The following is a 144,179-nucleotide window of genomic DNA, read 5'->3' on the forward strand; positions in this document are numbered from 1 at the left end:
ATAAAGCTGGTGAAGGTGTTTTTTATTTACTTTTAAAGCATGCTCAATGAATCTGGGATCCAAATTATTCTTAATGTCAGCAGACTGCTCAACTTACAAAAATGGTAATGGTATTTTCATTGGTTTCACACATTATTTTAAGGTTTTTCTGGTAAGTTTCTTGAAAGGAAAGAGGACAGAAAGAGAGGGAGAGAGAACTCTAACCCAGGTTCCTTTATGTAAAGGAGCCCTGGTAATTGCACACCCAGCTTACTGGTTTCACCTGTCCTCACCCAATACAGCTGTTTCAGTTGTTGACTTTTTCAAAAGGAAACAACTGAAAAAGGGGCGGCATGGCTCAGTGGGTAGAGTGGTTGTCTTGTAGCCTGAGGGTTGCCAGTTCGATCCTCGCCCTGTCAAGGTCATGTCGAGGTGTCCCTGAGCAAGACACCGAACACCAAATTGCTCCTGATGGGTTGTGGTTGAACGCCTTGCATGGGAGCTTCTGCCTTCAGTGTGTGAATGTGTGTGAATGTGTGTGTGTGTGTGTGTGTGTGTGTGTGATGTATATTGTAAAGCACTTTGGGTGTCATTCCAGGTACAGTAAAGCCCTGTATAAATATAGACTATTTACTATTATTTTTAAGACATTAAATTTATTTTATTCATTTTGGTCTTATTTACAATAGAAATGACATCCCAATTTTAATCAAATTATAACCCAGTTTAATTAAACTTGTTTAATTTAAATACCATTAATTACAACCCAATTCAGTCCAAGGCAATCCAGTTCAAATTAATCAATACAGTCCAGTTCAATGTTAATGTGTATATAATGTTTTAATAATGTGATATATGATATACCTCCCATTTGTTTGTTGTCCAAGCTTAAGACAGGATGGATTGTTTAACCTGCTGTAACAGCAACTAAATGGACCAAAATGATTAAGAAGTGCTAAAATATGGTATATTTAGAAGAGTTAGGAATTTTGGCTAGTCACTGGTCTGAATTCATTGTGAACCATGATAACAGAGTTTGTTCCCATCGACGCCCAGTACCCCACCTACATGAAAAGAATTTGCATTCTGTACATCTGCATGGACTGGGAAAGAGGTTAACTATGAAAATCTGAGGTTAAGTGACAACTCAGATAGTATGACAACACCAGAGGCTGATTGATACATAAGTCAGGAATGCATGTGATTAACAGACTTGGCACAAAGTATCACGGACAGCTGGCAGACGGCTAACATTAACAGTTTTGGGAACTTTTCATTTTTTAATTAGTTCAATTTCAGGTTTGGGCTTGCAACATTATGACCAGCCTTTCAGCTCCAGCTCCACAGGGAAGGGGATGAAGGGCAGAAAAATGATCAGCAAATAACACGTTTGTAGAAAAGAACAAGTTTCATATTGATGGCCTCCACAGTTACCTCGTGCATGCTCAGGGTGGGAAGATTGAATCGAACAGACAATCTGTTGCTTTCCTTAGTTAGATACTTATTTTTCATGATTTGTCCTAAATTCACACTTTTATTAATCCATTCATTCATCCATCCATTTTCTATATAGCTTATTCTAATTCAGTCTTGTGGGACAACACAGAGACATAACCACTCATGCTCACTCCTAGGGAGCATTTAGAGAGACCAGTTAACCTAACATGCATGACCTTGGATGGTGGAAGGAAGCCGGAGTACCCAGAGAGAACATACACGGGGAGAACATGCACAGAACTCTGCACAGTAAGGCCACTGTTCCAACCTCCCCAAGCTGAAGTTCGAACCAGCGACATTCTAGCTGTAAGGCCCCGGTGCTAACCACGGTGCAGCCCTTTATCAACACAACTATTATAAACGGGACTAATATGGATTATTTAATGGCTTTGTTTTAATTGTATTATGATTGGATTACAATCTGTTGAATAAAATAAAACTTTCTGTCTTTAAAAGTGTCTTGAGGTGACTTTGTCATGAATCGGTGATAAACAAATGAACTGAAATGAATTTATTTAAATTAAAGTGAAATGAACTGAATATCTGTTGTAGTACCCAAAGCATAGTTACGAAATAAAAACTCTCTCAATAAAAAGACAAAAAATTTTAAAGTTTTAAACATTAAGAAATTACATTTTAAAAACTCAGAAAACTGAAAAAAATTAATACATTACAAGTAAAATTTAAGGCCTAGAATCCAGTATAGAAAATTTATTTATGTTCTTGAATGATAAGTTATTATCTTGAGTAAAATGAGATTTTCCAGTGCGCAGCAACAATAAACTGGACAGCTGATGAAGCCCAGACAAGACGCCCACGTCTCACGTATCCCAGCATCAATGAACACCAAACAATTTCTCATTTGGTATAAAATACTTTAATAAATAATAGGATTGTTCTAAGAACAAGCAAACAAACAAACAAAAAAAAATCCACTAACAAACCAAAACTTTATCCAAATTTTGTACAAAATTATTACAATGATCTGCACATTCAGCTCCTCTTGCAGGGCGAGTACAATGTCCGATTTACTGAAAGGAAACAAATTTAGGTGCTCCTTGATTTGTTTCAGCATTATTAACATACAAATAAAAGATCTGAAAAAAGAAGGTTCATACACAAGTTATGACAATATTTGACATTTTTTTTCCCATCGTCATGTTTCTGTGTTTTCTGTCTCAGAAACAAACAGCATCCACAACAGCTAACAGCTTGTTCCCTTCATTAGACCAGAAAAGACACACAGGGAGAGACGGACTGGGGAAACTGGGGAAATGAAGGTATGCACTTGCTTATTGTATGCAAATTCCATTCACACCCCTTGTCTCAACGGTGATGAGGATCTTCAGCTGGGCGGATTATTACCAAGCACCCTGCTGCCCTGTGTGTCTTCTCTGCTGTCAACAGACTGTAAAATTGTAAATCTGTAACTGAATTACAAAGAGGCTAACGAAGGACTGACAGCAATGCTTTTAAAGTCGTTTGGACCCTGTGACCCATCAGTGTGTATTGAAAATAGAAATCAGATTCATCAGTGCTTGTTAAAAAAGCCCAACTTTATGCCCGAGTGCAAAGAATATTTCTGTTGTGCTGTTTGATTCCAGTAAACTGACAGGCAACATAGAGCAGAACTCTGCAGAACCTTAGAAACATTGTTAACCCCAGCAGTTACTAAATAAACCATAAAAAGGAGAGGACAATTGCCCCCAAACAGTCAGAAATCTCACTATGTGGTGTTTGTTAAGAATAGAGTATCATGAGTAACTAACTGAATTATTACCATCCATTGGCATTACTTCAAATGATGAAAAAAGTGCAACATGGATTAAAGAGCAGCTATCAGCAGTCATGACTTGTTTGGGCTTTACTCAGGTTGCTCGGTGCCAACAGGGTGACTTTTTTCTTTCTTTTAACAGTAAATACAACTTGCGTAATGCAAGGCACCTGCATGAAATATGAAAATGGCAGAAAAGTCTAAAATAATATCAATGAACAATGAACTAACTGAGCTAAAACATCATTATGAACAAAAACTATGATGATGTTTTGGTATGGTTGGTTTACATTAGTTGGATTCATGGACATGGAAGAAAAGACTTCTAAAACATGACTCACACAGAAGGATACTAGAACCACAGACCAAACCAAATTCTGAATGAGGCCTCCATTAGAACAAAGGGTGGGAAGGGAACAAAAATATTTATATAGCTATAATTTCAATAGCTCCAACACAGCAAATTTTCTCTGATGTAATAAAAATAACCTTTCAATAAGACAACTAAGAAAACGTTCTTCCAATGCTGCATTTGTGTTTTTAACAGGTGTAACAAATTATACGTTCATGATTCAGTGGGACCAGAAACAAAGTCAAATCTGTATAAAAACTAGTCATGGTGTCTAATAAACGGAATGACATAAAATAAAATCACAAAACAATCTTATTCTTTAGAATAACTATGATACAAAGCATCACTTAACTTACTAAACTCAAATATACACAGCCATTTGATCATATTTACATATGTACATCACAATAAAAACCATCTTTACTGCGATATGAAGAGTTTGTTATTAGAACTTCTTTCCCTTTATATGTATTAAGAATCTGCATAAAGTGAACGGGAGAAAAAAAGAGGACAAAAGGGCTGAAGGCACTTTTTTTTTTTTTTTTTACAAAAGCAAATACTGAAGAATGACCATGTAGACTTGCAAACTGCGGCGATAATTATATTGAAAGCAAAGAAGTAAGAACCTTGAAGCCTTAACACAAAATGGAAAAGGTATTTATAAATGTAAACAAAAAAATTCTCATGCCAGGCATCACACAGTGGATTCTCCGCGCCAACATAAAAAAAGACCAAACTAAATGTATAGAAAACTTTTTTTTTCTTTTTTCATTTTTCTTTTTTTAAACAAAAAATAAGATTTCGAGACAGTGTAGAAAAGGCCCGCAGGTTTGGGCTAAGGCAGACAGTAGAAATAATGTTAACAGCTGCCAGCCAGTGATTGATTAAATCTCAAAGATCCAAAGAAAACAGCAAAGTGTTCAATCATGAAGTAACACGACAGTGTTTGTAAACAGAAAAAAGAGATAAACGAAAAACTCAACAGTGTGGTGGTTAAACTGAAATCCTGTGGATGGAGTGATTCTTTTTTTCCATGCCATCGTTGTTGTTTTTCTGCGTTATCTTTCCATGCTTTTTTTCAGTTTTTTTTTTTTTTTTTTTGGGTGGGGGGTAACATAAGCCTACCCATATATAAGCCTCTGTGCAGCAGACAAAGAATTTAAATAAGGTGTGACAAACAAACAACAATTATAAAATTAAAGCATCTGTAATCTTCAATTTTGGTGCTTTCAACTGTTGCAAAAAATTCGGTGACATTGAATTTGCCTCTGTCTGTCCTCCCGGTGTTCACACATACTGGTCTTTAACGTCCTCGCTGAGCTTGGTGGCGTTGAGGTTTTTACACCGATTGTCTTTGGGGCTGTACGTTGTCCGGTGTGGCCCCTTAACTGGACCGCTGCGCGTTGTGCAGATCACCACTCCTTTAACCATCAGCCCCCTGTCCTGCACCCCCACGATAGAGCACTTTTGAGCTGGACACTTATCTCCCATGCCAAGTGCCCGCTCCTCATCCTCCTCATGATCCCCCTCACGTTCTCCTTCTTCCTCACCCTCAGCCCCATCACACGTCCTGTCGGAGGGGCCCATCAGTTTCTTGCATTCGTAATGAATGTCTTTGTCGCGGTTGTCCTTGATGGCATTGCTCCGCAGAGGCTCCAGCTGGTTGTTGACCGTGGTCTCCTCAGATTGGGCTGCTCTCTCACGCTCTTTCTTCCTCTTACGGGTCCACCAAATGCAAACGACAATGCAGAAGATCCAGAGAAGGCTGAAGACAACACACAGCACAGGAACCAGGTAACCTGAAGGAGAGAGTTTAAAGAGATGTTAGGAGGTCTAAGCAAGATATTAGAAGTTGAACTTTTAAAGGACAGCTTATTTGATTCTTGCAAGCCACAAATTCAGCTGATTAAAAGGTATATTTAACTAGCTTACTTACAAATAGTTTTGGTTTTTTGGTTTTCTTTTTTATTTCTCTTTTTTTTATTAGCAAGCTAATTTATATCTAATTTGCCAACAAAAAATTACTCATTGGTTAAAAAGCTTATCTATAACTAGCTCACTAGCAAGAAGCTAGCTTGCTAACAAGCTGTTTCGAGTCAATTTTTTGTTTCTTTTGTAAGTTTTTTTGTTTTTGTTTAGCAGACTAGTTTATATCTGACTTGCTAATTAAACAAATATAGATAGTTTAAATATGAATCTGTAATTAATTGCTTCCTAGCAAGAAGCTTACTTGCTAACAAACTGTTTTGCATCTTTTTTTTTTTTTTGTTTGGTTTTTGGTTAGCAAACTAATTTATGTCTGCCTTGCTAACCAAACAAAGGTAGCTAGTTAAAATCTAATTTATAACTAGCTATCTAGCTAGAAAATTGCTAACAAGTGTTTTGTTTGTTCATTTATTCCTTTTTTTTATTTGCAAGCTAGTTTATCTCTAGTTTGCTAACAAAAAAACAGGACTGGTTAAAAAAAAAGCTAATTTACTAACTATTTTGTTTGTTTTCTATGTGGCAAACATCTACCTTGCTCACCAAAATGAACAACTAATTTTATAAAAAGTAAAAAAAATGATCCAGATAGCTAGTTACAAGAGCATTTTAAAAGACAGCTGCTGTCAATGAACAGATAAACGCAAGATATATGTCTGTCTTTGCATTGTCAATATTAGTTTTAGCTCTTTGAGTGGGGTTTGGTGATGAGCTTCCAACTGCTCACTAACTTTAATACATGCCAAATGCATTAAAACAGCATGTGTGCTATGTAAAAAGTCCAATAATTCAACAAAAACTGAGAAAGGCTTAAAATAATCAAACCACTGAGAGCTTCTGAGTTGCCGTCATGTGCGACTTACCAACAGGAGTGCACTCCACCTGCATCTCCACCTTGACTTCCACCACGGCCAGAATGACGCTGCTGTTGTGGCGTTTGGACAGCGCACCAGTGATGGCACTAGCCGCATTCTGGATCTGTCCACAGTCACTGTCCTTCGACCGTCCGTCCTGTTCATAAGACTGTAGAGATGAAGATGTTGGGGACAGAAATTACATTTTTTAATTTTCTATTTACACCTCATTTACACTTTCTTACACTTACTTTTCAGTTCATTTAATTTTTGTCAACTTATTCAGTTCCTTTATAAAAACAGCTGAGCCAAGCTGTGATGTTAACCCCGGATATTTAGGTGCTTGTCCCAGTATACATGCACAGGAGAGAAATCAACTTGAGGCTGAAGTTTATCTATTGATGAAACCAGTTGACCTATTCCATGATGGAATAAAACAACTTGGTTTTTTTATTGGCTCAAGAGGTTTAAGAGGTTTTTGTTCCATCATGACATCCTTCTCCAGTGACTCGCAAAAGGTTGTCCTTAAAGTTTTATGCATTTAAAAGTTGAATTTCATGACACGGGACACATATTCCTGAAACTTCTGGGTAAACGTTGATTTTAGGTTAATAAGTAAAAAAACATCAGGTGTAGTGACAAAATGGGTTTAGTGGGATTCGGTCAATACAGCAGAAAAAGTAAAGAAGCACCATTTGGTAAATGGTCAAAGTCTTGCCTAAGGCTTTGCAGGACAACAAAAAAAAGAGAAGAAAACACATTCATCTGTCAGAATAAAAGAGATTCTCAACCTAACATCTGGCAAGCTGTGGACAGACCCCCCCCCCCCCCCCCCTGCTGAGACCACAGAGGGTGGAGTTAATTGCCTAATAGGGTGCTGAGGTTGAGAGCCGAGGGTGGTGGGGGGACAGAGAGGGATTAGCTGTGTGCTGTGTAGTTCAATTAGGACAAACAATAGAGAGGAGGCCAGCTGTGCTCCCTGCTCGCCTGGGGACAAACACTCCTCTTTCTTCTCCTGAAGAAATCAGCAGCTCATTCACACACCTTTAACCCCGCCTTCCAGACCGACACGTCATGTCACAAGGCTCAGTTTAAAACATGTAAAAACTCACATACCACTGACCACCATCTCGAATGAACAGATGAGAAAGCGAAGTTTCTATTGACTGACTTGCATTTAAGATCCCTGTAAATTTCTTTGTTAGCTTGCACAGACTTGGTAAGTTATGTCAGGCATGTACAGGTGAAAGCATTTCATAATCATCACACCCTGTTAATCTGTGTGACCAGAGGTTTTTCCCATGAACTTTAGTTTTTTTTATGTAGACACATACAATCAAACATGAATATATATATCCCCTCAAGAAAACTAATATCCATCTATGCATTTGTTTTTTCTAGTTCCATTAATGCCATTTTAATACACATTTTGGAAAGATTTGAAATGTTCTCAAATACAGTGGCAACTTAAATTTGTAATTTATTTGTTATATTATAAGTTTGTTTGAAACTTCAATTAACAGTCACAATTCCAATACAATTATTTTTAGCGGTTATATTGATGATGAAGCTATGATGGTTTTCAATGTAGTGCTATCAAAATATTATGTGGTTGGATGAAGTTTTTTGAAATTTTGGATGGAAATATAAATATTTTTTTTTAAGATAACTGAATTGGCCGAAGCCATGGCACTATCCTTAACTGGAAAAACAAAGGCATTGGTGGCTGCTACATTTATACCCAATCCTGACACCCTTACCCATCACCAGTTAATCTGCTGACTTTATATAGTTGTTAATTAATAATACAAACTTAATCTGATAACTTTTTAAAAAAAGTTATAGGCATCAGACTTTGGTAGAGTTTTGTGTAGTACATATGAGTAGTCAGTATCTTATAGAGTTCTTTTGCTTCCTTCATTTACACACAGGTCGATACACATATCCGCCATTTTGTGGGTCACACGAAGGAAAGTTATTCATCTGTCAACATGACCTTGTTTTCCTAGGTAAAGTGAAAAAGTACAGTGCCAGTTTGGATGTCGCATCTAAGGAAAGATATGATAAAAAACTTGGACTTACCAGTGGCAGAGACCCGTACAATGACTTTGCAACAAGTAAGTCTGAGACCGAGACAGTTTCACCTTAAGCTGCGTACTCTGACATCTTCAACTACTTGGTGACCAACAAAAGTTTATACATGCTAGAGGAACTGAAATCCTACAAATCCACAAGGAGTTGTGACCATTACTTCCTAATTTTATTCTAGATCTAGGGTGTCTTATCAAACAACATAACTAGGAAAAGTAGGGTAGACTTGTACTTATAAAAGACTTGTACTTACAAAGCATACAATGAAACAAATAAATCAGTATGCGCACATTCGAGATGACTGTTTAAAAGTTGGTTGGTGAACGATTCCCACATCTGTTCACAACTATAAACCATTGCTAACATTAACATTTATATTAATTATAAACTGAATTTGCTGTTAGCAGCTGATCACTATAAGCTATCATTCTCTTTGACCACTTGACCCACAAAATGGCAGCACGCACTGCGATGACGTCATGCAAAACATACTCTATATGAGTGTTTCCTGACGGTTAACAGCTACTCTGAAGGGAAACACCTAAAAATTCATCATCTGAAGCCACTTAAACCTAAATATTTAATGGAAGTCACTTCTTCCTCGCGGTTATACTGACTGAGTCTAAAAAAACCTTGTTAATTTTATCTCAGGGTGTTAAGAAGCTCATTCTTTTTTTTATCCCATCACAGCACCTTGTTGCTAAAGGGCATTCTGCAGATGGGAAAATGTCAAATATCCCTAATACAGCTGTCATCTACACCCCTTTGACATTTTTTTAACTTGAGAGAAATTGACAACATCTCTCATCTGGTGGCTCTGTTCTGAGCAGCTTAGCTTTAGCTCGTCCATACAAGCTGAGAGTGTCCTGACGGTTTACTGCAGGAAGACGGCAGCTATCCACTTTGATGTTGGTGCTCCAGTGAATGAATCTCCATGACAGTGGATTGTGAACTGAATGACAGTAAACTATAGCTTCAAACAGTTACTTGCTAATAGTTTATGGATGGAGGTCTATGGGACAGTTTCCACAGCTTGTGGAAACATGCAGAAAGCTATAACTCAGTATTATCAAATATTTAGGTTCAGTTCATTGTTGCAATACATTCAACTTAACCTTAGTATGTCAACTTGTTGTGCTGTTGTGCTGAATCCTTCCCACAACAACTCAACAAACATACAGAAGCACTTCTCATTTGCTCCAGTTCATAACATTTGCTAATTATATGTAAATGTTGGCAATGGTTTGAGATGAGTGTTGACATTTTCCTGAAACATGAGTCCACTGTGAGTGGGAATATTTTCTGTTTCTTTTGAAATGAAAGCCTTATTGTGGGGTTTTGGGTGGATGTTGGGCTTACCACTCCTTTTCCTGTATCTATCACTTAGAACAGACTCGCAAACATCAGAGGAACAAGAACTAATCCCCTCTATTATGAGCTTAGAACTCTAAAGTGACTGATTTCCATCAAGTCTGGGTGGCCGAGAGAGACAGGCTGACAATAGGAGGGAAAGGGAGGAAATACAGGACAAGAAAGCAAGTCAAAGCAACTACAGACAGAGTAGTAGAGCAGAAGAGAGATAAAACAAGTACAGGAAGAAGAGACGCATTAGCAAGGTGTTCCACCAGAAAAACCTAATATATTCCAGATGTTAAAATCTTCAAATGCCTCCCCTCCTCTTTCTTTCCTTGTCCTCTTTGTCTTTCTTGGAATAAAGAGAGAAAACACCAAAAATAGAAAAAGATTTAGATATTACTGGACTTCTCTGGAAGTGATTTGATCTGATTTGCTGTTTTGAAAAAACAAAAAAACAAAAGAAAGAAAAAACAGCTTGATGGAGAACGTCTGTGTCAACATACATCTGAGTTCAGTAGGAACAAGCTTTTTAAATGTTTTTATATCCATGTATCGTAATTTATAAAACAAATGTAGCATCAGATTTCTGTGCATACAAATGCTTTCAAAGGTGTTTGGTGTTGTGTTTGGGGCAAAACTATATATAAGTGTGCAAATGTGTGTAGTAATTACCATGGCAACCTCCACAGCATCACTAGAGGAGTAGGAGAGGTCACAGAGAATAAGCAGTGCTCGCTCCTCGGCCAATGTCCGAGTCACAGGGAGGTACCGTAGCTCCGAGCAGATGTTCTCTACAGTGGTGCCCTGTTCACACACACACACACACACAAACACAAGGCAGATTAGCGCCTGCACTGCTGGTGAGGAACAATCACATCATCTAAATCCTCCTAAGACTGTTGAAGATACAGCTTCAGAAACTCCCGACTCGGCAAGGGGGATCCTATTTGGTGACAGTAGCTGATTCATTTACACACACATATATATATATATATGTGTGTGTGTGTGTGTGTGTGTGTATAGGTTCAAGCTCTGCGTCAATCATTCACCTGTGGCACTTTGTCCTTTTTGAAGATGAGTGTGATGTGAGCACAGTTGTTGTCTAGGTAACCACTGTTAGGCTCACACTGGGTCTGCAGAGGCGTGGGGGGGTCTGGTGTTGAACACACACCCCACTGATGACAGGGCGGTGAGAAGCAGGTTAGGAACTGATGCTCAACACACTCGTGACCTCCAGGACAGGACTGAGGGTTTGTGTCCGCCGGTGGAAGAGCCTTCTGGAGGATGCAGGGCCGACGACCACATCTCACCTGGGAAAATACAGCGAGGTTTGAAATGGAGCTTCCTAATCACTGAGTGTTTTTGTAAATAACTAAATAATGAAAACTGGAAAAATAAGATGATCTGTGAAACCTTGGAACAGTGAACATTCCCGTTGACACACTGGCAGGTGTTACACTCCTCATCCCACCGACTGCCATGAGGATACTGAAGGTCAGCATGACGACACGACTTCCCAAGACCGATGACTGGACAGAAGGAAAGACCAGTTCAGTATATATGTGCTGTTTCTTTTCTTTTGTTTTATTTTTTTAGAGGGAAACCTTATTTTTCCAGTCATGTAGAGATAATGTACTGTGTACTATGCAGTTCTTTAGAGCTTGAAAGTCAATATTTGCTTTGACCTTAGACAAGCTTTCTGGTCCTTTCTTTGAGTAGTCTTCAGGAACTGTTCAGTTCTCTGTCCAGATAATCCAACACTGCTTCTATAATGTTGAGGTCCAGGAGGATTCATCCCTCTATCAGACCTGTTGCCACTGATTTTCACTCCATATCTCAGCCTTTTCGCCGTATGTTGACAACCACCCTTCCATGGAGACCATTTCTGATGAGGCTTCAACAAAGAGTTGATGGATCATCCAGATGCATCTCTCAGAAACATCTGGTTTCTTCTTGTTCCACAGACTATTAAAACTTCTTCACTTCTGAAAACTGTACTGTTCTTGTGCTGCAGATGCTTTTAATGTCAAACGTTTAGCTTCCTATTTCTTAGATACATACAAGGAAAAGATGTGCTACAGCTAATACTGTAGAAAGATAACACCTGAAGATACATTCTAAAACTGCCTCTTACGAGCATGTTTTCATCTGGATTTCTTAGGTTTAAACAGCTTGGTTCAAAGCCATACTGTATATAAGGTGTATGGTAGGCCCATAAACGAAGGATTTCAGACATCCAATCCCTACTTGTCTTGACTTTTGAGGATTTTCCCTCAAACAATGCAGGATACACTAGGTGGACATCATGCACACATATTCTCATTAGTAAAATCAAATGTATTCCCGTCTGTCTGACTTCTTTTATCAGAATTCAATTCCTCATGTTCAAACAAAGAATTAAAATAAAAATGTATTAATTTAAGGTTTGTCTGTACATCATTAAACACCACTGGGACTCATACTTACACTCCTGACAGCGAGGTCCAGCTTGTCCTGGGGGACAAACACAGCGATAGCCATTGATCTCGTCAATGCAGGATGAACCTTCAGCACACGGAGACGACTGACACTCATCTATGTCTGAAGAGAAAGTGGAGAATCGTCAGTTCAACACACTCGAAAATATACAAGTTGAGGTTTAGATGTGAGAGTCCAGATCATTTAATGTTCTTTAAATTTAGGATATTCATGTAGAGTGAAAACAAACTAAACAGGAATGAAAAAAGAAGATGCACAGCTTTATAAAAGTTTTCTTTGGTGTATTGTTGAATGTTTATCCGAAAATCTCCAATGAGTAATGGAATTCAGAGAATCGCTGTCTGCACAATGACCTGATAGCAGTTTGGTTTGAAACGGTTAAAATGGATAACACTCTGGTTCTGAAAAGGCCTTTCTGAAGAGATTTCTCCCCCCGCAGACCGCGGGAGAGCGCACTGACCCGTCTGACGAACCTCAGCTCTGACCTCGGCTCAGTGCAGAGGTGAGAGGTTAAGACCGTCTTCCTAAAAGGCTTCCTAATCTGTCGCCCTGAAACAATCGGCTCATGCTCCCCCACCACGGCCTTTCACCTCTGACCCCCCGCCCACCTGACCCCGGTTCCCAGGGACTCACTGATGCGGCAGTCCGGTCCGGCGAATCCTGGGGCGCATTCACAGCGAAACCAGTTGACGCCATCCACGCAGATGCCGCCGTTGTAGCTGCAGAGGAGACAGAATCAAACACCTGGTTTCTTCTTGTTCCACAGACCATCAAAACTTCTTCTCTTCTTCCAGTGAAAACCATCTATATTGCATTAAACGTGCAACTTTTAGGGAATTTTTTTCCTTTTCAGTGGATAAAATAAGAGATAGCTGTGCAAGAACAATAAATGAGACTTAATTACTACATTATTTTTATGGATTATTTTATCTAGAAACATCGGTTAAATCAGTGGAAGTAAAATCTGAGCAGTATCTGAATAATCTAAAATTCAACTGGAAGTTCCTCTAGAAGTCTCACTTTAAGTCCAGTGACACAAATTCACCAATAAAGCATCTTTTTCTGAGTATCTGAGAATTTATTTTGTTATTCATTCCCATTGTGGAAAATCAGAAATGTTTCCAGGTTATTTGAGCTTCTAAAGTGGCAGAAATAAAGTTAAAAGTGGTTGTGAGGAATGATGGATGAACCCACTGAGGTCGGTGTGTGTGGCGGTAAAGCGTCCCACGCTCGGCCTGCTCAGCTAGAAGAGAGCGGCAGTAGGCTGAAGCTCAGGCTGATCCCAGATCAATGTCTGGACTTCATATGTAAATCCATGCAGACCACATGCTGAGCCCCCCCCTCCACCCCCTCCACCCCCCACGCCTAAACACCTCTGCTCCTCACAACCAGCCCCAGGTCGGGGTTGCTGAATGGCGAGAGGGGCGTCTCTTCACACTGTCTTGCCCCCCCCCACTAACTCCTCATCCTCAAACCAAAACCACCACTAATCCACCTGTCAGTCATTGAATGGGTGGGTGGGTGGGGGGTTCTTATCCAAGGCAGCGTCTCTGATGCTTCTGTATCTGTCAGATGTTTTTGTACTTTCTGTGTAATGAAGACTTGCAATGTTTTGGATATGCGAACCATTAACACAGCACCACAAGCAACTTGTGATAACCTGCTGGTTCTGGATGCACCTTGCATCACCGGGAGAGGGGACATTTTAAGTAGTGTAAGGCAGGATTTACACCTCAGTTTGAACCCAGTTGAATCTTCTTGTGTGATTCTGTGATGTAGCCAGCTTTGTTTTCAGTGGAAAGTTAAGAAAAGAACATTTCATCAGCAGCACCAACTAATAATCTGAGCAAGAAATCACAACATCTAGCTCATCAATAAAAAAAAAGAAATAAGATGAATGAAGAACTGAGGAAAAGACAAGTGAATACTAACAACCCCCCAAAAGTATAAATAAATGGATTTCTGAGCGCTGATAGTAGCTAAAAAGCGGGGCTTACCAGGGATGTGGATTGCAGTCATCAACATCTGCAAGAAACAGAATGAGAACAAAAAACTTATCAGATAACTTTAAACTTTCTGGTGAAATTTTATAAACTTTCAATAATTTCTTCAAACTATATTGAGATTATGTGCAAGATCTTTTCAACTGTACATATATTCATATCAAGGTAATGTGAAGGTGACATACTTTGTGCACAAGTGGATCCTTCCCAGCCGTCTATGCAGATGCAAGTAAAGGTATCTCCCGCACCAACACATGTTCCTCCATTCTCACATGGACCCGAGTCACAGGTACTGTTCTTAGCTGGAAACAAAAAAAAACTTTATTCTGCTTGGCTGCAGTAAGGTGTAACACTGCATTGTTAGTGTGAATACAGCAGGTGTCTGACCTGTGTTACAGGTGCTGCCCCCCCACCCCGAGGGGCAGCTGCACAGGAAGGTGTTGCCATGGTCGTAACATGTGCCTCCATTACTGCAGGTATTGGAGTCGCACTGGCTCTCACCTGGACAGAGGCAGCACAAAAAGCAGATTACAAACATCACTTGGTACCAGCTGAGATAAGCATTTACTTCTGCACTTTAGGTTTGATTTTAACAGAGATACAAGCATTTGAAAAACCAGGGGTTCTAGTGTTAAAGTATAAAAACGTCTATGCATTAATGCATTTTGCCATTTACACAGGTTTGAACTTACGTGAGTGGCAGGTTTTTCCCTTCCAGTTGTCTACGCATTTGCAGTAGAAGTCGTTCAGCAAGTCGACACACTGGCCTCCGTTCTGACAGGGGTTTCTGCCGCACTCATTCACATCTTGGTCACAAACACACAAATCAAAAGCTTCTTAGGTAAAAATAGACCAATTTCCTTTTCTGTATTAATTTTTCCAATGCAGAGTTAGCTGTTATCAGATGAGAAGCAAAGTACACCCTAAACAGGTCACCAGTCCATCAAAGGTAAAGTTTCATATACTTTTTTATTTTTTCTGAATTACACATTTTATTAGTAAAACAATATGTTTCAAGTCTTTGAGTTAATAATAATTTAGCAATTTTTTTTTTCAAACAAATTTTGCTACATAAAAATCAAAATAATCTAAATACCTATAAATATACACAGGTGACATTTCTAGCTAGAAAAAAGGGTAATAATCTTAGTCTGCAGATATAAAAAAAATACAGCACTCTATTATAAAAAAAGTTATATTATTGGGAAGCAGTGTTACCATTATGCAAAAATCTACTTGGGACACTTAAAGTTTTCATTAAATCATAATTAAAATTAAATAACATTGATTTGTTAAGCTAACAGAAATGCTGAATTAAGCTCAGTATTTTCTCTTTACATAAATACATTATAAATAACAGTATCATCGACAAATGTGAGCATTCTTCCTTTGATGTAATTTAGATGCACTAAGCTCGCAGTTTATTTGATTTCCATTCAATTCAGTTCAGTTTATTCATAAAATGTAGATTTTACAAGAAAAGTCATTCTTAACACCTTGAGGTGCTACAAAGAAAGGTAAACAAATAAATACAGCTTATTAAAATATATTCCACGTAGATTCAGGACACTGCAATCCAATTCAGTCCAGTTCCATGTAATCCTATCATAATCCAATGCATTTATTATAACTTCATTTGTATTATGCCAATTTATGAAAGTTATTTTATTAATGTTATGTTACTTACTTAACTACTTAACTGCTTAGATTGACCTAAAGCCAGTTCTTTGCTACCAAGCGGCAACCTCCGCCAGTAAAATTTGAGGCCTATGCGAAGTGTAAAAAATTGCAATTTACCCCTCATCTGCTAGGGCTCCAGAACAGAGTCAGTCCCTATAGACTCCTATGTTAAAAAGACCAACTTCACAGCAGACATAAACGTGTTTAAAGCCTGGTACAAAAATCCATTTTAGGATTAATAAGTCAAATTTACCTTCATGACAACAGGTCAACAAACTCATCCGTTTGGATGTTATTTGATCTTGTAATCTGGCATAATTAGGGGTGTGTCCTATTGATTGACAGGCATCAAATAAAAGAATGGAGTGCAGAACAACTGCGGGTTTTAGCCGGCTAACAGTGCGCCTTTGCTTTAGTCCGCTGACCTTCGTTAGCTGGGTAGCTACTGTTAGCCCCAGGTTAGCATGGTTAGCTCTTAGCTACAGGCAGCTCGGAGTTTGATGGGTGTCAATCGTCCACCCACACCTTCACAGTTCCCCTCTCAGCTCCACCTCTTTGCCCATTTATGGATTTTCTGAGAATGACGCCACATGTGACCCTGCCAAGATGGCGACGGTGAAAACCGCCCAATGAGCTTCAATGCAGTTCTTCAGAAACCTACAGGTGACGTCACAGAGGCTCTGTCCATCTTTTATATACAGTCTATGTTTGCTACACACCCACACAGACTCACCAACATCACAGAGGCTGCCCTCCCAGCCATCTGGGCAGAAACACTGGAAGGAGTTGATCCCATCAATGCAAGTGCCTCCATTTTTACAGGGGGATGAGGCACAGTCATTAATGTCTGCAAGGACAGAGTGGAGATTTGGGACACAGTGATTTAATTAAAAAATATATATATAAATTCTCCTTCAAAATCCAACATTTATCTAAAAATAAGTTTGAAAACTTTAAATTCAGCCTACATTTTACACTTTTCTTTATCTCAACATGGACTGACAACTTCTGTATTTTAGGATTCTGAATTGTTTAACACTTCTACATTTATCAACTTTTCCTGTTATAAAATGTGATTTTGAGTTGAAAAACAAGCAACACAAAACAATCTGTGAATGAACAACAACAACAAAAAAAGCTGTTGTTGTTTTAATCTGGATCTTAAATCTGATTCTTTCCTTCTGGTGTTTCTTCCCTCTTCCATAAACCATACTTAAACAGTGGTTATAAGTGAAATAGAAATCTGATTCACAATAAGACTTGTGGTTCCCAGTGACGGTAACTGATGATAAATATAGTGCGTGTGTGTATGAGTGTATCTGTGTGTGAAGCTAAAATTACTCACTCTCATGGCAATAGGTGCCTGTGAATCCCGGATCACAGGAGCAGCTGAAGTTCCCGGCAGGTTGGCTGATGCAGCGGCCGTGTGGTCCACACACATTGGACGAGATGTGCCACATCCGCTGTTGGGTGTCGTTGGTTGCAACAGCTACAGTGCAACTGTCAATCACTTGGGGTAATGGTAGGATGGAAATGAGACGATCAGCAGGGCAGGGATTTGGAAGCATTTGTCTTTAGCTTCCAAATAAATCTGTACTAAACTTCAGGTTCCCCGTTACCTTGACACTTGTTGGTCTTGCAGTGGTCTTTGAGCTCTGAACAGGTTTTCCCCTCGTAGTCATCTGGGCAGCTGCAGTAGAAGTCACCCATCAGGTTGCGGCACTGGGCCTTGTTCTGACAGGGGTTTGGGTTGCAAGGATCATTCTGTAACTTCAGAGAAAAACAAGATTGGAGCCATTTTAACAATCTGCAGAATATAAGTGATGAAGATTCATTGCAGTGTTTTGAAGAGGTGCTGGATGTAGACCTCACCTCACACGTTGCACCAGTGAAGCCTTTTGAACATACACACATGAAGTTGTCCAGCAAGGCATGGCAGCGGCCGCCGTTCTTACATGGACTGCTGGAGCAGCGGTTCCTCTGAACCTCACAGTGCCGACCCACGAAACCTGGCTGGCAAACACACTGGTAGCCCCTGGCCATGTCCTGATATAAAGTAGTTACACAAATGACCCAAACACTTCAACTTAAAGTTTCGTTTCTTTGGATTTTAGACAAAACTTCACATCCGTTTTACATTTAGCTGTTGTATGTTTGAGGCATATTTCTAGGTCTGTACACAATGGCTGAATAGCTTTCTTTTGTTCCCAGTGTGCAATAGACATGATTTCACCGTTGCGTCTAGTCATAATCCTCGTTTAGCCACAGATATCTTTAACTAAATCTAAACCAAGCAATTTATTCCGTATCATGTAATTTTATCATCTCACAAAGAACTTTAAATATGAATTATGCAAAACTGAAGTCTGAAGCTAACCAACCAGGATTGCTTTATTCAGGATTTTTGTTTCCACTATAAATGCAGTTGTAGCATTGGCATGTCAAAAACACAGAATCATCAGTGATGAGTTAGAAAAAAAAAGAATACATTGGTTCCCTCACTTAAAAAATGAAGAAAAAAAACCAAAACCTGCCAGAGTCTCACCTTGCAGGTCCCCCCGTTCTGACACTGTCCGTGGCAGCTGTTCATATCTGCAGAGAAATTAAAAGGTTTCAGTCATTTTAGCTAAATTAGAAAACTTAGCGTACATTTGTAACATGCTGCCGCTACGTGAAAGTGGTAGATGCAATCAAAGCAAAGTGATCCATGCCTGAAAGTGATGCAGATTCAGAGGTGAAGATAAACTTTAAAGAACTAAACGGCCAAGAATTTACTCCCAAAGAATTTAGAAAGTTTAACAGCTTGGAAAGAAGTTGTAGCTTTAGTCAGAGTCTACAGCAGTTACCCAGCTTGTGGCAGGTAGAAACAGCCATCAGAGAGGTGTGGAAGAAACTAAATAGTAGAGGTAAAGACCAGCACTTTACGGACTCGCTACTCTTCCACTTGCATCTGTATGTCATCTGTAACTCCTGTATGGAGTTTCTTTCATTGACAAGCTACATAGTTTTTTTGTTGCTATTCAGCAGAGGTTAAACCACAACCAAAGCCTCAAGAAAGTTGTGCTTGCTCAATGCAAACCTGTTGCACATGAAACTATAAAGTTACAAATTTGTAGGAACTAACCCTAATCCAGATGCTAGTGGAACAGGTGCTAGCAAACTAGCGTGCTAGGCTCCAGCTCTAAGTGATGCAGGCAGGTGGAAAGTGACTGAAGATTACAAATGATTTTCTGAACTTATACTAACTGATGTCACAGTTCTGGCCCACCCATCCACGAAAGCAGGCACAGTGATATCCACCAATCAAGTTTTTGCAAGAGTAAGCATTGAGGCAAGGCTTCCCCGCACACTCATTAACGTCTGCAAAGTAGAGACGAGAAACACAAAGACAATGAATGAGAGCCAAGAACCTGACCAGAAGCCCCATCACCAAGCGCAGCCTCTTATCAAACATCGCACCGAGCGATCTGATGTCTTCCCAGACCTCGGACTTGTTCATTTTGTTTCCATGTTTTCAAACTAGTAGTTATGTAAACTCATGTAGCTCATTTTTTCTAGGTCTTGATTTGTGACCAACAGAAGCACTGAACAGAAGTTTATACTTTTTTCCTCTTTGTTGCGAATCCACAAATTAATTTCAGAATAAGTTCCAAGAAAAGCTGTAAGTTTTCTTCCAGTTTTTCTTGTCTGACATTCTTTGTTTTATATAAATTCACATTTTTACAATCGGCTCCACATCTCTACAAATGAAAATGGGCTCATTAATACTGGTTTAATTTCTTTATGAATCAAATATCTTCAAATGTTGCTGATATGGGACAGTTGCAGGCATCACACATCTAGATACTCGCTAGTTTTAAAGACTCAAGACAACTCAGGGTCTTTTTCAAATGTGAAATTGTTGAAATATTAACTGCATGAAGTTCATGACTGAAGGGGATTTATTTCATACAGCCCTTTCCCCGACACCCCCCTCCTCCTCTCTATCTTCACCTCCTCCCTCAGGGTTAATGTCTCTCTATTGCATTCCCTGAAGGCCAACCTGCAGCATTCCAAGTGGTCAGTTTCAGAGGCAGCACTCGCCGCGCCGCCTCGCCTCGCCCACTATAACCAACACAGTGCATTAATACTACTCCCAGGAGGTAAGCGGCACCTGTTGGCCTGCTGAAATTAAACACCCTGAACCCTTTCCCAAAACCCCATACTCCCTCCCTTACACTGTCCCGTCTCCTCTTGCTCTCCCACAGGTACCACCCACTGCCCACTAGAAGGGGACACACCGACTACAGGAGCCGCTGCTTTTCCTTTTTCTTCCTGTACATGTTTACAGGTTAAAAAGTGGTTCCTGGAAGAAGTTGAAGGGAGGGGTTGAGGATTGTGCTGAGGTGTTGCCTCACCGTAGTGTACTTACTCTTCTGTTATGCCCTGTCTGGAGCCAAAGATAACCCCCCAATGGAGTATATTTGGTACCAAGGCTAGCAGTTGCCAGGCGGGAGGTTATTTTTAGCTTTACTCAAGTCACCTGGCTCGAGTTGCAGATGATACCCAGCCAGTGTCTCCGCTGGGCGTGCTTGCACCCAAACACACACATGTGAACATAATGGCTGTCTTGAATAATACAACAGCTAACCCAAACATCCAGATGTGCTGCACCCAGCAAGCAAATGGGATTGCTGGAATGAGCTTAAACACATGGCAACACACCAACTTCCAGCTTTGTCACAGCAAATCATCCACCATGCAGCAGGTTTTAAAAAAAAAGATGACATATTTCCAGACAACTTCCAAAAACTTCTTATTTGGCTTGGACAAACAAACTGTTACAAATTTTCAGCAGCAAATAAATCAACTGATGCTTAGATGTCTGGATTACCGTCTCTCCTTACATGACATGAGTTATCAGACAGGAACACACAGGGAGACGTACCAATCTGGCAGGTCTTGCCTGTCCACTGTGGTAAGCAGAGGCATTCGAAGCCATTCTCCATGTCGATGCAGGTCCCGCCCTGAGCGCAGGGGCTGGAGGCGCATTCATCTGTGTCTAAAATCACATCACACATCTGGATTTAAAACTCTGGTAAGGCATTGGCACTGTCTTAAATCCTTCCTTAAATTCAATAGTGTTTAATCTGGACATTAAGCTGACAAGTCTCTTCAAACATCCCAGTATATGTAAAGATCGCTTAAACTGATTAATCGTTTTCTTCTCTCACCTTTAGCACAGGTTGGCCCAGACCAGCCAGCAGGACAGTGACACTCAAACCCCGAAGGGACTTCATGGCACGTCCCTCCGTTGGCGCAGGGGTTAGACACACAGGCATGCTCCGCTGGACAGGAAGTCATAAATCTTACACCTAATATATTCTTTTGCTTTGACACATCATTTTCTGGTGCATTTGGGGCACAAACTTACCAATCTCACAGTTCTTGCCAGAATAGCTGTCCGGACAAGCGCAGTTGTATTCATCTGGTTCTGTGTTCATACATGTTCCTCCATTCTTACAGGGCCGATTGGTCCCACAGTAGTTCAGATCTGCACAGCAGATATTAACAATGTTGACTCCATGATCAAACTGCATACGTTTTTGTTACACCTAATACATTTTCTGCATGAATTCAACTCGTTTGTTCTTCTGAATGAGTTATGTGATGACCCAAGCTTAGAAAAAGATGAGCAGGAGAAGAATTCTTTGTTTTATTTATGCAGGAAAAACAAAATGAAACACCTTTATCACAAAGAAGGCCTCCCCAGTTCTTCTCACAGCTGCACTGCCACGGCTCATTGCAGGTACCGTGGACGCAGCCGGGATATGGCAAGCACTCATCACACAGCAGGCCCTGCCAGCCATAGTTACACCTGCAACACAAAGATGGTTCTTTAATTATTAGTTATCAGTGATACGAACTCACACAAGCTCTGACTGGGTCTCAGAAACAACCAACATTAGTCAAACTTACAAGCAGACACACTAATGGCAGCTATTATTTTAAGCAGTGTGGGGACAAAAGCAGGTTTCTGCTGGTTGTTCAATAGTTTTTAACTATAAAAATGCAATAGAATAAGAAGAAAACGTCCTCTTTCTATAACAACCCCTCAGATGGATGACTTTACAACTGTCATGGGAATTCAGACTCCCACCTGTGGCAGCTCAGCTTCCTAATTCAAACCCAGGGCTGTTTTCTCTTTACCCCAGATTTCATTCCCCTCTTTCTTCTTTTCTTTTATTTCCTCTAACTTTGTTGTCATTGTTCTCTGTTCGTTTCTGCCCTTCTCCATTTACATCCTTTCACCTTCTCTTGCTTTCTTCTTTGTTTTCTTGAACATATCTACAAAAGTCAGACAACTTCTTACAATATTTCACATGTATTTGTTGGTTCCACTATATTCACTTGAGTTCAATCCTTCACTTGTTTTTGGAAAAATCAACAATCAAAAATTGGTAAACAGTGCCTTAGTCATGAGAATAAGAGGCAATAAAAAATAGCTTTAATGCCTTAACAATGTGGAGTAACACAGGGGAGTGCTTGGTGTCAGGTGTGGTGCCAGTTAAACAGGCTGCTTTAAAGGATTTAAATTGAGTTTCTATCCTTCAGAAAACCTAAATCTGGATATGCAGGATGACTGGTGAGCAGAAAGAGTCAGACAACACATGTGAACATCACACTAATAATCTGCTGCATGAGCATCTTCATCCAGATGAATGACATGTTTTCAGTAGCTTCTAATTTTAGCACACCACACTGGAAATGCATGGGTGTTTATGGTTTGTGTGTCCTGCTTTCATAAATTCAAATACTGTTATTTCATCTTTTTGTTTGCCTTTTTTTGCCTACTTTTTTGCCTAATGGAAAATGTTGACTTTTATTTATTTATTTATTTACTTAACCTTTATTTAACCAGGAGATCCCATTGAGATACAAAATCTCTTTTTCAAGAGAGACCTGGCCAAGGTAGCAGCCAGACCACAAAGTAAATGCAGGATACATATTATAACAATTTACATTTTCATAATAAGACAACAAGTACATAGTCATAAAAACATCTAAAAAAAAAAACAAAAAACAAGCACATGTCTCCATTACCACATTCTTTATGGAAGTTTTAAATAATTTATGGACATAAGTGTTTCTAGTTTAAGATCTTTCTGTAGATTATTCCATCCTCAAGGTGCTGAACAGGAGAATGCAGTTTTTCCCAATTCTGTTGCAACTCTTGGAACATTAAAAAGTAACCACTTTGAGGAGCATAACTGATAGGTATTAGAGCAAACAGAGTGGAGGTTACAGAGGTATAGTGGAAGTTTGCTTTGTAAATGAAAATATACCAATGCTGTTGTCTACGAATTTTGAGAGATGTCCAACCAACTAAATCATAAAGAATTCAGTGATGAGTGAGGGACTTGGAGTTTGTAATGAATCGTAGTGAGGCATGGTACACTGAATCAACATGACGTAAGATTGAGAATGCAGCATGCATGTACAATATCTCATCATTATCAATCACAGACAGAAAAGTAGCTTCCACAAGTTTCTTTTTAGCACTAAAAGTAAAGCAAGATTTGTTTCTAAAATAAAAGCCCTGTTTTACTTTAAGCTTTTTGACTAAAGTTGTAATATGTACATTGAAGGAGAGGTTATCATCAATCCATATCCCCAAGTACTTGTATGAAGATACTCTCTCTATGGATTGCCCATCTAAGGACGAGATATAACAATTGTCAAGTAGCTGTGATCAAGTTTTTTTGAAGACCATAAACTTTGTTTTCTGTGTATGTAAAACCAATTTTAGACTCAACAATATATTTTGCAATGCTGAAATGCAGCCTGAAGTTCATGTACTGCTCCTGCAATGGTGGAAGCTTGGGTGTAAATCACTGTATCATCAGCATATAGATGTAGTTTTACTTGAATGTCTTTATCTAAGTCAGTTATAAAGACAGAAAACAAAATGGGACCCAAGATTGATCCTTTAGGGACACCTTTGGTTATCTCTAGAGATTCAGATGTATAACCTTCAGCATAAACACACTGAGAACTTTTAATTCCTTAAATGAAATGATTGCACATAGTTGCTGCTTAAACAATTAATAATATCTGTTATTTATTCATTTTAATAGTCATTGTGTAGGACTGTTGCTGTTAGTTCATATTTTTAACACAATTAACGCATGTGCGGCATGACAAGCCCCATACAGCCGTTGCTTTTCTGTTATGATGGCAGGACGTGAAGAGCAGTGATGTGCGGTAAGGTTCATGGCTGATGAGGAACTGTCTCCTCTGAAAACAGATTTACAATTGAAAGAACTAAAAAGAGAATCTTATTTCAATAATTATCCAACAGCTTGAAGCTACTGCTAATGCTTCATATCCCATCAGCATTCCTCTTTCAGTTACACTCACACACCCACTGTTGCTAACTCTTCAGTAAGAAAAGTGGCTGAATGATGACATCATCTAATGTGCATAATAGCCTGGTAAATATAGTTGTTATGGAGGCTGCCGTGGAGAGGAAAGTCGTGGAAAAGGCAAAAATTGACAAAAAGACAACCTAAAGATGTTTAAAAAGGCAAAAAATATAAAAAAAATAAAAAATAATTCTTTGGTTAATATTTTCTTTTTTTTGTAGTTTAATTTTGTTAAGTGTAGGTTGTTTTCTAATTAGGAGTCTGCAACATTTCAAAACAGTTTTAACTTTCTAAATGATTTCCTCCACACTCATCAATAATAGACATTAATATCTGACGGTAAGCCAGTGCAGGATCATCCAGCTGAAGATTTGTATGTTTCATTTTCAGTCTGGTCATGAAACAGAGGTGAGCATCATCTCCTGCTCTGAATGCAGCTGCTGCTGCGTGAAGCCTCTTCTGAGTGCTTTTGGACAGGGGAGGGGCCTGCGCAGCTCCCATTCCTCATTGAGAAGAATAAACTACGTTCACTCATGTCAGTCTCCAAAAGTCTCCAATAATACCAGAAACAGTTGCTAGATTTGTTGCTAGTTGCTTTTTTTAAACAAAAAGTCCCTAGATGGGTCTGAAAACTCGCTAAATATGACGACAAAGTTGCATAGTTGGCAAAACTGCACACAACGTGTTTGTGTGTATGTGTGTGCTCTTTTGAGGTGAGGCAGAGTACTGCCTGCATCACCTGCGGACTTTTTTCTGCACTTTATTGTACGATAAACAGAAATAATTCTCTCACAAATACAGCAAAGACATTACACAGATTGTGGAGAGTCGTATAACAAACATTTCTGTAAAGTTCATATTGGCGATATGCTGAGGAACAGAAACGGCACGCGTCATGCAACCCAGTTTGTACTGGATGAAGCACAGCTCCCCACTGCCCAACCCGGGATTTTTGTCCTGTATTTGATCAGAAAATACTCAAATTCTGCGATTTTTACTTAGAAAAATGTCAAAAACGTGTAGAGTCATACTAAAAATGCATTTAAAACAAAGATCAGTGGAAAATATTGATATTTCTTATATGTACTTTTTTCTTTTTTATCATGACAGGTAAGGCACTGCCTCACCTGCCTCTCCTGACCGCACATCACTGGTGGAGAGGCATGGTGGAAGAGATGGACCACACTCGCACTTTCCCTGCATTTTTTTTTAAACTTATCCTGCACCAATGTTTGCACAAACATGGCTGCTCTAGAGGATCTCTGGTCATCTCTGTTTGTGCAGCAGTTGCTTCCTCCTCCTCCCCCTCTCATGTTGTTCCGTGAATCATGTCGGTGATCTGTCGGTGATCAGCTGATCGGCTTTCCTCTCTTGCTGCGTGTGTTTATGGATCAGCTGAGACGGAGGAAACTAGCGGTTCATGGTTCAGACCGTCACATATTTACCCCAAAGTGTTGTTTTTTGGCAGGACCTTCTCTAACACAGTAGCTGGCTGGTGGTAGACAGGGTTTATACTTCAGCTATGCAGGGGCGGATCTAGAAAAGTTCTGATGGGGGGGCCAGGCAGGAGCACTGACCAGGAAAAGGGGGGCACAGATGAGATCTTTTTTTAGGTCTAGATTTTATGAAATATTGAACTGATTATTACTACTAAAGTGATCATCTAATGTAAAAAAAGTGAAGAAAAAGTAGTAAAACAAATAGCCAATGATTTATTTTATCAGCAGGTGTTTACTTTGGGTGATGCTGCTGTAGGACTTTTATCACTGCTGCACAAACACTCACACTTCAATGATAAAAGGAAAACATGTTTTTATCCAGATCATCAGTTTTATCAGAGTTTTTTCATCAGTGTCGGCTGTTTAACTTCAGTCGTCACATCTGCTGGTTTTATGACAGAAATTATCACCATGGAGACGGTTGGTGAGATGATATGTGAAATCTGAATTATGATCTAGAACATGGTAGAGATGATGTAGAACAACATATGATAGTACATTACATGCTGCATTTACTGACCATTGGACATCTGACGTTGACCCAAGGGAAGGTCAGTTAACACTAAATATTTGTATGGATTGGGTCGTTCTGTTGATACAATACAGTAAAAGTGGGCAGATTTCAGGCATGGTTGCAAATGGTGATTAATCGTGATTCATTTGAAAGCTGTGATTAATCTGATTAAAATTTGTAATCTTTTGACAGCCCTAATTTTTTTCTTTTACAAAGAAAGTTCCGCTCTTAAGAAAGCGTTTTTAATTAAATCCTTAAAGTTTGTTTAAGTAAGTTAAGTTTAAAAAAGTTTACACATAAATGTTGAACCCCAAAATATTACATTTAACTTTTGGCATCTAACTCTTAAAATTGATTATAAGCAATACTTTAGTGAAGTAATCGAGTCAGAACTTGTAATAAGTTAGTAAAGCACAGAAAAGTGACCTAAACCTTTTTGTTTGTTTTTTGCAGTTGCATCCCTTCAGCCCTGTCATGTGTTGCATGTCTTCCTTAAGCTCTGTTTCTGAGTTGTGAGCTGAGTTGAGGTCAAACTTGGAATGAGTGGCTGGTTTGTGGAACGAGGCTTAGTCGTCTTGAAGGGGAGGCCTGTGAAGGGGTTAGCTAATCTGTTGGTTTATGGCAGCACACTGTTATTCCAAGGCCAGCGGTAACCTTGCCCCACCTGTCCTGTCATTTCTCTGTCAGGCCTATTTTAGGAAGCAACCCATCTCCGTCTCCTAGCCCCCACCTCCTCCTGCCTCCGACTCTCACAAACACTTCAAAATAGATGCCGATCAAGGGGCGGGCGCATACTAGTCTGTAGTGAGCTGTAATGTGCTGTAGTATGCCGGGAAGCTGTAGACGGTGACAGACTGGAGGCACCACGCTGATGAGACCTGGTAGTGAACTACAGTCCATGGAGGTCCCAAAACTGTCAAATTCCAAAAGCATTAAGTGTCCAAAGCACAATTTAGTTCAATTCTACTCTTTTTAAATGAAAATGTCAGGTTTTCAACAGTTTTTTTCAAAGTTCTGTTAATGCATGTTTGAATTTAAATTATTTTAACATTTAAGAGTAAAAAAGATAAAAAATGTGATATGAAAAACTGAAAAAATGCATTTTTAAAACAATTTTTTCTTGGTTTTGTTTAAGTTTAAGGCTGGAAAGGATAAACTTAATATCAGATCAATGATTTTAACTGCATGTGTGACCACATAACTTTAGTCAGATCTTGAAGCATTATGGCTTGTGTGTGTGTGTGTGTGTGTGTGTGTGTGTGTGTGTGTGTGTGTGTGTGTGTGTGTGTGTGTGTGTGTGTGTGTGTGTGTGACCGGGTTCTGCATTGTTTACTGCTTTATGTGCAGTAGTCCGGCTCTGCGGTCGGCGGCAGTGTCCTGCACACTGTCAGCCGTGCAGCGGCGGTGGCAGTGTGGACAGTCTGTCTGGCTGCAGTGTGGGAGAGCATGGAAATGGTTTCGGGCAGGAACAAGCCAAGGGTGGCATAACCCACAAGCCCCGTCGTCGGGCTGCTGCCATCCCATCAGCCGAGACGGGGGCTGTGGGGGCTAGCCAGAGCCTAAAATATCTCCGCCTGCCCACAACTCTCCGCCCCGATGCTGCCCCTCAGACACACCACACCCAGAGGACAGGATGGTGGGCAGGAGCAGAGGTAGAGGGGGCTGCTCCAGAGTCTCTGTGTGCGTGAGACCACTGAAATATTTACAGACAAAGTTGCACCCAAATCCAGCAGACGGACTTAGCCTGCTGTTGCCTAGCTACATGTTTAGTAGTGTCACATGAGGGAGAGTAGGTTGTGAATGTGCTGTGTGTAAGAAACAAGATACCAAAGACACATTTTTAGTTTCCCTTTGCCAGGCTGAGAGGTTTTTTTCCTCATTTCTCTCTCTTTCTTCTTCTCTCTGCTTCTTTCACTCTTTAACTCCTAGCTTGATTCTCTATAATAATTTTAAACTTTTCCTAAAGTAAATTAACCTTCCTTTGCCTCATTAATCAGGTTTATTAAAGCTTTTCTATTCCATTTTCTGTAGCTTCAGCTTTCTAACTTCAGCTCATATTTATGTTTCAGAAACTTGTTCTTGTTTTTTCTGACGCTTTGAATCAGATGACATATGAAGCCACAGACTGAAACTAATAGTAACAGTCTTGGCTTCATTTAACAAAAATGTATATTCTAATCTTGACACCACGTTCATCACAAAGACTTCTGAGCAAACAATGTAAAAATGGCTAATAAACAGTTTGTGTTGCTAATAATGACATCAGTTTATTAATGAAACCACTGAAAAATTTCCATTTAGTCTGTATACTATTTAACTAACTTCTGTGCATGAAAATACAAGTTAAGCTCAATTCTTTATAATACACAGCTATCCAATAACTTACTGTATGAGTCAACGTTAGTTGTTGGTGGTGTTTTTCCCTGTAAATAACAAAAAATGCTTCTTTTAATCCCCTAAGGAATCATCATAAATTTGGGCTCTACCAGATAGATCAGTAACAAAAAAAGACGTTATTCTCCTTCGTTCTCAGCAGTGTGTGAGTGTTTGTGTGAGTGTTTGTGTGTGTATTGCTGATAGCGATGAAACTCCACATCACATGTTTAAACACATTCCTGGGAGTTTCTCTTTGCGGATCCTCTGGCCATTTTCTCTTAGAAACGTCAGTGTTGTTGGTTTTATGAGTTCTTTACTAAATCAAACCTGAATCCTTAACAAACCTGAACATCCCTCTTACCTTTGGCATTATCAAGCATTTGGCATTGTGTGCTGAGTGTGTGTGTGTGTGTGTGTGTGTGTGTGTGCTGAGTGTGTGTGTGTGTGTGTGTTTGTGCAGATTGAGTTTTTTAATGCTCATGCTCCACCATGTCTGCTTGTGCAGTTCCACATTAAAAATCTAAATTTCACTCTGTTCCCACCACTCCTGCTAACATAGCTACTACACCAAATACCTCCACACTTTCAAACATGTAAAATATTACATGTGACTGTCGGTATTTTCACACTAGTTCAGCTAAAATGACCTGACTAATATCATTCTAACTCATACAGACTTAAGTAGACGCCACAAAGACTGCATTTAAAAATGACTGATGAGCCTGTGAGATACAGACAGTGGGGATGCCTGCTTTTTTTCACCCTCCTGCCTACACAGTGGATCAGTGGATCCCAATTACTATGCTTGTATGATAATAACTAATGTTTAACGAACTGTGCATCATGGACTGGAGCTGAAATGAGGCATTTTGGGGAAGCATTGACCTGCTCATTTTTTGTTAGTGGGCTTTTAGAGTGAGCTTTCAGAGATTTTTATTTGCATTAATAAATTCAAACAAGAATATAAAGTGTTAAAATCAAGTTGTGTTATGCAAGAGCCCAACTTCTTCCATAGTTTACCTTTGGAGAGTGACTTAAATGGCTTCCACACACTTGACTTCCAGTAAACAGCACTATATTACTTCAAGAGTACATATATACAGTAGTTTATATATTATGTACAACATAATATATATTTTGCAGAAAAAGTAAGGATATGTGTGTTTGGATGATTATTTCTTCCCTTTAATAAAACCATTTGCTGTTGTGCTGTACATTACTAGAAAGCCTGATTCCTGATGAAAATAAGATCTGATGAGCTTTACAAAAGATTGTGCTTCTGCATAATGAGCCACAAAGCTAAACATGAGCCACATGAGAATCTGGGAAGCAACTCTGTCCCGCAGGATGAGAACGGTCCCCCCCACAGAGCCAGGATCATCATAGAGAACCTCCAGAATTTAGGAGTAGAGAGGGAGGAATGACCTGATGTGAGTCAAAACCTAAGCACATTTGGAACAAGGTTCAGGATAGGCACCTGTTGGATCAGTTTCGTCATGCTGTACATCCCAGAGAGACCAACACAACCAGGCTGGTTGACCTTCAGCAGCTCCTGGTTGAGGAATGGGATGCCATCAAACAGCTAAATGTGACCAGTATGAGGAGGAGGTGACAGGATGTTGTGGCTGTGTATGGGTCTTCTACATGATACTGAGGTCTATGAGAATATAAAATGAATAAAGTGTAAAAATGGCCAATATGTGTTGTCTTTTTTTCTACTTACTGTGGGAGAGTTCAATTATCCAACCCACTAAGAAACTCAGAACATGAGCGAATGCCAGCAGTAGAATACTGCAGGGGATTCTGGCTCATTTTGGGGACACTGCCTACACATTTTGATGTTTCTTATTCCACAGAAGCAACTTCCTTACAAGTTCTGCCTCATTAAGGTGATTAATCAGGCTTTTCCAACCATATATGATACAACACCAGCTGTTATCATTAAAGAGGAGAAATAATCAACCAGACATACATTTCCTAACACTGTGCTAAGTTTAGTGTAATGTATGATCTAGTATCCATAATCAGTTATTTCTGTATGAGCATGGTGTTGGCGATACTACAGAAGATGTGTTTTATTACAAGAACCACATTACATTACTGGCTGTCAGTCACCAGAATAACCTTGGTCCTGGCTTGGACCCAATGAATGAGTTTCCTGTATTACAGAGAGTCAACCTTTGTGTCCACAGACCTGAAAGTGTCTTTAAGTTGAGTGTTTAATGTGTTTTGTACTTCTTTATGTTTTAAATAAGTAAAATAAACTTAACTGCCTCATCAAATACAACATAATTTATTGATTGTAAGTGTGCTAACTTTTCTACTATGTATTCATCAGTTCATTAAAATTCAGAGGGATCAATACCCTCTCACATAAACTCACACACAAACTCAATGCCCCTTTCCCTACATCTGATTGTCTGCAGCTCATTGGGCGGAATCTACACTTCCTAACAGCAGAGTGCCAGCCATAACAAGGTCCAGGATAGGAAGAGGTGATGTGGGCTGCAGACATGGGAAGGGGATGGTGGGGGTAGTAAAGTACTTCTCTGCTACAGAAGGAGGGCGAGGGCGGAAGTATGGAGCAGAAAAAAACAGGCCTGCCTGTGTGTGCTATGTGTGTGTACGGGCCAGCTGTAGCACAGGAAGCAGAACAATAGCTCCTGCATCAGTGTGAAGCTGAGGGATGGAGGTGGAGGGATGGGGTTGGGAGGCGGGTGGGGGGGTGGGGAGGTTGCATGGTATGTTATCAACAACCAACATGCTCCCCCATCAATTTGTGCTGTCACAGTGTCAACTGTTATCAGGTTTCCATCCACAAATGTTCATATTTTAACTGGACAACAACGCTCTGAGGTGCATACAGGTTCATACAAATAGGAATAAAGGTAGAATTAACTTACTTGCATTCCCCTGGCTTGTCGCAAGTCCCATGGCTGCATCCTTGTTTGCAGATAGCTTTTGTGGTGGAGGGAGGAAAAAGAACAAATGACATGTTAATGTCAAATCTTTCACCAAAACCATTGCCAAGCACCTCTGTTTCTGTTTATTAAAGCCTTATTTCCTGTCTCTTTATGCTTACGAAAAGGCACAGAGTCTTTGATGTGCTAACAATGGCTGGCGAAGTAACTGTCAGAGAGGTGGGGGTGCATTCAACAGTGACAGGAGTTTCCAAACATTCTTGAAATTCTTGCGAAGTGACACTTAACATGAACTTCCATGTTTCTTCTGAAATTGGCAGTAAGGAAGTTAAAATTTAGGTCACAGTTTTTGTGTGTATTTTCCAGAAAGAAAGCTGTACTGATCCATATAGTCATGGTTTTATCATCTATTCATCTTTCATATCATATTGTCACTGTACTAAAACAAATCTAATAGTTTAAAAATTGTTAGATCTTTAATACAAGTAGACAATACACGTGTAGTTCTTATCAATGCTATTTCATAGTGGATTGTGTATCTCTGCATATTTATGAAATGACTGATGTATTGCCTCACCTGTTATGCAGTTCGCTCCCGCCCATCCTTCCATACATTCTCTGTTTCCAAACTGGTCACAGACATAATGGCCAAAGTAATCATCGCGGGGGCGGCACACTTTGTTGCATTTGCTGCCGTAGTAGTGTTCGTCACAGCGTACACGGATAGTGTACTCAAAGCTAGCAATCATACTTTTATACTCAAGCATTTGCTTCTCCTCTCCAGGGTTGATCATTCCTTTGTAGATGCAACGCTCAATCAGCAGCTCATCATCTGGACAAAAGAAGAACAAAATACAGGAGAAATTTAAGAACAAAATACAAGAGAAATTGTTTAAAACTGAGAGAAACTAAACATGACTGTATTTTTCATAAGTCAATAGAAGCATCATTTATCTGATGAAGTTTTATCTGGTTTGATAAAGATAGCAGGGTGTCATCTGCATAGCAATGTAACTATGAAGTGCTTCTAGGTAATATTGACTAATTGCAAAAAGAAGAAAGTTGAAGAGTAGTGGCCCTGATACAAAACCCTGTGGAACACCAAGACTATGTTTTGTGAATGGGGCCATTACTGACATGTGCAAACTGTTATTTATAAGAGAAATACCTGGCCTAGTATAATTAATTAATGCCAATGACATTTTCAGGCCTCTGCATTAAAATATTGGGCTCAGGGGTGTCAAATACAACATTAAATTTAAATTACTAGTCAGTATAGAAACAATAGACTGAAACTGACAAAAGATTTATTTAATCACAACCTACTATTGCTCTTTAAACAAACTTTTCTCATGTAAAAGTCCCTCACTGGTCTGAATACAAGTACATGTAAGCTTCTTGATCATGTCAACCATTTTGGAAAGTTTTAATCAGGGTTGTGCAGGCCAACATTAACACTCCTTGGAAGAAGAGTTCATTAGCCAGTTAAGTGACCCTAAATTACTACTCTACTTCTACTACTTTATAGGAAATCCTGCTATAAATCAAAAAGACCATCTATACAAACCAAACATTTTAAACTTCCAAAAGCGATTCCAGAGAACAAGACTGATTACAGTTATGGGATTTGACCCCCCTTTACTGATCCTGGACAATCCATGAAGTTATGAAGAATGCCAGTTGTTAACACAGCTCAGAAAGGAGGTGTAACCTCCGGTCAAACATAACTCTGTTCCACAAGGATGTAGAAAAAGAAAAAAGTGGAGAGAAAAAAACAGAAAAGAATAGGAAAATTAAGCAAACAAAAACAGAGGGTGTAGGAGTGAGGTCTGTGGGGCCTTGATAACTGAAATGCCTTTTCAGTTTTCCTGCTTTGTGAAATGTTTTTGTATCTCCCTCATCCCCCGCCACCCTCCTTTACAGGATATCCAGCCCCGACTCCATCGGAGCCAAGGCGGAAATAATAAGAGGCGAGGAACAGGCAAGGAAGGGCGACATAGGAAAGGCCCTTTAGCATGTTCTCAAAGAACAGAAGCACCGTGACTCAGTTGGTGCTGCTGCTGTTGCTTTCAGAGCCGAGGGGGACAAGAGTTGGGACTCATCTTTGCTGATGTATCACTGGCTGAGCACCAGCATGCTAACAGGTTACATTCTCAACATCTACATGGTGGATTCAAACAAATGGGTCTCACTGTAGATGCATCAAATTTCCCATCCTGATTTATTTTCTCTCGTGATCCATCTCACATATTTCTACTGTCTTGTGAAAACCATGTTACTCTAAAACAGCCAGCTTATTACATAATCCTTGTGACAAAGCAGCTTTTATAAACCAAAGGAGTTTTAAAAGGTCTGTACAGTTCAGCCCATAAATACTCAATCCTTCAGAATCCTTATCAGGAAAATAACAATCACTAATTCTGGAAAGACAATGTTATAGTGGAGATCATCGGTGCATGAAAATTAGCCATCTGATCCACAATGTTGGGCTTTTCTACTATTTTGTATTTCCAATTTCCCCAAATTTCTATATTTTAGATACTTTTACATTTTTTTTCTTTAATAAGATGACTTTTGTCTTTTAAACTTTTATGTATTATTTGAAATAAATCAAATATAAAATAATAAACGTAGTCTGAGGACCAAAACACCAAGAAATAGCTCGCTAAACTGGAATACAGAATACTCACAGCTAATCATATCTTCACTACATGATTAAAGCATTGTTGCCTACAGTTATTACTGAATTTAATTACATTTACATTTATGTGTGAAGCATTAATCAGAAAATATATAAAACTTTTTATTACATAAATACTAAAAATAAAACACACATGGAGTTAAATGTCAGTTAAAAGAAAACAAACCTCTTTTTGTCTCATTGCCTCACTTGGAATCTACAGTAGCAAAACCCTCTATTTAATTGCTGACAACACACTTTTGGAAAGTGCCAAATGAAACCCTAATCAGTTTATGAGGTGATTTATCAAGAACTGCAAACTTTTAAAGAGCTTTCTGTGAAATCTGGGATGCATTCCTTTTTGCATTTTATCTGATCAGCATAACAACTGAAGTTTCAGCCTGTAGATAAAACTGAAAAACCCACAATGCTAATCATTTTTCACACTGTCCTGATTAGTCTCACACTGCCACATATTTCAGTCCCACACCCACCACCTGAAACACCCAGGCACTCACTCACACTGCTGTTCATCTCCAGCAATTAGATATAAAAATATAGACCAATCATGAGCTCCCTCTGTAGTGAAGGAGACTTGCTAAGAGAGGCCGTTGTTACTAGGGAGAGCAGGAGAGAGGGGGCCACTTAGAACCAGCTTATATAAACAGCGAGGGGCTTCCAATCGGAGCAGCTGATCGTGTCGAGAGCAGAGTTATGGTATAGGGTTTTTGAAAGACTGCATTTTAAAAGCTGAAGGTGACGAGTTTATCCCAAAGCTTCCAGTTTTCAGGCAACGAGCAACCATGCAAACATGGCTCTCTGACCCCGCACCTCTTTACAGATTGATGTTTGAAACAGCACTGACCTTTGACCTTTTTGACCTGAAGACAGGGCCTTTTCCCTCACCCTGCATCAGATATTTTTATTAACAGAATAGGTTGCAGAATATTTTTGTTATATAAAAAAAAAGAGAGAGAGTGAAAGAAACCTCTTGACTCAGTCTGCAAGCAAAATGTGTATGTGTGACCATAGTCAAAACTAAAACTGTTGTTGGGGATTAGTTTACAACCCAGTTCCAAAACAAATGGGATGCTTTGTTAAATGTAAATGAAAAACAATGCAATGATTTGCCAATCTCAAAGTACCCATATTTTATTCCCAATAGGAAATAAACTAAATATCAGATGTTAAAACTGAGGGGCAACAAAAGGCTGGAAATGTAATTTACATAAAAACAAACGAAAAAGACAAAACAAAACTGGAGGAGCATTTAACAACTAACTTTGGTTAGTTGGCAACAGGTCAGTCACATGAATGGGTATAAAAAGGAGTGTTTCAGAGGTAGAACCTCTCAGATATACAGATGGGCAGACGTTGTATATCAAACCATGGTGCCCATCCAACGCCATTGACAGTAAATATATTAATCTGTGGTCATGAACTACCAAATTCTGGCCACGGATTGCTAATAAATGGGAAAGAGATAATGAACTTGTGGCCATTGGTGGTCTGTGGTGCTATAAGGAAACAACATAATAGGCAAGCTCCTTTATGATTATTCTAACATGGCTTATTTTTATTTAATTATATTTTATTTCAACCCCAATTTGGCCCAAAAATATTTTAAATCTTTTATAAGGCTGTCAAAAATAACACGTTAAAATTTTTAAAGCATTTAACACATGCGCAGCATCCGTCATTTATGACAGTGAGACATGGTGGTGTCTACAGACCAGCTAGTTGGCTCTGTGGATGGATTTGAGTGCGTCACACCCGTAGGGATGAGGATGCATTAACATCCACACTTTTCCTGGCGAGAAGGTTCAACACCAGCTCAACACTGTTGTGAATCATGACGGCTGATCATCTTTTCTGTACGATCTGTCTTGTTGTGTTCATTTATTGTTCAGCTGAGAAAGAGGAAACTAGCAGGTCGTGGTTCAAACTGGCACATATTTACCCCAAAAGTATTGTTTTTGGAGGCGCTAACAACAGAAAGCTACATTTATCAGTCTCACTGGTGTCAAAACTGGTGTGTTGGGGTAGGAAAAGGGGGATGTGAATGAAATATATATTTTTAAGGTCTTCATTTTATTTTAATATTGAACTGAGGAAAACCCAAGTGAGAGTGTCTTGCTCTTACTGTTGATACAATTCAGTAAAAACTGGCATATTTTAGGCATAGTCGCAGATGGTGATTAATCATGATTAATTAATATCTAAGCTGTGATTAATGAGTAAAAACTTTAATCACATGACAGCCCTAATTTTTTCCCTCATATACGCCATAAAAAATGTTTAACATACCCATGTTTGGCAAATTTTGTTCAGGGAAGGTTCACCCAATAATTATTTTTTTCACTTTAACCTACTTTATTAACATATCGGGCACAAAAATACATTATTATAATCAAATGGCGTAATCATAGACCCCTGAAGATTAATGTTAGGACATAGTATAGTGATATCTCTTTTGATTAAGCAGAGTCATAATTAGGAAAACACTTTATTCAGATGCTTAAGGCTCACTGATTGAAACTTGAACAATGCTGGTTTTAGGCAAGTCGCCAACTAAATTAGTAATCCATGGTCAAATATATTTTTCTTTTTAAGTCACTAGATGGACTCTGTAATAAACAGATAAAAAAAAAAAACATTAAACTTTGACTTAGTGGATTTTCCAAATGATTTTTATACTACCCTTTAAAATACAACACAAGCTACTTGTGATGAACCACGAGAGATTATAACTCTTAAAGTATCGGTGAGCTACAGTATGAGCAGTTAAAACAAAGTGCTCTATTACCCTGCAGGCTGTTTATACAAAGTTTACGGGGCATGAGGAGGTGGAAGAATGTTTCACTCATCAAAAACACCTTTCAAACTGCATGACACTAATAGCATCTTGCGTAACCTTTCACATCATGGCATTTGTGATAATCCAGGTGGTACTGGTGGGTAAAATAATTCACAGGGAACACCTGGAATAAGAAGCAGTGACGCCATCCTTGTGCTGCAGTGATTCAGTGATGAGAAGCTGGTTGTCGAGGTGATTCTTTGTTTTGTGGAACATCCTCCTCCAGGTGGTTCATTGCTGTACCTTCAAACTTTTACAGTCACGTTTTGTTTTTTACTTCACATCTATCCATAAATTTCTAAAAGAGGGCTGAAAAAGCAGGAATTCTAGCGACAGAGCAAGAGCTTGGCAAGAATGCCATATATGGTAAATTTTGCATCACACAGTAAACTTTTCCACTCTTTTCTCAACTGAAGAATATCCCTTTCATTGTATATCACTGCATGCATGGAGGCTGCACAACGTATCCCACCACAGGTCATCTGTGATGCAAAATTTTACCCGATAAACTCAATCCATGTTTTTTTGGCACTATTTGCAGTGAGTGGTGCACCAGTGTGGCTTGCTGATGTGTTTTTAATAGTTTTAACTGCATCTACACAAACCACTGCTGCTTTTGGAACTATTAGAAATAATATTGTATGTCACCAGACTTTCCTGCAACTCGAGGGATCTGCTGAATCTCTTATCTATCTCCTGTGGTAAGCTTGACATGAGGAATCCACACAGTATCTTTACAACGCTCCTCTTTCTTTCCTGCTGCCTGGACCTGTTCACATGTTGCTCCACCCTGTATTTTAATCTAATATTATGTTTTGGTCAAATGTTAAGCTAGGCACCTATTAAGAGATTCCAGTGAAGTATTCCAACTGTATTCCAATGAAGCTGTAATTACACAGAGGATAAAACATTATCAGTTTTAGTGCTCTTGGTACTTTTGAACATCTAGCTGTAGATATAATCCCCACCCACCTTCCTGCTAATCTAGCAAATAGCTAATGCTAATGAAATGCAAAAAACTACAACTAATACACAAAAATGGAAGCTTCTCATTGTTGTGATTTTCCAAGTTAGCGTCGTTGCCAAAGAGATTTTGACAATCCCACTGAAATGTCACCAAAATGCTTTTCCTCCTCCACCTCATTCCGCCAAACAGAAATTATGTGTGTGTAAACTATCATTTCAGTCATTTTTATAGGGAAGTACAACAGAAATCCAAACAACAATGAGGTAGAGAAAGAGATCTTACCAGATGAAGTTGCATTTTTAATTATCAATGATATTTAAATCAGCATTTTGTGACTCATGATGTCTGGTGGGAAAAAAAACAAAAGATAAATAAGTAAATTGTATTAAAAATTATAGTGTTAAAATAAGAAATGACATTAGATAGGACACAAATACTACAACCTTTCCATTATGATTATTATAATAGTTATTGTTAATAGAAATGATTTATATTTACCACATATTACAATTCTGACTGAAATGATCAGGGTCGTATCACTCAGCCAAATGTACCTGTGCAGGATAATTTCATATTGTTTAGGGATAGTTTGCTATAAGTAGTCATTTTTTTTTGTTATTGTTTGTTTTTTAATTATTATTATTTATTTTACCAGTCAGTAGGTTTGCATTGCAAAGTTTATCATATACTCAACTTGTTTTTGGTTTATCTAACAAACTGTGTAAAATTTCCTAATATCTTATATAATATAAAGCAGAGAATTATAATTGGGTAAAAGAAAACCCAAATGGGATGTGTCTCAGTAACTTTTCCTGTGCAGACCTCAGGCCTGGACTGGCCCACGGAAGGAATGGGACAATTCCTGGTGGCCTGGGCCAAAAGTGGCCTGACTGAGTAGCATCACTTCAGTGCAGCTGATCGGTCTGCCTGTTTGTGCTCGTCGGCTGTCATGAAATTTCTCGACTGGTCAGAATGATGGTGATATATTATTTTTAATGATCAACACGATCAAAGAATGTGGAGGTGGAACAGCTGAGATGTGGAGGAACGGGAATAAATGATGAAAGGGGTAGCAGAGAGGTACCTAATAAAAAAACAGAAAGTAGAAGAGGAGGCTGGCAGGTTTCAGAAAAGATTTTCAAATCAGCGACATCACCATTTAATAAATTAGTGATAGAGAATAGATGTCTGGTGTGTTTACAAGCTGTAAACTTTTAGCTGAAGATAACGTGATGATCACTCCATGAGCCTTTTTATGTGGAAATCATAACAACCCTGGTTCTACCTGCTGAAAAAACGTGTACATGCTGGTTTGTTGCTGTACTGTTTTATCTCCCACCAGCCCAAACATAAAAGCTACTGGTTATTCCAACCTTGGGTAAACAGGAAAGCCTTGGATTTCCTGGTATCACAGATAAAATAGGCTATTAGTTCATTTTATGTGCTGCATTAAACATTAAACAGACAGATGGATATTTTGATACTATGACTGCTTGTGATATGTTAATTTTTTAAAAGATGCTAATGTTTGAAATTATTTTAAAATAATGTTAAAACTGATGTTTTTAAAACAAATAGCTTCAGACATTGATCCAAAGCTCTATTCGGTTGCCTATTATTATATAACACTGGACTTTTTCATGGTGTCTCAACTTAAAATAGTTTGTAACCTCACTACCTTAAAATTTAGATTAAGGCTGGCTAATCGTGTCATGTACTTTTATATAAATCAGGCTAACAAATTATTTCAATTAAATTCAATTAGTTTTGAGTGGAAGTTACCTTAAATAATTTGGTAGGATGAATCAAAGGTTAGTAGAAATCACTTAAGTTCAATTGTTGATAGAACGAAAATATCAGTTTGTCTGACTAAAAAAGGAAGAACAAAACAATAAGCTGTGAAAACTTGACATTATAAGTTGAAGAAACTTAGTTGTGTGTTGACATTACTTTAAATAATTTGTTGACTTAAATAAAAAAATTAAGGTTACAAATTATTTTAAGTTAAGTCAACTTGGGATTTTTTACAGTGTGTGTTCCAGATTCTGTCCACATCTGTCCACATCTGTCCTTGTCCAACTCAGAAACAGCTGCAAACTGCACCAATGAGGAACATTTTATTATCAGGTTAAATGCAGATGAGGGAACCTCTTGACTCGATCGGTGTGTATCTGGTTGTAAATTATGTGATTGTTTTTTTTCTCTTCTGTTTGTTCTTGTTTTGTTTTTTGTCGTTTTTTTTAGTAGTTGGTTAAATGTTGAGATTTTGGTTAACAACTGCATATGAAGTGTGTTTTTGTGGATGTGCTTTTGTTTACGTGCAGCAAAGCCACAGTTATTCTTTCTGGGGTCCAACAGAATTATGCTTCCAATAAGAAAGAAAAAGAAAAAAAAAAACAGGTAATGACATCATTTATTTTATTTCATGAAATATTTGTTGGGTCCTGCTGAGCCAGTCATACCTCCACAGGTATGTTTCTGCATGGAAAAGTTTGGGAACCCCTCTTAAGGTATAACAGACTCTTATCTGTCTAAGTTAAGTTGACATTTCCATTTTCACGTTATTTGAATTGCATCAGGTGACGTTGCTGTTGACCACTTTAACTGTTCCAGGGAATATTGCTGTTAACATATTATATTTATGGCAAATTGGCATCTAAATTATTTGCTGATGAAATGACACAGTCATGTTGTTAAGCTTAACATAATATAATATGAATATAGGAGTCCTGTTGTGACTGTATTGAGTGTTCTGATGAGAGATGTATGGTGGCCTTGAAGTGTCACAGCAAAACAGAACTTTTCTGCCTAAAGCAGCTGAAAACAAAAATGAATTGAGAAGAGGATGTTTTCAGGTTGGAACACTTTCTAAATTCATCTGCAGACTGACTGATTTGTTTGTTCCACCCATGTGTTTAGAAGGGGCATCATCCGGGTGACAGATCGCCCGGTTAAAATGGAGTAAAAACTGCCAACAATAACTCTTTATTTACACATTACAATTAACAACATCTCTAATACCTCATATAAAAAAATAAATATTATTTACCATTTATATTACGTCTCAAGCTTATTCCAAAAATATTGTTTTTTTCATTTATAACGTGCAGCATAAATTCTGAGAAAACAACTTTGTTTTTGTATTCGTGTTGTTTTTGTTTTCATGTTTTTGTATTTGTGTTACTTTTGTATTTGTGTTGCTTTTGTATTTTAGTTACTTTCGTATTTCTATTGTTTTTGTATTCGTGTTGTTGCTTTTGTATTCGTGCTGTGGGTTAATTGTCTACTGGTGTGGCTTTTGTATTGCTGTGACACTTCAGGGCCACCGTAGATGAACAGATGAAGGAACTGGAGTGGTGCCGTGTGAATGTTGGTTTATATACTGTAGAATAATGAACTTTGGTGGTCACTTAGCCTGTTTTTGTGCATATGCATGCAGTGTATGACTTGGAGTGGTCTGGGTGAGCGTATGGCTCCCGGTCTGCCTTTTTGTCCCAGTCCAGCCCTGACACACCTGGACTGATGGAAACTTTCTCTGTCTATAATTATGACACACTTTCATTAATGTTTATTCCACTTGCATAATGTACCACTCACTGCTGGATGCTGCAGGTTCATACCTGCTCTCTGACATGTCAAATGCTATTCTAGAAAATACAGGAATTCCCAGACTGAGGTAGTAAAAGGACAAGTGAGAGTAGTTTCATGCAACAAAAAGATGAATCTCTTAACTTGTGTACATTAACATTGCTCAGTGTGACTTAAAATGAAGCAAACAGGTAAGGTTTTCTCCCAGACAGACTAAGCTATCAAACTTTCAGTTAGAAGGGGCATTTTGATCCATTGCCACTGAGCTTTTTTTTTTTTTTTTTGCCACTGATAAGCAGTCATTCATCTATTACAACATCAGATATACAGGTAGGTGATTAAGCAACGACTAAAACAGCCCTTCCCCACCCGAGGCCGAGGCTTGGCAGTCCGGATGCCAGCATGTCACCATGTCCAGTGAAGTGGCGTGCATTAGCCGGACAGCAGCTGGGATGCTAATTAGGAGACTAACATCAGAGGTAAGAGGGGGGAGCAAATAAGGGGGCTGTGGTCTGTAATTAATGGCTTAACGAGGTAATGCTCCCTAAGCTTAATATAGAGGAGAGCTGAAAATAACCTTGTGACCCTGAAGAGGATGAGGAAAGAGAAGAAGACGGCAAAGTAGTTATACATGAAAGATCATATTTGACTTTTTGGCATGGATGTTCATTTTCCTAATATATTAGGGGAAGGACATGTTCAGACACAGTGAGTATTACATAGCTCTGATTCATTTCATTTTAGGAACACAATTCATATCAGGAGGAGTTGGGCTATTCTCTCTGCTGGCTTTCAAGCTTGCACATGTTCTCCAAGTCTGCTACTAAATCCTTTAAACAGACTTTTCTCAATGTAAGATCAACCATCCACTCAGTCACTGGTACTTTGTCAGCATAGAAATATCCATCAGGGAACGTAATAGTCACTGTAAGAAATAATTTGTCTAAATCACAATATTCTTTGTAATCAAGATAACAGCAGAAGTCACTAAATCCCCCCGAGGCTCAATCAGCTGGCCTTGAATGTGAGCAAACACCTAATGAAGTTTAGTCTTATCCCATAAATGACATCATTAACCCGTTTTCCTCCCAGCTGTGCTGGAAAAAAAGCCAAATTAACTGAGATCAGAGGAGCATGTGTAAACAGGACATGCCCAAGACCTACAGACAAACTAGATCCAGTCTCAGAGGCCTTTCAAGAAAGTCACCCCCCATTCACATGGTTTATGCTGAAAATTCTCAGCATGTTCACTTGCTCAGAATTCTAACATAGATTTTCATATAAAACACATCCAGGAGAGAACCAGCGCTGCAACATGCACCTTCTCTGTCTCATACACTGACTACGCAGACTGATGACATGAGTAAATGCACAGCCCATCACTCATCTGTGTGGTTTGATTTAATTCCAGGCTAAGTTCACAAACTGGAAGACAAAATGGAAATTAAATGGCATATTTCTGTTGTTCATAACTAAAACACCAGTCAGCGATACTCTTAATTTTTCAATTGCTTCTGCCCAACTAAGTGTCTAAAATCCTGAATTCTATACAGTACCATACACAAGTATTAAGTTCGAATCATGTCTTTATATATGGCCAGGAAATACTGTATACAAGGTAAAACAAAAAGAAAGGGTTTTTACAATTTTAACTTGCACTATGTAACTTTCCTTAAAACTCTCCAGTTCTGACTTGTTTGATGGCACAGTGACATTTACTCCAGAGGCTGAGAAACTTTTTCTTCTGGGACGCTGCATGATGGTGCAGCCAAGTTTCCCTTCATGCACCGCATCACGCGCTAGCAAGTGCATATCAATGCTCACCGTGGCTGATTCAGCAAAAAGACAAGAAGACATTATTATCATCATCATCATCATTATCAGAGAGGAAAAGACAGAGAGAGAAGGACAAGACAAGAGTCAAAATAAAACTGTCATTTACTGGATGGAGAGAGCTCACAGGACGATGAAAGATGGATGCTGGATTAGGCGTCGATAGGGGCACGTCGCTGAGAAAATAGGCTAAAGTTCTGTAGGAGGCTTAAAGTTATGTGATCTGAACAGCTTTATTCTTTAACACAGTCAGAACCCTCTTAGACAAGTGTTCTTCGGGAAAAGACCTTCAGACTTCTATCATGTGGCAAACTTCAGCCTTTTCTCCCCATTTCACAGTCTTAAGAATGGCTTTTTGAGTGTAATTTAAACATAAAACCCTGGTTCATACCTGGAGTTAGGAACCTTTCTGCTGTTTGAATGATTCATGGGTCTTTTATTGGTTTAACACAGTGGTTCTCAAACTGGGGGTCGCGAGATAATTTCAGTGGGTTGTCAGATAAATGTTAAAAATATATATCCAACATTTATCAAATAAATTTGGAACACCAAAACACCAAAGTATGGTATCTTGGGGGTCATGGCTCAAAAAGTTTGAGAACCACTGGTTTAACAAACAGTCCTTTGAAAATGGTCAGACAGAAAGATTCGGCTGAAAATGAGTGAAAAGCAGCCAATGTCCACAATAATCTGTGAAAGACCCTCAGTGTAGTCCTGACCTGAGAGGTGTCTCCAGACGTTTGAGTCATGGTTTGGTTTGTTAAAGTGAGTTGTCTGGGATCTTTGCTGTATTTTTTCTGTACATTTAAAGGACATAACTTTAGATTGTGTTAATCCGCTGTTGATATTTTCCTCTTTTAATCTCCACTTGTCCAGTTTCTTCTACTCTTTAAGCAAACACTACACACCATGCTGAGATACAGCAAGCTTTCAGCTAATGGCTTTTTGGAAATCACCTTTTTGTTGCAAATATTAGTCTTTACCTGTTAAGCTGCAAAATCTTTGTAAATTCTAGATGCAACTAACATGTGATGTGCTGGTCAGAAACACTGGCCAGAAAGTTATCTGGTGTTGCTTTAAACAACACAACACTGGTAATCTCTTGACTTATTACCCATTTTATACATTAATGATCCTCATTTGGATCACTGGACCCTGAATTGAATCAAATTTAAATTATTTTGTGGCAGAATTTGTGATGGCAGCAAAGAACAAATCGTTATCCATTAAATTAAACCTTCAATAAACTGGGAGCCAATGTCTAAATAAAAAACTTTGAAAGATTTTCCAAAAGCCTGAAGAGCTGTTGTTCAAGACCACTTTAAACCAGCACTGAAACAGATTTTCTCAACATCCATCTTGCATCCTTTCATCTCTCTGAGCTCTCTCCTGTCAGTAACAGTTGGTTGTCTTTTCTCTTGCTATGTCACTTTTGACTTTTTCTTTCCTTCTCTTCCTCTGACAATGTCCTCTTACATTTCTTTGCTGAACCAGCTATGGTGCTACTGTCTTGATATCCAGTTGCTGCCATGTGTGACACGTTGCCACAAATCAAAACCAAAACCAAAACCAAAAAAAAAAAAAAAGAGCTTTGAAATGCGGGTTTCTCTGCCAGCTCCAGGAATTTGCCTACTGAATGTCAGTGTGCCATCAAAGCGAGTCAGAAGCAGAGTTTTAAGGTCAGAAAGTCATCTGGTGTTGCTTTAAAAGATCACAAGAAAGTCCAGCTGCTTGGAAGTAATGAAGGATGACTAAAAACTTTTGTACAATTTATGAAAGTACATATTGGCACTTGTTTGGACACCAGCATCTTTTATCTTTGACTTGGTGCATCACAGAGTTGAACAGAGCTCAGAGTTGAACCTTACCATTGCTGTGTGTACCATTGTCCCTGTCCCACGCCTCCACTATCACAGTGAACGCTCGCTGAAACAGAGAGAGGATGGAGCACAGGTTATCACATTGCACACTAATACAAACATATGGTGCAAATACACACACACACACACACACACACACACACGCACAAACAGTCCTGCTGCAGCTCAGACATGCCCACTTCAAGATGCAGACATGCACATGATGTGGACTTCACACAGACGCTGATATGAGCTGCCGTCACTCATAAACAGGCAAACATGAGAACTTTCACACACACACACACACACACACACTGTGATGGTGAATAACGGTGGGAAAATAAGCCTTGTTCCCACACTGCTGTCATTGATTAGCTTCCATGTGCCCGGGGCTAGTTAACAAGTGCAGCCACTGTTCTGTCAAAGAGCAAAACATTCACCTGGAAACCAACCATACATACATTTTTTCATAATTCGCTCAACCTTAATATTAATTCAGTTCCATTTAGTTGCATTTTTATGATGCCAGACATTCACAACATATTTCATCTCTGATGACACTTCAGTATTATAATCTGGTGTCAGAGCCACAAAACCTAATCCAGTTTCCCCTTTTCTCATTTCTGGTTTATTGTTGCTCGGATCGCTGGAGCTGGGACTGGTCCATGGTCCACGTCTACTTTGCTGTCACTCAGCCATGGTTAGTGTGGAGACTATGATTTATCACCACATGTTTTAAGCTGCTGCCTGATGGGAGATCCAAGATCTATAAAACCAGATACTGGTTGCGTGGTGATGTTCACAGCTTTTCTAATCGTGTCTATGATGAAACTGAAACAAATATTGCAATAAGCAATGTAGTAGCCATGTTTGTCACAGCTGAATGCATCTTTAACAAGTTATTACGGATACAGAGTCTTAGAATGGCTGGTTCCTTTATGCATGGGCCGTCACTTCCCAGCTGATCCCCTGCAAGGTATTTGGCTGAAACTGGCTGGTGATTGGCTGGAGTTTCACTGTAAAACCGGCTGCATCTGTGTGAGTTTTGGTGTGAATGCCTTACAGTTTAACTGTCACACAACAACTTGGTGTGTAGTGAAGTTTAGAATATCAAGAAGCAAAGGAAAACAAAAAACTGTTGTAAATCCAAAGTATACATATTATATTATCAAGAATCCTCTGAAGTACATTTTTGTTGTTGTTAAAGAGGAACTGATGATTACACAATGTTGTTTCAATAAAATCACAGTTACAATAATTCGAGTAACATTTAGTTCAGTGTTGAGATGCGGTGTTTTGTGTAAAAGCCCAGCACGCCTGCACACTATGCCCTACTTTCCAGAGGAGATGGACTCCACCGTCCCACAAAAACAAACTCCAACTCCAGATTGTTTCAGGTGCAGGGCTATTTTTTTCCTTTCTTTTTTCTCTCTTTTTTTTTTTTAACGGGCATCAGCAAACAAAACGAGATGGACCTCGCTGTATGTCAGCTGCATGTGGTCGGAGAGGCAGCTGTGAGTTCCCATGACCCAAGTCTGACTCGGAGTGACTGAAGGCTGCAGGGAACATTACAAAGTGAAGCTGGGAGAGATTAGAGACAGAGCAGAGGAAAAGACAGACCAACAACTCAATTAAAGGTCATTTCGTGGTCCTAATATTTTTTTATTCTTGTGTTTTAGATGGAGACGGTTTAAAGAACAAGCTGCATCCACAACAGGAAGGTTAAGAACTAGTAACTAAACTAACACAGCAGTGCATGATCAATTAGATAATCAAGCATCGATTATTCCAACAATTACAACAACTTTCTAAAGAACATTTTCTTTTCAAGGCAAAAACCTATGTAAAAAAAATAAAAGATGACCTTGAAAGGATGGAAGATCATTCCTTAAGAGGTTTAAAGTCATCTGATAAAAGCGAGGATCTCTCCAAGGACTGGATGTGCCAACTGGCGGCTTTCTGCTTCAATGCTGTAAACACTGATGCTGAGCTGTAAGCTAATGCAGTTTAACAATGGACACCACCACATTTTCACTTTTATTTTGTTTGAAATGATACCAATCTTTAAGCAATGTTGGTCTTTTTCTCTGATTTTGCTCTGATATTGCGGCATCAAACGAGCCTGATTCAAACATAACGCAGCACGTAAACATGCTGTGTGACACAGTGACCGCTAGGAAAAGAATATTTGGATGGATAAAACAAAGAGTAACTGAGTCCCGAGCCAAGAGAAGCTAGTCGTTAGCCTTTTTTAATCCTGGCGCACATCTCAGACAATATCGTAACTGTGTTTTTCATCTGATGAATTACAACAATTCACTAAAAAATAGATGAAAAACCGTTTTATTGATCTCTATTTTGGCCTGAGAAAATCATTGATCAATGACAATTTTCTTATTATCTGTATTTTAACCATTTTTAGTCTTATTATTTACTTACTCCGGTAACTAGCAGTTAGTAAGAACATCTGCAGTCTCAGAAATGTGGAGAATCTATTAAAATTTAAGATTTTAGACTGTTTACAGGGTAGTAATTTATCATGAATAATTGTTTTTGTCAACTCTTAATAATTAACATCGATTAAAAATACATTTCTTTTAAGAAAAATCCTTACTTCTGAACTCATTTTAAGTAAAAACTTACATCCGTAGTGTGACTTTACACTGACTTCAAACAAACTGCCAAACCCTCAAATTAATTTAACAACAAACCAAATCCATCATTGCAACGACATGACTCATATTAGAGGAACTGCAGCAACTTCAGAGGTTTGAAAAGTATATAAAGAAGACATAACAGATATGTTGCTATAAACACCTCGAACTCCCGCTGATCGCTCAGCCTCATTTTCTTTATCTCGCTTCATTCTCAAACTGATGGATGCCCAGACAATTTTTTTTGTATATTTTATGAGAGAAAAAGAAATTTATACTAATAAATGTACAGATCTTCTACTTTTCTCTAAGGTTTAAATGTCTAGACACAATAAACCCCTTTAAACAGACACCTTGTTGTTATGCTATGATAATAAACGGAGATGAAATGTCATATTTAGTTATTAATAACACCAAACAACGAGCTCAGCTAACAACAAAGTTCCCGATCAGACCAGCCAGTGTTTTAAGATTCCAGCAAAAAGAATTAGACATGATCATAATCATCATCATCAATCTCCCCTTCGTAATAAGTCTTAAATATCACAGAGACCAGCTCACACACACCTTTCCCTCAGCTCTAGAGCAGGCTGATGTGTGTGACTGTACTCAAGTGTGTATTTATGTGCACCATGACTAATACGAACTTGAGGATCAAACTGTCAAGTCCCTTGTTTAAGATTTTACGAGTCAACTGTGCATACATGTGTCAGCACATGCACACGCATGTGCACCGTTTTTCTGGATATGAGGGGAGGGAGGGGGAGGGCGGGTTGGGACACCTGACACCTCCGAACCAATTTACAGGAGTCAGAGGGATTTGAGTTTTCATTAGGGAAGGAGAAACAAGCCCACTCCTCACCGCCTTCACCTGTTCAATGAATAAATTACTGCTTTACACTCAGCAGGAACAGCCGCAAGCGACAATGTACCGACAGTCTGGAGCTGCTCCACACGCTATGAATTCTGTTTATCACGCATGTTAATTAGCTTTCTTCCACAGAAGTGCTGGTCACTGGGAGTTCCTCGGAAGGGTTCGTGTCCCTTTCGCATGTACGAAGCCTCAAACAGCCTGTGTCATGTGCTAAACCCCAGCAAAGAAATTAAACTGCAACAAAAGCAAACAGAGACACTGTTATGCTAAAAACATGGTGTCAGTGTAGTTTAAATATTATCATCAGATCTTTAAGTTTTGACAATATAAGTAAGATTTATAAAATAAAAAAAATAGCAGGGAAATGATAGGCATGTGCTTCAGGTTGCGGTTCAGTGGATGTCGATAAACGACATGTAGAGACACCACACTTGACCCACATGATCATAAATTTTGGGATCAACACATCATCTATAAAAATGTCCCTGTGGACTTTAACAGACATGAACAGGTGACAAAATACATGTAGAGCTTTATGTCTGCATGTAAGTGCTGTCTGAGGATCATGGAGGAACAATCTAAGATATCTTTAAGGGATTTTTCTTCGGTTGCATGTATACTGAGCTAGAGATGCTCAAGTAACATAACCACCTGTTGGTGGGTAGTAAAGGTGTTAATATCACGTCATAATTCTTCATATCGGCTCAATAAACCAAGGGCTTCACTGGTGACCCATGTCTTTGTATTTTGATTGGATTTCTGAAGGCTAGGGTTCAGGTTTGTACCACTGTTCATACATTTTTGTGCCATTTTTTGTTTACTTATGTTTAACCAATCGCTGAACATCAGTCAATCAATCAATCCTCATCACAGATTGTCCCCATCATGCTTGCAAAACTGTTATTCCGACGCGGGAGCCGATAAAAAGTTTTAGAAACTACCACAGGCTCCTTGTTCTGAGGGGCGAAAGTAGAGAGATGGGGCATTTCCTCTAACCTTTTAAAACCTGAGTCTCCTGATTGGGTGATTTTAAGAACAGAATATTATGTTAAACTACAAAAAAAGACATTTTAGAGACCTCCGGAACGATCTGGACTAAAACCTCTCATAAATAAAGTCACATACTCAACTATAATCTGATATAAGTTTAGCTCATAATTACAGAAGGACGTTCATGTTCATTCTGACAGTTTTGTTTTGTTTTTTCATTTGTGCCATCTTCCTTTTTTCTTCATCAGTAACAAATATACTGATATTCACTCAACTTAACGAATCTCCCAAGTGTCCCCTTTACTGTCTCCAATGACTCCTTATGGGTATACAATTTTAGTAGACGAGGTCTAAAAAATAGGCACAAGGGTAAAGAGTATGAAAAAAAGGTAAAGGTCTGATTTAAAATGTGTGGTTTGTGGTTATATGAACGTAGCACAACGTAGGATTTACACTCGCGCTGCGTCACCGCCGCAGCTCCGCTAGACACCAGTGTTGGTTAAAACAGAAGATACCTACTGAACTGAAGTGAACCATTAAAAGAACGTCGACCTGGTGAGTTTACCGGCTGATACCACCCCTGCTGCCACCTTCAGATTAGGAGGAGAAACTGCAACACGACACCAACACGATGCGTAACCCCTACGCTCGAGTGCAAGAGCAAACTCAGCAGTGTCAGCTACGCCGTAGCCGACTGCACGCAGGCACCACGCGAGTATACATCCACCTTTACACAGGACGTCTTTTGGGTCTAACAGAGCGCTAATGGTAATTCAAATTGGTCTCCTTTTTCAATTTTGAGTATCCGACTTAGTGATAAATAAAACTTCAACCACAGGTTGACTGGTAGATTTCTTCTGTTCAAACAACTTTGAGCTAGCAGAGAAATGCTAAATACAGAGAAAATAAGAAATTTAGCAGCTATCACGAGTAACCACCTTCATGTTAGAACAAAGAAATATCGGTCACCTGCAGATACTTAACAGAAAGTATTTCCCTCAGTATCAAAGCTAATAAATGATTAGGAGAGAAACACAAATTTCTGGCACATCTATAGTCTACAAGAGATGGAAGCAGCCATGAAGCCATTGAGAAAGTACAATGGTAAATGGACCACATTTAAACAGTTTTGATATCAATTGTTTCAATGATCCAATATCTTCCACTAAAACAAAAATATAAATTTAGAAAATAATCAATTGCATAAAAATGGGACCTTTTGACCATCTCTGGTCCCATCCCTTCTGAAGCGCCGGATGGAGTTTGCCATCTAGTCTTTTTGAAACCAGGAGTTTAGGAACCATCAAGTGGACACATCACGTCATCACTTTGAAATATGGTGTAAAAAAAGATGGAGTAAAAATCAGGAAGAAAGTCTCTTTAACTAAAAACTCAGATGAAGTGTCATGATCTGTGTTTTTGGTTGAGTTTTCCGTCCCTGTGGGTTCATTGTTTGTTTTTAGTTCGTTCCTCTTGTGTGTTTTCTGGTCTGCTTCCTGTTCATTAGTACACCTGGTTTGTTTGCTCACTCACTTCACCTGCTCCTCCTTAGTCCGTATTTTAGCTCATTGGTTTCTATTCATCCTTGCCAGGTTCACTGTAGTCTTCATGTCATGTTTCCGTCGTGTGTTCACTGTTTTATTTGTTCAGTTCATGTAAATAAAACCTTAATTCCTGCTACAAGTTCTGCCTTCTGCCTCAGCAGCCTGCATCTGGGTCCTCTCACAACCTCCACACCCTGACAGCAAGACCCAATTAGCAACTTTTCCAGAGATGTGATCAGAGGAAGGAGAAAAAAAGCAGCTGCAACACCTGTCAAGTTACACCTGTTAGACTGTTGACATGAATAAAACATGTTGCTCCTGGCAGAGAGGAGCTCGGATGGTTAATTTAGCGCGTCATTAACAGAACAAGCCCACCGCTCCTCCATCCACTGCCACCTCTTCTCTCCGAGGAGATCTCACAGCACCAATCCTCCCCAAGGAGGCCTCGTTCAGCCGGCAAATCTAATCAAAGCTAATCTAATCAGGTCTTTATACTGAGCTGCAGAATGTGAAATGACCCAATTCACTTTTCCCACACCAAACGCGTGAAAAGCTATTTCTGCCGCTCCAGGTCATGCCGGCTCCTTCAGCTGCAAAGAGGAATCCTGTGAACCGGTCTTTCATAGAGATTCCATGCCGTGTATGTGTGAGGGAGAAAAACACTGTTAGTGCCCCTGACTCAGTCATATAACTGAAAAGAAATGAGATCTTTACAGTCTAATGTAGGTTTCTTTACTTCAGCAGAGACCATTTTCAATCTCATAATAAACCCAGCAATACTAAGCTAAAGGGCATGAGCACTGACAGAGATAAAATCTGATTACAATAACTTTTTATTACCTCTTCATCTCATCATCAGTAATCGCGTTACCACTGACAGTATGTCTGCGCTAAATTTAACAACAAATACATAAAGTATGTGACTCTATCATGCCCACCAATCAGGAACTCCTGATTTACGATTTATCTTTGTAGCATAACCACACTCACTTTCAAAACTGATTTCAGCTTTTCTTTAGGAGGTGTGTACAGGTACAGGCATGTGATCTTCCCATTTCTACCATATGCAAGAGTTAACAAAGGAGAATGAGGTGTGCTAGAAGTAAAAAGGTTTTCAGAGACAGAAGGAACATCTGCAGAAATACTGCACAGAAACTGAAAATGTAATAAAAAAATCTAAGAGACTCAAATGTATCTTAACTGGGGCATCATCATCATCATCATTAGCATCATCATCATCATTAGCATCATCATCATTAGCATCATGAGCATTTTAAAACTTGTGTGTGTGGGATCATCTCGGTATTTAGTTGAAAGTACCCATTCGATAAGAGACCAATCCACAACGATTTTACACACAAAGGGCTTGAACTGGTATAAATGCATGACAATTAAACATGTTTAAATGTTTAAATTTAGTTCTGAACGCAAAATTCCAATTTAATTATTAGTAAAAACAGGATTATTTTACCTGTGTTTATATCCTGACTAGAGGAGGAAGCATCACCTGAGCCGGAGAAAAACTGCATGGATTGATGATACTGTACCTCCTTTCTGTAGCAGTTCTGAAGGAAAACTTTCTGACATTAAGCTGTGAAAACCCATTTTTACATTTTGATTTAGTTATTTAGTAGACTCTTTTATCCAAAGCAACTTAAAACAAAAGGAATTAAATGGACATGGGACCAGAAATGAGAACAATCTGGACTGAGACAGCCTTCGGGACAGCAGCGCCATCTTCTCATTTAACTAACGAGCAAACTCAAGGGGTAAGTAAACAAACACATCAAACCTTCTTTTTGAACATGAAATTTTTCCAGATTGCTCCTGATGAGTTTAATGCCCACCAGTAACAAAGACTAAATAAATAATTGAATAATTATTCTATTTATTTGTTGCCACATTCTGCAGAGCCCTGCCAGCTGAAAGTCCAGTATGTTAATGGGGATTTGTTCTTCTTCGGTGGATTTTTATTTCCTTTCATGTGTAACGTGTACTTTTGATCAGAAATCTTATCGGTAACATCAACTTTCACTCTTCTTCCTTCATGAAACCCTCCAGAAATGAGCCCATTTGGAAGATGGGAGACTCTGAGTCAGAAGATAGAGGAAAACAAACTCCTTAAGATGGACCTCAGAGATTCAAAACATTTTTTTCCTTTCAGTTTTCCTCCTCCAGGCACAACATGATGCAGCTATAAACTCACAGCTTTGTAGAGTAAGAAGCCAACACCTAAAGCAGGCATGAATACCAGATTCAACATGTTGCACTCTACAGAGCAGCCAGAGAGAAGCCTTATGAATGATGTACAGCTGCTGACATTTTGCTCATCATAGCTGCTGCTTCAGTCTCCATTTCGCTCTGTTTCCATTTATATGAGTGAATTCTGTGCCCTTCCCCGACTTGCCTTGATAACTTAATATCTGGGTACAAAAGCTGAGGTATAAAGTCATTGTTCATGCTGAAAGGTGCAGTGACAAAAGGTTTAAGGCAGCCTCGTTTCCACAGAGCCGTGGGGAAAGTGATATTCATGCCGTGAGAAAACCCGGACCGGCTGAGGACAGATGTGACAAATAAATGGCCCGGCTGCAATACACAGGCACTAACTTTGTTTTAAGGCCAGAGTGGTACAGCAGGCAGCACAAGGAGATTAGTGGATTAAAAAAAAAATCCACCAGCCAAGTATACTTCGTGTTTTTATCTTGAATGCAAACTTCCAGAACAGCAGCAGCAGGACATCTGGGATTTTTTTTATTAGCATATTTTCACTCAATCAGAAATCGGATGGATTTGTTATCTAATTTTCCATCTTTGTTTCCTGCATCTGGACAAACATATAGCTACAGAATACACCCCAAAGGTGTCAAATAGGGCGGACGATCTAAACTAGCAGTCAAATATTTTAACACACTTTCCCATAAATCTAATGGGTAAGTATATCCAAACTTTTGATGGTGCTGTATGTCTGCACAAGAGGGCAGAATGGAGACAGAACAGAGACGAACGGAGACGGAACAAACACTGCACAGCTGTTTCAGCTAAGTTAGGCCTAAAATCACTACACTCAGTCAAAGCGATCCATCTTGCTGACAGAACTGATGCTGAACAGGTTGAATTCCTGAAAAAACATCAAGATCATGTTTTACTTGACTTTATCAAAATAGTCATGATGAAGCATGAAGTTTTCTAAACTGTTATTCATAAGCGACTGCACATGCAGCGTCATTCCAGGTGGATTTATGATCAATGCTATGGATACGTGGCATAGAATTTCACATATCGCCAAACACTGATACTGCCTCTACAACAATGGACATGTTGTGTTCAAGCTACTAAAATAAGAAACGTAAAAGAAAACAGCAATTTGTCAGTCACAGCTCTCAGTCTGTTTTTGTTAGGTTGAAGCAGCTAAGGTTGATGAATCTAGCAATTGTCTCAATTTGACTCCAATGGTCCCAAAATGAGATGTGACAAAAGATATAAGTATTAGCAAACCTGACGTATCCTTAAAGATCAATCTACTGAAATATAATCTTTCACTTTCCTCTGATACTGACAAAAAAAGAAAGAAACAGGGAAGATTTGGTTCTGTGCTGCATCATTATGGGTTCAGAAGTGTGAGAAAGTGTAGCAGGGGTTCCTCCATGAGGAGGAGGTTGAGTAACAGAGATTACTGTCAGAGATTTTAGTCCCACATGGGTTGAGAAACCCTGCTGAACCTTCACCCAATCCCTGTGGAGCGAATGCTTACAACAGGCTGCATGACGTCCATGCTGCAGCAGCATGCACCAGAACACTGCAGCAATACTTCAGCAATACTCCATTTCCATGAGGTTTTTTTCCCCGTTTGATTTCTTAAATATACTTTGGAGAAAGCAAACGATGAGTCAGGGTGTATTTGTGCCGAGTGTGGTTACATGAACTCTGAAGAATTTACTCCTTCGGTTTAGTTTATTTCACCACAAAAAGAATGACATGTATGTTAGGAAATCCAGCTCCTCCTTCTTAAAAAAAAAAGTGGGGGGTAGAGAAGGACATTTATCTGACAGGCTAAAAGTAAACTGCAAATTCTAAAACAAACAAACAAAAAAAAAAAAGAAATAGAGAGAGCGAGAGAGAGAGAGAGAGAGAGAGTGCAGACCTCCACCAAGACATTTTAGGTTTTGTTTTCCAGATAAATGTTTTTGAGTTAGAAGCTCTAATGGCAAAATTTTATCTCCCTATAATAAAGAATCCTTCAAAAAAATTCCTCAATCCAGACGGTGATCCGGATCACCTCTAAGATCTAATCACTTTCTTATTCCATTTCTGAGAAAACCTGAACATTTAATCAAAATCCACCAACAACTTTTTCCAATCCAGTCCAACTTTATTTATAAAGCACTTTAAAACAGTTGTCCAAAGTGCTTTACAAAAAATAAAAGCACAGAAAATATCAATCAAAACAATAAAATCAAACTAAATAAAACAAGCTAAAATATAAAACATAGTGTGTCAAAAAATGTCAACATCCAAGAGTATCAAAAAGCCATGGAGAACAGTTTTAAGAAGAGACTTAAAATCAGGCAAAGAGGAGGCCTGTCCGATATGCAGAGGCAGGTCGTTCCAGCAAGAGCAAAGACTCGATCTCCTCAGAGCTTACGCTTTGTTCTCGGCACCATCAAGAGCGTGAAGGTGTGTAAGGGTTCAGCGAGGTAGGGTGGTGGAGAGATTTAAAAGCAAATAAATTCATTTGACTGGATTCTAAAATGAACAGGCAGCCAATGGAGTGCCGTTAAAACCGGAGAAATGTGTTCTTTTTTACGTGTGCTGGTTTAAAGATGTGCAGCAGCATTCTGTACCATGTGGAGGCGAGCAATGGAAGACTCACTAACCCTAAATACATCGCATTACCGTAGTCCAGTCGAGTGGTGATGGAGGCATGGATTAATTCTGAATGATTGGCTTTGCTTTGGCTAGCTGCCTTAAGTGAAAAAAGCCTGACTTTAGGAGCAGACATACAGACCAACGCTACTGAATTCGTGGCCTATGCCTTGGTGGAGGTAATAAAAACTCCCAAAAGAATAAGTATTAAGAATTAATTAGATTTCTAAAATCTAAAGAAAATTAGCTTTCACACCCTCTTTGTGAATTAAGAAAGAACTAGATAGAAAACTACAACCTTTCCATGCCTTACAAGACTCCACTGGAGTAAAATAAAAAGTGAAAATGTGAACACACTCTCCATTCAAGCAGAACAAACTAACTTCAGCAAAATGTTTCCTAACACGCTAATTCTGTTCTGTTTAGGCAGATCATTTGGTAGGCAGGGGTACAAATGTAAGACTGAGCTGATAAACATGGTCATCAACGACTTCTTTTCATTTCCAATCCTGACTTACAGCCCGCGATTCTTTCAAAAGGCTCACTGCGTGTTCAGGTTTGATTGAGCTCTAGCTCTGTAGAAGAAGACTCGAGAAGGAAATTAAACCCAACACATGCCTTTTATTAGCTGTGCTTCACCAACACTCGCATTATAAACTGAGAAAAGACAAAACACATCCTCAGGTTTACGTCACACTTCATTTATAAACCTTTCAGCATCATTTTCAACACTGCTTCAAAACTATGCATATGACAACTTTATTACGACTAGTTAAAGAAACTTCATCATAACCTAAACATAACATAATTATATATACTAATACCCTCATGGTGTAATAACTGCAAGCAGAAAAGCTGCACCTGTGGACACATCAGCTACACATAAAACTAAAATCATCTGAAGCACTGGCCACAGCTAAACACACATTTACGTGCCCTGGACCAGAACCAGGTCATCTGACATGGAACTGGCATGGGAAAGATGAGCGCACACTTTCTGGCCGCCAGGTAAACCAAGATTACACCACGTAACAGGACCTAGATGTGGTCATACTGGAGGCTTTTGGCTTGGACAGACAGAGGAGACACATCAGATCAATCTGCCTAATCAGAAAAAAGGGTTCATGTATGTATACAGGGTTTCACAAAGTTATTTTAATTTATTAAGATGCTTTTTTATGTTTGTAATTCAACATCTGACTGTGGAGGCCGTTGGAGTCCAGTGAGCTCATCGTCATGTTCTAGAAAGCAGGTGGAGATGATCTGAGCTTTGTGACATGGTGCATTATCCTGCTGGAAGTAGCATCAGAAGATGCTCCACTGTGGTCATAAAGGGATGGACATGGTCAGCAACAATACTCAGGTAGGCTGTGCTGGTTAAACCAGGCCACGTTGGTACTAAGGGGGTCAAAGTGGGCCAAGAAAATATCCCCCCACCATTACACCGGCAGCAGCCTGAAGTGTTGATCCAAGGCAGGATGGATCCATGTTTTCAGTTTCCACCCAGTTCTGAGCCGAGCATCTGAATGTGGAGCTGAAATGGAGACTCATCAGACCAGCAACGTTTCTCCATCTTCTATTGTCCAGTGTTGGTGAGTGTGTGTGAATTGTAGCCTCAGTTTCCTGTTCTTAGCTGACAGGAGGAACCCGGTGTGTCTTCTGCTGCTGTAGCCCATCTGCTTCAAGGCTGGACATGTTGTGTGTTCAGAGATGTTGTGCTGCAGACCTTGGTTGGAATCAGTGCTTATTTGACTTCCTGTTGCCTTTCTATCATCTCCAACCAATCTGGCCATTCTCCTCCGACCTCTGACACCAACCAGACGTTCTGGTCCAGACAACTTTCTTCCTCATTCTGATGCTCAGTCCAAACTTCAGCAAGTCGTCTTCATCATGTCTTTAATGACTAAATGTAGTTGAACAGGTGGATGTGATAAAGTGGCCAGTGAGTGTTCATCAATACATCAACCTTGATAGATATCAAGAAATAAACATCAATATGTTTTATCGCAAATTCATCTCTGGCTCATGAATCAAATCAAAATCATACCAAGGCAGAACCTGTTACCCAGTCAATATAATATTTATTCTTTTTAAAAGGGATCATGAACATTAATCAGCATTTCAATCTGAATTTAAAATATAAATGTGCCAGAGTTAGCATATGAGCTCATTTTAATCTGTAGTCCCTTCATTTCATAACGTACCAACTATACAGCTTCATCCAGGTGGGATTCCCATACTCATCACATCACCATCACCAAAGTGCAAAGAGCTCCTGATGGCAGAGCTGGACACGGTGCCAAGGATGCACTCTGCAAATGAGCCAAACAAGCCAGCAGCCAGTGGCGACGGCATCACAGGACAACCAAGGCGTACAGTGACTCGCTGTCATCCAACATTGCACTTTGTGATTGCTCACTGATACTCCTTTCAGATACACGATCTCATGCTGGGCGTGCTGTAATTGTGGCCTGTTTTCCTAATGCATTTCACAAAAACATTTATTCTACAAGGAGAAGCAGGAGGTTTCCAAACAGCAGCTGTTCCACCTCTGTCCCTGCAGCTCTGCCAGGCTGAGGAGGAAATTCTGGCAAGAGACAGGGCAGACAAGGAAAAAAGTGGGCTATGAAACTAAAGGAGTACGCCCTCTTGATCCTTGATTTACTACAGAGGGGTGAGGGGAGGACAGCAGCTCTAAAAATACCCCATAAGGAGAGAGTGAGAAGGAGATGGAGGGTTGGGGTAAGGTTTGGCTAAGAGAGGGAGCTGCGAAGGAAGAAGAGAAGAAGTAAATGCTTGTTTTTGTTCCTGTTGCAAATGGTTAAAAAAATTAAAAAAAAAAAATAAAGAAAAAAAAAAGCATCTAACAAGTCTCCATCCTAGAAATACGCCTCCCTCATAACTGAAAACTCACAAAAGGGGGGGGTGCTTCTTCACTCTTCTTCTCTCTGACCCATCAGCCACCCTTTCCTCCTATCATTCAATCCCTCTCTCCTCCTTGATTTTAATAAAAAAAAACATGCCACTACAGACCCAAACAGCCAGAGGGGTTAACATGAAGGGGAAATGATCGGTGAGGAAGATGAGGAGAGAGCAGAACAATGCTCTTCTTTTGCAACTAATTCATGTCAGGACCACTGGCCCAGATACCGAGGCCAGCCGAAGGGCTCAACGATAGAAGCACCAGAGGCTACAGACCAAAACACACTGTTAAAAACTGCTTGTTAAAAAGCAGCACACTGAAGTCAGACATTGTGGTTAAGCTTTATCACCCTAATAATTAAAGAAAAAGACATTCTCATTGTGGCTTTTAATATAAACAATCTCTAGTATACAAAGACCAAACCTGAGCTGTGTTTCAAATTTGGTGCATATAAGGCCAATCTAAAGTACGAGCACTCAGAAGAAAAAATAATCGTGAGAGAAATCCATGAAAACATTGTGCAGAGTCAGCAGTCCTTAGTGCTGCATCTACAGTGAATTTAAAAACATGAACAACAGTGATCCTGAACAAGCAGATGTCAACACAAGACCTTTATCGGCACAAAGAATGATGTCCCAGTTCAGCTGTCCCCCAGTGATAATTCACACAGACCAAACAGAAGCAGCTCAGCACCTCATCAGTGTGTGCTTGTAGACAGCAGACTGGCATCATGAAACCAGCTGACCGACAGCCTATTGTTGGTTTAAAAAAAAACAAAAAACATAAGATATGGACACCAATGTGATTCTGTGACTACCTCTGATGCAGTGGTGGCTCAACTTTGACCAATTTCTTCTCAGAATTGACACACAAGACACCAGTATGGAATGACAGGACATCATTCCCCAAACAGGGCTAAAGATTGTGTAGCTTGATTTTGCTTATAATGAGTAGAAATGTGAAGCTCCTCTCTAATGCTTTCATACCTGGGTCAGATGACGAGTAGGTCGCAAATGCCGAACAACGAGATGGGAGACAGGAACGTAACCATTTTATTTTAAAACAGAATGTGCTTCTCAAGCAGGATGTACAAAGAACTAAATGAAAGCCAACAAAACTCAATCATAACATGCATGACGACCAATGTCAGGATAGCCATGAACTGGCAAAAAACAAAGAAACCAGGCAAAAGATATACCAGGGGAAATCATAAACAGATGAAGAGCAGGTGTGGTAATCAGCAGCAGAGGACCAGGTGGGCCCGTAGATCAGGAAATAAATCTGGAACATTGAAGAGCCAGACCCAAAACATAAACCAAGACTACAAACCAAGCAAGAACCAAAAACAGAACTAAAACCCACAGATCATGACATCCTAGTTGTCCAGTGTTGTCATTATTCAAACTAAACTGGAAATACTTGACATAGTGTCAGATGGCCATCTTTTCATGTCCGGAGTCTCCAGTCATGGACCAGCAGTTAAAGGCAGTAACAGGCATTAGGAGTGGTTTTGAACAATAGTTCTCTAGATGTCTGAAGGGCTTACGCAGGCTGCTGTTCTTATTTTTTCATACGCAAGTCTTTGGATCTAACCATGTTTAATATTTTTGTTTTTATCAAGGAACTAAAAACCGACCTATGAATCAGTCGAACATAAAATGCACCTAACTCAAAGGATGAGCCAGCAGTGTATCTATGAATAACAATCTAGCAAATAAAATAATCAGGTGATCAATCTACTGTTCGTTAAAACCTCATCAGGAATGGTCTTTATGGAAACATGTCTGTCAAGAAGCCATTCCTAAGGAAGGGAAACAGGGAGAAAAGGCTGAGGTATGTCATATGACACAAGAACTGGACTGAAGATCAGTAGCAATAAGTGTGATGGAGGGATGGATCCTCCCCAGGACCTAGACCTCAACATTACTGACTGTACAGTAGCTCTACATAGACACAGAAAACATTTTTGAATGTATGCATCGCTGCAAGATATCATGGTGACAAAGATTCATCAGCTTCATCTGTGGCTTTAGCTTTTCTTTAACTTCAAACCAACATGTGCATGCTAGTTTTTATAAAATCTACAACCTTTAACTCTTTAGGGCTTCAAAATCTCATCAGAAGAGGCTGCTGAGTGCTGATACCCTCCTTCATTTATGTCCCTCATCTTAACACACAATCATACACACACTCCTCTACCCCTCCCGCCCAGATAGTGGAAAATATTGACCTCACACACACCAAACAAGACAATGACCCAATATCGAACAGAGCGTGAACCTGAGAAGCTGTGAGGTAAAGGCATCCCCAGCCCAGATTGACCGAGGATCTTCACTTGTTTGAGTAGTTAGTGACACTGATATCCACCGCCTGTGTCACATACAACTTAGTGGTAACCATATCTGCCCACAGGGCCCCAACTTACTACTTCCATCTTCCGTCTGCTGACAGCTGACCATGGGGAGTGATGAATGGAGAGGTCATGTAGCCAGCCGAGCACACAATGCACTCGATATGTAGATTCTGACATCAACACATGGACGGCGTTTCCATGCTTTCAAGTATTTATATAGCTGCTATTCTACCAGATTCTTTAAAAAATATATACGTCTGCAAATTATTTAATAATTTGCTAAACATTTTTGATGGCGATATGTTACATTTTTAGTGCATCATCTGTTCCCAAAGTTAAGTCATATGTTTGCATTGTTTTTTTTATATGCAAAAAATGAAAAACATTAAATAAAACAAAATAAAAATATCTGAAATACAATAAATCTGCAAAAACTTCAACACATTTTTCAAAATATCTCACTCGTACCTGCATCAGAGGGCTAACACTTTAGAAGTTATTATTAATATTATATGTTATTAATGGCTGTGTTTGTGGCTCTTCTCGTCTACTCTGTTAGTCCAATTCAGTTTGGCTCATAGTGACACAGTGATGATTTTACCAGCTAAGCAGTTCGCTGTTTTGGGAATCAAACTTGTGACGCCTCTTCCACAATACGTCACTCTGACCACAAAATCTTCCCGATAAGAATCTATTGATGTAAACAACAGTTTCATACAGCTCTGATTGCCAGCACCGATCCACTTTCCCACGCTCCCTCTCCAAGGAAGGAAAGGGAGCAGGTTTTGGTTGGCTCCCAGTTTTGTTTGGTTAAGATAATAAGTTACCTGCTACGTCTTAATCAGCATTACTTGAAAATCCTTCTTTCCTTCAGCCAAACATCATCACCCCACCCCCTTCCTCTTTCATCAAACACTGAAGCAACACAAGCAACGGATTGTTTAGTAACTCATCAAACTGAGACACAACTGCACAAATGTCGTGCGTAAAAGTCGCGCGTCAAGCGGGGTCAGGACTTTTCCTTCATCAGAATGTTTCTCAAAAGCTCCCAGAGCGGCATGTGGTGTACCTAAAGAGCGAATGATGATACTGAGATACCAAAAGTAGGCACAATGGCACGCGCAGGAGAGAAATAACACTAATAAGGGGCTTCTTACAGGTAACTGTGCCAAAGAGTCAGATTACACCTTGAAGGACCTTTTGTAAAGCTGCATCCAGCTCCCATTTGTAATTTTGACACCAAATCACAAACATAAAACAATTTTTAAAAAATCGTAACACTCCTTAACACACACACAAAAAAAACTCTGCTAAAGAGCAGAATTGGTCCTGATTTCTGATCACGGATAAATTTAAATTATTACTGCTCTTGTGCATATACCATCCAACATTTACAAACAAGAGAGCAAAAAAGATGTGCACAATGAGTAAAATATGGATAGTCAGTGCCATGATCCACCTACCGGCCACGCAAACTGGAAGGGGATGATGATCTTCCCTACATCGCTGTTCCGATTCTGTCCGGATTTCTGGCCGCCTCTGAACTGAAAAGTATTCCCACCGATAACCTTAGTAGTTTCCGAGCCGTAGGTGCACGCTCCGCTGGTCGTCACCTCCGTTTGATATTCCTTTAAGCACACTCTGAAGTAGGTGTCGCACTCATCCGCGCCGCATTGACCGTCAGCCGCACTCTTCTCCGCGTCGCAGCAGTCGCCGCTTAGTAGCTGACCTCTGGGGTTCTCCAGCGAAATCAGCTGCAGCTCAAAGTAACCCGTGGACTGAGACACCTGAAGGGGCACAGTGGGGGACAGTCAGGTGGCTATACTGTAAAAACAAAATGCGTTTCATGTCTGCAACCTTGAGTGCGCACCTTTTTTTACGCCACAGTGTTTTGAAGACAAATTTCACACAAGTCTCCAAAACGCCCAGTGCACCACATTTATTTATTTATTTATTTATTTATTTATTTATTTATTTATTTGTGTGTTTATTTATTTATTTATTTATTTATTTGTGTGTTTATTTATTTATTTATTTATTTGTGTGTTTATTTATTTATTTATTTATTTATTTGTGTGTTTATTTATTTATTTATTTATTTATTTATTTATTTATTTATTTATTTATTTATGTGTTTTATGCAGCGTAAAGTCATTCTGCAGCTCCTCACTACGGTACAGTGGAACAGCTGAATTTCAGGGCTAGGTAACTAGACTTGGTTCCAATTCAGCTCACTTTGCAGTTCAGGTTGCAGCTGTACACTACACAGATACCAATCTTATAATCCTGGTGTCTAATTTTAAACTAGAATAAACTTTTCATTATTTTTATTTACGTCAGTGGAAAACATACAAACACGAAATTTTCATATATATATATATATGTAAACATCTTGGACAATTTTTTTGTTATGAGCGGGGGACATTTACTGTCGCAGATGCTGCAGCTGCAAATATGTGAAGCATATCAACGTTTTGGTATTAATATTTTAAAGAGGAAAAAGAACAATTTTGTATACCTAAAACACAAGTGACTTATTATACATAAAACTAGCAGCTGTCAACTATTTTAAAATGTGGGAAAACTGCCAAACTAATTTATCTCCTGAAGGAAGCGCAGATTTAGAAATTTCAGATCACATGATTCAATTGTCGGCAAGCAATTCAATTAAGGCTGGAATTTAACCCCTTTTTGATTCATCTATGAGTTAAACCACCAACAAAAGAATCATCTAACTTCCGGAGTGGAATCAAATAAAGTTCTCACCTCGACCCACAATGTGAGAAGAAAACACACTAGCGAGAAGCGATTCACTTTCCCCGGATTAGTCCACATGTCTCCGGCCACTCAGTGTCGGTTCTCATCAGGAAAAAAGCACCAAATATGCGTCTCAGTCCGTCAAAAGGAGAATAAAGAGGGAGAGAAAACGCTGTATCCTCCTCCTCCGAGGCATGCAATGCTGCTCCCGGGATGCCTGCGGGTCTGGAGGAGGAAAAGACGCACCGCCGCTGCTGCTACTGTTTGGTCCACGGACGCACAACAAGACGCGCAAAGTCCTCTTCCCTTCGCCTCTCGACGCACTAAGCAGCAGGAGTAGAGGAGCAGCGGCGCGTCTCTGCTGCTCGAAGCAGCGGCCGTGGCGCTCATAATGACGGACAGCTCAACGGACCAATCACAGGCCGGCTAGGTGAACCTATTACACCCAAGAGCCAATAACAGATCGGGGCAGGAGCAGCAATAAAAGGAGGACGACTGATTCATTTTATATTCAAATCTTCTCACACATAAGTGTGTACATGTTTTTTTTCCACTCTTATGTCTCCGATTTGTATCTTTGTAAGGATATGTTTATCTTTTTGTTTTTTATGATCACTGAATCCAAATATAAATAAAAAACGGCTTTCTCTTCTAAGTTTCATCCATAAATTCAGCTCAAGTGATTAGAAAAACAAACAAAAAAACAAGTGTTTATGCGAGAAATGACAGCCATAAATAATCACTAAGCACATGGAAGGTAGAGCTGATGCTAGAGAGGGACACCTGGGCTGCAGGCGGTGGAAACAGGACTGTTAGTGCCCTCTACTGGCAGCTTAAATGCTTTTAGACCAGGGGTGTCCAAAGTCAGTCCTCGAGGGCTGCTGTCCTGCAGATTTTTAATGTTTCCTGCTTCAACACACCTGACTCAAATGAAATGGATCCAACAGCATATTAAGCTTTGCACAATTACTCATTAATTTGAGTCAGGTGGTTTTGGAGCAGGGACACATCGAAAACCTGCAGGATTTGTCCTAGAGGACCGGAGCTGGACACCCCTGCTTTAGACGGAACACATAGATCAGTGGAACCTGAGGCGGATGTGACAAAACAAAATTCACTCCAAAACCATCAGTTCCACCTAGTGGACGCCCTCCTCCCTTCAGGACTGTCTTAATTCTTGGTGTCATTGATTCAACAAGGTGTCGGAAACATTCCTTAGACATTTTATGTCTCCATATTGACATAAAAGCATCACACAGCATTCAGATCTGGTGACTGTGTAGGCCACTGGAGTCCAGTAAACTCATTGTCATGGTCAAGAAAGCAGGTGGAGATGATTTGAGCTTTGTGACATGGTGCATTATCCTGCTGTGGTCATAAAGTGTTGCAAGAAAACATCCCCCACACATTACAACATGCAGCAGCCTGATCAGTCCAGCCTTGATCCATGCTTTCATGTTGTTTCCACCAAATTCTGACCCTACTATTTAAATGTGGAGCTGAAATGGAGACTCATCAGACCAGGCAATGCTTTTCCATCTTCTATTGCCCACACTGTAACAGATTTTTAAATCTGGGTCGTATTTTACTGTAATGTGGAGACTAAGGTATTTTAAGTTTTGTATACAGTATATTGCTGTAAATTGAAATGGACTGCAGGAAAATACATGCTCACTACTGTAATTTTTCTGCCCTGTAATTTAGATTATAGTAGTATTATTGCCCACAAAGAACTGATCAATAACAAGAGAATTCTTTTTTAACTAGAAGAGACAGTAAAGAGACGTTTGAGGACAAAGAGACTACAATAAGGTTAGCATCATATTTCTAATATTTATGTCACCTTACAGAGATTTTGAAATATTTCCCTAAGTTACATGTTTCTTGTACTGTAACTGTATGCACTGTGTAACACTAGCTGGAAGTTAAAAATTTTGATTGTGAAATGAATGTGTCTGAGGTGCTGAGAGTCCACTATTGTAGGAGCCTAAATGCAAGTTTTGGTTAAGTAATGGTTTAGGTTATTAAGGTAAAAAGTTTATGCATATTATGAGATTATTTAATACATAGATGTTGTTTAATTTGAGCTAAAAATAAGAAGAAAACTTTTAAATGCTTTATTTAATTACATGCAAGGACATCTTCCTAACGTCGAAGAGGATATTGTGGCTCTAAAATGACTTGCAAATTAGATTAGTTTGGCATGTAAGGAGGGACGGGGCTGTTACCTGATCAGGCAAGCATTAAGTAGAGCCGCACAGCTTTTTATTACCTCTCATTCTCTCATTTGATTTCTTGGAATTATGTTTTATTTACTATTATTATTTGTGAAGTTTTAAACTGTTCGACTGAATCCGAAGGATCTTGTGGAGTTTTTTTTTTACAAGTGACAGGTGGGAGCGTCAAACTAAGGCTTTATGAGGAAGGAAGATACAACTATATTCAGAAGACATTCTTCTTTTTGTATTTGTGCCTGTAGTCAGTGACTGACTCCTAACTAGTTAAACATATATATTCTTTTTTTCTCTCTCTCTCAAACAACACTTTTGAGCTGCATTACCTTCTTGTATCAGTATCTTGTGTTTTATAGCTGCTGTGGGGACTGTTGTCTGTGACGTGACTTTTCCTTTTCATTTCCATTGGGTGCCATCTCTGGCTGTTAGCCGGTGAGTTAGCTAATGACTTTTTAAATTTAACAATAAGAAAACCATTATTAGTCCCTCGGTGGGGAAATTGCTTTTGCTTCGCTTGTCTGTAACGGTACTTTAATAGTCAAAAGTAGTTGTGACAGTTACTATCTGCAATGTCAGATGTTTCCTTTTCCACTTCTGTTGGGTCCCGTCTAATGGAGAAGCATATGTCTGCAGACCCAGAGCCCCACAGGTTCAAACCCCAAATTCAGACCTTTTCTGGACCCCTTGTCTTTTTCCGACAGCACCTTCTAGTCGATTGCAGATCAACATGGATGACAAGCCATAGCATTGGAACTAATGAAGTACTGAACGCGAATCAATATTTTGTCGACTTGAAAATGACAAAGAAATTGAAGTTTTACTGTGATAAGTTTAAAATAAGGTGACCCTTTTCACCACCATTCTAGTTTGAAAGGTAGTACAAATATCAATCTAGTCTAAGCTAGAAGCTAGTTGACTTTGTTGGAAATGAAAGATTTGACCTGCACATTCAGTCTAACGACACCGAGTCTCCATGACAAAGTAAATGTCTAATGAAGTGGATGATTTGACAAAACACAGAGGCCAAAGTTTTAAGAAAAGAATTAAACTGTTTACATTTTCCACAGAGCAGACATTACAGAAACACACATTAGCTGTTTATACTTTATGCTAAAAGCTATTCTGTATTATATTGTGTAAAATATTCAAACTTAAAGTTATTCTTTATTATTTATATGACATATCATATATGTTTATATTAGGGCTGTCAAATGATTAAATTTTTTAATCAGATTTTTCACAGCTTACAAATTAATCATGATTAATCACCATTCATGACTTTGCCTGAAATCTGCCTATTTTTACTCACTTATGTTTCTCTTCAGTATTTTATATTAGATGATCATTTTAGTTGTAATAATCAGTTCAATATTACATAAAATCAAGACTTTAAAAAAATATTGCATTTGTGCCCCCTTTTCCTGGTCAGTGCCTGGTCCTGCTCTGGTTTGCATCCAGAACCTGTTCATAATTTCTCTCTCATCTCTCATGCTATTCTGGTTTATTTCATGTTTCGTTGATCCTCTTAGGTACAATTTTTCTAATCTTTAAACCTGATAAGGGCCATATTGTTTTTTCAATAAGTGATATTAATACATGAATATATGAAGCATTAGAACTGAAAGAAGATGCTATTTTTTAAATGTGCATACATTCAAATCAGAAAATTCAAAGATCCAGTTCATAATATAATGAAAGTGACTGGGAATAGTCTGAATGGGAACCAGGTTTGGTAAAACACGACTATATCACATTCAGATCCATTTGATTGTAAAGACCTGAAAACAAAGGGCCTAAACAACAAACGTTTGGATCATTTAGGAAATATTGTGTGTGATTAGTTTGAACTGTGGAACTCAACCAGACTGATTGTTTTGGAACTGAGATCACAATGGGAGATGTAAATCATGACTTCTTCTCTGGAAATGTGAAAGTGAAGGTGTGAGACACCTGTGGGCTTCCAGCACAATGCTGCTCTGTTTGCCCAGACACCATCATGGCTTTATTATATTCACGTATTGTTTCATAAGGACTTTGCAAGTTTCAACAAAACAAAATTTATATGTAAGACAGCAAATCTGAAACAAGATAACACGATTGTGGCGTAAATGCATGAGATCAGGATAGTGAATTGGCAAATGAAGCATCCAAATCTGGCAAATGACCACTTCTGCCTCATTATGAAGGGGGGGGGGCACAAGATATGAAGTCTCTGCAGCTGTCTTTGGCCAAAACAAAGACTAACTCATGGAAAAGACTGCAAACTTGTGAAAAAATAAATACAAATAAATAAACATACAGATCCATGTCATAAGAGCCAGAAAATGGCTGCAAGCCAAAGCTGGTAAGAACCCAGTTTCACATGTTGGATGTTCTTCAAGGTTTAATGTAAATTTTGGTACTAACTTCAAAATTTAGATTGAGTAAGTTTCTCAGTAACTGACAGATTTTTAGTTATTATTCTATTCTATTCTATTCTACATTCTATTCTATTCTATTCTATTCTATTCTACAGTCATTTAGCAGACACTTTTATCCAAAGCGACTTACATTTGAGAGTAAGAACAACACAAGCAAGAGTTCAAACAAGATGGGGCGTCATCATTAAGTTCTGGTCAGACTGCTGGAGTCCAGTTGGACCAGGTGCTGTCATGTAGTGCTGGAGGCAGTGATTAACTTCTTAGTTTTTTGTAGTCTTTTGTAGTTTTTGTAAGTTATTTTGTTTAAATACAAACATGATTTCATCAATCAATATCAACTTGGGCATAAGTGCACGATTTCATCACACAATATTAATCAAAAGTACCTTTAAACTGTGTAGCTCATTGTGTTTCCCAAGAGCCCTGGAGTCTTTTTATTATATGCACACTTTGGCATGATGTGGTAACAGTCCTGTGCAAGTCCTGTTTCCACATTGCACCACCCTTTGTAAGTGAATGACGTTCTGTAGTGTTATGAGGGGTTTTCACACTAGACAATGGACAAATGAAGCAATCAGTGTTGACAGCTCAGAATAAAAAGCAGTATATTATTTCTTGTATCATCTTAAATGATGACAGCCATGCATAAATCACATGGTGCAAAATTCACAATTAATCATAAACTAATTGACATTTAAATTTGACTTGAAGTTAACATTTTCCAATGGTAACATTCTTCTTTGAAATATAGCCTACTGTCACTACTGAGACTCATCAGACCAGCAATGTTTCTCCATCTTCTATTGTCCAGTGTTGGTGAGTGTGTGTGAATTGTAGCCTCAGTTTCCTGTTCTTAGCTGGCAGGAGGCACCCGGTGTGTCTTCTGCTGCTGTAGCCCATCTGCTTCAAGGTTGGACACGTTGTTGTTCTGCAGACCTTGGTTGGAACCAGTGCCTCATTTGACTTCCTGTAGCCTTTCTATCATCTCCAACCAGTCTACCCATTCTCCTCTGACCTTTGATCATCATAAAGGTATTTTGGTCCAAACAAATGCTCATGTGGAAAATACTGGATATTTTCCCATTTTATTAGGTCCACCTGAAACCAGGTCCACCTAAAACAACGTGAGTTTATGTACTGTAATAAATCATTGTTGGGTTTACCACCACATCAGAACCCTTAAACAATCAGATCAGACAATACTTTAAGAAAACAGTGATCTTGCCTAAAGACCTCATTCTGGACTCGTTTGATGGCACGGTGACATGGATTATGCGCATTTTTGAAGCCGTCAATGCCCAGCAGAATCCCAAGGCTGCGAAACCTCACAACATTTTAATCTGGCATGAACATTGCAGCCCAGTTTTGCTTAAATATCAACACAGCAGCTGTTTTGAATGCGCACTGTGACTTATTCAGCAAAGAAACACAAGAACACTATCAGAGGAAGAAAGAAAAAGAAAGAGAGAAAGGGACAGAACAAGAGTCAAGATAAGACAGCCTTTTACTGGCTGGAGAGGGTTCACAGTATAGGTAGGATGCAAGATGGATGCTGAATTAAGGAGTGCATCCCTGGGAAAATTACAAAAGTTCTGTAGTCCATCTTTAATCCCCCAAAAAGTTTATTAAATCTTGAAATGGGAACCAACCAGGCAAAATCTTCCATGTCCTCAGGAACTGAGACACTAGAAAAAAGATCTCCTGCTTAGACTCAAAGCCTCCCACAAATGCTTTCCTCCCTAGACAATCAAAACGCAGCATATTTAAAGAAACTCTATGAAAAATAAAGAAACACTTCTCAGGATCAACGCTGAAAATCTAATGGTGTTGTGTTTACCAGCCTTTTGTTTTCTACCGGCGACAGGCCCGGATGTGACAAAGTTCACTGATGTTCCCAGATTTTTGTATCTGCCTGTGCCTGGAAAGAATCCTTCAAAAGATTCCTGGATCCAGGCAGTGATCCGGATCAGCCTCAAAATTTAATCACTTGTTTCTTATTCCATTTCAGATATTTCCCTAAAATTTCATCAAAATCCGTCCATAACTTTTTGAGTTATGTTGCTAACAGACAGACCAAAGCCACCAAAATCATAACAAGAAGCCTACTAAAATTATCCTTTAGCACAGAGCACAAACATGACACAATCATGCTAATGTGTCTAACTGAACTTTGTGATCCTTTATGCAGTTCAGATTTGACCGGTAGGTTTTATGCATCTAATTAAACTCCCAACTTCCTCAGTTTGTCTGAACTACATTCACATCCTCCTTATCTTTTTGATAAGGGATGTTGTAAATAGAAGAACACAAGATTTGTGTGTGTGTGTGTGTGTGTGTGCAGACATGTGAATGAGTCATATGTACATAAGTGGGAGAAAATATGTGTGTGTTTGCACCTGCCTCTCTGGAAGGAAACACCTGCTGCAGGGTGTCAGCGGCCACCTGTTGAACTTCATCCTGCATCCGACTGGCTGGTCTTCCAGAGTTCAAGCTGCAGCAGGAGGGTCTGTGTGAGGAGAACCAGCTGTCCTATTAGATTCTCCCATGGCCCACCATCTAAGACAATGTGGATTCACACTGTTGGCTACAAATGAAAATCCAAAGGGTCACAAGCAGGAAATCTTCTCTGCACGCTGGAATTAACAGGGTTTTCTCACATTCAGGAAGACTCAAGATTGTTAAACACAGCTTATTGAAGCACTCGTAGCTGGCAAACACTCAAAAACACAGTTTAGAGGTCAAGAGGAAAAATTTTAATTTATTATAAAAGGGCTATTTTTTGTCATGCTCACGACTAACTACTGGAATGAAAGTATTGATCTTTGCTGACCGTTTTCACAACTATCAGGTCAGGATTTCTCATTACCTGCTAATGCTAATGTTAGCACACAGTCCTAGTGCATGTAGTTATATGTATATCGTATGCTACCTTTCATCTTAATGCAAGTTCATAGGATTTTACCTTGCAGTGGATAGCACTCTAGCTACCAGAGACTTCTCTAAAAGTGACCTTGTCTGTTACGGCCTTCAAATCACATGTAAACCAACTCTTTGCAGGTATGTATGTTTAATCTGGGTGTATTTCTCTTCCTTAAGCGGGGCACACATAAAAATTATTGGGCATTTTTTTGTCCCGATTTTCCCCCTTCCCGACTACAGATGGCAAATGCCTGATTATCTTAAGTCTTATAAGACTATCCTATATGATTATCCTGTGGTCTGAGGTGTGTTAAGAGTGAATTTGTCCCAACAATCGGCTCCAAAATGAGGCCGAAAATCAAAAGTATTAAAAATGTTCAGTATGTACAGTCAAAAATCTTCCCGTGCGGGGAAAGCCGACGAGTCCTGAGTTGTGACTCTGTGGCTTGTGATGTGGAACAGAATGTAGCCAATCAGAGAGCAAGCTGACCGGGGAACAAGGAAGAATAACAAGTCCATGTACACGCTGTCTCCAGGCTTTTTCCAAATTCTTTTTGTTGTTAGTTCAGGATTTTTCTGTTAACAATAGACACAAGACCACCATCATTCCCTCATCATTTATGTCCTCTTACATGCTGGGTGTCATGTTTTCCAGTTGTTGCTATGGTTCTTCTTCACTTTTGTTAGATCACGTCTGATCACGCAAGATTTCTGGCTCGGAGGACTAGATTGTAGATCGGTTGCGGGACAGAATCATTATGTGTGTGTTGTTCTGTGCTTAGATTATCGGAGCACACCACACACAGTAAAATGTTAAATACCAGATTTTTTAACTTCATGTGTGGGGTCTCTAACAGAGAAAAAAGTCTCTTCAGATTTAGAAAATCCCTATGTGTGTACCCAGCTTTATAAAATGATTTGTTAAGTAATAAAATACAATATATTTGCACACACTTTGATTCAATAGAATTTGATCAGATTTTAAAGCAGTCTGATAGTTATGAATATTTCTTTATCATATAAATGTATTTTCCATTGTCGAGAAAACAGTATACTAAAATTTTTCTGTTTATCTGGAATTGGTTAACGCTCAAATTGATAAATTTATGACACTCAGTGTTCTTTTCTAGCAGAGAAAAATACATTTAATAGTTATTGAAAGGTTTTGTTCTTTCTCTTGATGAGACAGTATTTGTGTTCCAGTGTTACAAAGGACCTCACAAAGACAGATCAGAGTTAACAAGGGTTTTATTGCAGGAGTTGGTCTCAAACAATAGGCTTACAGAATAATGCAGAGAGGATGAAAACACTGGAGTCCTGATTTCAGCCCAGTGAGTCGGAGCAGGGAAGGGGGGAGAAGTTTAGTCCAGTAATGCTGAAACGAGGCCCGACGAGGCGTGAGCATGGAGCTGGAGAATATAAAGCCTGGTAGGTAGACTGATCACAGGTGTGGATGATTAGTACTCTGGAGATTGACTGCAGTGATGCATGTAAGGAGTGGGTGTCTCTGTGGCAGAGGCTGGTGTAGGTTTAACATCCAGTGGTATCTTTTACTACAGGTTTGTATGTTTGTAAATTTGGGTGTTTCACATGGAGTTTATGCATCTTTATCTATAAATTGGATGATAGATTTGACCTCATAAAAGCTCTAAGCTGTGTTTGTGGGGAATCCAGGGATTCACCATGATGTTCACCAGGTGAGGGTTCAGATATGTTGTGTTAGCCCTGGACTTAATTCACACTCTACAGATTTTTTTTGTGAAACTTGTCAGTTATTAGACATATATTCATTGGTCCCTTCATCAGGTCCACCTGTTCAACTGCTTGTTAACACAAATATCTATTCAGCCAATCACATGGCAGCAACTCCACCAGTCATGTAGACATGGTGAAGATGACTCGCTGAAGTTCAAACTGAGCCTCAGGATGAAGAAGAAAAGACATCTAAGTGACTTTGAAGGTGGCATGGTTGCTGGTCTGAGTATTAACTGGGATTCACTTTGCTCCTCCTCCTCTCTCCAGCTTCTTGTCCCCCCTGATCGCTTTCTCACTATGGAGATTCAGAAGCTCTGCTCCCCACCTCTGGAGCCCCCCTGATACCCACACCATGGACTCTCTTCCACTCTTCAATTCACAACTCAAAACACATTTGTTCAGACAGTCCTGTCATCTAGTCACATACTCACCATCTTTATGTTGTCCTCTGTTCTGTTTTGTTTTGTACAGAATTTTTTTAACTGTTTTATTGTTTGTTTGGTGCTTATTGTTTTTAACCATTTTAATGTTCTTTTGTACAGTTTCCTTGGGTGTTTTAAATAAAATGTTTTATTATTATTATTATTATTATTATTATTATTATTATTCTTATTCTTATTCCAAAGTGTGCATATAATAAAAAGACTCCAGGGCTCTTGGGAAACACAATGAGCTACACAGTTTAAAGGTACTTTTGATTAATATTGTGTGATGAAATCGTGCACTTATGCCCAAGCTGATATTGATTGATGAAATCATGTTTTTATTTAAACAAAATAACTTACAAAAACTACAAAAGACTACAAAAAACTAAGAAGTTAATCACTGCCTCCAGCACTACATGACAGCACCTGGTCCAACTGGACTCCAGCAGTCTGACCACAACTTAATGATGACGCCCCATCTTGTTTGAACTCTTGCTTGTGTTGTTCTTACTCTCAAATGTAAGTCGCTTTGGATAAAAGTGTCTGCTAAATGACTGTAGAATAGAATAGAATAGAATGTAGAATAGAATAGAATAGAATAATAACTAAAAATCTGTCAGTTACTGAGAAACTTACTCAATCTAAATTTTGAAGTTAGTACCAAAATTTACATTAAACCTTGAAGAACATCTAACATGTGAAACTGGGTTCTTACCAGCTTTGGCTTGCAGCCATTTTCTGGCTCTTATGACATGGATCTGTATGTTTATTTATTTGTATTTATTTTTTCACAAGTTTGCAGTCTTTTCCATGAGTTAGTCTTTGTTTTGGCCAAAGACAGCTGCAGAGACTTCATATCTTGTGCCCCCCCCCCCTTCATAATGAGGCAGAAGTGGTCATTTGCCAGATTTGGATGCTTCATTTGCCAATTCACTATCCTGATCTCATGCATTTACGCCACAATCGTGTTATCTTGTTTCAGATTTGCTGTCTTACATATAAATTTTGTTTTGTTGAAACTTGCAAAGTCCTTATGAAACAATACGTGAATATAATAAAGCCATGATGGTGTCTGGGCAAACAGAGCAGCATTGTGCTGGAAGCCCACAGGTGTCTCACACCTTCACTTTCACATTTCCAGAGAAGAAGTCATGATTTACATCTCCCATTGTGATCTCAGTTCCAAAACAATCAGTCTGGTTGAGTTCCACAGTTCAAACTAATCACACACAATATTTCCTAAATGATCCAAACGTTTGTTGTTTAGGCCCTTTGTTTTCAGGTCTTTACAATCAAATGGATCTGAATGTGATATAGTCGTGTTTTACCAAACCTGGTTCCCATTCAGACTATTCCCAGTCACTTTCATTATATTATGAACTGGATCTTTGAATTTTCTGATTTGAATGTATGCACATTTAAAAAATAGCATCTTCTTTCAGTTCTAATGCTTCATATATTCATGTATTAATATCACTTATTGAAAAAACAATATGGCCCTTATCAGGTTTAAAGATTAGAAAAATTGTACCTAAGAGGATCAACGAAACATGAAATAAACCAGAATAAAGTTAAAACCGGTGTTACGACCTGACTCTGAATGAGCTGCCACAAAGAGAACTGTGGCCAGATTTTAAGAGTGAAACAGTAAAGATTGATTGTCATGACAGTGGATGTGGTACAAACAAACGCTGAAATGCTGAACTAAGGGAGTTGGGCTTAGCTGTGAAGATAGATCAGGTTCAGCCCACTGGTCTCTATGTTGGAGACACAGGTCTGATCATTTAGGGGCCATGAATGTGATGAGAGAAATTATGAACAGGTTCTGGATGCAAACCAGAGCAGGACCAGGCACTGACCAGGAAAAGGGGGCACAACTGCAATATTTTTTTAAAGTCTTGATTTTATGTAATATTGAACTGATTATTACAACTAAAATGATCATCTAATATAAAATACTGAAGAGAAACATAAGTGAGTAAAAATAGGCAGATTTCAGGCAAAGTCATGAATGGTGATTAATCATGATTAATTTGTAAGCTGTGAAAAATCTGATTAAACATTTAATCATTTGACAGCCCCAATATAAACATATATGATATGTCATATAAATAATAAAGAATAACTTTAATTTTGAATATTTTACACGAACATCCACCATCTGAAACTGGGTGCTTGGATGTTCTCATCATGGAGAGAATAATTTGCTGGAATAAAGAACTTTTAATTATCTGCTTTTGTTGGAACCGATGCAGGACCTGACAGTAGTAGTAGGCTTTTATTTAAGTTATTTTTTTTTGTTTGTTGTTTCTGTCCCCAAAACGGAAGCAAGTATCAAAGGGCCAAGGTTTCTGGGAGTCACAGTTCACCACTGTAAGCATGTGCAGACTATCAATGGCAAACTTTAGACCTTTTGAACTTGTGAGCACAGCACAAGAATGCACCGACTTCCTTTTGCTAAGCTATAAATCTGACTTCCTCAGTTGTACCTGCCAGTTTATCCACATCTATGAGCAAAACCCGATGACTCATTCATACTACTGAAATGACAAAATACCCCTTCTAAACAGATGTTTGTCTTTTTTCTGATTTTTTTATTCTATTTATTTTTCTTGTTTACCAGTCTGAACTTCTCATTTCATTCTAACCTTCTTCCTCACTAAGACTCACGAGCTTCTGTTTTTAAAGAAAATCAGGGTAATGTGTTTTCGGAAGGATTGAACCCACAAATACAATTGCTTTCACCTTCTCTCTCGGCCTCTGCTTCGCATTGCGGAGTACAATGGCACAAAAACAGGCTGAGGGCTGCACAAGCTGCCATGGAAACGTTTACAAGTCCCATCCTGAAGAATGCAAACAGAACTGAGTAGAGCTCTTATCTGACTACGGAGTAAACTTTAGACAGTCTTGTTGCAGCTTGCCAGTGTGGTCTCTTAGCTTCACAGAGGAGGATTGTTTTCTCACAACGGATCAGATTTATTGTCTTAACTTTAAAGACCCTATAAACCAGCAACTTAAAGAAATGCAGTTTTGTTCACAAGCTGTCTCAGAAGGGCTGTTTATAAAGGAAAATGCACACCCTCACAGTTATGCTCAAGTGCTTATGAAGTTGATGATAACTCTTACTCAGGGAGTGGACTGATTCATTATCAAGTTCCCAGCAAAGATTAAAATACATGATGTTTATTACCAAAATCATTGACTATCCCTGTGACAGATCATTATTGCTCATTGCTTGGGGTGAACGTTTAGGTCAAGCAGGTGCTGTGAGATGCTTGGAGAGCCAGAACACGCCTGTCACGAATCCACAGGTTACATCAAGTAGGTTATGAGACATCCTGGGACAAGCATGTCATAGTCTGGTGGATCACTATCTGGGAGCAAAGCCCCAGTGATGATGAGCCAAAAAATAAATACATAAAAAAAAACATTACTTGACTGTGCAAACCTCTGACCAGTCCCTTTTCATGCCACTTTTGGAGGTTGCTGTGACCAAAAATTCCTGATTTTGTAGCAGTAAAATTTTTTGAAAAAGCACCTGAAATTTACTTAAAGTTTATATTTATTCCAAATGGTATTGATTAAAATTCAAATTTTGATATTCTAATATCTTTACTGAACTACACATTTTTTACAAATAAGCTCAGTTCAAATAGCAACTTTGTTCAAATACACAAAGTTCTGATGCGTTCATTTGCAGCAGATCTTGATGTTATAGACTCCTTAATCATGATAACCTGTCTAATCTATTCATGCATTTCAGACATGCTCTTGTGTTTTGTTCTTAGGTAACATTAATTTGTCTTCTACCACAATGTAGTACAAAACATTTTCTTCCTCTTTAAAAAATGTTCATAATGTTTGTATATCAGGTTTTGTGAAAGAGCGCGGTGATTTGTCAAAAGAGAATAAAAGCAATACAACATTACTTTCTGAAATTTATTATGCACTTTTCTGGGACCATCGTCAATTTCATTCTTTTTTTTTTTTTTTTTTTTTTTTTTTTGCAGCATCATGTGACAGCAGATGCTTCATGGCACCATGTCACACGCCAGCAACATGATATTAACACACTGGCCGTTTTGGACACGCATCATGGCTGATTTAGCACAGAAATTCAGGAGGACATTATCAGAGGAAGTGACGGGTAAGAAAGCAAGAAAGTGACATAGCAAGATATACGACAGGAGTCAACATTGGACTGACTTTTACTGGCTGGAGAGAGCTCAGAGAAGAAACAGGATGTAAGACAGTTTAGATTTTATTAGGAGCTGCTACAGTGCTTCAAAGTTGCTGTGGTTGGACAAATTTGTAAGAATGTGGACAATTCACCAGGGCTGGCTTAATTTAAAAATCACAAAATTTCACAAATTCCTGAAGGGGCTGTTTGATTCGCGTAACTTACTTATCAGCTCTGCAAATTATAGAGCCAGGGTTTTCAAATCTTGATCTGACCAATCACAAACACAGAAAAACCCTGCAGCGAGACCTGCTTTAGCGTGGAGGAGCAGACAATGGCCACCGTTACATAGCTGTTTTTAATTCAGAGTTAATTATTCAGAATTAAAGTATTCTTCTTTGCGTTTACATGGTAATAGTAATTCTGAATTGAGGTTTACGTGGAAAACATGTTTAATCACCTTTAATTTGATTTACTTTATATGTGGGGAAGGGTCTTGTTGGACAGGTGGCAGACGTGATGTATTTACATCTACCAAAAGTAAAAAACTCTTCTTTTGCTTCTTTTTGTTTCGTTAACAACATGGAAGACCACGTAATAAGAACCATTTTCGCTTTCATTTTGATTATAGTTTTGAAGCAGCAGCTTGATGCCAGCATACTTCTTCACTTTGGTCAGCTGAGATTTAAAATCAGAATAAAACAGCCACTTAATTCAGATTTAATTTTAATATAGAATGTCATTCAGAATTACGTGTTTACAAGGTCATTTTAAAGCAGATTTAAGTTTTATTTGAAATTAAAGGGGAATTAAAACTCTCATGTGGCCGATTATTCTAGAAAAATACGGAAAATTCAAACACAACCTTCAGACCAAAAACAACACTGTTGCTATAGCAACAGCCGGAAGTAACGCTGGCAGAAAATTTAAATTCTGTTAATGCCTAAATTCGTGAGATTATACAATATTAATTTATAGGATAATATAGACGGACAAAACTCTGGTCACACAAAATCCCTTTGCTAACGGCACAGACGTTTCAGACAGAGCTTCCTCAGTGCCCTTCCTTTCCTTTTTATTTTCCATTCGGTTCTTTTGAGGCTCAGCACCCGTGTGAGCTGTTTTGTGTTGGATTATTAATTCCTCATTGGGATGACAGTAGTAGCTGTGGTTTCATAAATTCATGGTTCAGCAGTTCTGCCATGTGTGACCATTATTATTAACCTCATTATTTCAGATGGAAACCAAGTGGAGCTAAACGGACTTGGGAACAAGTCAAGAACAAATACAAAAACATACTTCTGGCATCAGTGACAAGGCTTTATTTCTTCATCAAAAGGATGCATCAATCTCCAAAAACTAGGGCTGGGTGGATTGATCCAAATATTGATATTATTGATACCAGGATGTGCGTGTCAGAAGTATCCCAGAAGCACATGGTCGCAGCTCTCTGCTAAATTTACACTCCAAGTCTATTTTTGATGGAGCACGCACCCAAAATGCATTAATTCCGCAGTTCAGATAGGGGCAGACAGGAAATCAGACATGGTGTGTAAAAGCTTCCTGTATTTTTCAAAATAAAAGTCCCTGTGCTGATATGAACTGCTGAACCATGAAAACATTACGTGTTTAATTGGTAAGATGGTTCTGTGTTGTTTTTTTTTTTTTCATCATGGATGACAAGACGTTTATCAAAAGATTCTCCACTCCTCCTGTGAGTTTGTAATCTCGCAGATCCTACTCGGTGGACTGCACTACCGGGCGTTAGTCCTCTATAATTGTTCCAGATTTTTCTTTGTTCCTCACCAGTTCATTGTGTTAGTTGGTCTTCAGTCAGTCTTCCAGTTGTCTTAGTTTTGCCTCTGTTAGTTTTGTTCCTGGTGTTCCTGCTTTTGCAGCTTTTTCTGTTTTGTTAAAGATCTTAAGTCTGACATGCACTTGTGTGCTTGCATGTCTCCTGCGTTTGTGTCCTACCTCATCATCTCCTGCTGCCATGAATAATGACAGACAAAGCCGGAACAAGACATCGTGAAACAGCAGCTGTACTTGAACCATTTCAACACAGAATGATCAATTAAATACAAGTAAAATTATTTTATTGGCAAACTTTCCATAAAAGTTTGCAAGTTTAGTCCTTAAGACAACAAAAAATAAAAAGTTTAAATGAATGGTATTTCTTCCTTTTGAAAAAAACATAGTTATACAATAGTAACTGTAAAAAGTTTTTCAAATATTTACGCCGAAGACCTGAAGATCTCAGTGAAGTAGCTGGGATGTATGATCTTTATGAATGGTATGATGAACTTGGATTTCATGGACTAGCATGCAGAGGCAGTTTGCATGTCCAATGAAGTGTACAAATCTGGTCATTCGCCCAGCAAAGTTTTTGTTTGCATTTTTTAGATAAGTGTGTGTTTGCAGGCTTGGCTTCCCAGTTGGTATGTGGAGAGGTGGAGAGTGGGATTCATGCTGTCAGTGAGCTGTCAAGTGATCAAACAGTGTTTTCTCTGAAGGTGTGAACCATTAAAGCTAAGAGGTCACACTGAGGTCAAATGGAGTTTCTGCTTTGTTGACTCAGCAGGAGGTCAAATCACCCAGAAAATCTGGGAAATGTGACGCTGTCTTCAGGAGGGACATTAAAGCTCGAACCTGAGCCTCCTGAAAAATCTTAGGCCAAAATGAGTCATAATTCAGAGTTAAAAGTCTAAAACCAGTTAGAAAGAAACTGGACTGATAAAAAGTTTTTTAAAAGAGAATCAAATCAAACTTTTTTTATGAAGAGATAAAATAAAAAAGGTACTACTGAACTGTTTTTACATTTTTGAAGTTATCAGATTATTCAAATCATCGTGAATATAATATGATATGCTTTAACAGATAATGGTAACTATCCCTTTTCTAAGAAATCGCATTAAAAACTGTGCTGGGAGTGAATGTATGGAGGACTGAAACTGCCAAAATAAGAAATAAATACAGAAATAAAAATTTTTTATAACTTTATTACACTCATTCTTTATTATCTTATTGATTTGGTAAATTTGTTTATTGATTTGTTTCATTTTATTTGCTGCTCTGTATACATTGCATGTTTTATTTCCATGCTACCACAATCCCTAATTTCCCAGTTCTAAACAAGGCTTAACAAAAAACACAACCAGAACTAGACTTGTATGATAAACGTCATCATTAAAGAGTTTCTTGTCAAATAATCACAATTTTATGATGAGTGAAAGAGAAATCTGGGTTGATAAAGCTGCAGGTGGATGAGCAGATGAGAAACATCTGCGCTGAGTATCTGGCAGAGCAGAGGAGGTGAAGGGAAGACAAGACTGAGACACAGGAGGGGAAAAGGGTGGAGGAGAACAGGGGAAGACAAAACCCAGGCCTCATCACAATCATGCAGTTTTCATGCTCATGTAAACGGGCTTTCTGTCTTCATGCAATGAGCCATGTGTAGAAATCTGATTTATTTAGTTCTTTTACATTTTCACAAATTCGACAAAAATAGACTGGATGTTTATAAAGTAACAAAGTAATCTGATTTCTCTCAGTTACTGGATTTTCATGGCTGTGTAAAAGGGGAGAAAGTGAAAGAAAGAGAGTAAAAGTAAAAAGAGAAAAAGAGAGTGAAGTGATAAAAAAACAAGGATAAACCAGGTGTAAGGTAACAACATCAGCTGTTCAGTCTCAGCAGAAAAAAAGAACAGCTGCACCTGTGAAAAAATATATTTAAGAAATCAAAACTGACAATTATAAGAAGCACCTATAAAAGACAGAAGTTATTAATCACAAGAACAAACACGTCAACAACACAAAGAAAAACATGAACATACCTGTAGTTGTTGGTGAATAAATCCACAGGACAACAAAGCAACTGACTCAGCGTGCAGGTAAGTAAATAAGAACGAACAGCGATCAGTGAAAGTGCAAATCCAACAGGCCACCACAAAGATTAGAGCCAGCCCAGGGAGCCACAGGACCCAGGAGACCAGCTGCCCCCCAAGAGCATGTATCCTAGCCAACCCACCACCGGGGTGACCACACATTCGCCATGGACCACAGGCCCCAGAGGGACTAGGTTCCCCCGGACAGTCACCCAATGCAGGCCAGCACCCACCCTGATGCCCACGTCAAGCACCCCAGGGATCAGGGCATTACACCCCTCCTGCCCACTGCCCTCCAAATACCCCCTCCCTCCCATCCAATCAGACGCGCTGGCTCTGTGGTAAGGATGGAGCTGGATTCTGTGGTGGTGGATGCAGAGAGGACACCAGACAAGCACCCGGCCATCACTGATGATGTTATCCACCCTCTGCATCACATCACTGAGGAGTTCATTCAGCAGCAGGCTGCTGTCACTGAGCGGCTCCACGGACAGACTCAGGAAATCCTTCCTGTCTTCATGTCTTCAAGACATCATCAGGCTTCATGGATTAGTAAATCTGAGTATCATCTGCGTAGCAATGAAAGTATTTACCATGCTGTCTAATGATATTAGGGAAGCATAAAAAATGTGAAAAGTATTGGTCCAAGTACAGAACCCTGAGGAAGTCCATGACTTACTCTGGTGTGTGAGGTAGACTCATCATTCACTTTAACAAACTAAAACCTATCAGAAAAACACAACTTATACAGCCTAATGCAGTTATGTTAATCCCAATAACATGTTCAAGCCTCTGTAACAAAATGTTGTGATCAATGGTGTTGAATACAGCACTGAGGTTTAAGGACAGATGTGAGTCCTTTATCTGAGGCCCTGAGAAGATCGTTGATAACTTTCACCACTTCTGTCTTTGTGCTATGATGAGCTCTAAATCCCAACTGAGATTCTTCAAACAGATTATTTCTGCTCAAATGGGCACATAGTTGAGTTGAAACTATTTTCTTAAGAATTTTAGACACAAAGGGGAGGTGGGATATATGTCTATAATCAGCTAACACTCCTGGATCGAGTCGTTCTTTTAAGTAAAGGCTTGATTACAGCAGTCAGATTGAGGTACACATCCTGTCGATACAGATATGCTGATCAGATCCAGTACAGATGTAATAACTAGGAAAATACTTCCTTAAATAGTCTAGTTGGGGTGGGGTCTAAAATACAAGCTGAAAGTTTAGATGAAGCTATTATTTTGGTTAACTCAAAGAGCTGTACAGGACAGAAACGGTCCAAACATAAATCAGGTTCTACAGTCTTCTCTAATGTAGCTGTGGATGAGACATCATCATTAGTGGGAAGGATATCATGGATATGTTCTCTAACAGAAACAATGTTAATGAAGAAACTCATCAAAGCTGTGAGTTAAAGGAATTCATGGCTCAACGACACTATGCCTAATTACAGCACTGAAAAGAAACCTGGGGTTGTTCTTGTTCTCTATTGATGATGAACAGTAATCTGTTCTAGTCTTACACAGGGCTTTCTTATATATGATTGAACACTCTTTCCAAACTTAGTGATACTCTTCTAGACCTGATGAATGCCATCTCCTTTCCAATCACCTTGAGGTATGTTTTAAAGCTTGAATCTGTGAATTAAACCAAAGAGCCTGCTTCTTCTGACTGGTTATCTTTTTTATCTGTTTTTAGGGGAGCAACATTGTTTGGTTTAGTGGGATAACTTCTCTAAGTGGCTCCGCACCGGCTACAAGCAAGGTACGCAGGAAGTGACACAATACGTCTTACCACAAACATCAGCAAGAAAAAAGAAAAAAAAAACACATATTTAAATTTATATCTAAAAATTACCTGAAAAGAAGTGAGAAATGTAATAAAGTGTGGGGGGGGGGGAAGAAAAAAAATGATCTCAAACCCGGGTCTACTGATACACGTGAGGTCCAGCTTTTTTTTCTGTCCTGCAGTCGATGACACCATGTATTAAACATAGTTGTTAGCAGTGGTGTAGTCTACGTGATATGCAGGTATACGCCGTATACGCACTAGAAAATGTCACAAATTTCCGTATAACCACTAAAAATTGCTCAAAGATGCGTATCAACATCTTTTGTGACATAACTTTCACTTTCCTGGTCATAAATTAGCCACGAAGCCGGCCCGTTTAGACCATGAGGTATTCTGTCAAAAGTGACGTTGAGCCGCCGCAGAGAGAAAGCAGCTTGGCCATCTGTCCTGATCCTGACCTGCGTCCCTTAACGCCTGGTGGTTGGTTGCTAGACAAGCGCGAATTAAAGAGTGGCGGATGAGAGGAAGAAGATGCAGCAGAAAAAGAAGAGGAAGAAGATTTTTGGGGCGGTACGATGGAGAGGGAATACAGAGAAAAAAACATGAAAAGAAAACAAAGTCAAATCACACTGTTTCAGTGTGTCAGTGAGTGTGTTGCTACTGGTTCTGTTTCCACTGTCGATTCGAGGGACACTGCAGTTACACACTTACGGACGAGGAGGTGAGCCTGACGCTGTCAACCTGGGCCACGTTTCAGAAAGTGGGTTTAGTGAAAACTCAGAGTTGGTCAACCCAGAGTTGCGCTTTAAATTCAGTTTGTTTAACCCGCTTAAAGTAAAGTTAAACAAGCCTTCACACACTATATGACAGCAATTTAAGAACACACCCATCATTGTCTCACACAGACATCCACATATATGCACAAACAAAGCCGTCTCCCCTCCCTACATTATACACAAACAAGAACTCCACAGTTTCTGTTTCTTAGTACAAAAATAATAAAAGTAATAAACATCTGGCTTGACGCTGCTGTGAGGAAACAATATCTTGGGGAACCGATCACACCAAGAGCCAGCCCACCCATTTCCACAGAGGCCAGCACAGCAACCACTCAGATCAGGGCAGGCCAGAGTCCACATCACAGCTGTAGAACTGCAGCGCAGAACCCCCAGCCACTGGGACAAGGGCGATCACCACGGCAACAACCCCCAGTCCAAGCAGGCAAAGCTCCTGGGGCGAAGGATCTCCATGAGGAAAGGAATGGCTGTTATACATCTTGTGTTGTTTACATTTAGATAACATAACCAGTCTTTCATGATCTCAGTTATGTGTGGTTGCAAACTTTAATAATTACTGTGGTGCTCATTAGCAAAGTATACATTTATGAGCAGTTGCTGCTTTTGGGAAGGGTGCTGGGGGACAGATGTTACACCAGCACATGATGTATGAGGGTGGAGGGGGATTAGAGTATACCCACTAGAATAAACTAGACTACACCACTGGTTGTTAGTGTGGTGTTTTTATTTAAAGTTATTTGGATTTATATTTCTTTTGAATACTTAGTATAACCCCAGTCCCTTCACTGTAGTATGCCTGTTGTTTTGTCCTTTCTTGTCTGTGCACTTAGAGTTTTAGTTATTGTAAAATAAATGGCCCATGTAGGACCCACACCAACAGTTATGGCCTCTTCATTGAAGCCCCTGCATGCTAGTCATCCTCAAAGGTTAAAGTAGGGAATCCAAAGAACGGGTTGAGCAGGCAGGTGGAAAGACAGGTGGTTTCAGTCTCTGTCCGTCCTGCTTGCTGCTGGTGATAAAGATAGTAAACCAGAATGACTGTTATCAGACACACACCTTTGGATTATAGGTGCTGCACCTGGTGTTGATCTCAAACTGATCTCAGCTCAGAGGAACTGAATTCTGCCTGCAGACAAATATCTGTTCACCTGCCACATGTTTGCATTTGTATAGGCGTAAAATTGTGCGAGGTGGGTGTGTACTGATGAAAGTAAAAGTGTGAAGTCAGGGTTGATATGGAAGAGTATGCATGAAGGTATGCTGGAGCATGTGCAAACATTTTTATGCACGTTGTTTGTGGGTGTTTGAAGGCGCAGTCTGAAGACGTTCTCAGGTAAAATATTTGGTTCTCAGGTAAAATATTTGCGGTTTTTAGAAGAGTCAGAATTCCACAGAATGATGCTTTTCACTGTAAAAACCACAAAGCCACATATCTCAGAGCATAGCGCATACACTCGCTTCATATTTCAGACTTTTTCACACTGATTTAAAAACACAATTTAATAAAAAAAAAACAAACAAAAAAAACCAAACAAAAAACATAATAAAAAAAGAAAAAAAAAAAAACAGGGAGTCATTCTGGTACCTGTGCCAGTGTGAGGATCTTTTCCTTTACCAGCCCAGAATTCCAATGCTGGAAGAAGGATCACCTGCGTCTATCATACCTGCCACCTTAACATTACACCTGTCCTTTTTCTGGTGATCTACCAGCTAGTATTGTGGCAGGGAGGGCACAATGCCAGTTGTTGCCAGCTATTATCAGTTTTATACATTTTCACACTGCATCCAAAGCACAAATAAAATCCATAGCAACCAAAATATAAACAAATACCACAATAGTTAAAATATACAAAACCAAAGGACAAGTCTTAATATATAATTAGTCCAGCTCTGATTTACACCTTGACAGTAACTATGCCACAGTAAAGCTCGCAGTAGAAGGTCCTCACACCTTACTGTCAGATGTGTTGACCTGAAAACACACGAGGAGATGAGTCTTTGTTAGAATTGTTTGTTTGACAAATAAATACAACAAATGCAATCACCAGATTCTTTGTCAGACTGACTTCGTGTAAGAAACTCCTTAAGGTTACATTAACAGTGGTCTAAGTGGAGCTTCCCGACAGGTAAGTTTATAATAACGTTGTGAAAGTAATGACTCAGCATGTCTCCAGTTTCAGTTTAACTCTGGTTGCCACGCATAAGGACGAGTGATGCGTGTTCCGTCGTGTCGGTCAGCTTTTTATTTACGCTGCATTGCTAAAGTTGTGCTAAATTAGCTCAAGGCGCTTTCCGTTGTAATGTTTTGGCTAACTGCTGTAAGCAGAACTTTTATTTTACAGTGTGAAGCACCGGAACAGGATGTGCATGTAAAATGTTAGAGCATTGCAATGTTGACTTGTAGCCGTATTAGCACATCAAGAGCATGCAAATCAAATCAAATCAAATCAAACTTTATTTATATAGCACCTTTCATACATACAAATAGCAACTCAAGGTGCTTTACAGATAGTAAAATCCCTCAGAACCCCAACCCAATAGCAGCAAGCCCCATCACAGAGGGTAAAAACAAGTTAAAAGGACCAGCTGATGTTGGCAGTTCATACATATCGTGTGGTTAAGTTATTCCTAAAAAACGGCATGTTAGCAATAGCATCGCTGTTATCCCAACCTAGCTTAGCATTAGCTAAGAAGCCAGTAACTGCAGAAATAACATAAGCGTACAAAATATCTGAGAATACAGAACGATCGTTCATCACTCCGTCAGCTGCAGGTTGAGGCGTATTTTAGGAGGAGAGATGTGAATTCAGAGGGGAGGAGTTTTATTCACTGAAGCACTGAAAAAGTCATAATATTAATATTACAGTCTGTCTACCTTAGGTTTACTTTGCCAGAAAATACTAACGTGACAGGCTGTAACAGCGACTATGTGTTGCCATTAGTGCCAGACCATTTGTGACCATTATATATAAAATACAACTCTATCAAAGATGACATCTTTTAGACATTTGAGAAAAGCATATCTGGTTTTTATTTTGGATCATATATGATATATGCCACGATATATTTCAGGACAAAGAAAATATTGTTGTAAAGAAAATGTCGTTTAACATTAATGGGCATCAGAAGGCTTCTTAAATAATGTTTTGCTAACTTCACTCATGTTGGTTATATAAGGCATACACTTCTTGCTCATTTGCATCAGCAAGAAGTACAAAACAAGATATATTTTAATTCATCATTCGTTTATACAATTCATTTATAGATTGATTTTTTTTTAAAGTTAAACATATAAGGACAAAATATTGTGAAACAGTAAAATGTTCTGCCTGAAATTCATCTTTTTGTTGGTGTAAGTGTTAATGATATATATATATATATATATATATATATATATACACTTTTTTTTTAAATCGGCCGATTAATCTGTAATTAGATTTTTTTCCTGCCAAACATTGTTTGAAAAATGTTTCACATCATTACAACAGTCTTGAATTAACCTGCGATAGACTGGCGACCTGTCCAGGTGTACCCTGCTTCTCAGGTTCCAGCTTCCTCGCAACCCCAAAATGGACTAAGCAGTACAGAAAATGAATTAATCAAAGAATGAATGCTTGATTTTATTTGATTTAACTGTGTTAGCTTCATCTCTGCTCTGTGGTCAGCAGACACCAACTATCCCGGGTTTGTTTGTGTTTTTTGTTTGAGTTCAGCTAATATACCTAAACATCTGTTTAAATCCAGACTCAGACCAGTATTAATGCATTTAGTTCTGTTTATTGGGTAAAACTCTTTTGTGCCCATATTTATTTAATTTGATTGTATTACCATAATTACCATGTATTTGAAGATCAAAAGGAAAACGTGTAGACCACTTTCTGTATTCTGAACATGTCAAAAGCATTATTCTTATTAAATCTGTCCATCATGTCAAAAACAACTCATCAGATCAATTTATCCACACTCCATCTAAACATGTCAGCTGGATTCTCCGATCAGATGGATTTCAATCACGTAGATGAAATATTTGTCCATGTAAAAGATTGACAACCCAGAAATATGACTGGCTTTGAGTTACATGCTAATGATTATGTGTTCCCTTTAATTTTGAGTATATTCTGTTAAAGTTGTGGTCAGGATTTACAGTGTGATGGGGCACATAATGCTTTGGAATGTTGGAAAAAGTGCAAAATGCAGCAGAACAACCTGTGTGAGGTGCAACCATGGGCAACTCTTAACTTGAGGGGAAAAAAGGTGATTCCACAGTAAAACTCCGTAGCATTCAATCCCAAAACATTTGAAAAACAAATTTCTTTTAAACATGTTTAATGCATAACACTGGGTGCAGGATTGGCTAACAGCCAAAGTTTTCTCTCTAACTGCGCATTGCTGATACTGATAAGGACACACAGGTTCGCTAAAATACATTTTTGCTAAATGAATATTTCTGTTAGCAGACAGTCTTACATCAAGTTATAGAAAGCATTAGAGGGTAACCTGCATTTCTAAGATTTATTTAAAACAAAAGATCAAATATCTGTAATACAGTCAAAGCTTTTTTGACTAATGTTGTAGATCACACGCGAGTAGCTACAGGTCACTGGAGGCTGAAGGCTCTGATTTCAACACTTAAACCTTTTAACAAGGCCAAGAACACAAAGCATGTCCCTGTCATCTTACAGGATAACATATGGGCCCCAGTTCCCACACCCAGCTCCATGTAAACATCTCATTAAGCTCTGCAGGGTGGGAGTCCTCCAGCCATAAAGGGAAGGAAGAAAACAGCAATGTCTCCCCCTCCCTACAGACAGCATCAATTAGACCCCTGTTTGAGGTGCTGTGCATACTGTGAAGCTGCAGGTAATCACCAGAAATGACCTGTGTCAGTTCAAAAGGATTTCTGTGAACTATAAGGTGAAGAAAAAAAAAATCTTTTCCAAATAAGAATGGATGCATACTGCACATTTGTGAGAATGTTCATCTGTTATAATAGATCATTATATGCATTTAAAAATTTAATTATAATTTGAAGGATTAAGAAAAAGCATTTCTGTCTAAAATTTTATGGGAAACAAGAAAATTCTTTGAAATCAGAGTAATATGTAAAATCTGACAGACTCATTATTCATAGTTCCCAAATAAATAAAAACTGAATTAATGAAACAATAAATGTAGTAATATTGAGAACCAAAAAATTCCTTCATGTATTTTCACTCACTATACAAATATGTTTTCTGTCATACAAAACATCTTTCCCACTTTGAAATAACTGGAGAACAAAATCCGATGAAAATCCAGATGGTCCAGATTTTATCAGCATTTAAACGCACCATGTGCACATGAATCTGTGAAACTCCCAAAAGGTTTGTCTCAAAACCTTTTTTGCAGTTATAAACTGGTCTGTGTGTAAATGTCATAAATTTTACGTTCTTTGAGTTTCAAAGTGTTCCAGTTAACGTTCCGTATGCTAGCCGGTTTGTGTGTGTTTGTATTTAATGGTTTGAATGCAGAGGACACTTTTTGAACCTGAAGTTATTATATTTGTGAAATAGAAGATAAACATTTGTGTGTAAAATATGTTTATAATGTCTGCATTTTTTTAAATTTGTACATGTGCATATTTCCGAACATACATTGGCAAGTACTGTAAGTTATAAACACAGTGTTTACGAACCATGTCTTACACATACACAGTGATAGTGACTGGATTTTCTTTCCACAAGTTTAGGTGAGTCAGCTCCCTTTGGTATCCTACCGCAAGTCAGCCTAAAACAAAGATGCCCCTGCAGCTTGAAAGTAGGGTGGGCGGATCGATACTCTGGAGTCGATACTTCGAAATCAGCCTGTCAAAATATCGAGCTAGTACTCTGCTGATAAAAAACATGCCATTTGTTTCAACGTCTGAGAGTTTTAGACAATAAAATTGCGTATGAAGTTTAGCCACAGTGTATTCCTTCTGTCACATGGTTATGGCAGCCTATTAGATGTCTTAATGATGCTGCTGCTGTTAGTGATGAAGAGGTTTTGTTTGATATTTACTTAGTTTAATGCAGGTTATTAAACATTAAGTTTTATGATAGTTATCATATTACTATTAAAGGCCCTTAATAGTAATATTATATTAAGTATATATAGTAGTATATATATATATATATATACACACGCACATATATATATATATATATATATATATATATATATATATATATATATATATATATGTAGATCAATTTTATTATTTTATCATTATAAGTAAGCATCGCGTTGGACGGTTCACGCCTCCGCGTTGTCCATTAATTTATGATAATGGACACCTCCGAGGGCATTATCCCGCTTATACCATGGTCACTCACAAAAGAAATAAATATTAAATAAATTATTAATGCGTTAATGTTGTTTTTTACTGTTAAAATCATAGGTTTTTCACAAGAAGCGGCCAAGTGGACAACTTCATTGTGTTGCGTTGCCAAGGTAACTGGCTCTGACACAGAACCTGCAGCTGGGTCGGTCGCAGTTATGTTACCTGACACAAACATTTCAGAGGGCGGGTGCAGCTCTTACAGCTTGTGTGTGTCCAGAGGATGATGCAACATTTTGTTTTATAAACAGTCAAAGTCCACAGTTTCCTACATCATTAAATAAGCCTGCAGGCTGCTCTGATCTGGTGTCTGAGTTTCTGTTGCCACGGTTACAACCACCGTTTAGTTAGAATAGAATAGAATAGAATAGAATAGAATAGAATAGAATAGAATAGAAATACTTTATTAATCCCTTTGGAGAGTCCTCAGGGAAATTTGGGTACCAGCAGCACTACAACACCAACAGTAAAGCAGGACAAGCACAAGACACAATATATACAGGTACAAAGCAAAATAGAGGCAACAAGATGCAAGAAAAGCACAAATAGAATGCAATAAATAACAATAAGATAAGTTAAATAAAACAATATAAACAAGTTATATATAAATATAAAAATTATTGCAATAATTTATAACAATAAGTCTATTTGACCGGAACTTCTTTCATAGGTGTCCATTATCACTTTTTAATGGACACACTCCAGCCAATCAGAATCGAGTATTCATCCTGACCATGATATAAAAAGATTTATTTATTTATCTTATTTTTAGTGATGTTCTTGAGTTTATTTATATGTCATAATGCCCTTTCACTAAAGATATTAATGTGCACTTTACAATTGTGATTTTGTTTTAAGGAGCCAAGTATCCATATCATTATTAATGAAAAAAGTACCATAAACTTGTGGTATCGTATCGACAGGAAAAATATTGGTATCCCTATTTTAAAATTAAAGTAAGACATTTTAGTTGTCAAAATCGACCATGGCCTCCCAGTAAATGACATGAAATTTAAATCATTACATGTCTTACTTGCATCTTAGGCGTCTGTATTTTATCTTCACTTTGCCTTTGTGTTGTTCATCTGATGGCCTATTGCTGTGGCAACGGATGGTACTAGGAGAAACTATCACTTTCTCTTTCTTATCTCCTTGCCGTTATGCACCTTGAGTGTGAATGAGCACAATACATTCCTTGATTAAAAGATGAGGACTGCAGGAGATGAGGAGTTTGTGGCTTGTATTCTGACTTGTGTTTAATCTTTGGAAACAAACTGAGGCTAAAAGTTTACATTTAAATAAGTAAAAAGGAATACATAAATCCTTTTAACTATTAATCAAAAAAAAAAAAATTTAATTAAACATGAGTTTAACTCAGTTTATAGCTCATTACAAATCCTTTCCACAATAATAATCATTAAAAGCCGAAACTGCATTGAGTTATTTAAAGTTATTAATTACATGAAAAACAAGCTTTGGCTACTGTTATAACATGTCAAAACTATTGACAGGAACAGAAGCAAAGTCATATAATTTTACCACAACCTTTACTTTGTGCACTTTCGATTTTTGAGCTGTTGCTTTCATGCAGCAGCAGAAGCACCAACATGCAGGAGCCTAATAAAGACAGATTTCCTGACCTGTAGAATGAATTTCAGTCAGAACATGTTTTCTTTTTTCTTCTTCTTCTTTTACAAAGACTCTCATTTGGCCTTTATTTTGCTTAGATTTTTCTCTTTTTTTTTACTCTTTACCTTGCACAACATCCTCAGTGGGAGGTGAGATGGGATGCGGGAGACGCCTCACCACCATCACTGCAGCCACGAACAAGAGCAACAAGTGTGTGCTTGACTGCATATTTGTGGAGGTGGGCATGTTTGCCTTGGCTAACACAAATATTTCTTCTAAAGTACAGTAGGTGATACCTCACACTGGTTGAATTTACAGGAAATAGGCCCCCTTTAAAGAAAGGCACTTTATAGTACAAGGAGAAGTCATTAATCTTTTCTTTTCACTTAAAATAAACCTTATCATCAGCATTATCTTTGAAAGGATCTCCTTTAAGGCTTGTTTCTTTATTTTATCAGCAGATAAGGGAGGTTTTAGAAACGTGGCTCCCTGCTACCCGGTGGGGAGTACGGAGAGTGCCAGTTGCAGTTCACCTTATTATATTTAGATGTAATAAAAAGAAAAATCAGTGCATAATCGTATCTGAATTATGATTCATTGTGTTGACTGTCAGCTCAGGCTGCATTGAAGCTGCAGCATTAGAGGGAAAATACATATTGTTTCAGAGTAGTATTGCTGTATATGTCTAAGTTTACAGCACAGTAGTAAATGATTGAGGTGTCCTTTCAAGGAAAAACGCACCATTGTTTCCCAAACAATCCACAATCTTACTCAGGAAGCGATACACAGGACATAAATACAATGAGCAGCGCGGCTGCTGCTCAGCGACAACAGAACCACGGCTCCACAGAGGAGTGGGAAAATGTTCCTATGTGTTCTCTGGAGCACTGAGCACACACAAATACACCAACACTTACAATACAAATGTAAAAGAAATGCACAGAAATTAACATTATTAACTAAAATGGCAGAACTTAGGAGAGAAATAGAGAAAGAAACCATTGTAGCATGTAATTTAACCTTCTAGTTGTGGCCTGTTGAGCACAAGTTCTTTTTTAAGTAGCCAAGATCATTTCAAGCTCCAATGATAAATATTATAATGTAGTACTAGGAAAACAAAACCTGACGTTTTTAAACAGATTTAAACTTCTGCTCTGGACACTAGAGGTTCCTCACAGTCAAGCCAACCTCAAAGTTCTCCCCTGTAGCTTTTCTTCATCATTCATGATGGGGGAGAAAGTAGTTGGTAGTCAATGCAGTCTAGTCAAGTTTAAATGTGGATGCAGAATCATTTTACGGCAACATGTAGCCAGAATGGTTTTCAAAAATTTTAATTCAGCTTTAATCGTGAAAAATGGAACTTTATTAAAGTACAGTTTTCTGTTTTCTGGTTAACAGTAGGCCAAGGCGCATAGGTCTCTGGAACTGTCAGTCTGCAGTGAACAGAACAGAATTCATCAGTTCATTGATAAATCTCTCTGACATTCAGGTCCTAGCCCTGACTGAGACCTGGATCCGTCCAGAAAACACAGCTACACCAGCTGCCCTTTCTGTCAATGCAGAATTTACCCAAACACCTCACTCAGCTGGACGAGGAGGTGGAACGGGCATTCCTTTTTCTAAAAAGTGGAACTTTACCTCTCCATCCTATGGCTAACTGCTCATCACTTGAGTATCACGCAGTAAAGGTGTCTACACCCATCACTGCATACATTCTGGTCATTTACCGCCTCCAGGTGGCAGTATAGATGAGTTTGTCTCTGAAATGGACATGATTCTCTCTGATATTCCTGATGATGGCACACCACTAACTGTCATGGGAGACATGAACATTCACATTGACAAACCACAGGCAACTGACTTTCTGGCTCTCATCTACTCTTTTAATCTCAAACTGGTACAGACTCCTCCGACACACAAAGCTGGCAATACTCTTGACTTGGCACTGACCAGAAACTGTTCCACAGCCGACCTGTCCGTCACCCCGCTGCATCTCTCAAAACCACTTCCTGGTGCCCTACCGTAGAAACTTGAGATCCCTCAGACCTACACAGCTGTCTGATGAGGTTTACTCTACCCTCCCTTCCCACTCAGACTTCTCCTTACTGTCTGTTAATGAGGCTACAGAAACACTCTGCTCCTCTCTCGCCTCCTCTCTGGACAAACTCTGTCCTCTGGTGTCAAAACCAGCCAGACAAAACCCTCCCAGTCCATGGCTCACAGAGGTTCTAAGGGAGCACAGAGCCGGACTCGGGGCTGCAGAAAGAAAGTGGCACAAATCAAAAAAGTACACTGACTTGTCTGAGTACCAGCAAAAACTTGAAATTTTCACATCCAGCCTAAAAGCGGCCAAGATAGCCTTTTATCAGAACACACGACAACTGTTCATGGCATTTAACGCTCTTCTATCTCCACCACCTGCTCAGCCTCCCACTGTGCTGACTGCAGAAATGTTTGCTTCCTACTTCACTGAAAAGGTCGCTACCATCAGTAACCAATTCACTGAGCCTGACCAGCTCAGCCTTACCAGACCAGCTACTGGTGCCTCACTCTGCTCCTTCTGCTCTCTAAATGAGGACGAAGTCTCTAAACTTCCAGTCAACTCAAAACCCACAACCTGTCCTCTTGATCCTGTTCCCTCTGGAAAAAAAAATAAAAAAATAAAGATTAAAAGAAATGCAATTAATAAAATAAAAGCAGAAGGGATATGCTAAAATAAAATAGATAAAATGCAAGAAATAAATTTAAAGACAATATTAAAACATGATTCCAGCTTAAAAGAACCAGATGTAGATTTTGACTTCTAGATAAAAACTATTGAAATGCAGCAGAGAACAGGTGGGTCTTCAAGCTTGATTTAAATAAACTGAGTGTTTCAGCTGATCTGAGGCTTTCTGGGAGTTTGTTCCAGACATGTGGAGCATAGAAGCTGAATGCAGCTTCCCCATGTCTGGTTCTGACTCTGGGAACTGATAAGAAACTGGAACTAGATGACCTGAGGGTTCTTGCAGTTTCATAGTGGGTCAAGAGGTCACTGATGTATGTTGGTCCTAAACCATTCAGATCTTTCTAGACCAGCAGCAGAACTTTAAAATCTATTCTCTGAAGAACAGGCAGACAGTGTAAAGGCCTCAGAGCAGGACTGATGTGCAGCAGAGTTCTGAATCAGTTCTGAATCAGCTGCAGGTGTCTAATTGATTTTTAGGTAGAACCTGCAAAAATGCTGTTACAATAATCAAGCCGACTAAAGATGAATGCATGGACTAGTTTTTCCAGGTCCTGCTGAGACATCAGATCTTTTACCCTTGATATGTTTTTAAGGTGATAGTAGGCTGATTTTGTAGTTCCCTTAATGTGTTTTTCAAGGTTAAGGTCTGAGTCCATCAATACACCCAGTTTTCTGGCCTGGTTGGTGGTTTTTAGGTGTATAGACTGAAGCTCTGTGGTGACCTTTAATCGTTTCTCTTTCGCACCAAAGACCTTCACCTCAGTTTTATTTTTCTTTAACTGAAGAAAGTTCAGACACATCCAGTCATTAATCTCCTCAATGCATTTACCAAGAACCTGTACGGGGCCTCAGTCTCCTGGTGACATTGTTAGATATATATCTGTGTGTCATCTGCATAGCTATGGTAACTAATTTTGTTTTTCCCCATGACCTGTGCCAGTGGGAGCATGTAGATGTTAAACAGAAGAGGCCCCAGGATCGAACCTTGGGGAACTCCACATGTAATTTTTGTCTGCTCAGATGTAAAGTTACCTATTGACACAAAGTACTTTCTATTCTCTAAATAAGATTTAAACCAGTGTGGCGCAGTGCCAGAGAGGCCCACCCAGTTCTCCAGTCGTTTAAGCAATATATTGTAGTCAACTGTATCAAATGCAGCACTGAGGTCCAGTAAGACTAAGACTGACATTTTTCCATTGTCTGTATTTAACCATATGTCATTAATGACTTTGGTCAGAGCATCTCAGTACTGTTGTGCTGTCTAAAACCTGACTGGGAGACATCGTTGCAGTATTTTTGTGTTAAAAAGTCGTTTAGCTGATGAAAAACGGCTTTTTCAGTTATCTTACTTAGAAAAGGAAGATTTGAGATTGGCCTGTAGTTGCTCATTTGTGTCTTGTCTAGATTGTCCCTTTTTAGCAGAGGTTTGATTACAGCTGTTTTTAGAAGTTCTGGGAAGACGCCAGAAATTAAGGACAAGTTCACAATCTGTAACAGATCTGGCTCCAGAGTCTTTGAGACCTTTTTTAAGAAACATGTGGACAGGATGTCCGAACAGCAAGAGGAGAAGTTCAGCTGACATAAGATGTCGTCCAGATCTTTGCTGTTAATGGGATTGAACTGTGTCATGGTGCATAAACTGGTTTTCAATGGACACAGTATGTCTGTTGAACCTGCTGTTGATAAACCAACTACTCGTCTGATATTTTGGATTTTTTCCATGAAAAATTTGGCAAACTCATTGCATAATAAAGTTCAGGTACTATTGACACAGGAGGGTTTGTTAACCTGTCAACAATAGCGAATAAGACCTGAGCATTATGATAGTTTTTGCTAATAATGTCAGAGAAATAGGACTTTCTTGCATTCTTCAGTTGTAGATTATAAGAGTGAAGTTTCTCTTTATACATGTCATAATGAACCTGTAGATTTGTTTTTCTCCATCTGCGCTCAGCTTTCCGACACTCTCTTTTTCCATGCTTTACCAGTGTGGAATTTCTCCATGTAGACTTTTTCTTTCCAGAGACAACTTTCACCTTAATAGGAGCAATGACATTCATAATACTTAACATTTTAGCATTAAAACTAGTGAAAAGCTCATTGGCTGAACCGCTTGACAGGGGAGAAGACCTAGTTAAACATCCCAGTCGTGTTTTTAGTTTTAGTTTTTTAGTTTAGCATTTTTTTATCATCTCTGTTGAGATATTTGTGTGAACAGAAACTGTACACTCAAAGAAAACACAGTAATGATCAGACAGGCCCACATCACACACAGTAACCTTGAAAACATCCAAACCCTTCGAAATCACCAAGTCTAGAGTGTGTCCTTTAATGTGTGTGGGCTCTGTTATATGCTGAGTCACCTCAAAGTTCTCCAGACTGTTACCCAGATCTTTAGTCGCTTTGTCCTGACGATTGTCTACATGGATGTTTAAATCGCCAACAATAATTACACAGTCAAAATCCAAACAGATTGTAGCCAGCAGTTCACTAAACTCTTCATAAAATTCTGTGCAGTGCCCTGGTGGTCTATAGAAATTTAGATATATTATTTTATAATAAACTTTCAACTGAAGAGCCACATATTCAAAAGAAGTAAAACTTCCAAGAGATAACTGCTTACACTGAAATGATTCATTAAATAAAACTTCAACCCCCCCTCCTCTCCTGTTCAGTCTGACCTCACTGATAAAACTAAAGTTGGGAGGGGTTGACTCTACAGTACAGATATTTTTTAACCTTCTAATAAACAGGGGTCCAGCCGAACCTGGGAAAAATCACGACTGCCGTTATCTACACAGCCTGGACCCTCCACACATCATACAACCGAAACATGAAGCTGGCATGGTGGTACAGGAGGGGCTGGGTGCCCCCCCTTTAGCTGCCCCGGTGGGGGGTTTATGGGGGACAGAAACATACTGTGGCATGGGGTTAGTTTGGTTGCAATAGTGACCAGCTCTTTCATCTGGGAGGTGAAGTCCAGGAGGGGTGGGGAGGATGAGGAGAGGGAGGGTGACTTGGATGGAGTATGATGAGATGAAGGAGGTGGGTCCTCGTTGAGAGCTTTGGGCCTTTCTTCGGGAGGGGGCTGAGGTGGTTTTTTCTTAAGGTTTCCTCTAGGCTCTGTCTTATCACGTTGTTTTGGTAGTACATACAGCTGACAGCCATGCATTCAGACTAAACTGAATCTCTCCACTCCTCCTCTGATGGGAGGGAGAGGGCCACTGATGAATATCCGGGCATCCAGACAGCTGATCGATTCCAGCAGTTCAGTAAAATCCTGCTTCAGCACCTCAGATTGTTGTTTCACAACATCATTCGACCCCACATGCTGGATGAGGTTTTCCACAGTTGGGTGCGCCACCACAATTTGCGTAATTTTGCCTCTCACATCTGATACCATATCCTTGGGAAAGCACAGTACTTTTGTACGTTTTCCACACACATTTCTCACGTCTTTCACACCGAAGTCACCAACAATCAGAGTCTGAGGCTGAGCCATTTGCTTTTCTTGTCGCCTTTTACTTTCTGACTTGTTCTTTGGTCTTACCCTGGTGTGTAGGGAGATTTCATTTTGGTCATCGGCTGTAGATCCAGAATCCTGCAGCAGTGGAGCAAACCTGTTCTGTAGTTGCATGTCCGGTTGTTGTAGAGAGGATTTATTAGTTTTCCTTCTGATAACTGGCCACGACTGTATCTTGCTAATGAGAGGGGTTGAGGATGTGCTTGTGTGGATGGCAGAGCAGGCCAGCAGGTCGCATCGCTAATCTCAGCAAACTGGGCTCTGCCTGTTACTCGTCCTCCCATTTCCCATGAGATGATTTACTCTTTGGCTTTGCACCAAGAGCATTCCAGGGAGGACTATCAGTGAAAGAGTTATTACATTGTCCTCCTTTTTCTTTCCAGCTAAGTTTGTGCTAATTAGCTGTGTGTTAGCACAATCTTGTCCGCTGTTTTTTTATTAAAGGCAATGTTGTTTTATTTCCACACAATCCATTCACTTCCACATTCACCTCAAGCTGTTGAATCTTTGTTTCCAGCATGTTGATCCTCTGTAGAAGTGTGTGATAGTCATCTGTAGAGAAGGGCGGCATCTTGCATCTACTTAGCTTTAGCTCCTGAGTAACTGTAGATAAGGCTTCTGCTATTTGTAGGCCACACTGACAAGATTGTAAGTCTTAAAAAAAAACAACAGTATCCAACCAAATCTACCACAAAATACAGTCCCAGTGATTAATGAGTATCCAGGAGCCGTTGCTCATGAGTTTCTTGAGTAGAAAAATAAGAATATTGGCAGAAAAATGCAGGCAGAGGGGAGAGCGAAGCTGCAAGTGTCAGTAGGGGACAGAAGCAGGAAGCAGGAGTATCAGTATCGTTCAATACCAGCGTGATGAGATCAATATTTTTCTTGCAGATGGATTTGGGGGGAAAAAACAAAGACTGTGAATGAGAGCCAATCTATAGTAGATTTTGGTTTTATTTAGCTCATTTTAGGTGATAAAATGGAACAGTGTAATTTTATTATTTTGGTACATTATTTTATATCGTTCACAACCAAAAAAGCTTAAATTTAAATTTCTCAGTTCTGTCATTCAGTTTGTCAATAAAATGTTTTATTTGATAAAAAAATCTTCATACTGTGTTTTATTATGATCATACAGAGATGAGGGATGATACACCTTATCCCACACCTGGGATGCAGTCCTACACAGGATGCTAAACAGCAGTGGGCGTGCTCAATGAATTAGATATGAGAGACTTGTCTTTCCATTGCCAGAGAAAAACGTTTGTTTATCCATATATGACTCACCTTCAGGGAGCTATCAGTCACACTGGCCTTGGTCACACAGGTTTTAGCAGTGCTTTTCTATATAGCACAAAGTTTGGTTGTAGACCACTAGATCACACAAGAATCGCAACATAGCACAATAGCTGGTCCACTTATAGGCATTTAAAGCCTATAAAGCCAATAAAGCAGCAAAAGATTATTTGGCCACCTCCAAGATAAACATCTTGTCATCTGTGGTGTCAAGTATTACGGGAGACCCTCACACACCTGATGGCTTTGTGCCTGTGCCTCTGGTTATGACAAAAGGTTGATGTTTCAGAGTAATCTGCAATCCAAAGTCTGCTTTTCATTTACTGACTTCTGCATGAACCATCTGCTCTGCTCTTGACTGACCCCCCCTCCAAGACCCTGAAGAGAGTGAGCTGGTCCACTGTTACACGACCGGGACGAAAACCACACTGCTCCTCCTCAATCCAAGGTTCGACTAACCAGCATACCCTCCTGTAGTTGGTACACACCCTCCAGTCTCCCTTTCAGAAGAGGGGGACCACCATCCCAGTCTGCCAGTCCAGGGGAACAGTCCCCGATGTCCATACGATGCTGCAGAGGCGTGTCAACCAAGACAGCCCTACAGCATCCAGAGCCTTAAGGAACTCTGGACGGACTTCATCCACCCCTAGGGCCCTGCCACTGAGAAGCTTTTTAGCCACTCTGTCTCTTTGAAAAGAAAACATTTTCGGAGGAAGAGAGGAAAAGAGAGAGACAGAGGGACAGAACCAAAGATAAGATAAAAGTCAAGATAAGAGTGCCTTTTACTGGCTAGAGAGTGCTCACAGTACAAATAGGATGCAAGATGGATATTGGATTTGTCGCTGATAGGGGGTCTGTCACTGAGAAAATCTGCAAAATTTCTGTAGTGTTTCTTTAAGTGGCAAAAAATATTGGTAATGATTAAAAATAAATTAATTATTAATTAATGGTTTTATATCAACAGGAAAAAGTTTGATATCGCCCATGCGTAGTTTGTGTTGTTTATGTGGTGCCATGTTGCTTGTGTCACAGTACACTCATGTGTAAATGTGCAGTTATTCAATAACTACACAAAAGAATAACAGCATTACAAAGTGTTTTTTTGAACATTGTAACACAATACAAAATTCTTAGAACACAAATTCACCAGAAGTCATATTCTATCACCTTGTAAGATGTTTTGGATTCCAATTCAGTTGTGGTTATACTCATTTATTACTAGGGGCATCATAACTTAACCGCTTCCTACCCCTAGTGGGTATGTAGATGGGGGATGTTCAGAGAGTGATGACATTTTCACGACACTCCCATGCATGTAAAGATAACTTTATTTAATAATTTAATTTTAAATTACAGAAAATGTTGCATCAAAATTAAATTGTTTCTGAACCGCACATAATTATCACATTTAATGTTCCATGAAACATTTCTGTACTGCTTGGAAAAAAATTGGAGGTTCTTGTTAATCATACATCTGAGGCAAAGAGCTAACACAGCCTTGACATCACAGAGCGGCACTAATTATGCTTAAAAAAATAAAAGAATGAGGAAGGCAATCTCATAGGAATGTCGCTGGAATTCCCCAGAATCTGCCCCTTCCCACCCCCCTCCCTCCCTTTCACTGTTCACAAATCCATAAGGACTTTTAACATGTAGTACAATAGACAAGGGGAACTATTCTGCGACCATAATGCAAGGAAACGTTACCTCAGTGCAAAAAATGTCAGGACTACAGAGGCCCCCAGTCCTGAAAACAATCAGTGAGGAAGCTGAGGCAGGTGCCCACCTCCTGTGAAAATATCCTACTGCAACGTGAAGAGGGAAGGGCTGGGCGTGTCGCTGTTGACAGCAACAGTAGCAGCAGGGCATTTACACTATAAAGTCATAACTGCTTTACACCACAAATCACTGAACTTCATGTGGCTAAAAACAGGCACGCACATGCACAGTTGTCCATGCACTTAGGGGAACAAGAATCACACTTGAAGCTGGATTCATTCACAACAGTTATCGTCATGAAGAACATGTGCAATACAGCAGACAAAATGTCTACCAATATTCATGATCCATGACAGTAACGGAAAACTTTCTGGTAAAAAAAACTTGTTAATAACATATATGGAAAATATTCTTTTCTTTACAAAAATGTAATTTTTTATTAAGCTGTGTTTCTTTGGCACTTCATTCTATTGGTTCTAACTGGAGTCTCCAAAATCAGTGCTTACATTGTCATGGTGTTCTCCAGCTTCATCCTCTCCAGTTTGTTTTGAAAGTGCACTCCTGTTTTTTCTGCTACATGACTTCCGTTTCAAGTGAAATTTGTCTCTCAGACACACAAGGAGAATTCCTTTCATACATACTAGTGAAATGTGATTTCAGAAATTCAGTCTGTGAGAGGGTAATTCTGAATAATGTCTCAAATGGCCACTTGTACAGTACATCTGGAAAGTACTTACAGTGCTTCACTTTTTCCACAGTTTATGTGACTGCCATATTCCAAAATGGAATAAATTCATTCTTGTCCTCAAAATTCTACACACAATTACACACAACACACAATAATGACAATGTGAAAAGTTTTTTTTTTTAATTTTTGCAAATTTATTAAAAATAAAGCACTAAGAAATCACATGTAAATAAATATTCACAGCCTTTGCCATGAAACTCAAAAGTGAGCTCAGATGCATCCTGTTTCAGCTGATCACCCTTGAGAAGTTCCTACAGCTTAACTGGGGTCCACCTGTGGTAAATTTAGTTGATTGGACATGATTTGGAAAGGAACACACCTGTCTGTAAGGTTCCACACTTGACAGTGCATGGTAGAGCACAAACCAAAGAAGGGTACAGAAAAATATGTGCTGCCTTGAAGGTCCCAATAAGCACAGTGGCCTCCATCGTCTGCAAATGGAAGAAGTTTGGAACCACCAGGACTCTTCCTAGAGCTGGCCGGCTGCCATTCACTGAGCAATGGGGGAGAAGGGCCCTAGTCAGGGAGGTGACCAAGAACCCAATGGTCACTCTGTCAGAGCTACAGCATTCCGCTGTGGAGAGAGGAGAACCTTCCAGAACGACAACCATCTCTGCAGCAAACTACCAATCAGGCCTGTATGGTAGAGTGGCCAGACGGAAGCCATTCCTTAGTAAAAAGCACATGGCACATTTCGCCTGGAATGCACCTGAAAGACTCTCAGACTATGAGAAAAAATTCTCTGGCCTGATGAGACAAAGATCGAACTCTTTGGCATGAATGCCAGGCACCGATCATCGCCAGGTCAATACCATCCCTACAGTGAAGCATGGTGCTGGCAGCATCATGCTGTGGGGATATTTTTTTTAAAAGCAGAAACTGGGAGACTAGCCAGGAAAGATGAATGCAGCAATGTACAGCGACATCCTGAATGAAAACCTGCTCCAGAGCACTCTTGATCTCAGACTGGGGCGACAGTTCATCTTTCAGCAGGACAACGACCCTAAGCACACAGCCTAGATATCAAAAGAGTGGCTTCAGGACAATGCTGTGAATTCCCTTGAGGCCCAGACTTGAATCCAACTGAACATTTTCAGAGAGATCGGAAAATGGCAGTGCACCGACGCTTTCCATCGAACCTGATGGAGCTTGAGAGGTGCTGCAAAGAGGAATGGGCGAAACTGCCCAAAGATAGGTGTGCCAAGCTCATGGCATCATTTTCAAAAAGACTTGAGGCTGTATTTGCTGCCAAAGGTGCATCAACCAAGTATTGAGCAAAGGCTGTGAATACTTATGTACAAATGATTTCTTGTTTTACTTTTAATTAATTTGTAAAAATCTCTTAAAAACCTTTTTCACATTGTCATTATGGGATATTGTGTGTAGAATTTTGAGGACAAAAATGAATTTATTCCATTTTGGAACATGACTGTGACATAAAATGTGGAAAAAGTGAAGCGCTGTGAATACTTTTCAGATCCACTATACGTCTTCACCTTGTCTACATGACTAAATATGTTGAGTTGCTGCTATGTGATTGGCTGATTAGTTATTTTAGCTTTTTTTATGATAACAAGCAGTTGAACTGATGGGCGTAAAACTGACTTTAAATAAGTTCCAATTATTTACTGAAAGCAACAGCCATCACAAGAACAAACAGTTCTTATACCTAATGACAGTGAAGTACAGGGTTCATGCAGCTGGAAGGTGTGAGAGGATTTACAACATGACTTTTGATGGGTGTAATCTGAGTATTTTGACCAAACAATGTGTGATACAGACATATGTCAAAATGTGAAGAAGGAGCATAGTATGTCCTCTTTAAAATAGCTTTTGGGCCTTAATGGCAAGTTCTTCTCGGATTTACCTCGGTTTTTTGTCAAGCTCTAAAATTCAAAGCTATTTATCTTTTATTACATATAAAAAAAAATGTTTATCCATTCAAGTGAATCAGATTGAAGCAAGCAGCTGATATTGACTACAGTATTCCCTGAACTCAGAGTTGAGTTTGTACTTGTCAGATGTTAAGGGTGATGAAAGGACAATCCTGAGTAGTTACACGATGTAGATGCCGACATGTAGATGCTTGTCTTCTGGGATTCAGTCTCGTCGAATCAGAAAGCTCCTGTTTAAAATTCTGATTAAACATTTTAACACCACAATCTTTCCTGCCAAATTTGATGCTTTTCTCACACATTTATGTGAAAAATGATCCATCCATCCCAGCAGCTACCAGGCTAGAGGTAGGGTACATTCTTAACAGGTGTTAGCCTTTGAGCCACAAAACTTTACGCTTCTAGCCCTTTTTGAAAGACATCATCATGACCCAGAAACCTCTATCTGCCACTGGCTGGTAGACTTTCTTACAGAGACACCAAAATGTCAGGGTCCCCTTAAACACCTCTAGTACCACCACGCTGAGTACAGATTTTATATTTTCTATATTCTCTACTTTAATTTATGTTAACTTTGTAACAAGGACAAAAGATAAACGTATTATAAAAGTCTTAAAACCTAAAACTGTAGGTGCAGCCAGGTGCAAAAGATTGCCAAGCCAGAGTGTGCTGCTGTTACAGAACCTAAAGATGCAGTGTTTAACAAAATAAAAGGTTACACAGCACAACTGTGTTTCTATTGGTATCTAATCACTTTACCAAAACAACTAGTGTTTTTATTCTCTTAGAATGAGCCAATGAGAACAATAGTAGGAAGGTTGCAGACGCTAAATTCAACCCAATGGAAATGGAAATACTAGTGGAAAAGAAAAAGAAAAATATTGCTGAGGTCCAGTAAAGAAATCTAAACGTCACCAGAAGGACTTCAACAGGGGCGAGAATTTGCAAAAACAGTAAAAAGAAAACCAGATGAAGTTAAGAGGAGGTGACAGGACACAAGACGAAGGACCAAAGAAAAATATCTTAAAAAAACATCTACTTTTTATTTTATTTAATTAAAGAATGAAAACTAAACATGGTGCCCTCACACACACACACACACACACACACACGTGTATATATATATATATACGTTCATTAATTCAGAAGTAACAGTGCAATTGTACGTCAAAAAGCCAAGAACTGTGTGACTTCATGTTCATGGGTGTGAGTGTGTGGTTTATCGCTGACCAGAATCTTAGGAGGGAGCAGCAGCATTGTTAATACATGGCCATTTTGTGTTTTACTGAGTGACAGACTGGAACTGGAAATGTATGTTCCCGGTGTTCTTAGGAAGGTGGCAGTGGGGTTCTTTTGGGTGGGTTTTGCATAAGGAAATGACACGTTCTCCTGTAAGATCACAATCTAGCAGCACACACTGCCAGGCACAACAACACAGTGTTGAAAACGGGAGTAGGTTACATTCCCCAGTGCGGTCCGGTTCCAACCCAAAGGAGTCGTCCAGCTGGTGAGCCTGATAAGCACCTGCCATAAGACTGTAACAAGAACAAGGGAGTGCAGAGGTATGAACTGTTCTGATTAACACCCCAAGTGACTCTACGTGATGTCACTTACCAATAAATACAGTGAAAACCAGGGACTTGTTCAGAAGAAAGTGATGAGTCATTTAAGGCGTGGTGCATGCAAGTAGCTTTTCTAAAACACATGAGGATTAGCGATGCATTCAGGAGGATAACAGGTAGGAACAGGATACAAGATATGTAAAAGGCTATGAGCTAATACTAAACCAAAACAAAAGTCAAATATTGCAGTGAAGCACATGACATATCAAGGCTCAGTGAGTCAGCTATTAAGAGTACCACATTTATAGCATTTACAGTACAGTCATCTGCTGGTAGAAATTCAGTATTAATGTTAACAATAGTTTTCATGGGGGTAAACATTAAAAAAAAAGTTGTGTTTACATTACAACAGAATGAGAATTCTATTTTCCCCCACTGATGAGGTGGAGCTAGACTTGCATGGGACCCTAAAGGGCATTAGGGTATCTATCCATCACCACATAACATATGCAACAACAAGCCTGTTTACATCACCATCAAATTCAGATAACTGGGAGTAATCAGATCATTGTATTAATCTGAAATATATTCAAGAAATCCTTTTCCAGTAGATTATCAGATTTCTTTCTAAGTATGTAAGCACGGCAAGTTTATCTGTATAGCACAATTCCACGACAGGGTGATGCAAGAAGCATAATTTAATGTTAAAAAACAAAAGAAAAAGGAAAAAGAAATACCACTGGATAAAAATTCAAGTTTAAAAGAAACAGCTGCAGATTTGGAATAGAAACTATTGAAATGCAGCAGAGAACAGGTGGGTCTTTAACTTGGGTTTAAATAAACTGAGTGTTTCAGCTGATCTGAGGCTTTCTGGGAGTTTGTTCCAGACATGTGGAGCATAGAAGCTGAATGCAGCAGAGTTCTGAACAAGTTGCAAATGTCTAATTGTTTTTTTAGGTAGACCTGTAAAAAGTTCAGGTTTGTGGTTTTTAGGTGTATAGATTGAAGCTCTGTGGTGACCTTTAATTTTTTTCTCATTGGCTCCAAAGTTTTGTTTTTATTTAACTGAAGGAAGTTCAGGCACAGTCTGAATCTCCAGTCATTCATCTCCTCAGTTCATTTACCAAGAGCCTATACGGGGCCTCTCCTGGTGACACTGTAATATATATCTGAGTGTCATCTGCGTAGCTTTAGTAACTAATTTAGTTGTTCTTTATGACCTGTGGGAGCATGTAGATCTTAAACAGAAGAGGCCCTGAGATGGAACCTTGGGGAACTCCACATGTAATTCTTGTCTGCTAAGATGTAAAGTTACTTATTGACACAAAGTACATTCTGTTCTGTAAATACATGTTAAAGCAGTGTAGTGCAGTGCCAGAGCAGCCCACACAGTTTCCAGTCGTTTGAGTAATATATTGTGGGTAACTGAATCAAATGCAGCACTGAGGTCCAGTAACACTAACTCTGACATTTTTTCCATCGTCAGTTTTCATATATATGTCATTAATCACTTTGGTCAGATGAAAAATGCAGTCTTTATTGAACATGAAGGTGCCTGTGGTCTTAGTATCAGCTGATGATACGGGAGTTAATCAGCTATAAAACAGACTAAATGCCAATGTTTCTTTGATTATACTCTGATGTCCAACTGCTCCACACCATCATGTTTTTATGTTGCATTCAAATCTTGTTTTGATGGCGTTGCTTCTGTCTTTTTAACAGAAGATGTAGAAAAAAGGTAGTGACAGTTTTTTTCACATGCACCGATGTAAAAACACAAAATATATGTGATATACGGGTCTACATGCACAGAGTATCAAGGAGAAATTTGTTAATGTGTGGTAATTTAATTTTTATAAATCATGTAACTGCCATTCAGCCTGTTTACATGACCAATGAAAATGTGATCATTACCTGATTTGTGGAGTTATCAGATAATTTAAGTCGTCATGTAGATAGCATAATATAATGCATTTAATCTGACTTTTACATCAATGAAATGAAACATAATAATTCTGCACCAGAGGAGGTGGTAGCGGCAAGATCAATGTACAAAACAATATTGGCTCTTATTGGATTTACATTAAAATAGTAAATTTAGCTTGTGTTGTAAAGTGCTTAAAGTGATCTACAATACTATAAATGTGCTCAATAAATTGAAATTATTGTTCTGTACCAAACGTGCGACAAGGCAAGGCAAGGCAAGGCAAGGCAGTTTATTTGTATAGCACATTTCATGTACAGGACAATTCAAAGTGCTTTACATAAAACAAAGACATTACAGATATTTAGAAACAGTAAAAGGCATCAACACATAATCAACACATAATCACAATAAAATAATAAATTACATTAAAATGATTAAAAGCAAGATAAGTTTAAAAAAAAAAAGTTACCGTGCAGATTTCATGCATAGGCGCATGAGAAAAGAAAAGTTTTTAACCTGGATTTAAAAATGTCTACATTTGGGGAAAGTTTAATCTCCACTGGCAGTTTGTTCCATTTGTTTGCAGCATAACAGCTAAATGCAAAGCAAAGTTGCTGTCATCAAAGACGTCAAAGAAAAACTTACAAACTTAATTATATGTACATCCACGAAGCCTTAAACAAATGCAGAAGTTGAACTGCCACTCAATCCTCTTGTACTGTACTGGACTTCATTAGCCAGATTTATCCTATTCATGGTGGTGTTAGGTTCGGACCATCACCAAGTCCACAGCCCTTTTAGATCCTAATTATTGGGGTGAACTGTGGGAAACGGAGACAGGAAGACATGCCTAGACATGAGCTAGTCCAACACTAGGACCCTGTGATGGAAATTGAAGCCACCACCCCGACAGAACGCTGTCTGCTGCTCAAAGAAGATATTGTGGTTTATTTGAGCATTTTGAATTGTGGCATGGGTGTGGGTCCCCACATCAGAGAACACAATGACTTGTGAAGTGATCAATTCAAGACAACTTTTTTCAGTTTGTTTGGGTTGCCTTCCTGTGAGTGACAGCTTGCCCTACAGACAGAGAGGTTCCCATTCGGTACCCAACTCGAAGAGTTAGTGGTTTGCAACTGCTCTCAATCAAGTCATTTGCTGTAACTTTGACCCTACAGAGCTTTTAAACAATCACCTAATTCCACCCATCTTTATGCTGACCTAAATGTCATCATAAGGATGGACAGTTTAATGCTTTTTGTACCTTTAACAGTTTGATTGCAGGCAAATCTAATGTTTGTGCTTTTAAAGTTTGATGGATTTGCATTTACTTGACTTTTCCCATGGTTGTAATCCAAGTCTAATTCATAGTTATACTGTACCTAAAACTTAGGCTCAAATATGGATGATGAAAGTCAACATAAATACACTGCACACAAAAGGAGTAACACAAGGTGTGTGTTACGGCTGCATGCTCTGTGCATTCTTGTGTGCATCTTACATGAGCCGTGGAGGCCGGACACAGGCGAGCGGCTTTTGACAGGCATTTCAAACCATTCCTGCCCTCTCCGCTTTGTGGCCGCGCTGATAATGGGAACCTGATCGGTGGGAGCATAGAGTGGGTGGCGGAGGTGGGTTAGTTGGGTGTGTGTGTGTGTGTGTGTGTGTGTTGGGGGGGTTGCTTCTTTTGTGAACAACTCTTCAAAGCACTGGCCCTGCTATTTGTCCAGTGGAGCTCTTTGTAACGGTATCCTCCACTGTCATTTTGTCCCTTTTATTTTTAGGCAAGGCTATTATTGCTGGGTTGCCCCTCACATACCCCTGGGCTTTGTGTGCAGGGACAGGGTCAGGTTTTAACTTATTTTTTTCAGCCTGTTCAGAACTGACCTCTCTTCCCTTCTTCCACATGATGTGCATAAACAGTAATGGATCAGATCATTGTGGTCAGTGAGTGCTCTCCTCTCCTGGTCTCACCAGGTCTCTGGACCCATTTCAGAGATCACATGTAGGACTTTTAAATGTTGTGATGTCTTGGTTTACAAAAAACGATAATAAATAAAATAAAATAAAATATTCTATATAATACTCTTTTTAGGATTATATGTTTATGCATGTTGTTCTTGTGTGTGTATATATTATACACACATACACGTATATATATATATATATATATATATATAAATCAGGGCTGTCAGTCATTTAAAATGTTTAATTGTGATTAATCACAGTGTTCTGAGTTACCCTGCGATTTGTCACATATTAATTTTTTTTTTTTTTATTTAAAAGTACCATACCAGGATATTTATCATGTTATTAATACTCCTGTAAGCAGTTATGTACCTGCAGTTACAGAGTAAGACACTTTACTTATTTGTTATATTTACTCACCTGATGTTGAAAGGCTTTACACACACGTGCACACGACATAACCTACTTTACACACTCTCTCTTATACCACATACAGCCTTCATTTAGAAACAAAGATATAAGGAGAAGTAAATATCCTGCATTGCTCTAGCACCGTTTCCAACTTCTTAAGTTAATCCAGATCAACTACTGAAAGGTTTCTGCTTGTAGTATAATCAGGACGTCTCTGCTAGAAGCTCCTTCATGGACTGTCTTTAGAGGAGGAGGAGGGCTCTCTGCATCAGCTTTGTGCTGCATAGCAGGTGGTATCGTGATTTACTACAGTGGTATCTCAGTTCCCATAGACAGTGGATAATAAAAAAAAATGACCACAGTCTTGTCCAGAGAACCATCTTGCAGAGGTTTAAAACTAAATTGACAAAAACACAAACTTATTTCTGTATCATTTTCTGAAACTAAACATGTGTGGATCAATCCTACATTAAAATAGCCCCATTAAACAGAGTTTGCATTAAATGCATCATTAACTTTGACAGCCTAATATATATATGTATATATATATATATATACATATATATCAGTATAGCTACTCCTAAAGTCTGGCTAAAGGGCAACTGCAGGGTAACAGGAGGGTCGACAGCTTTCGGGGGATACTGACAGATGTATTGTAATTGACAGAGCGCTACAGTGCCTGCCAGCTGTTTGTCTTTCTGTTCGCCAGTCCATTTGTGTCCCACTTCCCCACCCTTTGATGCAGCAGTGAATACCACCACCCTTCTCACGTCATCCTGTCCCACCCTATAATATCTGACATGAGTAAATGAATAATAGATCAGAGGATTTAGCTGCCTGTAACTCTACCCGTTAGCCCATGACAGGAGGCAGGCTAGCAGCCTCAGCCAACAGAGGACACATGACCACAGCAGAATGGCCATTCAGTGGGATCATTGATGAGTAAAAGCTGTTTTATTAGCACCAACCAAACATGAATGCTTAACTGGCTCATACCTACAACTGTAGCTTCAGTTTCAGCCCAGCTGCTGTGGGCAGCTGCTTCGCTGCCCACAGCTGTGGAGTAAAAGAAATGGTATGATCTGCATCTTTGCACTGTGATCCTATTGTCTTCTCATGTACTCTCATTGTTTTTATGTATTTTATGTTTTACGGATTTTTTGTGGCTTTTATGGACTCTTTGTTTTGTGAGTGAACAATAAAGACAGTAAAATCTTATTTTAACTTATCTATAAATGTGCCTGTCCATACCATGTAGCTAAATAAAAGAAACTAAATTAAAACTGACAAAAAAAAAAAAAAAAAAAACATATAAATTGCAAGAAATTCCAGTTCCAGTGTGAGGAATTAACAGTTGTTTTGATAAAAGTTAGCAAAAAGAAAAGTTTTAAAAACTTATTTAAAACTGCAGAGAGTTCCAGCAGACCTGCAGCTTTCTGGGAGTTTGTTCTACATGTGAGGAGCATAAAAGCTGAATGCTGCCTCTCCACGTTTAGTTCTGACTCTGGGATCAGAAAGTAGATTTGATCCAGTTTTTTCTTTTTTTTCTTTTTGAACGGTCCTGTCCTGCATCATAGCTAGCCGAATGATAGTCTGGTTGCTGTGTTGTGCCAAACAAATTTGCTTTGCCAAGGGGAGGTTTACGGATATAAGACTCCTCTTGATAAAAGGATCTGTTTATATATTTATTTAGTGTTATTTATTTACTTTGAATTATGGAATCTATGTAGTCTTGCTGTCCTGACTGGAGGGGACAGAAACAGGCCGGAGGGGACAGAAAAAGAAAGAAGACAGCAAAAAGAAGCAAAAGGGAAAGCAGAAAGAAGAGAGAAGAGACAAAAACACAACATATAGAAGGCACGACCCTTCAATCCAACCTAACACCAGACAACACACTGCTACACAGAAACACACCAGAAAATTTCCCACGGCTTTTACAGAAAAACAGAGCTGAAGGTAATAAAAATTTCCTAAATAATAACAAAAGAAAAGAAAAAACATATCACAAACGTATCACAACAACAACCGAAGTACCAGATACACACTCACAGAGAAAAAAACAAAAGTATCTCTTAGAGTATAAACCCACTGGACAATTCATGTCTGTGTCAGCCTGCAGCGTATGAGGAATGACGTGTCATCAGTGATGAGGAGTGGTGAATGAGATCATGCAAATGCGACCATGCCTCCACAGAGGCTACAGGCAGACTAGGGCAGCCCAGAGATCTGGGTCATCAGCAGCAATCCCAGAGCACGAACCCAAGCCACCCCAGACTGAGGACGACCCCTGCCCCACCCAGAGGATGGCAGAGAAGAGCCCCAGCCAGAGCCCCCCTCAGTCACGGGGCACAGATTTGACCCTGATGAGCCTGAGGGATCTGATTGGTTCGTAAAAATCCAGAAGACACTGAATGAATGTTGGCCCTATACCATTCAGGTCTTTGTAAACAAACAGCAGGATTTTGAAGTCAATATTTTGACAGACAGGAAGCCTGTGTAAAGATCTGAGGACTGGAGTTATATGAGCTCATTTCTTGGTCTAAGTGAGGACTTGAGTTGCAGCGTTCTGGACTAACAGCAGCTGTCTGATGGACTTTTTAGGGAGACCTGTGAGGACAGCATTACAGTAGTCCAGTCTACTGAAGATAAATGCATGTGAGACCCTTTCTGACCAGGTCACACATGCCTTTAAACTTTAAAATTAAAAGAAACCATAGGTTTAAAAAGGAATGAGTGGAGAACACTGTAACACCAAGAGGAGGCAACAGTTAGTTCGACCAAATTTATTGGTACAAGGGAATTCAAAAGAAAATCAAAAGGATCCCACAGTAGGTAGAACCATAACCAGCCCTCGGTCAGCGTGTCATCACTGACGACCTGGGAAAATCAACCGGCTCATCAGGTATGGGTGCCTCAGCCTGGTACCTTTACACATCCTCCTTGAGGTGGTCCTGTAGCACGAGCTGGCGGCAGTATCTAATTCTTTTGTGAGTAACACAATGTTGAGAAGCAGTAGCCACATAACCGGGCAGGGTCCCTACCTTGCCGGTACACGGCATGCCTTGCCCTTCTTTTACCCCATGGCTAATGTTGCTTGCTGCTGCTGCTGCTTTCTCCCACACCTGGCCACGTCACCCTCTGCCTCTGGGTTGATCACCACTGCCTCTTCCATGCCAATCCAAAAAACACTTCCAAATCCTCAGCTTTGCCACCATAAATCTGTGGGGTAAAAAGTGGGCCTGCTACACACTGGCTCACCGCCCCAAACCTCTTGAGTCATTGACTGACGGCTATCTGAGCCATCAGTCAATAGCCCAACACCTGCAGTCAATACTGCAATCATGGTCACAGGTGGGACAGCAAAAAGTAAATGACACTAAACAACCTAAGAAAGCATGCAACTAAATTAAAAATAAAACAAAGTAAAACCAGTAAAATATGCCATAAACGAAAACCAAAAACACAATAAAAATCTAAAATGAACCGCCTTGTGACACATTGGCTGTGTCCGAATGTGAACCCTACTTCCTACATAGTGCCCTATATAGGGGTCACGCCATTTTGTCGGAGTGTCCGAATGCCCAGAGAGAAAAAAGTAGGGCACTCAAAATTACCCTCAATGCATCTTGAAAAGTAGTGAGCATCGATGGTCACTAGACGGGTCAATATAGACCACAATGCATTGCGGGCAGAAGCTCAACATGGCCCAAGGAGGCAAAAAAATGGAACTGCGCAAAATTACCTATAAGCAAACAAACAAAGAATAAAATACAACACAAGGAATAAAAATAAAAATATTTACACATAACTTTGGATTGGATTTGGGATGACATCTTGACGCGGGTTGTGGTTGTCGTGGTGACGGCTGTAGTCATGTGGTTTGCAGTGACGAAAAAATAGGCAGCTTCTTGTCCGAATCGCCAAGAGAATGAGTCACTATGTAGTGTGCTATGTAGTGCAGCCCTATGTAGTGAATGAGGGGTTAGGGAGTAGGGTGGACTTTCGGACACAGCCATGGACAAGTTTTTCAAAATCCTGCTGAGTCATCAGTCCCATAATCATTGATGTGTTCTGTACGTGATAACAGGCTGACTTCCCAATTGTCTTAATATAACTGCTAAAATTCAGATCTGAGTCCATGTCAGCTCCCAGATTTCTGGCTTGGTTGTTGGTTTTGTCTAGTACTGACTTTTAATCTTTCTTCCTTGGCTTCCTCGATTTGGCCGATGCAGTGGCTTAATGTTTGAATTGGACTATAGTCTTCTGGTGAGAAGGTTATGTAGATTTGTGTGTCATCAGCATAGTTATGGTAACATATTGTGTTGTTTTTCATAATTTGAGCGAGTGACAGCATGTAGACGTTGCAGCAGTGGCCCCAGGATGGAGCCTTGGGGAACACCACAGGTTATTTTAGTTCACTCAGATTTGTAGTTACCTATAGGCACAAAGTAGTCCCTGTCTTTTAAATAGGACTCAAACCAATTAATTTAAGTGCCAGAAAGTCCCATCCAGTTTTTCAGTATAGCTACTCCTGAAGTCTGGCTGAAGGGCAACTGTGGGGCAACAGGTGGGTCGATAGTGCTTTTGGGGGATAGTGTCACATGTAATGGGCAGAGCACATCCAGTAAGATGTTATGGTCGACCATGTTAATTGCAGCACTGAGATCCAGTAGGACCAGGACTGAAATGTTTCTGTTATATGTGATCAGGCAGATGTCATTAAAGACCTTAACTAAAGCAGTCTCGGTGCTGTGGTGTGTATGAAAGACTGGTAGACACCAAAACAATTGTTTAGTGTCAGGAAGCTGTGTAGCTGCTGAAAAACAGCTTTTTCTATAATCTTACTAAGAAAGGGGAGGTTTGATATCGGCCTGTAAGTTTAGTTTTTTGTTTGTTTTTTTTCAGTAGTGGCTTGATGATGGCTATTTTCAGGGTCTGTGGAAAGACACCTAAAAGCAGAGACGAGTTTACAAGTAAGATATCTAAGGCCATGCATCCTGAAACATTCTTGAAAAATGGCAGGGCGTCAAGACAGCAAACGATTTCAGATGGCCAATGATCTCATCCAGGTTTTTAGAAGTGACTAGAAAAGTGTGTCATGGTGTTCATGTCTCTCAGTAGACACAGGGACATGTGTCCTGCCTCTGGCATGGAAGCACTGACTGACTGATTTTCTGAATTTTGTGAGTAAAGAAAGAAGCAAACTCACCTGCATTCAGCTTTTTGACATTCTCGTTTTTTTAACTCTTGCCTGTGGACTTTTTCCAAGGAGCTCTCTTTTTGGCAGTGATCACTTTCACCTTGGTAGGAGCAATAACATCAATAATGCTGTAATTTTACCATTGAAATGATCCACAATGGAGGATGCAAAGACAACATCCAAAGGTAAACATGTCTAAAGCGTTAAATAGGTGCTAATCAACCATCAGAATGACACAAATAAGATCCATAAAATCTTGGTGTCAAGACATTAAAGTTCCTCACAATGAATGGGAGGGTTCCCCCCAAAGTGTCGTACCATCAACCTCAACTGTAGCCATGTATACATACACAAAATTTCTTCAATCAAGTTACAATTTTCGTCAGACCTGTACTGTTTATGTAATTTGATTATGACTTTAGCTTAAAGTACATGCATCACATGTTGTAACAGAGTAAATCAGTTTGACGTGCAAATACTGCTATCTGACTTTATGCAAACAACAGAATAAGAAGAAGAAATGTGATTTCCAATGTGTGTATTTATTGCCATCTTACCAATATCAGTTTCTCCCCCCTAAATAATTTGGAATTCTTAAAAAAAATCATGTAATGTACAGTATTTGTCTCACATACTGATCAGTTCCTTTTGATCCCACCATGTCTTCCACTAGATGTAATTTTCTTTTCTTTATTCTTTTAAATAAACTTTATTAAGTAAAACAAACAGTAAGCCAATGGGGTAAAGTGTGGGATTGCATCTCACTTAAGTATGGCTGACATAACAAGCATGTGCAGTGAAGGCTCAGTTATTCTCAACACAAAAGGTGGATTTGGAGCATTTTGTTCATCTTGTGCATCATTTACACGTGTAATTAGTTCGTTGCTCCTGCAGATCTGTACCCTGACAAATCAAATGGAGTAGTACCACCAGAAAACACGGGGCAGTGTTTTTGCCATGATAAGAATGACCACAATATAATATGGAATTATATATGGATTCATCTAATAGCAGAATGCCATGATGTTAGGCCATGCAGCAAAAACTAAAGACTAAGCCTGAGAAAACTCAAAACCTTGTTGACAGCCACTTTAAAGGTAACCACATAAAAGGGGTCTAAGGAGGATGCAAGGGAGCGGATGTGATTATTTTGGAAGGGATAGCAATTATCTGATGACATGAATGCAAATGTTTTGAAGTGAGAAAGTTTTTCCACTGTAAAGTATGACTGAAAAACACCCATTTCTGAACTATAAAATAAAACAAGGTTGTGATGGATGGGAAATAAACACGGCTTAACCTGCAGCTGTAAAGGGAAGCTCCCAACTCCCGTTGTCCGCCTTGGGAAAAATATTAGCTCAAGTTTGCCAGAAAACATGCTGTCAATTCCTGTATTCCTTTCCAATTTTGAGAGCTACAGTGTTGTAAATTTTAAAAATAAAATTTGTTGTAAAGATAAAAAGCATCAATTCAAACTTCTGATAGATTCTTTTTGCCGAATATGGAACAAAAAATCCTCAAAGCATGGCTGACAGGCATATGGGCACATGTGGTTAAGTTTTAATTCTTTGTTCGCGCATCAAACTAATTTGTCTGGGGCCAAAGAGAAAATGGCAAAACTGCAGTTAGATTCTTTAAAGGATGCCATTTCCTTACAGCAGCGTCAAGCCAGATGTTCATTTCTTCATTAATATACAGTTAAAAAGACAGAAGCTACAGGTTAGAGTCAAAATAGGACAGGGGGTGTAGGTGGTTGAGGGGGTGGGGTGGGTGCATGCATGTTTTGTGTGTGTGTGTGTGTGTGTGTGTTTGTGTGTGTGTGTGTGTGTTTATAAAACTTGTGTGTGAAAACATATTTTTAATGGGCCAAAATTGTCTTTTTTTTAAGCATGTGGTGCTTCTTTTTTGTATGAGAAGTGCTTTATAAAGAAAATTTTATTTGATTCTTGGCTGATGCTCTCTGGTTTTCTTTATCTTATTATGGTTGTTAAATTAATCAAATTTCTTTTCAAGTAGTTATTAATCCCATAAATTAAATTAAATTAAATTAAATTAAATTAAATTAAATTAAATTAAATTAAATTAAATTAAATTAAATTAAATTTAAAATGCTCTATGCACCTGGGAAGAATTGTAATGTTCTGGGATTATTTCTTTGTTTTGTTTTTGTTTGTTTGTTTGTTTTGTTTTTTAGAAATTGAAAGTTGAAGTCTTGTTCCGGAGGATGATGGTGTGTGTTGTTCTTTGCCTTTGTGACCTAGTGGCCCAATGTTTCCAGGACAAAGTAGGCCAGGACCCAATCAAATATTAACACCATTTATGTAATTGAGCACACTCTTGGTTTGATTTCCGCAATATTGAACATGTGCAATAGTCTGTTTAAACTGTGTGCATGCCGTGATCAGCTGGAAGCTTTGTTAGTATGTGTACATGTATTGTATATTTTATATGCAAAATTGGACAGCACTCTTTAGAGAGGCCTTAGATAGTTACATTTTTCTTTTTCTTCTTTTTTGCTGTTTTCTCAGGCTCTGAGGAGACATATTAGCCGTTAGGGGTTAAAGAAGAAGTCAGCTATAAGATTCACACGGCAACTAGTGGGACAATACAAGACACTTGAATACTCACATAACAAATGCATACAGAGGGCACCAACACAAATACACAAAAACACACACGCCACCTTCTCCAGAGAGGATCAGGTTTCCCTCTGTGTCCAGTGGCTTATTAAACATTAAACTCTACAGCTTCCCTACAGGAGGGAAAAAAGGTCTCCCCCACCGCCCCTTCCCAGCCTCCCCTCTCTCATTACAGCTGTGGAGGTATGAGACGACAAAAGCATGGCCACGCTAATGGAGCCAGAGGCCGACAGCCAATCAGAGGGCTTGTTGTAGAGTTCCCCCCGCGACAGCAGGTAGGCCGAAGTGGGAGAGCTTCTCCCCACAGTGATAGCAAAGCAAACAGTGTGGCGAACAGTCCAATACTAGATGTACTGTAATTCATTACAGCATCAAGACATTATACCTCAACACACTTGTCCACGTTGATTCACAGATCAATAAGATTTTAATATTTTAACAATTATATAATAATTATAACCTTTTATAATCACTTGAGATGTAAAAAGGTAAATACAATAAGATTCCACTATATCATCAGGTGAATTATGTTCACTTCAAATATTAGTTTCTGCAAGAAATATTTAATATTAAATAATATTTAACAATATGTCATAATTAAATAACAATTTAAACATTTTTAACTGAACATATTTTCTTCTGGGTTTCAACATGCCAGTATGCACTCTGGGATACAATTACAGAGATTTGTCAAATAAATCAAAACAAGTAGTAACCCCACCCTGATTTTAAACAGTCTGGTCTAGTGTTGGGAAGGTGGTGTCATTTTGATTTCCCTGTGCAATCTGTGAATCAGCATCTGATAATTTTATAGAAAAAACCTTATAAAACACAAGATAATAAGGCATGTGCCGTCCTTGGTCAGGAAGGGGCCTGAAAATCTTTATGTGTAAGTACGACAGCATTTGGAAAAAAAGTAGAAATTAGTGACTCTAAAGATCAAAATCTAAATACTTTGGCTTGTTTTTATTTGCTGTGGTCATGGTTCTGTTTTTAGTTGTTCATTTAAAGGTTTCATAAAAATGTTATATAGCTTCTTTTGACAAGACAAGAATCATGTTTTTATGAAAACACTAAATAAAAAATTGCTTAGCACTAAACTATTCATAATTTCTAAATTAGGCCAACATGATACTAAATTAAGAACCATTTGGGAGTCAACAGAGCTGAATCTTTTAATGGAACTGAGCCAAAAGAGTCAGCTCTTTAAAAAGAACTGGATTGGAGTTTCACGGCTTGGCATGGATGAGGGTTGGTTCGCAACAAGCTCATAAAGGAGATGCGGGACCACCTCGTACAACAAGCTGTAGTTGATTTCTGTTAATCGAATTTCTATCAGTTTTTTATTGTCATTTTCTCTCTGATGATAATTATATTTATATATGTGTATATATATATATATGTGTGTGTGTATATTATATGTAGAGAATATATATTATATATCAATATTGTATCAATATATATATATAATATTGATAGAATTTTTATACAGGCTACAGGCATTCACATACTCTCATACTCTCATCCCTAAGATGTAAAACAAATTTAAAAAGATGACAATTTACAGACAACTCACATTGTCGTGCAGATTTTTATATATTTTGCCAAGAAAAAAAAGAAATAACATCATGTAACTTAACTTCTCAAAATCTAGATTTATATAAGTACATCTCATGAACTCCGGTACGTTATTGTCTTCTTTGGGGTCTAAAGGGATTTCTCAGCATCTCAGGTGTTGTGTTGACACTCCCTCATGTGTGTATGGTTGGTAGCTTGACACCTGACACCTGACAACAAGCAAGCAGTGTGTCTGCATGTGTGTGTGTTTCCAAAGGCTGGACTCAAACAGGCTGAGTACTTAAGTAAAACTGTAATTTACTGCATGTGACCTGAAAACCTTCACTGAGACAACAGCGCCTCCTGCTGGACAAATGGTCGACAACCTTTAATGTACAATAGTGCTTTTAATTTAAAAAAGAAAAAGTGCAGAATACTGTTTCTTCCTATTTATCATCTTGATTTTATCTCATTTTTATCCACCACCAGTAATCACCTTAGTAGATTTTCTGGTAAGACAACTGAATGCCGTCTCAGCTGGATCACCAACGCTCGTAGACTCACATTCTGCCAGCTGTGAGACGGCTGAACTGCCCTGACTTACCTTATAAGCTCTCAGCCAACATGTGACTCTGATCTTCCTCCTTGCAACATGTAATTCCAGGAAGCTTCTTCTTCCTCCCCCCTCCTCTTCTGCAGCTTCTGACGTTCTTCAAAGACCATCACTCCTCTTTCCTGTCTTGCCACAGAAGCTCTCCTTCATCCCAACAGTTAAGGCAGGTATTGATAACAGATTAGCAGGCTGCAGACACACTGGCAGATACTGGAATGACTTAATTAGCAGCCATATTGGATTAGTCTAAACGGGGAAAGAGGCCATACAAACCTTTTGAAAGACCCCTAAACGTCCTTTTGAGTGATATTTTGGACATTTGTCTTTGCATGTAAGTAATGAGCAACTGGTTATTTGAAGCCTAAGAATAACCTTTGTAATTTCATCTTAAACAGGCAGACAGACAGGCAGACAGGCAGGCAGGCAGGCAGGCAGGCAGGCAGGCAGGCAGGCAGGCAGGCAGACAGACAGACAGACAGGCAGGCAGGCAGGCAGGCAGACAGACAGACAGACAGACAGGCAGGCAGGCAGGCAGGCAGGCAGGCAGGCAGGCAGGCAGGCAGACAGACAGACAGACAGACAGACAGACAGACAGACAGACAGACAGACAGACAGACAGACAGATAGATAGATAGATAGATAGATAGATAGATAGATAGATAGATAGATAGATAGATAGCTGTTCTTAGCTGACAGGAGGCACCCGGTGTGTCTTCTGCTTCTTCCAGTCCAGACAACTGTTGCTCGCTGGATGTTTTCTCTTCTTCAGACCATTCTCTGTAAACCCTAGAGGTGGTTGTGTGTAAAAATCCCAGTAAATACTCAGACCAACAACCATGCCACGTTCAAAGATACTTAACCCCCCTTTCTTCCTCACTCTGATGCTCAGTTTGAACTTCCTGTTGTCTTGACCATGTCTACATGGCTATTGAGTTGCTGCTATGTGATTGGCTGTTTTGTGCTTTATGTTAGCAAGCAGATGACCAGATGTACCTAATAAAACGGCCGGTGAGTGGAGCTAAGACCCAACTTTTTTCTGTGTTTTGTGCATAAAAGTAGCTTGTCATGCACTTTGCATGAACAGAGTGACCTCTAGTGGAGACTACAGTTTAAACTCAAACCAGCTGGTTTCGTTGCTGAGCTTACTGGGATGGAGAAAATCTCCATCTGTGTGATCTTGATGACCACATGAACATTTTCCAAACTGAATTTTACTATTAAGATGTGTTTTCACACCTTTTCTTTTAAAACAATTAAAAAAAAGAAGGAAAAATGCTATAAAATAGATCAGATGATGATAATACCACATGTCTGTTATCATGTCTGTTAATATCACACACACACACACACACACACACCTATACCAGAACACACATCATGCAGAGTCGCGTTAATCATACATGATGAGGGAGCTGCTCTGCTGAGTGATGGATGTATCAGAAAGAGAAAGGGAACCAGAAACTGGGAACTCCGGAATGTGTGAGGAGGAAGAAAATGTGAAAAGTAAGAGGAAGAATAAAACATTTGATAAGAGAGGAGGGGAAAAACCATAAAAAAAGAACAATGAATCTGATTCTATAACAAAAACAAAGGAAACCTTTGTGTTAAAGGACTGGTCCAGTTTATTAAAACACATCTGATTAAGTATGAATATGTTTAAATCTGACTTTTGTTCGTTAAAGATGAAATATAATAAAAAAGAAAGAAAGAAAATCTAAATTCAGACACATTTAATGTTAAAGTGTAGTGCTGCTGTTTCACCACTAGATGGCGCTCACGAACCATCACTGTTTTTACACTGACGGGTCTACCAGCGTACTTCAGAGAATAAAACATCAGAAAAGAAAAAAAAACTACATTACATTTCAGTTTATCTAAAATCATGATTCTTCATTCATCCTCTAGACGGAGAAATTCAGTCGTTATAGCAGCGAGCAGACAATTAAAGGTAAAGTAGAAAAATATATTTAAATAAAAGATAACAGGAGAAAAGCTACTATAATAAAATTTACAAATGATTTTACAATAAAAAAGGTATAACAAATATGAATGATAGAATATTGTGTGCAGCAGCTAAGTATCTCAGACATAATTGTGGCCAGAAGCTTTCCTGTAAATGCATCATAATATCAGCTCTGCTTTTAAACAGCTGAATCTCAGGCTGAGCTTCGGGGGCAGATTTTGTATATAAAAAACGTTTTAGCACAACTGATTAAGTCACATGGACACAAATGATGTTGTTACTATTATTACAACCACCTCCTCCACCTTTTTTGGTACTTAGCAGGATTTCAGAAACACCAAACCCCTACATGTGAAAGTGATTGTTTCATTGAGTGAATTAATTTTAAAAGAGACAAACCCCTTAAAACTGAGACAACTTTAAAAAAAATTTAAAATAAAAGATGTTTTTTTCCTACTATATTATTATAGTTTTCAGCTTTAAGGAAGCTGAGAGAGTTTTACACTGAACAAACTGTTCGAACTTTGTTGCAACTTATTGATTTTTCCCTAAATAATCTGCTTTAAACAGACACACCATCACTATTCAGGTAAAACATAAATAGAAACTGAAGCAAGTAATGCAGTCCAGAAACAACGTGGGGAGACCATGCTCCCATTAAAAAATAAATACTGTGATAAAATTGTGACTAAGCCTCCAGGGATCTGCATTTCCATGGCAACAAAACAAAATTAGCATGTGGAAAGTGTTAACGAATAAAATAATAAAATAAACGACAGGTTTTAAATAATGTCAGAAACTGTCGTAGATCTTTGGAAACAGACTCAGTCCCTCATATAGGAGACTGATTCATGCTTTATTCTCCTGGATGCAAAAGAAGACTGACATGGCCTTTCACACTCCATCTTCCTCCTCCTTCTCCTCCATCTTCAGAATAACACCGCTCTCTCATGCTCCAGGTTACCTGAGTTACACAGAATAACGTGATCCTCCCGGGCTCCTCACAGCCATGGCCGTTTCTCTGATTACTGCCATTATATATAAAAAACAAAAATAGTGGAAATCCAGTCAGTAACCTGCTATGCTAACCCTTGAGCTGAGACATCAAGTGGTCCCTTTATATTTACATTTTCTTGCTTGTGGATTAATAACATACACACAATGTCAAAAAGTTCCATAGACAGTTTTCAGCAGATCTGACGCAGCAGATTCAGCTCTGCTGGTCCGTTATTTAAAAACGCTGTCTGGTGAACCTGAACGCAACATCCCGACTCATTTCATGTAGTAGATATAACCTGTGCCAAGGGGATCTCCTATGTAGTCATATACCCCAACTTTCAAAAGCTTTTTATGCTCTTTCTGATCTAAAATTGTGAGTTTTCACCCATTTTACCTCAGAGACCAACAGTCTTTGAATGTTTGTCAGACAACATTGCTGGTCTGCCTGTTTTTATACAGAGAAAATAGATTCTAACAGTTACAGATATGAAAACCATTTAGTAGAGATGTTCACAAATCCTTTTTTACAAGCTTCAAGTCATATGGCACAAGTCCAACTCAAATCAAGTCACTTTTAGTTGTAATGAGTAATCTTCCGTGTGACGCCTGCTGTCTGGTCTGCTTAGAAGATGCATGGTAATATCCAAGGAATCTAAAATCTGTACTCATCCTTCATCTACCAGCTTTTATTAACAGTTGTGATCTTTAGCTTAAACAGAAACACTCTGTGCCTCTCTGGAGGATTTCATTGCTTTCCTGAATTCAGAAAACCTGCAGATGAACATGGAAATTTATTCAGATTAGTAAATATGTTCTTAACATAACTTTTCTAAGAGTTTTTAATATGAACCAAATTCCATCTGGACCCACAGAGAAATGTTCAGAAAAAACTGCAGTTCATAGCATGTTTAGCTGAATGTAGCGAGGAGGGTCATGCTGCACTTTAGTGCAGGATCACCTCCTGTCCTGCAGGTTTTAGATGAATCCCTGCTGCAACACACCTGATTAAAATAAACTTATTAAGTTCTGCACAAGTAATGAGCCATTAATAATTTACCTGTGGGTGTACTGCAGCAGGTAAACATGTAAAATCTGCAGGACAGTGGCTCAGCCGGTCCACAGTTGGAGATCCCTTCACTAGTGCATCAGCAACACACACACACACACACACACACACACACACACACACACACACACACACACACACACACACACACATATATATAAATATATATATATATAAATCTATATGTAAAGTTTTATTTATTTTACTTTTTAATTTATATGTAACATATTTGTGGGCTGCACAGTGGTGTGGTGGTTAGCACCACAGTCTCACAGCAAAAAGGTCGCTGGTTCGAGCCTTGGCTGGGGGGGCGGTGGCCTTTCTGTGTGGAGTTTGCATGTCCCTGTGTGTGCGTGGGTTCTCTGGCTTCCTTCCACCGTCCAAAGTAGTGCATCCCTCAGTGCGATGGACTGGTGGTCTGCCCAGGTGTTCCTGCCTCTCACCAGTTTAATGCTGGGATAGACGCCGACTTACCAGCGACCCGTAATGGACTAAGCAGTACAGACAATGAATATTGTAAAGTATTTGTGTTTCTGCAGTTTGTGTATTTTCCCTGTATGTATATTTGTGTGTGCATTCAAATATGCATGCAAGTAGCCTTGGTTATGCACAAACTATTACAAATACAGATCTACACTGTGCATCACAAATTGTGGTGGATGATATTTCTTAAGACGAGTTTCTAGAAATTACATTACAGTCTGATTTAACTGTGAACTATGACAGTTGAGCCACCATCCACAACACAACACCTTTATTTTTAGTATTTGCACCACTTTTTAAAACTGGAATATGACAAAACGTCCACCATTATTACGTAATAACCAAAGTCTCATGAGTTCATTTGGTGCCTGGTGTCAATTTAATTATCTGCACCATGCAGTTTAGCTCTTCCTTTCCACAGTATTACATCATAGCTGTAACTGTTTACCTCACTTTTGCTTTCTCAGGAACTCTTACACACATTTGCATGTAAGTTAGTTCATGTTTGCCCCCCGTGCAGGAAACTCCACCAGACCAGGAAAAGAAAAAATGAAGCAATTCCAGAGGAGAAACATGTGAGGGATGAACGGGTCTGCACGCCACCATGTGACCAACTAGGTGTCCCGCTTCCTCCTCTTCCTCCCAGGTGCTGCTGTGAAGTGGCAGATGAAATATTAATCATCCTGAATTTATGATGGAGGACAGCGGGTGGGGGGAGGCATAGAGGTAAAGGAAGAAGATTGGAAAATAGAGGGATCATGAAATCTAAAGTTTCTCTTATAAAATGTTACAAAACTTAATGAAAATGAATTTTTCATCATTTAATATTTTTAATCTTTTATCTATTTAAATGTCCTCATTTTTTTCCTTTATTTATTATTATTGTTATCTAATAATTTTTTTTTTTTATTTTCAATCTTGATTTCTTTTGAAGTGAACTTGTTTCTGTGTTCTGCATTAAAAATGGGATTTTCTTTTTTTTTTTTTTTTTAGTTGATGCTACTGTAGAAAATATCTTAATTCAGTGTAAAGTAGAGACCAATATGAGTTCAAATCTGGAGTAGCTCGCTTTGGATAAAAGCATCTCCTAAATAACTGTGATGTAAGTAATTTTTAAAAATTTCATAAAATAAAAAATGCATCTTACTTTTTCAGTGTGGTTTGTTTAGACTACAAAACAGCCTTAATGCACTTTTGTATTTAAAAGTATAACATGGGGAATATTTCCTCACACTGTAAATGCAGCATTCAGACATGGCTGTTTTTCCATTTATCTGCAGAGCCGTGCTGCCTTTGGTTTATTTAAAAACTCATCACACATTTTTTACCACATTAACAACATTAACAACAAAAATATTACAAGGGTAACCAAATTATGGGCATCATCACTGTTATTTAGCAGACGCTTTTCTCCAACGCGAATCACCCTTTTTGTGCCACAGACACCACCTGTAGCTTATTTATTTATTTATTTGTTTGTTTGTTTGTTTTTTTACATGATATACAAAATGTGCTTTTAGCATGAAATAAAAACAACTAAGACATGTTTCTTTAATGTCTGCCTTTTTGTAGTAATAGTAGTATTTATTTGAACTGAATAAAAACAAAACCAAGATTTTTATTTTCAACCCCTAATTAAATCCATCCGTGTTCAAAAAGGAGTGGGAAGAAGACTAGGCTTATTGAATCCCATTCCTTCTCTCTGTGTCAGTAGCTTTTCCTTTTAATTATCCTGCTGCCCTACATTTCATGCATTTTCTGTACATGTACACTTCTTAACAAAATAACAATTATATTATAAATGATAAATATTAATCACAATCCTCTTTGCTCCACAGCAGACAAAATTAATAATCAACATATTTAACAAATTAACATAACAGCCAAAGAAGGAGCAATATGAATAAGACTAATGACAATACTGACCATAATAAACAACATCAAAACCTCTATAATTATAATATTTATAACTTAATAATATTAACAACAACAACAACAACAACAATAATAATAATAATAGGAACGTATGGTATAAACAACGCTTGGGTTCTGGAGCTGTCCTCGGGAAGGGCAGGACCCTCTTCCATTCAGGAGTTGCTCCCAGTCAGAGGCACCGAGCAGGTGTGGGCACATTTATCACCCCCTGACTTGGCACCTGTACATTGGGGTTTACCCTGGTAGATGAGAGGATCTTCACGGTAGGGTGGCTGGGGTTTGTGCTCTGGGTTTACTACTGATCCCCTGGGTCTCTGGGCCACACTAGTCTGCCTCTAACCTCATTGGGGCGTGCACAATCACACTCATCTCTGATCACTCCTCATTCCTCATACACTTCTTACACGTCCTCTTTCTTTTTTCTGCTCTCCTTTTTACCTTTCTTCACCATTCTCCTTTTTTTTCTGTCCTCTTCGGTCAGGTCCAGCAAGATTTCATGAATTTTATAATTCGAGATAAATAAATAAGATAAAATAACATCTGATTATCATGAGGAACCGTACACCCCTAAAGCTACCCTTCACAAAGCAAATTTGTTCAGCATAACACGATAGTCAGACTATCATTCTGCTTTCTACAATATTGGACAGGGCGAGTAAACAAAAAAAAAAAAAAGAAAAAAAAAGAAGAGAATGACTTCCGGGCCACTTTGAGGAGCTTCTGGTCTACCATCCAACGGCTCAGAAGGGGGAAGCGGTACTCCGTCAACACTGTGTACAGAGTCCTTGACTCTGGATGTTGTGGTCAGTGGAGGGAATAGCTTAAACTCCTCAATCCCCCCTGACACCTCTTACAACGAGGAAGCAGAGTCAAGGGATCCTGTTGTGGGCTCTCCTGTCTTTGGGGCTGAGGTTGCTGAGGTGGTTAAAAAACTCCTCAGTAGCAGGTCCCTGGGGGTGGATGAGATCTGCCCAAAGTTCCTTAAGGCTCTGGACGCTGTTGGGCTGTCTTGGTTGATATACCTCTGCAGCACTGTGTGGACACTGGGAACTGCTTCCTCTGGACTGGCAGGACTGGTAAGGTCTGTCCGGGGGGTCCTGGAGAGGAGGGTCCATCAGATAGTCACACCTCAGATTGAGGAGGAGCAGTGTGGTTTTTGTCCCAGTCAGGGAACAGTGGACCAGCTCTACACCCTCTTCAGGGTCTTGGAGGAGGCATGGGAGTTTGCTCAGCCAGTCTATATGTGCTTTTTGGACTTGAAGAAGGCATTCGACCGTGTCCCTGGGGGACTCCTGTGGGGAGTGCTCCAGGAGTGCTGGACCCCCTTGTACGAGATGCCCGGTCCCTGTACGACCGGTGCCAGAGCTTGGTCCCGTAGTTTCCCTCAGTAAATCAGATTTGTTTCCAGTGAGGTTGGACTCTACCAAGGCTGCCCTTTGTCACCAATTTTGATTATAACTTTCATAGACAGAATTTCTAGGTTAGCCGAGGTGTTGAGGGGATTCGGTTTGGTGGCTTCAGGATTTCGTCTCTGCTCTTCAGCTCTCACTGGCACAATTCGCAGCTGAGTGTAAAGCGGTTGGGATGAGAATCAGAACCATCTCCAAGACTATGGTCCACAGTCGGAAAAGGGTGGAGTGTTTTCTCCAGGTCGAGAATGAGGTCCTGTCCCAAGTGGAAGAGTTCAAGTATCTCAGGGTCTAGTTCACGAGTGAAGGAAGGATGGAGCAGGAGATCAACAGGCTCAGGCATCTGGTCAATCAAAGTTTTTTCCGCTGCAATTCCTGTTTTCCTACGTACACAATCTGCAGTTATCTTTGCTACGCACAGTTTAAAAATAAGGCCCCTGGTAAAGATCACTTTGTCACTGTAAAAGCCGAGAGTGGTCTTCGTTTTCAGGGGCATTGGTTTGTTAGTCTGTTAGCAACATAACTCAAAACATTATGGACAAATTTTGATTAAACGTTCAGGAAATATCAGAAATGGAATGAGTAACAAGTGATTAGATTTTGGTGGTGATCCAAATCACTGCCTGGATCCAGAATTTTTTAAAAGGATAATCATTATGAGGAGCTAGAGATAATTTTCCCATTAGAGCTTTTGACTCAAAAATAATGCCCACAATTAACGGCAAAATAAACAAATAAATTAAATTAAATTAAATTAAATTAAATTAAATTAAATTAAATTAAATTAAATTACAGTGACTTGCTGGAGGTCTGCTCTCTCTGAATGCTTCTAGTTGTTTTTTTGTTTGTAGTTTGTTTGTTTGTTTGTTTTATCGTTATGTCTTCTGATTATATAGACATATTTTAAATTTACTTACCATAATAAAGAAAAGGATTTAAGTGCTGACAAAGTAGCTTGTGCCGGTATTGTGGGCAGCACTGTGATCATGAAACAGAGACACAACACCACCACCACCACCACCGCCGCCGCCGCCGCCATTAGGAGAATCTACGAAAATACAAAATTACTTTTCTTTTAATTAAACTGAGAGAAAAATGTTGTGATTCTTAGTTCAGCAACATCCTCAGTGTTTTCTTCATGTCTGGGATGTGGCTGCTAATTAGAGTCATTCATACACCTACATGCCAAAGTCGTGTTCTGTTGACCACTGAGCAGATGCACTGTAGCAGCAGGAGGCTGGGCACCTTGCTCAAGGGCACCTTTGCAGTTAGTGAAGAGAACAAGCTGTCTGAAGGAAACCGTCTGCAAGCAGATCAACTCAAATCTTAATTCCTAAATAAGACTTTTTATTAGACAAAAGGAGTTGTTTCAGGAAGAAATGTTGGATCATTTCAATGCAAATAAGTTTTAAAAAAGAATGACGACAGCCTCAGTTTTAGTGAGTACAGGTGTAATGGTGCCAGAGAACTGCAAAGTTGTGCAGACTGGTCAGAAGGTAACACCTACATTGCAATTACAGGCCACTACCACCATATAGGGAAGATCTGTATGGCCAATACTGCAATATTTTTTTTTTTGCAAACAACACAAGTAAAACATGTTTAAATGTTTTGTTACCAGCCAAAATATCTTAAGTTTGCATTTCAAAATGTCCACCATTTTTCTTGCACATTATCTGTTTTGGTTTGTTTGCCCATCACTTTTCATACGGAAACTACAAAGGCCTGCAAAAGTCACAGGACTGAATACCAGATATTCAAACAATTAAGTGAAACCAACAGTTTTATCACATGTAACAAAAGAAAAGGTTAAAATAAATAACTTAATTATTATAAACAATATTATCTATCTAATATGTATTTTCGATAGCCTTATATATATATATATATATATACTGTATATCCAGGCTACTTGAATAAATACGTATAATAGCAGCTTTAGAACACAGCCACTCTCCAGTTCAATCATTAAAAACAATAAATGTTAGAAATGTAAATCATTTTATAATGCAGATGCTGTTCTCTGTGGGTCCACTCTTCCACCTTTGACTCCCACGCCTTGCCTTCTGGGTCAACACTATAACATGGGTCACCAGAAATTGATTTGCTCCATATCCCACATGAGTGTACGGCAAATGAATCGTCTGTGTGACATGGTGAAGCCTGACGTCTGGCCAAAATCAGCTCATTAAAAAAAGCCCACCTACTTCTCAGTTTGTCCTTTAATGACGTTGCCTGGCTGCATGGGTGTGGGGGGTAGGCTTACAAGCTTTGGCTGGAATATAAGCTCACTTACACATCTGTCATCAGGCTGTCAGAGACAATCATGAGGGATGGCAGGGGATGGAGGTTGCTGTGGTTGTGTGGCTGAAAGGCAGGTGGTGTTTTGACAGATGTAGCCAGTCCTGATGTAAAAAAAATGAAAGATGTCGTCTTAACACCAAACTACATCTGCTGCCATGCCAGGGAATTTTATATTGCTTTCAATGGTTGAACTTTGAACAAAGTTATTATTTGTCCCATATTAAAAATCCAAATTGATATTAACTCTTTAAAGGAAGGTTATTTTGGGCATGTTGGTGCTAGGGATGGAGAGATTCACTGATTTGGATTGGTGGTCCGAGCCTGACGTTTGTGAGGATAAAAAAGGAATGCATCTTTCTTAGTGTGTCAGCATTGGTAAAACCCATGGTTAAATAGATTATTACACAGTTTTTCTCCTCCTCACCTGTATTTTCGAGGCACCTTAAACGTATCATTACTGTCTTTTGGTGTTTTGTTATTAAGACAGATGGGATCCAGGTGGCGCAGCCGCAGTAAGTAAACAGCAAACATGGAGGGAAACGAGACAACAGGTGAAGAAGTGATATTCACCGTATGTAAGTTTTCTAAGTGTTCTGTAAAACTACAGACAGAGAACACTATTAGTAAATGTTCCGCCACAGTGGAGACCATGTTTTCAGTGGCGTTGGTTTGTAAATGGTAAATGGTCTGTATTTATATAGCGCTTTTACCTAAAGCGCTTTACATCATACATCCCATTCACACACTGATGGCGGAAGCTGCCATGCAAGGCGTTCAACCACATGAGCTCGACAGGCCGAGGATCCAACCGGCAACCCACTGAGCCACGCCGCCCCTAAAGCTGTCTGTCAGCAACATAACTCAAACATTTATGGACGGAATTTAATGAAAATTTCAGGAAATGTCAGAAATGATATAAGAAACAAGTGATTAGACTACGGGGGTGATCCAGACCACCGCCTGGATTCAGGAATTTTTTAAAGAATGCTTACTGGGGGAGAGAGACATTAATTTTGACATTAGAGCTTTAACAAGTAAAGCCCACAATCATTTATCATAAAAAAAAACAAAACAAAACACACACACACACACACACACACACACACAATGGCTTGTTGTAGGTCTGGTCTATCTTTTTTTTTTTTTTTTTTTTATTATTAAGAGACAAAAAGGAAATTGACCAAATAAAGAATAAAACCGTCTTAAGTCTGGACCATATTGAATTGCATCTTCTTTTAAGTTAAATTTATTGATTTGCTAAATAGAAAACAATCAAGTATCAAATACATAAAAAAAATGTGATGTTATTTAGAAACACCAGCGTTGTAAACTTTTTGTATTTGCATGGTGGGGATTCACATCCCTGTTAGGTTCACTTGTCACAGCAGTAAACTGAATTTACTAAAAAACACTTTAATCCTCTTTAATTATGAAGTTTCTGAGAGTTTTTAAACCTTATATTTAGATTTTTTTTTATCATTGAGTGTCCAGAAACAAAGTAACTACTGGAACAATTTTAAAGCTCGTTATTTATAAAGATTCTTACAGTTTTCCAGCTTTACAATTACAGGCTGGCCGCAGGATGACCCCTTTGATGCACCACTCTGAAGTGGTTAATAACCCACTGCAATGGGGTTTATTAGTACACATATCGGTACTCGGAATCAGAAAGTACTCAAATGTTAGTACTTGTACCCGGTATGAAAAATATTGGAGCGGTCCTGTTACATACAAAGTTTATTTCAGTTACTACAGAATGAAATTTTGAAACCTTATCAGAAGAAATTAGATTTGGATTAAATGTGACAATTCCCGAAAAAATTAGCACACTGAAGTAGAATCTGTCATTTATTTCAGATGGAAAAAAAAAAAGAAAAGCACTGAAACTCAGGCCGAGAAAAAACAATAGCGCCTCAGTTCCTTAAAACAAAATACCTCACAATACAAAACACACACCTCCGGACACACACATGCCAGCACATACGCCAGCCAACAATGGAGGGGGTGCGAGACGTAACAGCTGTCTTTTTTTTTCAATGGAGCCACAATGGAGGATCTCTGCAGGGTGTGGAGGAGAAGACAGCACCTGCCTCTGCCTCCTCCCCCCCACTACTCTCCATCCTCACCCACAGGACACAACCAGGAGATGAAGGCAAGAGCCGCGGAGGGCGAAGGCGAGCGTGCCTCTAGTTGCGAGTTGTCTATTCACCCAGTTCAGCTGCCTCATCTGCATACTGTTTGACTTGCTGCTTCTAATTTAGGCGCCTTCTTCTTTGAAGGCAGATGTATGTAAACAATGTCTCTTTTCATCTCGAAGAGGATTAGAAGATGACGGATTCTAGGTCATTAACCCCCAGAGGACTGAGAGCTAACAAAGGCAAACCTGCCGGGGGTTCGAAGCATGGCTGCATAATCACCCTCAGCAGTAGAGGCTGGTTGTCCAAAGTGTGATGAATAATGCAAAGCAGCATATAAACAGGGGCAATGAATGCTGCATGGGTCAGTGATCTGACAGATTATAGTTTTTAGAGGGCTGATACCTAAATTTAAAAAAAAAGAAAAAAAAAAAGAAAAAAGTTTTGTTTTATTATCAGTTTTTATAATTGTTCAGAAAGTTTAAGAATAGAGGTTTAACCTACTAAGGTTGTCATCCCATTCCTCTTGGTTATGTTTAGAATAAACACCGTTAAACCAGACTAAACTGCAGACATTTCAAAATCACTCTCAAGTTCTGTTTACACACAAACATTTTGAATTGCGCTGAATACCAGGAATATTTCTATGTCTCCTGAAGTTTTTACTCTGAAATTTTTAGAATCTCCAGGAAGCAGTCTGCCCTCTGATTGGACGGTTTGATTTCTCATCATCCAATCAGATAGAAGTTTAAAGATGTGGCCAAAAATCTTCATCTGCAACTTAACAGTCTTGCACGCAGTTTCTCGCTTTGCATCTGTGACAAGATGTTCGCAAAAGTTACGTCATCCATGTGGATAAAAACAATGCTGTCGTCTTGATTATGATTGGCCAAATAACCATGCTGATGCCATTAGAGATGTGTTTTTGTGAAGAAGATAGCGTCCCTTATCTTTTCTAAAGGTCCCATTCCAGAGGGAGGGCTCTATGCCATGTTTTATTAACAATAAAAGCCATGTCATTGCAAACAAGACTCCCCTATAATCAAGAACTCTTCAGATCTATACAAGTCACATGAATTTGGAATCAGTTTGCAGGTATGATCAAATTTCTGACTATGACCCACATTATGAAAAATTTCTTGTTACCAGTTTGTCTTTTGGCGACACCACAGCATGAAGGGTTTATGTTTCACAGTGACTACATCACTACAAACAGATCTCACATCACCACTGTACTTGTACTGTGACCCTGTGTGTTCCCCCACAGCAACGTTCTGCATATTTATAGGCAACACTTGTTCATGAGTCCTTCTGATTAAGCATTTATAAGTACTCCGCTGAAGAGAAAGAGGCTGAGGAAGAAGGGCATACATATACTGTATAGTTTTTCTGACACTGCAAGAACGACTTCTTCTCTAAAATGATAAATCCTAAAGTCAAGAAGTTTGGAGCAATAAATGCTAATGTCTTCCGCAACATGTGTTCATGTGTTTAATTGTCGTCTTTTCTAGTGTTTTTTTGCTCTGTAAAGCCCTTTTAGTTGCTCTTAAAATTTGATCTCATCATTAATGTCAAGTAAATGGAATTAATATGAATGATTAGATTAACCACTGGAGACAAAAACTTTAATCTTATCAAAAATAAATTAAACTGGAAGATGTTCTGGGGAAAATATTATCTGTAACCATGGCTTGAATAACCTTCTTAACTATTTAATTTAATCATTGTGAAATTTATCTGCTTCAGGAATGTTTGGGTCAAACTTGTCTGTCTCATTAGAGAAAAATGCCAGTAAAAAAGATGCTTTAACACATCAGGGCTGTCAGCCAGTACATGGACCTAAAACAGGTTTCTTACATGGGGCCCAGTTTGTCAATTTGATCTCCTGCTACATTTATGCAAAACAAGATGTTCTTTTTAATCCTGACCTGTTTCCATTTGCTGATTAAAACATATTAGAAAACAAGGTACAGGGATGGTCTCAGAAAGGTAAATAAACGGTGTTGCTACAGATAAACACTAACAGACGTACCCTTACCAGACTTACCAGACTTGTCCTCAAATGACATCAGAAATATATGATTGGGAGATAGATAAAATATTTTCTTAATAAAACAGCACTTTTCATTAATAGACAAATATGAGCAAAACCTTAGTTTAATTTTTCTCTTTTGCTTTTTCATTCATAGGCTTAAAGGTTAGGATGCGGCACCAGGAAGATCACTCTGCCAGTTTTAGTCTAAATAATCTTTTAGAAAGATTCCTTTGTGCACTGCTCATGATTTGATGTAAAATGTAATCAAATCAAGCCTTTAGGCTAAGAATAGAGGGCTCACTTTTTGTATTGGCTTGGAAAATTGATCAGCTTTTATGTAGCAGTCATGGAGTCTGTTCTCTGGTCACTGTCTGGTTTGGATTACCTAATACACAGAACATAAGTACACTGCAACTGTAAGTGAAGTCTGCACACATAAAAACTCACTATCATGACGTGTGCACCATTTTTCCAGGCCTATGTGCTGAACACAACCATGAAGTTTGCTATTCAGTCATTGTGTATGCGCGCTCTGCTAATCAACTGGTGAATAAGATCTCAAGATAAATGAGTCTTTTGTCAAAGCAAAAGATTTGGACCTTCAGCTGTTCGGATCCTTTGACCCAAACAAGAGCCTAAAAAACCGAATGAGGTTAGTTAGTGTTAGAGGCAAGGAAAGCATGTGACTGCCGTGTGTGTGTGCTGGTGTCAGAGGGCAACACATACACACACTTTCAACACCTTCTACAGACATCTGCAGCCTGGGCTCTGCCTTCTACTATATGTGTGTGTGAGGACACACATTCTGTTTGGGTCCATGTGTGTTATTTGTGTCATTAGACATGTTGTAGGAACATGAATCTGTTTTTGCAATCACAGTGTGGGAGGTTCTACTTCCTTTAAGGGGTCAAAACAAGCCTCCAGAACATAAATGATTAAAGTTCATGTGAAGAACTGGTTTGAGGTTATGTTTAGGTTAGCTTTGGACCAGTGGGTGTTTATGGTTGGGGTAAGGGTGAGTCTCTGGGAAATGTTAGGCTGTGAAATGTGGCTGTTTTGGAATTGAGTGCAAGTGATTCTCACAATAGACAAAAAATTCAGGAGATGCCCCCTCAAACCACGCACACATAGACATTAGAGCATACCAGATCAACCCAACACGCCTACAAATGTCTGAATCTGTGGTTGCTATGGAAGCAGATCAAACGTCAGATGCCTCTACGGGGCGTGTGCTGACAGGTCCGATCCAAGGCTCAGCACTGACCTGAAAGGACTGCCTGCCACAGCTTTTAAGAATCACTCAGTCAAACTTTATTTGTGCTGCAGGTTAAGCATGTGAGCTGCCGTGTGGCACAGGGGCGCATTAAAACAGGGATGATCCCGTCTGATCGAGCATTAAAGCTCCACAAAAAGAAGAACATCTGCTCTTCTAATGAGGCACACTAACCAGGGGAATCCCACTGAATGCTGTGATCCTCGGGTGATTTCAGGGGTTAAACCCAACAAAGACAAAAGAAGCTTTCCGTGCTTTGATGCAATGCAGACACAGATTGCAAAGGCTAACAAATCTATGAGCTTCACAACACAAGAACAAAGTCTAAAGCAGCACTGAAAGGAAAAGAAAATGGAAAAAACAACAGAAGAGAAGAGGCAACTTAAGCCTTGCAGGTTGCAGAAATCCTGGGTCTTCTCCATCATCCCGCCAAAAATCCAGGGATAAGACTAAATAACGATTATATCTGTCCAGATAGATCAGGTTACAGTCATCTTTGCTTAGAGACATGTCGACCTGTGTGCTGAACTGACTGATGTGGCATGTATGAAGACCAACATTGGTTCTTTCCAAACTTTATTTAAGTATAAAAATCTTATTTCTTAGTTACAGCACTTATAAAATTAAATCACTTTTAAATCCCAAAAACAAACCTGCAAATGTTTGTATTTTAAAAAGACTGAATATAGATCTGTAGGTACTGGTAAATGTGTAAATAAATCTGGCTATCAGGCCATGAACTAATACAACTTGCAAACTTTTCCCATCTTCTCGTCTCACTGGCCCAAATACAACATTGAAGCAAGTAAAATCCCTAAATTAATTCTGAATGAATAAAAATTTTTGTTGAGGTATTTAAGCCCTTCAAGTAACATGGTTTTATATATATACATTTATATGTGTGTGTGTGTGTGTGTGTGTGTCTCATCTAAAGCCAGACTGTTTGCGCAGGATGGTTTTTGCATGGACAGGTGTGAATGTTCTTGGCTGTGTGGTCTTATGGGGTTTTAAGTATGAGATGATATTTGTGGAAATTCAGTGGCATTAAACTGTAATTGTGAGGCAAACTCCACCCATGGGGCTTCAAAATGAGAACTGGAATCTAAGTTTTTTAATGTGTATGATTCATAAAAAGATGACTTTTGTTCGATCACAAACACAATTCTTGTTCATGTAAGTCCCATTTTTGGTTGGGCAGAGTAGAAAAATCCCTCTCACGTTCCTTGTAGGAATATTTTACTTGAGAATGCAGGTACTGGGACAAAAGGTTGTTTTTCAAGTTTAAAATGCGCATGTTGTCATGTGACATTCAACTAGTGTAGAAAGTAGTGGGTGCTGTATGGATCTGACCCGCTGCAGGGTGTTTCAAAAAAGGGACTGAACCAGATGTCTTTAGTTTGAAGATTTATTGAAGGTGCTCAAGTTTTGGTTTGTGTATGTATGTGTGGTTCTATAAAAATACAGAAAGAAAAGTGAACATATAAATATTCAAGTATAGAACGAATAAGGCACATGTAACAAACTAAATGAATAACTGTACACTGAAATACAGTGAGAAGTGAAACTAGAATAGCATTTTCATACGCTATTATACAATAACAGCATCAAACATGCTATAAAAGTGCCGTAATGGCCTTTTAATGCGGCCAAGGTAACAATGACGTCACGTGGCCCAGGAGCCACGCTGCCTAACCAGCGCGCTGCCTCTAACATGGCGGCCCTACTACAGAGCGGCCTACCCAGCATTTGCACATTGAACTAGCAATGATAGTAGTGATAACACAAACAGCACTAATATAGTGATTTGAACAGATTAACCGAAAGACAGGCATAAACTAAACTAATTACACACCAAAAGACACTTGGACATATCAAGGATAAGAGTTTCAAAAATAGCTGCGTCACTACTCTACCACGAGGCACTCGGACATTAATAACTCAATTAGCTGGTGAAAATGCACAAAAAACATTTCTACTTTACTAAAAACAAGCTAAACATGTCACTTACGTTTTATATATACGCACACAACACCAAAACACCCTGAGAGTCCGAGATAGGGAACAACTGAACACTTAATCGAACTTACTGCGGTCTCTCCGCTCACACTCCGTCTTGCTGCGCTGTTACAAAATCGGTAAAACGTGGTCACATGGGGCTGAGCCTGAATTCTGGTTGGCTGCTGTGAAAGAGTCATCAGTCTCTAGGCAGAAGTAGCTGAAAGGCTGGGCCTTTTCTACAACTAGTTCAATCATTTTTTGCAAAAATGTTGCAGGTACAGATCATATGACACATTCTAGCTGCTAATCCAGACAAGTCAAATGGCAGAAACTCAAATTCATGTCAAGCACACCAAACATGATTAATGCCTATAGATGGTATAATTGAGGAAAATGGAGACTGATATAAATAAGCCTTAAAACTATGAACGTTCCAAATATAATTCAGTGCCACAGTCACATTTCTGCCCTGCTGTCACAAAGCATAAATCGAGTCTGATTTGCAGTTGCTTTTGTAGTGCACATGGTTACAGTACTACATAAATATTGCACAACATGTAATTGACCGAAGCTCCCCAAGGCTTCCATAATATGCATTTGTTCCCAAAAGCCTCAAACTCTGAGGCTCTTCACCAGTTCCTCTGAGACATCCCTGAGATGCGCTGTGATGAGACAGATGGGAGGCGATGAATGAAAAATACATTCGGGGAGCAGAAAGCTCTTTACATTTTAAACACCTTGATACTGTAAATGCAGGCTGATTAGGGATTCAGTGGTTTTTCATAGTCTTTTAAAAGTAAAGTGAACTGTTGATGGATACCAATGCACATTTCTCACTTTTTAAACTGCAGTATGATGTTCAAATGCAGTTTCTAGCAGAGTTGAATAAAAAATTTAAAGCACTACATGATATAAATACCATCACTAACCAGTTAGGGCCTTTAAACAACCAACGATAAATGGCCAAATTCCTTCCCAAGAAGGTGGAGAATTTTGTTCAAGGATCAGCTTCATGTTGTCACAACTATGCCAAAATTGTTTACCTGGATATATTAAAGGACCCGGAACTTTCAGTGTGGTAAAAATACACCGTAAACAAATGTCCTCTGCTTGTGCATGTATTGATTCATCTAAAATGATTCCTACTGTGTCCTTCTAAGACCCAGCAATTCTTTTTTTGTCCCCTGCGTAGGACATAAATCTGAGACCTCTAAGTCTCCCAAGAACACAGGGTGTCCCCGAGGCTTTGAACGTTCAGATCCAAAGTAAGGCTATATGTTGTTAATTTAACTTTGGCTTTATGGAAGGACAGGACTCTACAGAATACATCATTTATGGTGAGAATCTCACTTTCAAAGCATAAAACTGAGCATGGTTTCAGCCCCAGATGGGGCAGGGGGTCGATGGCTTTTTAGTATTTACATGAAGGGGGTCCTCAAGGAAAGTAGGTTGGGAACCTGATTTATAGAATGTCTTTATCTGAACAAGCTCATTTGGTCACTGAGTTACAAAAAAAATTATTAACAGTAACGCATCTATTAACAGACCCCAAGGGCCAGAGTCCTACTGGTTTCCCTGCAGAAACGCACCTGATTAAATTAAATGGTTCTTCAACAGCTTGATATCAAGCTCTGCACAGGCCTCTTATTTGCCCATTAAACACAATATCAAACAAATTGAAGTTCGTTATCAGTGATTTAAACCTACAGGAGAAACAACACAGGCCACATTTTTCACAGAAAATCTCAAACTCACATGTTTAACTGAAATCCTACATACAGATGGAACAAAGAACCTTAAGAAATTGTGAAAGTAAAGGTCAGCACTGATTTCTCCCCTCATACAAAATTATATCCACTGAAATAAGAAAAGCATTCAGATCTGTTATCTGTGTGTAACGGCATCATATTCATCTGCTTCAACGTTCATGAAATGAACTGAATTTTTAAAAGAATTCCACATGAAAACGAACTCAGTTCCATAAAATTACATCATGTGTATCAATTAAATGGTAAATGGTCCGTATTTATATAGCGCTTTACTGTACCTGGAATGATACCCAAAGCTCTTTACATCATGCATCACATTCACCCATTCACACACACATTCACACACTGATGGCAGGAAGATGCCATGCATGGCGCTCGACCACTTAAGACCCGATGTCCACTATAGAGGACAGTCCATAAAACATAAACAATGCTTTTGAAAAAGAAAAAAAATGTTTCTTTTAACTTTAATATACTTAAACCATCATAAAAGCCCTTTTCTCCTGCTGGGTCTCAGGATATAATTGAGTGTTTCATAGACTGAATCCAGCTGAATATCCTGTTACACCCCCTGTTACACTGAGCAAAATGCCCCTTGTTTGAAAGCTGTCATGATCTATGGGTTTTTGGTTTAGTTTTACTTTCCTATGGGTTCATTGTCTTGTCTGGTTTCCTGTTTTATTTTGTAGTTCATTCCCCTGGTTTATTGTATTTTGCTCTGCTTCCTGTTCATTAGTACACCTCCTGCCTTTTCATCCTGCAATTGGGTCCTCACGTCCCACTCACCGTGACAAAAGGAGTGGGAAGAAGCCAAACGCCCACCCCTTCTCCATTAACATAGTCATTATACTTGATTATAAACACTAGGCAATACCATACATTACATCATATTATAATGAACAAAAACAGCATCAATAATAAACAGCTCTGTAACTCTGAAACTCTGTATCATTGCCCATAACGAAGACAGCTGGAGTAACTCCTGGGAGATGGTAAACTGTGGAAATAAGAGAACTGACTGTGTATAAAAGCAAAACTCAGGCAGTGGCATTAAGACTGTGATTATTGGTTTTAAGGGACCTGCTTAATACCGGTAATTATAGGGGCTGCTGATTTTGACTTAACTTCTTGATTTAAAAATGGAGATTCAAGAGGCTGAGCTGTTTTCCAGACATGACTTTACCAGTTTTTGAGAGTCTGTGGCCAAAGACTCAAAGCCTATGGATGGATTTGCATGCTTTACCAGAGATGTGGCAAAAGATAGACCTCACTTTGAATCCAGCATATTTGTCTTAACCTCAGACTGATGTTGTAGAGTAGTTTTTTTCTGCAGAAAAGATTTCTGAAGAGCAGTTATTGGAATTACAGAAACATTCTGCAAGCTCCAACTAGTCTAAAAAATTTTCCCTGATTTTTATTTATTTATTTTTTATTATTTATTTATTTACTTTTTGCATGTTTCTGTGTAAACTGTAGAAAGTAGTGTGGTGAAAATCACAGAAGGTACTCAACCCAGCTTCTCACCAGTAACCACCATAAAACAACCATAAGAGCATCCATGTGTGTCTATTATCTGGATGTCTCTGCAGAACCTTTTTGGTTGATGATTGGCTGACTGCATTAGAAATTGTAAAAGGCAGCAGCAAATAGAAAAGATCACAATAAAATAATAAATTAACTTAAAATTATTCAAATTAAGATAAGTTAAAGGTCAGCATGCAGATTTCATGCATAGGTGTGTAAGAAAAAAAAAAGTTTTTAACCTGGATTTAAAAATGTCTACATTTGGTGAAAGTTTAATCTCCACTGGCAATTTGTTCCACTTGTTTGCTGCATAACAGCTAAATGCTGCTTCTCCATGTTTAGTCTGGACTCGGGTCTGGACTAGTTGACCTGCGTTTTGGATTTTTAGAGTCTGAGTCTCCAGGTGTTTTCCAGTGCTGACCCTCTTCTCTTTGCTACCACAAAGAAGAATCTCTCTTCATTTAATTGTAGAATATTCTCCTCATCCAGGTGTTTATTTGCTCCAGACACTGACACAGTAAGTCCATTGGGATGCAGTCATCTGGTGACAGAGACACAAAGAGTTGTGCTTTATCTGCATAACTGTCGTAATTGATGTTAAAGTTCTGTAATATCTGATCCAAACGAAGCATAAACAAGATGAACAGAAGAGGTCCAAGGACTGACCTCTGGGGGACTCCACAAGTCACGGCCACTCGCTCAGTTCAAAAAATCCAGATAAGTTTTAATCAGCTTTTCCAAACATATCCAGTTGTAAAACTACTGAAGGCTAATTACAAAAAGATTAAGACTAAGATTAAGAATCTATTTGGTTTTAACCATGCATATAAATTTACCATTGCAGCCTCACATAATTTGAGTTTGTTTGACGTGTTGTTTGTACACACTGTCAGACATTATTGGTACGTGTTTGCAAGCTGCAATATGTGAATAACCAGTAGGGGCAGTGTGGAGACAAATTTAACCAGATGTGAAGTAACAGGGTTGACAGCAGCAAACAGTATAGAAAGTTTTGGAAAATGGACATGGTATGATCGGATTAAGGACCTTCCGTACCATCTATGATACCGCTGCTATCATTTTTTCTACTAGGATTACCAAACTAACCAATTACTACCCTTCTCTGTAGTTGCTGTGTGTATTGTTTTGTTTACATCAACTAATTCAGCAAATCTATCTGATCTTCCTTTTCTAATGCACCCCCTCATGGATCAACAAGCATAGTACACAAGTAAGTATGTCAGCAATTCCATTCAGGATGAAGCCGGTTGCCTTTGCAAACACGAGATAAACAGCAAGTATATTTGCAGGCTATGAATCAGGCAATAGGACATAAATTTGTTGATGTAAAGTTTTTGCCAAAGTCTGAACACAGCTGACAAGGACGATGTACAGAAGATGACTTTTAAATATACTGGAGATGATATGACCTTCCCTTTGCAGTCTTTTATTTTATACTTTTACACTATATGAAACCTTCTTGAGCAAATCTGTCACAACTGAAAGTATTCAGTCCAAATTTTGTGGCAATTTCAAGCTATAGAGTAAAACATTTTTTGCCATAGACTATAACATTTCTTGTGTGTGTGTGTGTGTGTGTGTGTTTTAAGTGCAAAGTGCGAGTAGAGAAACACAGGAATGGATGTTTTCAGTAACTCTCAGCCTTTCCTCATTCCACTTAAGGTCGACATGCATTATTAAGAGCTGCATCTCTGTAAAAGTACCAGCGCTGTGTCGAATGAATAACCTGCGATGGTAACTAGAATGTGAGAACTGGGTCAGAGCGACTCTGTACAATATGACTCAGCATTATCACTTGGCTCTCCGTTTCCTCTTTCCTCGCTAAGCCCCTCTCACATACAAACAGTGAGTCCATTAAAACTTCTCAAAGCTTTCATTTCCCACATTTAGATGCACAGCGTGTACAAGCTCTGCTTTCACCCCGCTGCAGAACACCGAGCGGTCCACTGTGAGGACGAAATCAAACGATTCTTTTCTTCTAAAACTTTCACCCAAACAAAAATAACATTGAGACTTCTTCATTAATGAACTGTTACCTATTTAAGTTTCTTTGAAGAAAATGTGCATTATTTTTCATGTACTTTTTAACACAGAGTGCTGTTGAGACAAGATACCATACCTCAGTGGCTGACATACTTCCTCTATATTTATATAGTGAACATTTCCAAAAGCCCCTAACACCATTTGTGTCATGCAGTCTTGTCTTTGGCCAGATAATAAATGTCTGTTGGTTGAGGTGATTAATGTCTCACTGCTCTCTTCTACATCTTCTGCACATGGTGGAGGCAGCAGGGGTGAAAAATGTAGCACTGAAAAATCTGTGGGACCAGCATGGGTCCACAAAGCGCTATAAATATTGATGATAATGGCCAGGTGTATTTGAAACACGGGAAAGTGCATCACAGGTGGATTTTTTCCTTTACGCTATGCCTCAAAAGCTTTCAAAGCTCTAGTGCCTAAAGGGTTATTGTAATGTCCAAATTAACCAATATATGATCTGTTTTCCACACATAGAAGCTACAAATCATGACAGTAACATTGCGCTCCCAGGTCTATGACCATGTACAAACATGGATAAT

General features: G+C 39.1%; 1 protein-coding gene across 3 annotated transcripts; it reads right to left on the minus strand.

Moving 5' to 3' along the window:
* Window positions 1-4,098: 4,098 nt before the first annotated feature.
* LOC121631381 (protein jagged-2-like) lies at window positions 4,099-64,821 on the minus strand. 3 transcript variants are annotated; one of them, XM_041972251.1, is made up of 26 exons: window positions 64,514-64,821; window positions 63,211-63,534; window positions 45,556-45,613; window positions 32,340-32,594; window positions 31,745-31,799; window positions 21,774-21,904; window positions 21,461-21,580; window positions 21,261-21,374; window positions 20,975-21,088; window positions 19,294-19,407; window positions 18,593-18,639; window positions 17,920-18,093; window positions 17,667-17,811; window positions 17,393-17,557; window positions 16,781-16,894; window positions 15,060-15,173; window positions 14,755-14,868; window positions 14,553-14,669; window positions 14,362-14,389; window positions 12,998-13,083; window positions 12,353-12,466; window positions 11,300-11,415; window positions 10,936-11,196; window positions 10,559-10,690; window positions 6,449-6,608; window positions 4,099-5,401 (listed from the first exon to the last, which is right to left on the minus strand). In XM_041972251.1, the coding sequence occupies exons 1-26, from the start codon at window positions 64,580-64,582 to the stop codon at window positions 4,890-4,892; spliced, it is 3,753 nt and encodes a 1,250-aa protein (XP_041828185.1). In that variant the 5' UTR covers window positions 64,583-64,821; the 3' UTR covers window positions 4,099-4,889. The 3 variants fall into 3 exon arrangements, with proteins under 3 accessions (XP_041828185.1, XP_041828184.1, XP_041828186.1); XM_041972250.1 differs by having other exon boundaries at window positions 17,667-17,817; XM_041972252.1 differs by lacking the exon at window positions 19,294-19,407 and having other exon boundaries at window positions 17,667-17,817.
* Between the last annotated feature and the right edge of the window lie 79,358 nt (window positions 64,822-144,179).

The sequence above is a fragment of the Melanotaenia boesemani genome, chromosome 20 (assembly GCF_017639745.1).
Source record: "Melanotaenia boesemani isolate fMelBoe1 chromosome 20, fMelBoe1.pri, whole genome shotgun sequence".
NCBI lineage: Eukaryota > Metazoa > Chordata > Actinopteri > Atheriniformes > Melanotaeniidae > Melanotaenia > Melanotaenia boesemani.

What these genes read in the sequence shown, in the direction of transcription:
- LOC121631381 (XM_041972250.1), bottom strand. Translation starts at nt 64,582, where the DNA reads ATGTGGACTAATCCGGGGAAAGTGAATCGCTTCTCGCTAGTGTGTTTT. An exon ending in TTCTCACATTGTGGGTCGAG is followed by an intron (nt 63,535 to 64,513) that starts GTGAGAACTTTA and finishes GTGCCCCTTCAG; the next exon opens with GTGTCTCAGTCCACGGGTTA. An exon ending in CGGACCGGACTGCCGCATCA is followed by an intron (nt 12,467 to 12,997) that starts GTGAGTCCCTGG and finishes CTTTCTCTTCAG; the next exon opens with ACATAGATGAGTGTCAGTCG.